The sequence below is a fragment of the Monodelphis domestica genome, chromosome 8, assembly GCF_027887165.1.
Source record: "Monodelphis domestica isolate mMonDom1 chromosome 8, mMonDom1.pri, whole genome shotgun sequence".
NCBI classification, from domain to species: domain Eukaryota; kingdom Metazoa; phylum Chordata; class Mammalia; order Didelphimorphia; family Didelphidae; genus Monodelphis; species Monodelphis domestica.
The window spans coordinates 212004385-212148563 of NC_077234.1; the positions used below are offsets into that span (position 1 = coordinate 212004385).

The 144179-nt window shown below is 36.8% G+C and overlaps 1 protein-coding gene and 1 long non-coding RNA gene across 7 annotated transcripts; one reads left to right on the top strand and one right to left on the bottom strand.

Moving 5' to 3' along the window:
- Window positions 1-40529: 40529 nt before the first annotated feature.
- On the bottom strand, window positions 40530-91174 carry LOC103096637 (uncharacterized). 5 transcript variants are annotated; one of them, XR_001624110.2, is made up of 5 exons: window positions 90972-91090; window positions 49998-50178; window positions 45108-45164; window positions 43841-44029; window positions 40530-41766 (listed from the first exon to the last, which is right to left on the bottom strand). It is a non-coding gene; the product is annotated as an uncharacterized LOC103096637 (long non-coding RNA). The 5 variants fall into 5 exon arrangements; XR_008914187.1 differs by lacking the exon at window positions 90972-91090 and adding an exon at window positions 69069-69298; XR_008914185.1 differs by lacking the exon at window positions 43841-44029 and having other exon boundaries at window positions 91058-91174.
- SHOX (short stature homeobox) lies at window positions 89452-109955 on the top strand. 2 transcript variants are annotated; one of them, XM_007501027.3, is made up of 7 exons: window positions 89452-89529; window positions 89853-89956; window positions 91342-91711; window positions 95960-96168; window positions 100786-100843; window positions 101025-101116; window positions 104015-109955. In XM_007501027.3, exons 3-7 carry the CDS (start codon window positions 91435-91437, stop codon window positions 104258-104260), a joined length of 882 nt encoding a protein of 293 aa, XP_007501089.2. In that variant the 5' UTR covers window positions 89452-89529; window positions 89853-89956; window positions 91342-91434; the 3' UTR covers window positions 104261-109955. The 2 variants fall into 2 exon arrangements, with proteins under 2 accessions (XP_007501089.2, XP_001362385.2); XM_001362348.4 differs by having other exon boundaries at window positions 89454-89529; window positions 101025-101113.
- The last annotated feature ends 34224 nt before the right edge of the window (window positions 109956-144179 follow it).

Consider the following 144179-nt stretch of genomic DNA (forward strand, 5'->3'; position numbering starts at 1 on the left):
TCATGATAGCTGACAAAGCCAAATTAAAATTAGACCAACTTAAAAGAGAAAAGGAAGGTAATTACATCCTAAAAGGCAATATTGACAATGAGTAAATATCAGTAATCAACATGTATGCACCAAATGGTATAGCATCCAAATTTCTAAAAGAAAAATTGTTGGCACTTAAGGAGGAAATATATAGTAAAACTATACTAGTTGGTGACCTGAACCTTCCTCTATCAGATCTAGATAAATCAAACAAAAAATTAATAAGAAAGAAGTAAGAGAATTGAAAGAAATCTTAGAAAAATCAGAGTTAATAGATATATGGAGAAAAATAAATAGGGACAAAAAGGAATACACCTTCTTTTCAGCAGCACATGGTACATTCACAAAGATTGATGATGTATTAGGGCATAAAAACATGGCAAACAAATGCAGAAAAGCAGAAATAATAAATGCAACTTTTTCAGATCATAATGCAATAAAAATAATAATTAGTAAGGGTACATGGAGAGAAAAATAAAAAATTAATTGGAAATTAAATAATGATTCTCCAAAAGTGGTTGGTTAAAGAAAAAATCATAGAAACAATTAATAATTTCATTGAAGAGAATGACAATGAGGAGAGAGCATATCAAAATCTGTGAGATGCAACCAAAGCAGTACTCAGGGGAAAATTTATATCCCTGAGTGCATATACTAACAAATCATATATGGAAGAGGTCAATCAATTGGGCAAGCAAATTAAAAAAACTAGAAAGAGAACAAATTAAAAATCCCCAGATAAAAACTAAATTAGATATCCTAAAAATTGAAGGAGAAAATAATAAAATTGAAAGTGAAAAAACTATTGAATTGATAAATAAGAATAGAAGCTGGTACATTAAAAAAAAACAAATAAAATAAAGTAGTGGTTAATCTAATGAAAAAAGGAAAGAAGAAAACCAAATAAACAGTATCAAAGATGAAAAAAAAAAGACCTCACCTCTAATGAAGAGGAAATTCAGGTAATAATTAAGAATTATGTTGTCCAATTATATGGCAATAAACACGGCAAGCTAGGTGATCTGGATGAATATCTACAAAAATATAAATTGCCTAGATTAATGGAAGAAGAAATAGAATTCTTAAATAATCCCATATAAGAAAAAAAATTGAACAAGCCATCAAAGAACTCCCTAAGAAAAAATCCCCAGGGCCAGATGGTTTCACATCAAACATTAAAGAACACTAATATCAATACCATAAAAACTATTTGACAAAATAAGCAAAGAAGGAGTTCTACCAAATTCCTTTTATGACATAAATATGGTACTGATTCGAAAGTCAGACAAATCAAAAATAGAGAAAGAAAACTACAGATGAATCTCTTTAATGAACATAGATGCAAAAATCTTAAATAGAACACTAATATAAGGACTCCAGCAAGTGATTACAAGGGTTATTCATTATGATCAGGTGGGATTTATGCCAGGAATGCAAGGATGGTTCAATATTAGGAAAACTATCCACATAATTGACCATATCAACAAGCAAACCAGAAACCACATGATCATCTCAATAGATGCAGAAAAAGCTTTTGACAAAATACAACATGTATTCCTATTGAAATCACTAAAAAGGATAGGAATAGAGGGGCCTTTCCTAAAAATAATAAACAGTATATATTTAAACCCATCAGCAAGCATCATCTGCAATGGAGATAAATTAGAAGCCTTCCCAATAAGATCAAGAGATGCCAATTATCACCTCTATTATTTAACATTGTACTAGAAACACTAGTAGTAGCAATTAGGGAAGAAAAAGTAATTGAAGTTATTAAAATAGGCAATGAGGAGACCAAGCTATTATTCCTTGTAGGTGATATGATGGTCTACTTAAAGAATCCTAGAGAATCAACCAAAAAGCTAGGGGAAATGATCCAAGAACTTTAGCAAAGTTGCAGGATACAAAATGAACCCACTCCCAGTTGCCCCTTCCCCCACAAACTGTCAGTCTTGTTTCCTTTCCACAGTAGAAAGAGAAATTCCATTTAAAATCACCCTAAACAATATAAAATACTTAGGAATCTATTTACCAAGATACTACCAAGAAAGTTTTTTACTGAATTAGAAAAAATTATAACTAAGTTCATTAAGAATGAAAGATCAAGAATATCAAAGGAAATTATGAAAAAAAATGTGAAGAATGGGGGCCTAGTAGTACTGGATTTTAAACTGTACTATAAAGCAGTGTTCATCAAAACAATATGATACTGGTTAGGAGACAGAAGAAAGATTAGTGGAAAAGATTTGGGGTAAATGACCTCAGCAAGATAGTATATGATAAACCCCAAAATCCAAGATTTTGGGACAAAACCCCACTATTTTAAAAAAATGCTGGGGAGACAGGAAAACAGTTTGGGAGAGATTAGGTTTGGATCAACACTTCACACCCTACACCAAGATAAATTCAGAATGGATGAATGACTTAAATATAAAGAAGGAAACCATAAGTAAATTAGGTGAATATAGAATAGTATACCTGTCAGATCAATGGGAAAGGAAGGATTTGAAGACCAAGCAAAATATAGAGAATATTACAAAATGTAAAATGAATAATTTTGAATACATTAAATTAAAAAGTTTCTGTACAAACAAATCCAATACAACCAAAATTAGAAGGGAAGCAACAAATTGGGAAAAATTCTTCACAACAAAAACCTCTGAGAAAGGTCTAATTTCTCAAATACAGAAGGAGCTAATCAAATGTATAAAAAAACAAGCAATTTCATAATTGATAAATGGGCAAGGGATTTGAATAGGTAGTTTTTCAGATAAGGAAATCAAAACTATTAATAAGCACATGAAAAGTTTTCTAAATCTCTTAATATTAGAGAAATGCAAGTCAAAACAACTTTGAAGTACTACTTCACACCTAGCAGATTGGCTAACAGGACAGCAAAGTAAAGTAATAAATGTTGGAGGGGATGTAGCAAAATTGGGATATTAATGCAGTGCTGGTGGAGTTGTGAATTGATCCAACCATTCTGGAAGGCAATTTGGAACTATACCCAAAGGGCACTAAAAGACTGCCTGCCCTTTGAGCCAGCCATATCTCTCCTGGGTTGATACCCCAAAGATATCATAAGGAAAAAGACTTATACAAAAATATTTATAGCTGCACTCTTCATGGTGGCAAAAAATTAGAAAATGAGGGGATACCTTTTGAATGGGGAATTGCTGAATAAATTTTGGTATCTCTTGATGATGGAATTCTATTGTGCTCAAAAGAATAATGAACTGGAGGAATTCCATGTGAACTGAAATGACCTCTAGGAATTGATGCAGAGTGAGAGGAGCAGAACCAGGAGAACATTATACACAGAGATGGATAGACTGTGGTACTATTGAATGTAATGGACTACTAGCAGTAATGCAATGATCCAGGACAATTCTGAGGGACTTTTGAGAAAGAACACTATTCACATCCAGAGAAAGAACTGTGTGAGTAGAAACACAGAAGAAAAACAATGGATTCATCACATGGTTAGATGGGGATATGATTGGGGATGTATACTCTAAACAATCATCCTAGTGCAAATATTAAAAATATATATATATGTCTTGATCAATGAAACATGTAAAACCCAATGGAATTGCTTGTTGGCTATGGGAGAGGGGTAGAAGGAGGGGAGGGAAAGAACATGAATCATTTAATCATGGAAACATATTCTAAATTAATTAATTAAATAAATGAATTTTAAAATAATTAAAATAATAAACTTTAACTTTTAAATAGAAAAAGAAAATGAAAGGAGAATTTACAAGTGAAGAAAAAATAAGGGAAAATTTTAGAAACATTTTGCCCAGTTATATACTCACAATCAAATTGCAATTATGATTATTTACCCAGTAATTGTCCAGATTAACAGAATAAGAAATAGAGGATATAAATAACCCAATCAGAAAAAGAAATCAAACAATCAGTAACTGAATTTTCATAGGAAAAAAAAGGACCAGAAGAACTTTAAAATGAATTCTATCAAACATCTAAAATCATTCTAATATTATATAAAATATTTTTAAATGCCCTGGAAAATAAGAATAAATGGACCTTTTCTTCAACAGAAAAGTAGTACCTATCTAAAACGAAGAGCTAATATTATATGTAATGGTGATATTCTAGAGACCCTTTCAATAAAACCAGGGGAAAAGAAAGGATGTGCATTACCACCATTACATATAGTACTAGAAATGATAGTTCCCATGATATGGCAAGAAAAAATTGTTAACAAAGAGGAAACAAAATTATTTTTTTGCAGATGATATGATGTGAGTCATATGAAAAAAATGTTCTAAATCTCTCCTGATTAGAGAAATGCAGATCAAAACAACTCACATCTAGTAGAGTGGCCAATATGGCAGAAAAGGGAAGTAATAAATGTTGGCAGGCATGTGGTAAAATTGGGATATTGCTGGTGGAATTATGAATTGATCCCACCATTCTGGAGGACAATTTAATATCAATTTAATATCTTTAAAATAATGCCTGCCCTTTGATTCAACCATAACATTGTTGGGTCTGTACCCCAAAGAGATTTTTTTAAAACTGCGCAAGGACCTGTTTGTACAAAAATATTTATAGCTATAATCTTTGTGGTAGCAAAAAATTAGAAGATGGTGAATGAATATGATTGTGCTACAAAGAATGATGAATTGATGGATTGCTATAAAAACTAGAAAGACCTACATAAACTGATGTGCAGTGAAATAAGTAGATAGAGAAGAATATTATACAAAAAAATTTTAACATTTTGACATGATCAAATGTAATTAACTTTGCTACTAATAGCAATGCAATTATCCAGGACAATCCCAAGGGTCTTATGAGAAAGAATGCTATTCACATCAAGAGAAAGAACTGTGGGAGTAGAAATCCAGAAGAAAACATGAGATTCATCACTTGTTTATATCAGTATGTGATTTGAGGCTTTGGTTTTAAAAGTTTGCTCTTTTACAAAAATGAATAATATAGAAATAGGTTCATGTGATAATATATTTATGTATAGCCCAGTGGAATTTGTTGTCAACTCTGGGAGGGGGGAATACTGTGGAGAGGGGGGAGAAAACAGGAATCATATAACCATGGGAAAATTTTTTAAAACAAATTAATTTAAAAATAAAATAAAGAATCCTAGAATAAACTAACAAAATTAACTGAAACAATAACTTCAGCAAAGTTGCAGGATATAAAGTAAGCCCACATGAATCATTAGAATTTAATAAAAATATTCCCAGCAAGACCCTAGGAAGAGATAGGAGGAAAAATTCCATTAAAGAAATCTATAGGAAATATTATATAAAATACTTGCAAGTCTACCTGACAAACTACACATAAGAACTACATTGATTCAACTATAAAATATTCTTTATACAAATAGAGACCCGGATAATTGGTGGCATATTACTAGCTAATGGGTAGGTTGAGCCAAATGAATAAAATTTGCAATGCTACTACCTAAATTAATATATTTATTCAATGCCTTACCAATCAAGCCACCAAAAGATTATAGAACAAAATAAATGAAATTCATCTAGAGGTATAAAAGGCCAAGAATCTCCAGGGAAACAATGAAAAAAGTGGAAAGGCAGGAAATATAGCAGAACCAAATCTGAAACTACACTACAGAGCAGTAATTATCAAAATAATTTAATACTGTTAAGAAAAAGATTTATCAGTAGAACAGATTAGGTACAGAATATACAGAAGCAAACAAGCATAGTTGCATTATGTTTTATATACCCAAAGATCCCAGATCTTAGGGTTAAAAAATCATAATTTGAAAAAAAAAGACTGTTGGAAAAACTGGAAAGAAATCATGTTGAAATTAAATATAACCAGTTTCTCATATCATTCAAGAAGATATGCTCCATATGTGTACATGGCTTAGACATAATAGATAACATTGTCAAACAAATCAAAGAAACAAAGAAGAAAATACTTTTTGGATCTATGGATAGAGGAAAAATTCATTATCAAACAAATGATAGAGAGAATCACAAATAATCGGCTTCATTTCTCATCTGACTACATTATAGTTGAACTTCTCTGAGTTCTCTACCATGCCCAAGGAAGCTCATTATTGGAAAACCTCATCCTCCTCCAAGAATCTATCAGCAAGATATTACATCTTACTACTACCCTCTTCCCTTCTGATCAAACCATGAATTCCAAAACCTCCATTTAAGGAAGTTACTCAGCTCAGAAGTTTTTATCTCTTACCTGGCTGTACTACTTTGACATCTGTACAACTTCTCCACTATCCCCCAACATTAAGGTCCTTTTGCCACACTGATTTTCCGCTTCCTTTTTTTGTGTTGTAAATTAGATTGTAAATTTCTTGAGGTCAGGGCCTGTATTTCTTTTCTTTTTTCCCCATTTTTTTTCATTTTCAGCATTTAGCACAATGCCTGGTATCCAATAAATATTTAATAAATGTTTATTGTCTATTGATAAAATGGACAATTTTGATTATATAAATAGTAAAATGCAACAAAAAATAAATAGTAAAATACAAACAAAATCAAAATAGCTAAATTAAAAGGTAATAATGAAAAAAAATCTTTACAGAAAGTTTCTCTGATAAAAATCTCATTTTCAATATGTATAAAGAATGGATTCAAATTTATAAGAATATGAGCTATTCCTCAATTGACAAATGTTCAAAGGATATAAATAGGCATTTTTCGGAGGAAGGATTCCAAGCTATTAAAAGTCAAATTAAAAACAGAAATCAGAGAAATGCTAATTAAAGCAACTCTATAGTTTTACTTTATATCTGTCAGAATGGCAAAGTTAAGCCCAGAAAAGAAAATTACAAATGCTAAAGAGGTTGTAGGAAAAAATATTGGGATATTAATACACTGTTGGTGAGACTGTGAACTGGTTTGTCCTTTCTGAAAAACAATTTGGATTTATGCCCTATGAACTATTAAATTATTCATACTCTTTTACCTAGAAAAGCAGCTATTAGATCTATGTTCCAAAGAGATCAAAAATAGAGAAAAGGACCTCTATTCACAAAAATAGTAATCAAATCTTTTTTTCTGTTTATAAAGAGCTAATAACTAAGGGCATGCCCATTAATTAGAGAATGGCTAAACAAATAGGGGTATGGGAATGTAGTGGGATACTAACATATTGAAATAAATAATGAGTTAGATGTTTTCAGAGAAATCAGAAAAAAACTTATATAAACTGGTGCAGGATAAAGTAAGCAGAACCAGGATAATTTACACAATAATAACAATGTAAAATCAAGCAATTTTGAAAGACTTCAGAATTCTGATCAACGCATTGACCAAGCAGACTCATTTACAAACATTTGAACCAAGGTCGTTTGACTCTAGAATCAATGATTGCTCTTCCAGATGTGAATGTTGCTCTGATAAACCATTCCATGATAAGCCTTTAATAATTAGTAATCATTAAAATGCTGATTTTCCTGGGGTTAATTAAGTTAACAGAATATAATGCTTTGAACCAAAGCAGTGTAGCTATTGTAGAATTACAGGCACATTTTCCCCTCACATAAACATGATATAATTTTGGCATTGTCACTATTCATAACTAAAACTTATTTGTGATTATCCATGGGTATCTTCCCCTTGTGTCTGAGGTGCTTTATCATCAGAGAGCCCTTGGAAATTTTCTCTTTGGTCCACAGAGCCCGGTAATGTTATATATGAGCTTGACGATAAAAATGTGCTTCAAATCAAAGTTTTCTCCTTTGAGGGTGTGGGAGAGGGAGTGGGAGTGGTTAAAAGTCGCTCCATTTATGGAACTTATTAGAGAATCGTTCACTGTTTTGAAGCAGGAAGGAGAGCCTTTGATATGGCTTGGATGGTTCTTGATTCTTGCCACAGTAATGGAATTGAGCATCAGTGAGACACTAAACAGGTGTCCCAGAAGGCAGAGAAGGGAGCCTCCATCCATCCCAGCAACAAGCTAAACAGCTGCATTTCTCAGTGTGAACTTTCCTAACCTTATGACCTAAAAAAAGATGCTTTAACTATGAGGTCGTCTGAGATGACACAGCACTTGGCCTGTGAGTCAAACCTTCAGCTGCGGTCTGTTAAATACTTTCTCCTTCATGCTCTGTTGGAACCTTGCTGCGAACATGAGGGTAATTCTGCCTCCTTGTCTTTATTACTGTGGCACAAATCTTTCCAGCAGTTTTATTCACTTATGTAAGGTATAAAATGACTGCATAATTAATTTTTGCAACATCTGGGAGGGGGGAAAGGGAAATGTGCCAAATTACTAAAGCAACATAACCATATTAATGAAATCATCTTACTAACCCCGCTGAAAGTTACAAATACTTGACTCGAGGAATCATTTTCTTTACTTGGAATTCATTTGCTGATTTTTCATACATCATTGTCACTTTCTTAGAAATTAGATTAGGATTTTGGTTTAAATCATTATCTGCTTTTCTAGTAATATTTTTGAAATTATTCCGTTATCAGAATTAGCATGGTGTAGCAAAAAAGGAATTGTAGTTGGACTCACTGGGCTTGGTTAGTTGCTACCTGCATGCTTTTCTTCAGCTCACAAATTCTGGGAGCCTAAATTTTGAGAGGGTGGGATAGATAATCTCTAAATTCTGTTCTAACTCTAGATCTTGTGGTGAAAGATATTGTTTGCTATTATAAGGATAAACAAGTTAGTCAATATATTAAAAGAAGAAGAATGGCAAGGGCTAGGCAATAGGGATTAAGTGACTTGCCCAGGATCACACAGCTGGGAAGTGTCTCAGTTCAGATTTGAACCCAGGACCTACTCTCTCTAGTCACCTAATTGTCCCCTCAATAAGAATTTTTTAAGCTTGTACCAGGTGCCAGGCACTGTTCTAAATGTTGAGGATACAAAAAAAAAAAAAAAGCAAAAGATAGTCCCTACCCTCAAAGAGTTCACAGATTGAGGGAGACAACATGCACACAACTATATAAGAGAATTAGCCATGTACAGGATAAACTTGAAGGAATCTAGGGAAGTCAGGAGTCAGAGAGGAGGAAGGAACATGTTCCAGGCATGGGGAAAAGGCAGAGAAAACTCCGAGAATTGAGAGATGAAGAATCTTGTTGGTGGAACCACAGTGAAGGCAGTATCACTGGATTGATATGCAGGGCTCCGAATGTCAAACAGGAATTTGTTCTTGTAGGGAATAGGGAGCCACATGAGTTTACTGAGTAAGGACATACTGAGCATAGTTGAACCAGTGCTTAAAGAAAATCGTGTTGATGGCTGAACTGGAGGGAACTGGAGTAGAGTAAGACTTGTGGGAGGCAAACAAACCAGTAGGTTTTTTACTACTATAGTTCAGGTATGAGGAGATGAAAGTCTGCACCAGAATGTTGGCAGGGGGTATATATTTCTGTTTCCTCAAATTCAAAATGCAAATGATAATAGTGGCTGCCACCTAGGAGTATAGGGATTAAATGAGCTTGTTGAGCTCTTTCCATGGTGCCTGGCACATAGCACATGCTCTGTAGGTGCTATTTGATGATGATGATGATGATGATGATGATATGTTAGTGACATGTTATCTAACACATGAGGGTATTGTGAGTAAATGAATTCTAATATCTTAAAAAGGCTATATTATTAGCAATATAGCTGCAAATACTTAAAACCATGAAAAACCATTAAGAACTATATATTTCTATATATATTGTCAGGAATGATTTGGTGGGGGGCTCTATGCCTGTGCTGAATGGTACCTTCTCTGCAACTTAAGAGTCTTGGAATATTTTCTGAGAGGGTGTGGATTGCCCAAGATCCTGCAGTCAGTATGTGCAGTATGGGGGATTTGATTCTAGGGTTACCTGACTTTGAGATCAGCTCTTTAACTGCTATATACACTCTCTTACCAGGGATGACATGAGATCCAAGTTAAATGAGCCAAGAAGAGATGAACAGGCTGGGTTCCTTTGTAAAATTGAACAATTATTCAAAAGACTCAAAGCTTCTTCCTGAAATGAAAGCCAACTTTTTAATAGCAATATTTTCTAACAATATGGTATAGCTGTTAGTCATGCAACACTTCAGTCTTTTTTTAAATGACATTCTATTATTCTCCTATATATGTAAAAACAATTTTTAAACATTCATTTAAAAAGTTTTGAGTTAAAAATTCTCTCACTTCTTATGACTCTCCCTGGCCTCCCCTATCCCTGAAACAGCAAGCAAACTGATATATATTTTACATGTAAATCATTTTTCAATATTAGCTGTTTTATGGAAGAGTTCTCTAATTGAAAAAAGAAGAACTGGAAAGAAAATGAAATATAGGCTGTTTCAGTCTGCATTCAGACTCCAGTTCTTTCTTGGAGGAGAGATGACATTTTTCATCATGAAGTCTCTGGGATTGTGTTGAATCATTGTATTGCTGAGAACAACTAGATCATTCACAGTTGTTCATCAAGAAATATTGCTGTCACTAGACACAATGTTCTTTTGGTTCTGCCTACTTCACTTTGATTCAGTTCATGAGAGTCTTTCCCAATTTTTCTGAAGTCATCTTGTTTATCATTTCTTATATAGCTCATTGGAACACTGAAATCTTGAAAATTGAAACTGAGGGCAAAAATTGAAAATTGAAGGGCATATAGAAAGATGATCATGAGTTGATCATGACAAATTATAAATGAGGAATTTCCCTGGAGAAGTGAAATTAAAAATGTCATCACACATCGAGGACTAGGAAAACGAATGATATTATCATGCACTGGGAGTAAGCAATAACCACTGGGGCCCTACCCACTTTGATCCATATGTATCCATGAAATATCAAGGATCTCGAGAAAGAGCTCCAATACATTTGGTAGAACTAATTTGGTAGGTGTTACCAGTGGAAGTGGACAACAATGGAGCAAAATGAGCAGGCATAGATAGATGGTAATATGCATTGATGTAGGAATTATCACATAGATGGAGCTCATAGATTCATTGAAAAGTAGACCAGGTGTGAGATATGGTGGATAAAAGCCCATTTGGCTGCTGAGGGAGAAGTAAAAAGAAAAATCAATCCTGGGAATTATTGGAAAAACTTGATAGAAAGAGCATCATATCTCAAATCTCAAACTAGGAACATTTAAAGCCTGAAAGCCTTCTTTGGTTGATAAAGAAAAGATAAACTCACCAGGAAATAAAAAGGGAAGGAAAACATGGAAGGGTTTTTGAATGAATTAAGGAAAGTTCAATAATAGAGAAAACTCAGCAAAAGGAGGTATATGGAACCTATTTGTTTCCACTAAAGACTTGGAAGTGTAAAGAACAGCTGGCGTTTAAAAAAAAAAAAGGAAACTTATGCCATGTCTCTCTAAAAGAAAGAGGACACATCCTAAGGCCAAGAATGAATCATCATCAGGAAAGATACAAAGCTATCAGTAAGTGTCCACATAGGAATCAAGTTGTGGGAACCTTGATTATAGAGAGTCACTGGGGAAGACTCCAAGAAACATTTTTGTAGTGATTCAGATGCCAAGGATAAAAGAGGATAAATATTGGCTTTTGAAGAAGCAATTTATGATTTTATCATTTTTTCTCTTATAAAGTCCCAAAAGGAAAATTCCATTCTGTTCAACTAGAATATATTAAGTATTTAATATGTTTTGCCCTACGTTAAGAACCCTAGGGAACAAAAAACAAAATGTTGTTTACAGGGGAAGGGGGAGGGGGAAAATAGAAGATATACATACAATATAGTTGGATAACTTGTCCTCACACAGTCACCATTATCCAATTCATTGCTTAAGGCAAAGCCGTGAGGATGATGGGATGCTGAGGCTCTGAAATAGACAGGGTCAGAAATGATAGTTTGGCAATCCTCATATTGTGAAGAAGCAGTAAGAAAATATTATTTCAATATAGGTCTTGGATGAAATTGGGAGCACCTCAAACCATTTTGATGAAGAGTCTATTCTAGACCAGAAGTATTTCCACTCAATGGTTCTGCAAATAAATATAAATTTTTATCTTTTATGGAAAAGTAAATGTGGGTAATGAAAGTACTTAGAAAAATGCCATACACTTTTATAATTTTTTTCTATTTTAAATATGTTTTTATTTATTTCATTAACTATTCCCAGTTACAAGTAAGGGCAGCTAAGTGGCACAGTGGATAGAATGTGGGCCAGAAGTAAAAAAGACTCATCTTCCCGAGTTCAAACCTAGTCTCAGATACTTTAAAATTGTGTCACTCTGGACAAGTACCTTTACCCAGTTTGCTTCAGTTTTCTCATTTGTAAAATTATCTAGAGAAAGAAGTGGAAAACTTCTCCAGAAGCTTTGCCCAGAAAACTCCAAATAGAGTCATGAAGAATTAAACATAGCTGGAAACTGAATGAAAAACAATTACAGGTGAAGACATCTTTAATATTTATTTTTTAAATATTTTGAGTAGCAAATTTTCTCCCTCCCTCTTGTTCTTTCTCCTTCCTTGAGAAGGTAAGCAATTTGATGTTGATCATTCATGTGACCTCATGCAAAAGAAATGCCCAGATTAGCCATATTTCAAAGGAAAACACAGACTAAAAGAAAGAAAACAGAGAAAGTTTTTTAAAAAGCATGCTTCAATCTGCATTCAGAATTCATTAATTCTTTCTCTGGAGGTGAATAACATTCTTCAACATGGATCCTTTGGAATTGTCTTGATTCATTGTCTTAACCAGAATAGCTACAGTTGATCATTCTCATAATAGTGGTTATTATGTACAACATTTTCCTGCTTCTGCTCATTTCACTTTATATCATATAAGTCTTCCTATGTTGTTTTGAAACCATCCTGCTCATCTCTTCTAGCACAATATTATCCCATCATTATCATATACCACAATTTGTTCACCACTCTCCAACTGATGGGTATTTCCTTGAATTCTAATTCTTTGCCACCACAAAAAGAGTTGCTATAAATATCTGTGTATGAATAAGTCATTTTCCCCCAGTGGTATTTCTAGGCCAAATTATATGCACAGTTTTATAGTCCTTTTGGCATAGTTCCAAATCATTCCCCAGAATGATAAAATGGGTTCAAAACCCCACCAATAGATTATTACTGTCCCAATTTTTCCACATTCTCACTAATATTTTTCATTTTCCTTTTATATAATGTTAGTCAAGCTGATAGGCATGAGATGGTACCTCAGAGTTGTTTCAAGTTTAATTTCTCTCAGCAGCATTTATTTAGATTTAGAGATTTTTTTCATATGATTATTATAGATTTGATTTCTTTTTCTGAAAACTCCCTGTTTATATCCTTTAACTACTTATCCACTGAGTAATGACTCATATTATAAATTTGACTCAGTTCTCTATATATTTGAGAAATTAGTCCTTTGGCAGAGAAACTTCCAGCCAAAATTTCTCTCCAAGTCTTGTTTTCCTTCTAGTTTTGCCTCTATTTTTTTGTTTGTGCAAAGCTTTTTTAATTTCATGTAATCAAAATTATCCATTTTACTTTCCAAGATCCTCTCTTACCTCTTTTTTTGTCATAAACTCTTTCCTTATCCATAGATCTGACAGTCATATTTTTCTAAGCTACCATAATTTACTTATGATTCTCTGCCAAACTGCTTTCCAGTTTTCCCAGCAATTCTTGTTAAATAGTGAGTTCTTACCACAAAAATCTGGATCTTTAGGTTTATCAAACACAAGATTACCGTAGCTACTTACTAATATGCTTTGTATAATATTCCACTGATCTACCACTCTATTTCTTAGCCAGTAACAGATTGTTTTCATGATGACTGCTTTTTAATGTAGTTTGAAATCTGTTATTACTAGACATCTTCCTTCAAAACAATATTTTTATTGATCCTCTTGATATTCTTGATCTTTTGTCCTGACAAAAGAGTTTTGTCATTGTTTTTGCTAGCTCTATAAAATAATTATTTGGGTGGTTTGATTGGTATATCATTGAATAAGTAAATTAAACTTGGGTAGACTTGTCATTTTTATTCTATTGGCTCATCCAATCCATTAAGAATGAATATTTACCCAATTGTTTAGATCTGTCTTTCTTTGTGTGAAAAGTTTTGTAATGGTGTTTATACAGTCCTTGGGTTTGTCTTGGTAGGTAGACTCCCAAGTATTTTATATTTTATGAAGTGATTTTTAATAAAATTTCTCTTTCTACCTCTTACTGTTGGGTTTTATTGATAGTATATAGATACACTGATGATTTATGTGGGTTGATTTTATATCTTGCAACTTTACCCAGGTTGATAATTGTTTCAACTAGTTTTTCAGTTGATTCTCTAGGGCTCTTTAAGTATATAATTCATCTTTAAGTATAGCATGCATCTGCAAAAAATAATAATAGTTTGTTTCCTCATGGCCTATTCAAATTTCTACAATTTATTTTTCTTGCTCATTCTATTACTAGAATTTCTAGAACAATACTGAAAAATAATGGTGATAATGGACATCCTTTTCCAGGTTAAAGAAAATGCCTGGTTGTGGTTTTAGATAATACTATTTATCAATTAAATAAAGGCTCCATGTATTCCTTTGCTTTATATCCCTCCCCTAAAGTCTGTCTTGCTTCTGACCACTGGCTTCTTTTATCTTCCCTCCCTTTTAACAACTCCACCCCCATTCTCTCTGTTTCTACATTCCTTTTGGGTAAGAATTTTTCTTTTATATCCAATTAAATATATGCATGTATGTATATAATTTTCCCTCTTTGAACCAGTTTTGATGTGAGGTTCAAGCATTACTCAACCCCCGTTCACCATTTTCCCTTCCACCATAAAATTTCTCTTTTAAATGAGGTAATTTTCTTCATTCTTCCTCTCATTTCTCTCTCCTCCCAGAGCATCATTCTTTCTCATCTATTAATTTTTTTTCAAAATCATACCAAAAGAGTGTATTCACTCTCCCATTCTTTTTCTATGTAAAATCCTTCTAATTGCCCTAATGATGATAAAGTTCTTATAAGTTAAGTATATCATCTTCCCATATAGAAAGGTTTATAGTTTAACCTCACTGAGTCCCTTATAATTTCTTTTCATTTTTACTTTTTTATACTTCTCTTGAGTCTTATATTTGAAAATCATTTATTTTCCATTCAGTTCTGATCTTTTCTTCAGGAATGCTTAAAAGTTCTCTATTTCATTAAATATCCACTTTTTTTCATTGAAAGATTACACACAGCAAAAGATAGATAGGTTATTCCTAGTTGCAATCCAGCTCTTTGCCTTCAGGTATATCATATTTCAAGCCTCCCACTCCTTTAATGTGGTAGCTGCTAAATCTTGTGTGATCTTGATTATGACTCCATGATATCTGAATAGTTTCTTTCTGGCTATTGAAAGTATTTTCTCTTTGACCTCAGAGCTCTAGAATTTGTCTATCATATTCCTGAGAGTTTTCATTTTGAGATGTCTATCAGGTGATTATAGGTAGATTCTTTCAATTTCTGATTTTCTTCTGGTACCAGAATATCAGGGCAATTTTCCTTTATAATTTCTTGAACTATGATGTCTACTCTTTCTTTGATCATGGTGATGGGGGTTGGCTTTGGACAGTGAGAGACAATCACTTGTACTGGATCTGTAATGTTCTATATTGGGCATCAGCTTTGTGCTGCTTTGTTTTATTAATTACTTATATTGTTCTTTATTTACCATAGTTCTGAACTATTAGGACCATATTGTATCTCCCTCCCATCCCAATGTTACCATACCAGAAGGGTAACAAAATCTTTTCTACACTGACAAATGATGATGGCTCACTGACCTTTTGTTGCTATTTTAAAATTGTTTGAAGGTCCTATTATGAGAGGCTGACTTACTGATTTCTCTGCTCTGCCATCTTGGTTCCACCTTACAATATTTTCAACAATAGAATCAATTCTAGATCACTAGACACTACTTTTAGACACTATATTTTGTGAGAATAGTTCTAAGTTTTGCCACATGCTATATGACCCAAATCATATGTTGGACATCTGGAATAATATTTTTCATAAAAGAAAATTTTTCTGGTCTGATAATTTCAGAAATTAATAGCTTATAAATGAATTCTTTAGTCACTTTCTATACTAGAAACCCCCTTTGCACTCACTTAAAAATACAAGTCAATTTGAGATCTCATTCTATTTAATCAATCCAAGGATCTTGTTCAGCAAGATCTTTGAGCATTGAAACTTCCCAGTGGAGATGATACCTAATCAGTGGTACTGGAAAATTGCTTAGAGCACCAGCATTTGGTCCTAAAGTTCCAGACCTATATATAAACATGTAGTCATGAACACTGGACAAAAAGACTAGAGTATCATATGTAATGATGTAAATAAAGATATGTGTATCTCCAAACAACAACAACAAAACAATCTCCAAGGAGGCTAATGATAACTGTGTATTAAGAGGACAAATCAAAGTAAATATCTATGAAAGAAACTTCTTGACTGCCATGACAACAAACATCAGAAGTTTCTTTGTCAACTTGCGTGTAGTTCTATTTTATGAGTGATATTATTCTTGAGCAATCAATTAAATATTTATTTATTAAATGCCTTTTCTGTGCTAGGAACTGTTCTCTACATCAAGAATACAAAGATAAAATCAGTCACTGGCCTTTAAGGAAATCTATCAAGAGAAACAACGTGTATACATCTAAGTTAACTACGTATAAATAGATATTTATTGCTTAGTCATTTTTCAGTTGTGTTCAACCCCATTTGGGGTTTTCTTGGCAAAGATATTGGAATGGTTTGCAATTTTCTTCTGTAGCTCATTTAAAGAGGAGGAAACTGAGGCAAATAGAGTAAGAATTCAGAAAGGTACAGATGAGAAGTGAGTATGTTCCAGATGTAGGAACAACTCATGGAAAGGCTCAGAGATAGGAGATTGAATGCCTCTTAAGCAGAAGAACCAATAGGCTAGTGTAGCTGTAACTTTCAACACAATGAAAGGGTATAATGTGTACTAAGCCTGGTAGGTTGGATAAAAGGTAAATAGTGAGAAATTAGTGCCGTGGTGTCATATTATGGACAAGCTCAGCTTTATCTCACCATGAGCTAAAATGCCAACAATGACAAGAAGTGGTTTTATTGATCATAATGTCCTCGCATAGACATAAAAGTCAGTAACTACTTAATGTTTCTAAAAGTATCTTCATTCTGATAAGTTCAATTCCACAAGGAAAAAAATTCCTAGAAGATAATAAAATGTCTTCAGATTGTCTTCTCACTTGGAAAGAGGGAAAAGTGACAAAACATTAAAAAACAAGAACAAAAAATAAGGAGTCCTGGACAGGAATGGAGTCCTTCCTTAGTTTTCATAATAAAAGCATTGTAGTTTGTATGTACTTTATCTTGAACAAAAATGAACACTTAGCTTCAGAAAGAGATACTGGAAATCATACTTTCCCATTTCTTTTTTAACTTGACTCTACTAAATCAACAAAGATTCCCTGAAGCACTCTCAGATTAGCTTGGTTAACTCCATGATTAAAACAACATCAACAACAATAATCTTTAAGGAAATCAGAAGACATAAGAAAACTTCAACCAAGGGAAATACAAATTCCAAACATATGATGTTTAACTTGAAGTTAAAACATTTCTGGTCAGGGATGATTATTTGTTTGTCTTCAGCAAAAACAATTATAATAATAGCTAGTATTTATATAACATTTTAAGATTTGTGAAGTGCTTTTACATGTGCCATCTGATTTGATTCTTACAAGAACCACAGAAAGCAAGTGCTATTATTATCCCCATTTGACAGATGAGGAAACTAGTTTAGGAGAGGTTAACTGATTTGCCCAGGGTCACATAGCTAGTTAACAATTAATAGCAGGATTTAAAGTCAGGTCTTCCTGATCCCAACTCCTTCCCCGAACCACTAGGTCACCTAGCTGAAACAAACAATGATCAACTACTGCACTGATAGCCTTATAAAAATCAAATTTTGGAAATATCAACTCTTAATTTTCTTTTCTTAAAAAATGGGAATTATTCTCATGGATAGACAGCTAGTATTGTAATCAACAATACCTGGGGTCAAGTTCTAACTCTAGTATATTGATAATGTGGATATGGACAAATAAGCTAACTTTTTGGTGCCCGAGACATCATTTGTCTAAAACTGTAAATCACAGACAATTGCTGACATACAGTGGGGCAAAGAGTTCCTAAATGGGGAGTTCTACACACTGATGAAATCACAGGTTCAGAACATAAAATATTAGGAACAATTTTCTCACTACTTTATAGAATTGTTGTCAGCAAGTGCCTTGAAAACCTTAAGAAAATCAAGTCCACAAGTAAATGGTTTGTTATAGTCAGTGGTTATATTAGGTGCCCCCAAATTTCTTAAATAACCACATCTCTATCTATATGAATTCTTTCTTCATTATTAGGTTTTAGTACTAGCCTAAATGACATATCCAAGTGGTTTAATTATTTTTGTATATAAGCTCTTCTTCTATAGTTTAAGAGCAAAAAGTATATGCCTATATTTCTAGTGAATTGGGCAATAATTAGATCCAGATGAAATGGCAATGGCTTCCTGGAGAACTTGTTGACCTGCTTCTGTAGCTAGGTTATTCTAATGGTATGATTGTCATGGACACTGATTCCAAGTGTCTTGAGCCGATTTCTTTACAACAGGTTTTTGCCATGCCCTCTTGAAATGTAGAGTGGAAGTGTTTCTATGATGATGGAACCGGGTGATAATTTTGTAACAGTGGCATGATACTATTCTTGTGAGCAAGGTAGACAATCCTTTTAACCCTTCCCTAGTGTAGGCTAGTTTACTCAGTTACTTTCTGACTTCTCCTTGGGTATGACTTTCTGGACACTCCTTTGTTTCTTCTCCACTAGAGGGATGGTTTTACATATAAAGATGGGCACAGAAAAATATAAGGATAACTATTTAGCTACACAAATACACATATAAATGCATACACACACCAATCAACTCTTTGACTGGTGACTCATTCATTGTTTAGAGAAGTCCTTCTCTTTCAGCTCTGGGAAGTTGTTATTTAGAAATGAGGGAAGAAAGGAAATGAAAGCAATAAAGAGGGAAGGAAGAAAGAAGGAAATAAAAAGAGAGATATAAACAAAGAAAGAGACAGAAAAGGAGAAAGAAAACAGGAAGAAACAAAGGAAGGAGGAAATGAAGAAGGAAAAGAAGAGAGAGAAATGAAGACTGATGGAAAAGAAAGGAAAAAAGAAAGGAAGAATGAGAGAAAGAGAAAAGAAAAAATAATAGAAAAGAAAAATGGATTCAATAATTATCTTTCAGTTCCAAGCACCCATTCAGAAAACTTATCTGGGAAAATGCCAGTTATAAATCTTTCTTTCCTCTGCTAGTTAAGAGTCTTACAATTCCTCTTCGTGGAATTTTTAAAAAATGTATAAAATTGCTTACTAGACTTATTGGGCCTAAGAAGCAAAGTGAATAGAGAAGTTAGAAAACTTTTAAGAAAAAGTGACCACGAGGAGACAGAGTCAAGCTGATGTCCTAAAAGGAGCAGAAGCTCAGACCTCTGAATAGTCTTCCTTACCGATCACAAACTGAATGCACCTAGGGGACTAAAAATCAAACCTAACAACAAGACAGAGCCAAGGAACTCTCCTGCTGGACTCAATTTAAAAGATACTCAACCCCAAAAGCCAGAATCCAAGAACACTCAGGTTTAAGGGGAAGGCAGAAGGAAGGTCCCAGGACCCCTCCCCCACCTAGAGCACTAAGCCTCCAGCAGCAGCAGGAACTTCTGGGTGGTCAAAGGAGCTGGTCTGGAGGGTGTACCTTGTGGGCAGGGCTGTGCAAAGCTCAGAGAGTTGATTATACAGATGGCTGGGAAGGAGCTGGAGAGGGAGCATAGAGCTGGCAGCCTGGTCAGAGCTGTGGAGGTCCTCCATATTGCTCCAGCCTTCCAGGAGGTTTTTGGCCTCAGAGAACACCCGGCCCAACACAGCTGAACTTAATCGCATCAAAAGCCTTTAGAGCTCAGGGAAGCCCAGGCTCCAACACCCCTCCATCACTGACTGCTGGGCTTTAATCCAATCAAAAGCCTTCAGAGGACAGGGAATCTCGAACCCCAACAACCCTCCCCCACAGACTGCACAGAGAGATCTTCTATCAAAGCACAGAAAGGGAAGACTGACAGAAGCCCCCAAAGCCAAAAAAATGAGAGGAGCAAGAGCACAGACAAATACAGGGAGCAAAGAAGGAGTAAATATGAGCAAACAACAGAACAAAGAAGAAAGAAATTACAATAGACAGCTTCTATACAGTGAACAGAAAAAAAGGGGGAGAGATCAGTAAACAATAAATCAGAAATCCCAGCGAATTGGATACAGGCTTTGAAAGAATTCAAAATTCAATTCAAAACACAATTAAGAGAGGCTGAAGACAATTGGGAAAAAACCTTAAAAACTGAGATAAGTCATCTGGAAACAGAGGCACTTGAACTAAAATGAGAAAATAGTGTCTTGAAAGCAAAAATCAACCAGCTGTAAAATGAGGAAAAGGAGATGAAAGATGAGGTAAAGAGGATGAAAGATGACTTCCAAAAAAAATCAGACCAGAAGGAGAAGGATAACCAAAAACTAGGGATGAAATCCAGTCTTTAAGAACCAGAATACAACTAGAATTAAGTGACCTCATAAGGTGGCAGGACACTATAAAGCAAAACCAAAAGAATGAAAAAATTGAGGAAAATATGAAGCATCTCATTCACAAAACAGAGTATTTAGAAAATCATTCAAGGAGAGGCAATTTAAGAATCATTGGTCTACCAAAAGACCATAAAAAGATAAAAAAAGCTGGATATAATACTACAGAAAATTATTCAAGAAAACTGCCCTGACTTTCTAGAACAAGAGGGAAAAGTGGAGATTGAAAGAATCCACAGATCACCTCCTGTACTTAATCCCAAACTGACAACACCCAGGAATTTTATGGCCAAATTCAAGAACTATCAGACCAAAGAAAAGATATTACAAGCTGCCAAGAAGAAATTATTCAGATACCATGGAACCACAGTGAGAATAATGCAGGATCTGGCTACATTCACACTGAAGGACCAAAAGGCATGGAATATGATATTCTGGAAAGCAAGGGAACTTGGTCTACAACCAAGAATCAACTACCCAGCAAAACTGACAATATTCTTAGAGGGGAAAGTATGGTCATTCAACAAAATAGAAGAATTCCGAGAATTTGTAAAGAAAAGACCAGACCTGAACAGAAAATTCGATGTCCAAGCACAGAACTCAAGAGAATCATCAAAAAGTAATTTAAAAACAGGGAAAAAAGAAAAACAAAACAAAACAAACACCCCCCATTTTTTAAAAGGCTCAATAAGTTAAAAAGTTATGTATCCCTACAAGAAAAGAGGTCATTGGTAACTTAAAAACTGTTGTTATCAGCTGGTCAGCTAGAAGAATTACACTTAGAGGAAAGAGTGACAAACTGTATAGGATGAAAGGACAAGACATAAATAGGTATATAGATATATGCATGCATAAATACATATACATGCATATATATATATACACAACTAGAGCTAAAAAAGAGGTTAATACTAAAAGAAATTTGAAAAGAAAAAAATGGGGGTAAATTTGTATGTCACAAAGAAGCTCATGGCAGGAGGGGGGAGAACATCAATACACTATAAGGGTTAAGAGGTTGGAGATAGGAAATACTCAACTCTTACCTGCTTTGAAACTGACCCAAAGAGGGAAGAACAATCCAATCCATTGGGGCAGAGAATAGAGTTCCACCCTATAGGGGAGTAGAAGGGTAACAAATGGACTGGTGGGGAGGGAAGCAGTACAATGGAGGGAGAGGGTGGGGGTAGTTTTAGAAAGATTACAGAGAAAATAAGAGGGGAAATAAGAAGGGGGGGTAGAAAGGGAAGTAAAATAGTGGGGGGGGGGAGTAGAGGGACTGATTAAAAACAAACATTGGTGTAGAAGGAAATAGTGAAAGAATAAAAGGCAGGACCAGGAGTAGAAATCAAAATGCTGGGAAATACACAACTAGTAATCATAACTCTGAATGTGAATGGAATTATCTCACCATAAAACTCAAGTGAATAGCAGAGTGGATTAGAATCCAAAATCCTACCATATGCTGTCTACAAGAAACACACATGAGGAAGGTATATACACATAGGGTGAAAGTAAGAGGATGGAGCCAAATCTATCGGGGATCAACTGATAAAAAGAAGGCAGGAGTTGCAATCATGATATCTGACAAAGCCAAAGTAAAAGTAAATCTAGTTAAAAGAGATAGGGAAGGTAATTACATCCTGATAAAAGGCAGTATAGACAATGAGGAAATATCTGTACTCAATATATAAGCACCCAAATGGCATAGCATCTAAATTTCTAAAGGAGAAACTAGTGGAGCTCAAGGATGAAATAGATAGAAAAACTATACTAGTGGGAGACCTGAACCTTCCTCTATCTGAACTAGCTAAATCAAACCAATAAATAAATAAGAAAGAGGTAAGAGAAGTGAATGAAATCTTATAAAAATTAGAGTCAGTAGATATGTGGAGAAAAATAGGAGTAAAAAGCAATATACCTTCTTTTCAGAAGCACATGGTACATTCACAAAAATTGACCATGTATTAAGTCATAAAATCATTGCAAACAAGTGAAAAAGAGCAGAAATAATAAATGCAACCTTCTCATATCACAATGCAATGAAAATAATAATTATTAAGGGTATATGGAGAGGTAAATAAAAAATTAATTGGAAATTAAACAATATAATTTTCCAAAACTGGTTAAAGAACAAGTCACAGTAACAATTAATAACTTCATTGAAGAAAATGACAATGATAAGACATCCTTTCAAAACCCATGGGAAGCAGCCAAAGTAGTACTCAGGGGAAAATTTATATCCTTGAGTTCATATATCAATAAATTAAGAAGAGCAGAGGTCAATGAATTGGGCATGCAAATTAAAAAACTAGAAAGTGAATAAATTAAAAATTCTCAGATGAAAACTAAATTAGAGATCCTAAAAATCAAAGGAGAAATTAATAATATTGAAAATCAAAGAACTATTGATTTACTAAATAAGACTAGAAGCTGGTATTTTGAAAAAACAAATAAAATAGACAAAGTAATGGTCAGTCTAATTTAAATAAAGGAAAGAAGAAAACCAAATTGACAGTATCCAAGAGGAAAAGGGAGACCTTTCCTCCAATGAAGAGGAAATTAAGGCAATCATTAAAAACTACTATGCCCAATTATATGGCAACAAATATGGCAATTGAAGTGATATGGATGAATACTTACAAAAATATAAATTGCCTAGACTAACAGAGGAAGAACTAATTTACCTAAACAATCCCATATCAGAAAAATAAATTGAACAAGACATAAAAGAACTCCCTAAGAAAGAATCCCCAAGTCCAGATGGATTCACAAATAAATTCTATCAGACATTCAAAGAACAACTAATCCCAATATTATACAAACAATTTGACAGAATAAGCAAAGAAGGAGTTCTACCAAATTCATTTTACAATACAAACATGGTACTGATTCCAAAGCCAGGCAGGTCAAAAGAAAAAAGAAAAGAAAACTATAGACCATTCTCCTTAATGAATATGGATGCAAAAATCTCAAATAAGATTCTAGCAAAAAGACTCCAGCATGTCATCACAAAGGTTATTCACTATGACCAGTGATTTATACCAGGAATGCAAGGATGTTTCAATATTAGGAAAACCATCCACATAATTTGACCATATTAACAAGCAAGCTGACAGAAATCACATGATTATCTCAAAAGATGCAGAAAAAGCCTTTGATAAAACACAACACCCATTCCTATTGAAAACACTAGAAAGCATAGGAATATAATGACCTTTCCTAAAAATAATAAACAGTATATATCTAAACCATCAGCAAACATCATCTGCAATGGGGATAAACTAGAAGCCTTCCCAATAAGATCAGGAGTGAAACAAGGATGTCCATTATCTATTATTTAACATTGTTCTAGAAACACTAGCAGTAGCAATTAGAGAAGAAAAAGAAATTGAAGGTATTAAAATTGGCAGTGAGGAGACCAAGCTATCACTCTTTGCAGATGACATAATGGTCTACTTAAAGAATCCTAGAGAATCAACCAAAAAGCTAGTAGAAACAATCAATAATTTTAGCAAAGTTGCAGGATACAAAATAAACACACATAAGTCATCAGCATTTCTGTATATCTCCAACCCATTTCAGCAGCAAGAATTAGAAAGAGAAATTCCATTTAAAATCACCCTAGACAATATAAAATACTTAGGAATCTATCTCCCGAGACAAACACAAGAACCATATGAACACAACTACAAAATATTCTCCACACAATTAAAAGTATATCTAAAGAATTGGAAAAACATTGATTGCTCATGTGTGGGCTGAGCTAACATAATAAAAATGACAATCTTTCCCAAATTAATTTATTTACTTAGTGCCATACCCATTGAACTACTAAAAAACTTTTTTACTGAATTAGAAAAAGTCATAACAAAGTTCATTTGTAAGAACAAAGGATCAAGGATATCCAGGGAAATCATGAAAAAAGAATGCAAAGGAAGGAGGACTTTCAGTCCCAGATCTCAAGCTAAATGATAAAGCAGTGGTTATCAGAACAATTTGGTACTAGCTAAGAGACAGAAAGGAGGATCAGTGGAATAGACTTGGGGTAAATGACCTCAGTAAGACAGTCCTATGATAAACCCAAAGATCCCAGTTTTGGGGACCAAAACCCACTATTAGATTAAAAACTGCTGGGAAAATTGGAAGACAGTGTGGGAGAGATTAGATTTGGATCAACATCTCACACCCTACACCAAGATAAACTCCAAATGGGTGAATGACCTGAATATGAAGAAGGAAAATATAAGCAAATTATGTGAACACAGAATAGTATACATGTCAGACCTTTGGGAAGGGAAAGATTTTAAAACCAAGCAAGACTTAGAGTCACAAAATGTAAAATCAATAATTTTAATTCCATCAAATTAAAAAATTTTTGTACAAACAAAACTAATGCATCCAAAATTAGAAGGGAAGCAACAAATTGGGAAATAATCTTCATTGCAAAAACCTCTACAAAGGTCTAATTACTCAAATTTATAAAGATCTAAACCAGTTGTATAAAATATCAAGCCATTCTCCGATTGATCAATGGGCAAGGGACATGAATAGGCAATTTTCAGTCAAAGAAATCAAAACTATTAATAAGCATATGAAAAAGTGTTTTAAATCTCTTATAATCAGAGAAATGCAAATCAAAACAACTCTGAGGCATCACCTCACATCTAGCAGATTGGCTAACATGACAGCAAAGGAAAGTCATGAATGTTGGAGGGGATGTGGCAAAGTTGGGACATTAATGCATTGCTGTTGGAGTTGTGAATTGATTCAACCATTCTGGAGGGCAATTTGGAACTGTGCCCAAAGGGTGCTAAAAGACTGTCTGCCCTTTGATCCAGCCATAGCACTGCTGGGTTTGTACCCCAAAGAGATCATAAGGAAAAAGACCTGTACAAGAATATTCATAGCTGTGCTCTTTGTGGTGGCAAATAATTGGAAAATGAGGGGATGCCCTTCAATTGGGGCATGGCTGAACAAATTATGGTATATATTGGTGATGGAATACTATTGTGCTCAAAGGAATAATAAAGTTGAGGAATTCCATGGGAACTGGAACAACCTCCAGGAATTGATGCAGAGTGAGAGGAGAAGAACCAGGAGAACATTATACACAGAGACAGATACGCTGTGGTACAATAGAATATAATGTACTTCTCCATTAGTGGCAATGCAATGACCCTGAACAACTTGGAGGAAACTACAAAAAAAACCACTGTCCACATCCTGAGGAAACACTATGGGAGTAAAAACAGTGAAGAAAAACAACTGCTTGAATACATGGATAGATGGGACTTGGTTGGGGATGTAGAAACTCAATGAGCATCCTAGTGTAAACAACAACATGGAAATAGGTTGTGATCAAGGGCAGGAGTAATGCTCAATGAAATTGCTCATTGCCTAGGGTAAGGGTGGGTGGGTGGGAGGGAAGGAAAAATGAGATTATTGTAACCTAGGAATAATGTTCTAAATTGACTAAATAAACTAATTCAAAGGGGAAAAGAAAAAAGAAAAAGTGACCACATGTTCACTTAGGAGTGAGAGAAAGGGAAGAAAAAAGGAAAAATATGGGGAAGTCATTGCTTTGTGGTCTATAAGGGAAGGAGGATTTCATTGACACAGCATCCATCTAGGTACATTTAATGATTTTCCCACACAATTCTAATCCTGGAGTTCTTCTTTTGATTGTTTACAACTTATCCTGTGCATAGTTTTACATATTTGTATGCATATTGTCTTCCTCATTAGATTATTAGCTTCTTGACATAGAAAAGGGGACTATATTATGTCTTCTTTTTTTGTATCCCTAAATGCTTAGAATAGGGCTTGATACAGAGTAGGCACTTAATAAATTTTTATTGATTGAACTGATAGTGTTGACTATCTTAATGATGGCACTGGTTCTCTGTATGGAACTCTATATGGATCTCTGTCTCCAGCTCCATCACTTGTCATAGCTGCTTCCTCCTGTCCCTGTGTCCCCTGTCCCTTTCCCACTTCTTCATGCTGCCTCTATGCTACAGCTTTCTTACTCTTGACTCTCTTATGCCTTCACCTGCCTGTAGAGCCTTCAACTTGGAGAAGTAATATGAGTCACTTCATCCACTTTCTGCTAGTCTGGAAAATTCCCCAGGGGATGAAGGGATAGCGAAACAGAGGGAGACCTTTGCTCCCAGACTAGCTTCCTAATCTCCTTGGCAACACCAAGAGAGTACAACACATTTAAAGCATAGTTTCCATCAGTATTAAATGGTTGATCATTTTAAATTTTAAAAAGTAATGGTTGCTTTAATAACTCATGAAAAATGTTGTTGAGGGTATGTATGCTCGATATATCACTAGATAGGTATTAGTCTCCATCTTTCATTCATGGTTATTTATTAGTTCTCTTGTGAATATCATGGCATCTTGAAGTACTAGTCAGTGGCAAACCGTATTATTCATCCTCTGAATGAGGATTAACATTAGGGTTTACAATTACATTAATAATTACTTCTAGTAAATACTTATAACTACCATTATATTAATAATAAACAAGTGATACTAGCCTCTTTTCAACTCTACTTTCCTATGATTCCACAATTCTTTTGATCAAGATGCTATGTGATCTGATTTCACAGTATCTATGCCTCCGATGGATTTTGGATGGCAGACTCTTTCAAGGTGAACTATCTTCTTATTTAATTGCACAATGTCAGTAAAGTCCTGTACAACTTGAATAAGGGTCATGTTGTTGGAAGTGATCTCCAGATATCATGAAACATGATTTTCTTGTCTTCTGCTAATGCTACTAGCAAAAACTCTCAGCTTGTGTGTAATGGATTACATTTATTTTAGAAGCTGTTCCTTTAATTTCTGTGGCATGTAGTGATTCAGTATCACTGGCTAGGGACTTGCCTAAGGCCATTATAAATGTCAAATTTATTTCAGTCAAGAGGTGCCATTGGAGGACTTCACCATATACTTCACATACAGAATGATCCTGCAATGGGTCATTTAAAAAATCCCCAAATTGCAATGTGCAGACAGATGATATAGCTCCACAGTCTAAGCAGCAATACCCTCACCAGGCTGTTGATTACATTTGTTAACTTTAAGTCTCTAAATAATGACTGATGATGCAAGTGAGAAGTATGCTTTCAATAACCTCTGGAGTTCATCAAATTTATTTGTCTTAGGAGGAACAAGGGTAGTGAATAATCTTATTATAGTAAATGTTTGAGTTCTGATGATTCTCAAGAGTGAAGTTGAAAGATGAGTACTTTTTTGTCAGGGGAATAACATTTATATAAACGGCTGTGCTTGAAACCTTGGTAAAATCTTTCATTCTTCCTTCTTCCTCACCTCAAATACCCAATCAGTTACCAAATGTTTCTCTTTCCATCTCTGCAATTACAGGTATTCCCCTTCCATACTGCAGGGATTCGGGGTACAGGGCACCCCTCAATCTGGATAATCCACACACAAAAATTTAGCTCTCCCTTCAGATCAGAGAAGTCTGAATATTTTCTGTGATGAGTGTTTACTGTACCCTCCTCTAAAGTTTCAGTTAAATGTTTGGTCATAGGCTCTATGTAGATCAATATCTCATAAGATATCTATATTTCTAGACTTTGTGTGTCATCTGCTAGCTTTCCCCCTTCTTTCTGCAAACTTTAAGTTTTTACTTATTTGAATTCAAGAAGAAATTGCATATATTTATGATATTAAAAGATAAACTATGTTGATATACAATGCTAAACATATATTTTATGCATTTCTGTTTTTGAACTTTCTTTGTGGTGTCTACTGGTCTTTGGATGTTGCATGTAACTTGTGCAAAAGATTCTCATTAATTTCTTATGCCAACTCATGGTATATTAAAACTCTGTTGGGGAAAGTTGTGCTGTGGAAGGCATATCTGTACTTGCTTTCTTTTTCCATAGCTACCACTAGAATTCTGTTCTATTCAGTCATTTCAGGCATATTCAACTCTTTGTGACCCTATTTTTAGTTTTCTTTACAAAAGTACTAGCGTGAGGTATAAGTGATAACATTTGTATAACCCAGTGGAAATGCTTATTGGATCTGGGAGGGGGAGAAGGAAGGGAAAGAAAATGAAATATGTAAACATGGAAAAATATTTTTAAAATAAAAAAAATACTGGAGCGATTTTCCATAGCTCATTTTACTGGTGAGGAAACTGAGGTCAGCAGGGGTAAGTGACTTGCCCAGGGTCACACACCTAGTGAGTATATGAAGCTGATTTTGAACACAAATCTTCTTGACTCCAGGCCACTTTTTAATTCAATAAAACTTGTATAGTAAGCTAAGAAAATAGTGTTTCCCCTTACTATTCCTAAACAAAGTATATATTTTTTCTAATATAGGATTCTAACCCATGAGCAAATGAACAGTTTATAGCACATAAAAATTATAATATTTGCTGTTGTTCAATCATTTTAGACCCAATGACATCATTTGGGGTTTTCTTGGCAAAGATACTAGAGTGGTTTTCCACTTCCTTCTCCAACTCATTTTGCAGATGAGGAAACTGGGTTAAACAGGGTTCAATCATTTGCCCAGGGTCACACAGCTAGATTTGAACTCAGGTTTATCTGACATCAGGCCCAACATTATATAGTAATCATCTTATTAGAATCCTGACCCCACCTTTAAAAAAATAACCTCCTAAAAGTTTTTCTTGCTTTAACTCTCATATATTTCCAAAGTATTCTCAACAATTCCTGCTGGATTCATCTTTTTGCACAGATCTATTCATGTCATTCATATGCTCAAAACCCTTTAATGGAGCCTACTGAGTAAAATTTAATTTCCCTGGTCTGGTATTCAATGCCTTTAACAAGCATACTCCCTCTCATGTCCCAGATTACCCTATACTTTCCAAGTACTTTTTTACCTCTGAATCTTAAGCTGGCAATGCCTCCACCTATGTTGCCCTCTGAATTCTTACTCTTCTTCCTCTTACCCACCTTCTCTAAGAATTTTCCCAGTTGGAAATTATTTTTCCTCCTTCAAAATTCACATTACATTTTGCTTATACCACTCTTTATTTTATTATATATTATTATATTGTTGTACATATATTTATTTTATATATAAATATGGTTATATCATATAATATGTAAATAGTATATAAATATATTTATATGTATTTTTCCAGATTATATATAGATATAATTTTAAAGAATCATTTTCTGACCTTTTGTGATCCATGTTCTCTCCTCCCTTCCTGTGATTGTAGGTAATATGATATTGGTTGTATATGTGTTATCATATAATACATATTTCCATGTTTGTCAAGTTGTAAAGGAAGACACATATCACTTAGCCTAGAGAAAAATTAATGAAGGAAATAAATAAAGACTGGTTCTCTTCAGTCCGAATTCAGACTCTTCTATTCCTTCTCTGCTAGTGATAGTCTATTTTGTCGTGAGTTCCTTGGAGCATTTCTGCTTTTGCCACTCCTAATAACTTAAGATGTGTTACTTTTATTATTTATTGTAAAAACACCATGAAAGCAAGCATCTAATGTGGGTGCTCTGAACAAGTTGGTGGGATTATGATGGAAGAAGGAGCCCCCTGATGATGGAGATACCTAAGCCTAAACAGATCTGTATCTTCTGCATCAGGGAATTGCCCAGGTTCAAACAGTGTGTTTCAGGGACACGACTTAAAACTCACGTCTCCCTGACTCTAAGCAAAATTTGCTATCATTTGGAACAAGTGGACTCTCACTCTGCAAATGCATACTAAAAGTTCATTGAATTGAATTGCTTTAGTCATCTGGAGCTCCCAGGGAGAGAGATTCAAGACCAAAGACTATTGATAATAATAGAAAAAATAAGGAACTATGGAAAGTCATTGAACATAAGAGTAACAGGAACACTCTGCAGTAAAGAAGATGAATTTGGTAGCTGTGCCAAGAATGCGTTCTATGCTACTTGAAGTTTTACAAGCACTTTCACCACAACGATCTTGTTTGTACAAAAATTTTTTAATTTGATGTATTCCAAATTATTTATTTTGCATTTTGTGACTCTTTCTAAGTCTTGCTTGGTTTTAAAAACTTTCCCTTCCCAAAGGTCTGACATGTATACTATTCTGTGTTCGCCTAATTTTCTTATAGTTTCCTTCTTTATGTTCAAGTCATTCACCCATTTTGAATTTATCTTGGTGTAGGGTGTGAGGTGTTGATCTAAGCCTAATCTTTCCCACACTGTCCTCCAATTTTTCCAGCAGTTTTTATGAAATAGTGGATTTTTGTCCCAAAAGCTGGGATCTTTGGGTTTGTCATAGACTATCTTGCTGAGGTCACTTACCCCAAGTCTATTCTACTGATCCCCCTTTCTGTCTCTTAGCCATTACCAAATTGTTTTGATGACCACTACTTTATAGTATAGTTTGAGATCTGGAATTGCAAGGCCACCTTCCTTTGTATTTTTTTCATCATTTCCCTGGATATCCTTGATCCTTTGTTCTTCCAAATGAACTTTGTTATGTTTTTTTTCTAACCAGGACTCGTTCTTAAACCCTCCAGAGTCAGCGCCCAGGTGCTCTCTCTGGGTCTCTGTTTGAGTCCGATCTCCAGGCAACAGGGTAAATCCATCGCCCCTCATAGGGGGAGGGCTGCTGATAGGTAACTAATATTAGTACAATGTGTGGGCATCAGGGTTCCCGTTCTTTCCGAGATCTTGCTGTAAAGTAGCACAATTTCTCAGCGGCTAAAGCCATCAGAAATATGTATTTTCCAATGGCTTTAGGCAACCCCTGTGTTTTCGTCGTTTGATCCCCGTTGGGGTCGCGACCCACAGGTTGAGAACCACTGCTCTAGCCCTTCAGAAGAGTACCCTAAAATGTATGAGGCTAGCATTAGCAAAAATTAGACCATCTTAAAGTATCAGCTAAATTGTAGTATCTTTAGTTGCATGATTTGCATCATTTTGTTGCTTTCTTTTTGGTGACCTATCTAGGAATAGTTGGTCAACACTTTTTAGTAGCACTTATATATACTATAACATGTCTATATGTCTATAAGATATCATATGCATTCTTTTATTACCCCTTTAGCTATTTATATAACATATATATATATACATATATATATATTTATATAACAAAATATATCAAGTACCTTCTTCCCATCTCCTGAGAACTATGAAGATATGACTTTCTATGTAGAGGAATGATATATATCAAAATGAATTTTCTTACTCTCTGAAAATGCTTTATGGTAATGTTCACATGATATCCAAATCAAACATAACCCAGATGCCTCACTAGGCTACTATTCCCAATGTGACTTAACTTCTCTGCCAAACCTTCCCATTTCCACATGGATAAGTCTGCCCATTACACTCACCTATTCCTCAGCCCAGAGCCCTAATGTACTCCAGTCCTAGCTATGTGACCTTCCCCATATTTCCATCCTCTCCACCCCCAGGCAGAATCATAAGTGTTTCTTCCATCTCCCCTCTCCCTCCTCCTTCATTGGTTTGAACATGCTGTTTGCTTCAAACTCTCACATTAAGGGTCACCTTTTTATTCTGTGAGGTTTCCATGATAAGAAGGCCTGTGCATTCCAAGGGCTGTGACTCATCCTCTAAAGTTACATCTGTGTAACTTTGCCTTGAATTTTTCTTGGAGCTGATGCTATAATTGGAGGGCATGCACCTGGACTCTGCATGCTGGGGTTCACCCTCTGCCTCCTCATTCTCCCCCCAAAAGTGATCCCTTGTCTCCTGCTATTAGTTATTCTGGTGCTCACTGATTGAACTTTTCTGAAGACTTTTAAACAGAGAAGGTCCTTACTTTCTAGAGATGGACAGTGTCTCTTTTCTTTTTGATTTACTCATGCCTTTGGATTTGACCCCACTTTGGAATGCTGATTTATGGATAGTGGGGACAATTTTACTCCAGATTCAATTTTCTTTGACTTTAAGAATATACTTTAATCAAAATAGTACAGTTTTAATACAGTTAATAAGATCCATGCCTGTGAAAGCAAATAAAATCCCTCATTAAAGAAAAAAAAAAGGATCTAGCTATTTTCCCTGTGGACTTTTTATGCAATGCTCCCACAGTTATATTTATTCAACTCAATTAAAGAGCTTAAAAGGTATTAATTTAGTTCCCACTCTGTGCCTAGCACTGTGTATTCCAGAACAGATTAATAAAATATGTTCTCCCATTCATTCATGAGCTATTTCCTGGGTACTTTTCTTTAATGTTTGTCTTGATTTTTTTATCACACTAAATTTCATTTTACCAAAATTCTACAAAAGGTAGAATACATTGAACACATCTTACCAAATGCCCTACATGACTTTGTGCCACTGACATTTTCCTCTACTTGTGATGATTCCTGAACCCAAATGATGTTTGGGTTTCTTCATTTGAAGAATTTTGATTGAGGCAGTAAAGGTCTTTTGCCCTAATATTGACCTTAGTCTCACAGACTTAATAAATAATTATTGATTCAGTTTGAATTTAGAGCCACAGTATATGAACTGCAGACAAACTTTGATTGCTTATTTGCAATCAAGGAGGAAATTTGTATGGATCACAGAAAAGTATATCCAATTTGAATATCCCATAGTCCTAGCTATGTAATGTAATTTAGCACAGGAAAATCAATGAAAATCAACTATCCATAAATGGAATGATTGGAATATGTGAGTTGGGGCTTTTAGTCAAGCAGGATCTCAGTTCTCATTTATTCATAGACATGGGGAAAGGAATTGAGGAATTTTTGGAGGGAATCCAGAGCTTTTAGGTTATAAGTAAGGTTATAGAAAAGGAATCTGCATTGAATATTGGACTTTTAAAAGCTAAAAATATCATCTACATTTATAGATCTATATCAATAGATATAACTATATTGATAGGTTTCACCTTCTGGATGTCTATTGTTTAAAAGGTGGTTTCAGTCTAGTGGGAGATGAGGGAATAAATACAAATTGCTTTGTTTTGATGGTGAATATGAGAGGAAAAATCCAGGAAAATGCTATTAGAGATATAAGGAGGGAGAAAATACTTTCTCTGAGGGAGAGGAGGCATCAAAGATTTCATGGAGGAGGTAGGATTTGAGTTTGGTCTTTAACAGACAAAGGTAATGAATTTCCATTGGGCAAGGGGCATGAGCAAAGGGAAGGAAATGAAACAGTCATTCTACCATTATTAAGGTAGTTCAATTTGTATGGAATATAGAATTCTTGAAGGAAGAGATAAAAAAAACTGGTCTGATACATTGGATCCAGATTCTAGAAGGCTTTGAATTTCTAAGTTAGGACTTAATGTTTGTTCCACAAGGTAATAGTTGACTAATGAAGTTTTTTGAGTACAATATTGATATGATAAAGATTTATTAGGAAGACTACTTGAACATATGCACCCAAGAAAATATATATGTTCACCACCTCACACCTATCAGATTGGCTAATATGAGAGAAAAGAAAAATAATAAATGTTAGAGGGGATGTGGGAAAATTGGGACACTAATGCATTGTTGGTAGAGTTGTGATCTGAAAATCAATTTAAAATTATGCCCAAATGGTTCTAAAACTGTTCATATCCTTCAGCAATACCACTAAGAGGTCTATATCCCAAAGAGATAAAAAAGGGGAAAGAACCTATTTATAAAAAAATATTTATAGCAGATCTTTTTATGTTAGTAAAGAATTGGGCATTGAGATATGTTCATAAATTGAGGAATGGCTAAACAAGTTGTGGTAGATGATTGTAATGGAATACTATTGTGCTATAAGAAATAATGAGAAGGCTCATTTCAGAAAAATATATAAAGACTTACATTAACTGATGTAAAGTGAAGTGAGCAGAACCAGATGAACATTGTACACATATTGTTTGGTGAATAAGTGTGAATGACCGAGGCAATGCAATGTTCCAAGACAATCCCAAAGACTCATGATGAAAAATACCATCCACCTCTAGAGAAAGAACTGCTGAAGACATAATACAAACTAAAACATACTATATTTTACTTACTTTCTTCTTTTTTGTTTGAGTTTTCTTCCACAAAATGACTAATATGGAAAAATGTTTTACATGATTGCACATGTAAAATCTATATCAGGTTGTGTGCACCATTTGGAAGAGAGGAAGGAAGTTGGGAAGAATGGAGAGAATTAGGAACTCAATTAAAAAAAGACTAAATAGAGATATTCATACTGTTTCCATCATTATCTAAAATTTATGTGGATCTTTATTGTTTACAAACCACTTTATATAGATCACATTTGTACTTGATGACAACATCCTAAGGTAGGCACTATTAATCCAGTTTTGAAGATGAGGAAATTGAGTTTAAGAGGTTAATAACTAGTTCATAGTCATAGTAAGTGTCAATAATGGAATTTGGACCTACAAAGTCTTATTGTTGAAAAAACAATACATGATGCCAATTGAAAGAATACTAAATTTATGGCAATAGGTCCTAGATTCAAATTACATTCTGCTACCTATCCTGATGAGTCTCCTCACTTGCAAAATGAAGAGGTTGGACAAGCCAATCTCTAAGGTACCTATGCCTTTGATTCTGAGGTTTATTTATGGGTGTAACTTTTGGAATCTGTCTTGTGTCTTGTGGATATGTCAAGTACTGACCTTTTAAAAATGTGGACATTGAATTTTCTAAAAAGAGCAGCAAAAATTTTTTTAAAGAAAACAGCTTGAGATAGTTCTAAGGACCTGAGAGAGAATAGTCCCTCAGATGAATATACAGAAAGGACTTGTCTGGAAGTAGCTTAGAGGCAAAATCATTGACTGATGATAGAGATGACTGCAGAGGATTGTTTCCTAGCAGTTACTTTGAATATGACTGCTTTCAGGATTTTGAATTTTATTGTTGTGTAACTGTTTGGGGACTATGAGACTTGTAAAATAACTATTTGTGCTATGTCTGATATAAATATGGATTTGGGGTTTTTCATCCTAAGGTAGAGGTGAGTCAATTCACACTAGGAGGCATGACTATGAAGCTGGAGGATAGTAGAAGCTGATGAGAACAGAAGCCTTGAGTAGAAGTCTGGGAAGAGAAGACAAAAGTTGTAGACAGAAGAAAGACAGAAGCCAGAAGAAGCAGAGACTGAGGCAGAGAAAGAAAATAGCAGCTGAACGGAGAGTTGAGAAAAGAACAAGAGTTTGCACTGCTTACCTACTGAAGTGGAAGGTGTAGGGAGAATATAGGCTTTGCAGCTGGTAGCTAATTGGAGAAAAGTTCTGCTGAGAGCTGATTGGCTACAAGGAGAATTCTTTGCTTTGAGTGAAGAGTTGGCTGGTGCTGTCTGCCTTTCTCTTTAGAACCATCCACAGTTTAAGAACCAACTGAAGAAAAGATAGGATCTGAAGTTTCTCTGGAAGTTGATTAGATTGGAAGAGAGCTATGATGTTGGGAGCTGATTGATAGGAAACAATCCCTCTGACCTTTGAAGTCAAGCTGGATGGATTTATATGCCTTGCTCTTTAACACCATCTAGAGGGGGAAACCCTGTAGAGACTTAACTGTGTGGCCCTCTACTGCTCTCTCTGGTTGGAGAGGGAGAAACCCCTATGAATCCAGAGAGATGACCTACTTAGCTCTAGAGGAAAGGAAGGGAGGAAGGAAAGAAGGGTGGAAGGGAGGAAGGAATGAAGGGAGGGAGGACACTGAGTATTTATTAAATATTTATTTTTGTGCTAGTTACTATGCAAAGCACTTTACTAATATTATCATATTTGATCCTCATAACAACCCTGTAAGAGAGGTTCTAATATTATCTTCATTTTATAGTTTAGAAGTATTGATTTGATATTAATATTATATTAATAATACATTAATATAATTAAATGGTTATTAAACAACTAAATATAATGTTAATTTAATAATATTGATTCTAATATGGAAAGTCATAATTTAAAAAAGACAATCAATGGTGTCTAGACATTGAAGGGATGCCCATCAATTGGGAAATGACTAAATAAGTTATGTCATATGATTGGATGGAATGCTACTGCTCTATAAGAACTAAGCATGTTAATTTTGGAAAAACATGGAAAAACCTACATGAAATTATGAAGAGTGAAATGAGTAGAACTAAAAGAATATCATATACAGCAACAGAAATATTATTTGAAGAGTAACTCATGTATGTCTATCTCCAAAGAACAACTTACAAATAGAAATAAGTAAGATATCTATATCTATATCTATATCTGTCAAATAATGCCTTCGCTAATGGGGAGGTGGGGAGGGAGGTAGTTAACTAGGTAATTTAATATAACAAACAAATGAATTTAAATTAAAAAAGTCAATGGTGTCTTTGTGTCTGATTTGCATAAATGAGAAGCCTATTGGTTGGGTCTCTGGAGCTCTAGTTTTGAGTAGTAGGATCATATCCCCTCAAATGAAGGTTACTCCTAGAACTCTGAGAATTGAATCATAGCAACATGGCAGCTGTGCTCCCTCCCCAAAACCATTTCAGTCTCCTAGAGTGAAGTTTGAATGAGTAACCTACCCCTAATCCAGAGATAGAGATGTGGGTTCCATACTTTGTCAGTGCTTCATATATATATATATATAAATATAATTCCTGTAGGAAGAGTTCTTGGGGTTGGGTAAGATGAAAGGAAAAGATATCTCTCCATAAAGGAGTAATTCTTTGTTGGGGACAAGAATGTGATATGCTCTATTTTAATTTAATTTATTTTTTTAAAACCCTTCCCCTCAGGGGGCAGCTGGGCAGCTGGGTAGCTCAGTGGCTTGAGAGCCAGGCTAGAGACAGGAGGTCCTGGGTTCAAATCTGACCTCAGACACTTCCCAGTTGTGTGACCCTGGGCAAGTCACTTAACCTCCATTGCCTAGCCCTTACCACTCTTCTGCCTTGGAACCAATACACAGTATTGATTCCAAGACAGAAGATAAGGGTTTGTTATTTAAAAAAAAAAACAAAAAACCCTTACCCTCTATCTTAGAATCAATACAATGTATTAGTTCTAAGGCAGAAGAGTAGTAATGGCTAGGCAATGGAGATTGTGACTTGCCCAGAGTCACACACAGTTAGGCCAGATTTTAACCCAGGATTCCCTGGCTCTAATCCTGGTTCTCAACCCATTGAGCCATCTTGATGCCTTGCTCCGTTTTCATTTGAAAATTCCTTCATATTCCTCCTATTTTAAAAAAGATCTCAATAAAATATTTTAGGAAGCAGAAATGCAAAAGCTAGAATGATAAAGGTCATTTAAATATAATGAGCTACATCAAAAATACATATTTCCATTGTAATCCCTAATTTCAACTGTTTTGTTGCTTTAACAGGATTTGTTTTAGAGAGTTTTGCAAATTCTGAAACATGTAGCAGTGTTGGCAAACCTTTTTTTGCCCAAACTGTAACTTCAAACGGCCTGTGAGCTCCTCTGCATTACCCCACAGTGGAGAAAGTGCTCCCATTGGGTGGCTAGACAGAGGGGAGGGGCATGTGAAAAACATCCTCTGGTGCAGCGGAGAGGGGGAAGGGAGCAAACTCCTCCAGCATGTGGGGCCACATGTGTCACACCTTCTGTAACATGGTTCTAGAATTGTTAAATAGAAATTGGCTCATTCACTTTCTGAATTCTAGTAAAATATCCCAATGTATTATTCCCTGAAATGATCTATTCTTGGGATGGTACTTACTTTAGGATCTTAACATTTTTGTATGTCATATAACCCTTGGGTTTACTATCTGGTAAAGCCTATGGTCACCTTTCCAAAATAATGTGTTAAATAATTGAAAGAAATGTTAAATTTCAATTAAAGGTTAGTGAAAACAATGATGTAATACATTTTCTATTCATTTTTAAGGGTCAGTTGAAATCTATCTATAGACTACTTGAAGACTTGTGAATCCCAGGTTAAAAAATTCTGCTTTAAAGGAATTCTTCTGAAGTTTAGGAGCAAAACAGGGACCTGCCCTCCTACCAATCTTAATTTGACTAGAAACAGTATATGAGTTCAAAGTACACGTTAATTTAAAAAATATCTGCTGTGCTTCACTGAGAATGTCCAATATAAAATAAAAAGTGATCTGTTTGATATTGGGAGGACTTACTAGTCTGAACCAAGCCTATCTGTATGTGCACTCTGGGAGGAAACCAGAAATCTCATGGCACCCTGGCATCTGGAAGACACTTGCCTCTTGTCCCACATGACTCCTGGAGTCCAAAGGGCCTGGACTGAGGTCAAGTCCAACCTATCAGAGAGACCCAGATAGGTAACGCCATTGAATGTGTGTGTTCGTTTTGGGAAGGAAAGTCTGGCTCTTTTGCCTGGAACTGAGGAGAGGGAAGAGAAGGGATAGCTAGGAGAGCACACTGACTCAGCCTTAAAGTAGCCATGCACCTGACTGGTTGCAGGGATGGGAGTGGCAACATTGAGTGACCACTGGCTAGAGACCTGGGGCACACACACACATCTTTGGGCTTGGGGCTGCCCAGGAGAATGCCCTGGTGTACCTGTGGGTCTGGCACAACCAGTGGAGGGAGGAGGCTTTTGAAGGGAATAGCCAGCTACATGCGACTGTTGCCTTTCCTTTCTCTGACCCTCTTTTATTATTTAATAAATAATTATAAATTAAGATAATTTTAATCTTAACAACATTCAAAACCCTTCAGAACCTATCCCCTGTCTCCCTACATTTCCTCCTCCCTCTTTAGCCTATCAAGTACAGAGGATGCTAGAGGTATCTCACATCCCTACTGAGAGGAGGAAACATTGACCAGTGTCAAACTCTTGCATTTGTAGGATGGATGTAAAGCTCTAGCTTCTAGCCAGTTTGTAGTTTGTTACAGGCTAGGGTCACTACCCAGGCATGAACAATGACCTGGATAGTTTTCAAGTCTCTATGACTTACAGTTTGGCACAGGAGCACACTATATGCTAACTGTATTATGAAATGGTTCATGTGATATGTTTCAGTGCAGTCCCTGAGAAGATGTTGAGAAGAATTTCTTGGAGACCAAATGTTATTTTTTCATCTCTCTCTAAAATTGTTTTAATAATTTTCATTCTTTCCCCTGAGATGTGGGTGGGAGAAAGAAGTTTCCTGACATGGTTAAATGGTCATTTTTAAGACATAGCTTCATTCAGTGATTGAAAGTGGCAGCAGTGGAAGGTTTTGCTGATTTTCTCAGAAAGAGAGTCTAGCTCAGTTCAGTTCATACAATCCATTTGGGATATGATGAGATACTGACTGAACCAAATAGCTAAAGTCTTGAGAGTTTCAGCCAGAGCAGAAGAATGCCCCTATACCTTTATGGCCTCAGACATAGGGTACACCCTACATTTTTTCTCTGCAATACACACCAGAATGTGCCTAGTCAGTACATATACTTTAAGAGGTAAAGGTAAAAGTTGGAATTAACCTTTCTAGTTCTGTGGTTGTGGTGTTAATATCTATGGCATAGTAAATTGAATATTTTCCATAGCTCACATAGGCTTCTTCTATTGGTCTGAAACAATGTGACTTTGTGTGTAAATGAACAATGTAAAATTATTATTATTTTTACACTGGACTAGTGATTTTATTGACATAGGGAATTCCTGATAAGTAAAGGAATGCAGATAACCATTTGTTATATAACTTAAGAGTCTTAGATACTTGCCTCTGAACTAAAACTTTAAGTGATTTGTCAAATATCATGTGTGTTAGAAGCTGCACCTCCACCTAGGTTTTCTTGATTTCAAGGTAATCTTCTACTTTATGGTGGTTTTATTTTTGTTTTTATTCATTTATGTTGGACATTGTTATCTACAAAAGAATCAGAGTCTATAGATGTTGATATATGAATATAAAATTGTAGAGAAATCAGTAGAATGGGTGTTAAAAAGGCATGGATTCTTATTGTACTTCTGCCATTTATTATTCAATTTCATATAATAGATATTAAATTCCTATCATGTTTCCAGGCTTTCTAATAATGTTGAAGACATTAAAAATGAAGCAGGCCCTGCCATCAGGAAGCTTATTGTCTGAGAGGAGCAGAACCAGAAGAACATTATACACAGAGACTGATACACTGCGGTACAATTGAATGTAATGGATTTCTCTACTAGCAGCAATCCAATAATCCAGGACAATTCTGAGGGACTTATGAGAAAGAATGCTATCCACATCCAGAGAAAGAACTGTGGGAGCAAAAACACTGAAGAAAAACAACTGCTTGATCACATGGATCGATGGGGATTTGATTGGGGATGTAAACTCTAAATGATCACCATAGTGCAAACATTAACAACATGGAAATAGGTTCTGATCAAAGACACATGTAAAACCCAGTGGAATTGCTGTCAGCTATAGAAAGGGGGAGTGGGAGGGGAGGGAAAATATAATTCTTGTAACCAAGGAAAAATGTTCTAAATTGACTAATTAAACAAATTTTTCAAAAAATAAACACTTTTAAAAAAGAATTTCTTTCTTTCTTGGGGGGGGGGGGGAGAAGAAGTTTATTATCTACTGGGGAATTAAAATATGTACACAAGGAAGCAAAAACAAATATAGTGATATTCTGAACTAACTCTCCCAGAGTGAAGCTGGCTAAGCTAAGGGTGTCAAGGGTACCATGAGAAGTTTGGGGTGTTTTTCTCTAAAGCTTTGTTTCTAAACTCTCACTCTAGTATATTCCTTTCACTGTTACCACCAAAGATTAGTACTACAGTTCTACCTAACCAATCAACATCAATTAATATTTACAAAGATATATTTACTGCATGGACACCACAAGAACAAAAATGCAAGAATTCCCCAAATTTGCCAAATTCCTGCAGGAACAGACTTTCCCCTTTACCCCTTCAATCCCGGGAAACAGTGGATTCAGCCATAAAGAAGTTTCTGTGAAGCATTTGCCCCACCAAGTTCACTTCAAAATGCTGCATAGCCCCTGGATAAGTCTTTGTCTCAGATCCACTTTGGTTGGTCCCTCAGGACCCTCAGGTCATTCCTCAGGAACTCAATGTTGGATCAGTTGGTCACAAAACATGGTATGGACTCTGGTTTCTGGATTTCTGATAATTCACCATTCTGACTTTTTGAAGTTTACAAAGTTTATAACTGTTTTTAATATTGCTGTACCTAAAACAGGAAAGAATAAAACACAAATAATTAAGGAACATAAACCCATAATCAGGGGCTATATATTATGTTATTAATAATTACATACATAAAAATATATATAATGAGGCTATATGTTAGTCTCAGATGAGGAGTACTAACAAAGAGAAAAAGAATCCCATCAAGACCTTCTCCTTGATTGGAATGCACCCGGGTTTCAGCTATGTAACCAACCAACAGCATCCCTTAATCATATTATTAGCCAACCAGAACCAGTTACAGAATGTCTTTGCCTGTTCCAAATCTGAGTAGAAGGTGCTTCTATTATCCATCATCATTGCATTCCTGGAAGTAGGTGCCATAGCCTCTTCTATGTGAGGACTATACCTGTCACTCAAAACATATACAAAATAATTTCAAGAGAGAACATTAATTAGTGGAGAGGTCAGGAAAGTTCTTATGTAGGTGGTGGCACTTGAGCTATGTCTTGAAGAAAGCTAGGGATTCTAGGAGGTAGGGACAAGGAAGAAAATCTTTACAGATAGAAAGGACCATCTTACAAAAGCAGTTTGTAGGCTTCGTGTTTGACACCTTCCCTCTAGCCAACTCTCTAACTTGTTTTCAGAGAGGATACCAAACTGCATGAGTAGAAGGTACTTTCTCATTCAGGAGTCTCATATATCAATGAAAGCATGAATCTATTCTCTATTCCTACCTTATGCATCAATCAACACATACGAAGTTACTAAAATCCTTGAAGATGAAGGCTTTTATACCATGCTCTTAAGGGTAATGTAGAATGACTTTTTCTTTGAACTATTTGGGTTGACAAGCTATAACACTCTAACATTTTAAGATAATCACTAAGTAATTTTCAACCCTGTGCTTAATTTTGTGATTGCTGAAATTCACCTTGTTTTCATCCTGATCAAGGAATATGTGCCTTTTCTTGCTGCTACCACCACCAGCACCACCACCACCATCGTTATCACAATCGTCATCATCTTCATCACCGTCACTGATTACATGTGTACAGGATATATATCTTGGAGTACTTTATAACTCTTTTAATTCTTCAATTCTTACTCAAATGGTCCTCAGAAAACCCCATGATGTACATAGTATGTGTGAATATATACATACACACTATATTTTATATATGCATTATGTTCACATGGATATATATGAATATACACATATACATGGCATCTATTAGTAGATTTGTGAACTTGAGCAAATTGTTTCATCTTTTGAACACTGGTTCAGATTAGAAACTGAACAATGTGGTTAAGATTATATTTTTAATTAAACTTCTGCCCCTCAAAATCACCCTTGTCTAAGGTTATTATTACTCCCTCTACAATTTTAGTACAAAGAATTCCCTCACAAGTGATTGAACACTATAATATAAAAATGTGTTTAAGTAAAACCTGTAAGGTAACCCCAGCATCAGAAGGACAACTTATTGTAATATTTCACATGGCTCCTGGGCACTTAGAAAAATAACGTAATGATAACTGTGAGTAGGATTTAGTGTGTGCGTGTTTGAAGGTTGACTAATAAACATTTTTATTGTTGGGGGTTTTTTCTGGTGTGTTTAGAATTCTCTATGGAAATATTACTCCTGTAATTCATTGTGGCATGGAGGTGACCCTGACTTTCTCAACAGGAGAACCTTTTTATCCAGAGGAAGTAAAAACTCTGCTAGGTCAAACCAAATCATAAAGACCTAGAGTATCAATTGTTTTGTCATTCAAGAATCACCCAAATTTGGAGAGATTATCCACATCCATGAAGTCACAGAAAACTGATTTTTGGAAGGACTTTTAGATGTCTGTCTTTGAGAAGTCTAAATAATGCTTTTGATGGGTAGAGAAGTATCATAAGACAAAGTCTTCTGTCTCCCTTCTGCCCACTGTCCTGTCTTCCTTTTACTTTCCCAACTCTGACTAGGCATTTTAAAGGACTAAGTCCCCCAAGTTACTAGTATTCCATTCCAGTGCATTCTTTGAGAAAGTCCTGACTGATTGCGCGCTGAAAGCCAAGTGACTCCATCATTCTTGCATTCAGTATTAGCAGAATCACACCAACTTACATCTAAGAACTGCCAGGAAGTTTGGGAGAGACTGAATTCTCTCTGGTGAATAGAATGTGGGAGCAGGAACTCGGGTTTGTCTCATTCCCAACACTGTAGAGAACTTACTCCGTGACCTTGGGTGAATCTGAGTGGGCTGACTCCTCCTTCCAGGGACTTGTCATGATTAGGAAGGATTTGCTGCCTGCTCTGTGGGTGAGAATAAGGCCTCTAGAGACTTTTTCCTTCAAGTCATTTTATGGTCCAAAAAGAGGATTCCAAATAATCACATATGTTTTCCACATTAATATGCTCCCCTCCCCCCAAAGACTCAGTCACATTCCCAATGTGCAGGTCATTTTGCACAGACTTTCCTTTGTGAAATTTTCTCCCAATTTCCCTCCTACCTACTGCACAATAACATCCCGCATTTTCCCCTCTGTGACCATGTAAGAACAAGGGCTTGTGCATTTGAGCCTGACTTGATTTGCAGGGCTGCTGCCCTATAATGACTGACAAACAGGCCACAGATTACTTCCATTTTTATGACTTGAGTTTAGGGAAATTGAGCATCCTAATTAGGCACAGATGTAAGGTTAAAGTGTAGAACAACCTGAGATGGTTTTCATTTAAGCCCATTTCTGATTCACTGACTTCCATTGCACAGCAGCAATTAGAAAAAAATATTTTTTAAATGTTGAAAGACGTGCTGCCTAGTACTGATTGGATTAAAGCTGAATCCATGTGAGTTTCTGTAAGCTCAATTAAGAGAGGCCCTTGAAAGCACTGTGTGGAAAATAGCCAGTGAATTTCCAAACTGTAGTTTGAATTTTCTGCCTCACAGCACCCTGTGTGATGACAGCATTGTGGAATAATGTTTGAATGGCAAGGGGGAAAGGCTGCCTTGTCTTATTGGATCCATAGGTCAAGACATGTCCTTACAAGTCTGACACACTGGGAGTCTCCCAGCCTGTGTCCAGTACCAGGGGAGATGACTAGTCACCTGGGGAAAGCAAACTAGTGCAGAATTGGGAGTTTCACAACAAACATTTCAGTAATTCTTTTATTGATGAGTTTGTTATAACACGGTGTATGGGAATCAAGCTGATGAGCTTGGAAATAAATTTCATGAGGGAATGGCTAAAGAATGTTTGTGAACAAAATTACGTTTTACTATTAAGAGATTTATCAAAAACAAATGATGTTGGCTTAGGCTTTGTTTCATTGAAGGATGAGGTTGTTTTAAGGGCATCATGGTGAAGTGAAGATCAACTTAGAAAGGACTCACCTAAAAGAAGAGAAGACAAAATGAAGTTTTCCTGGACCCAAACACCCTGATGATTACCTGAAAGGCAAGTACAAGAAAGGTATTTAATTTATAGAAATATATGGGTTTTTTCCATTCCCCCAAAGATCCCTATTTAATTTTCCCAAAAGAAATGGCATTGTCTTTATGAAATTCATTTTCAAGGGCTTGAGTATATTTCCACTGATAAAATATGCTTTCCTTTAAAATCTCTTTTCATCTCTCCCTCTCTTTACTTTTATAATGGCTATCAAAAAGCTATCCTACCTCTCTTCCTGATTTCCTCCCTTTAATGAGTCCACATAATCCCCTAGCTAAATTCAAATTATTCCAAAGCCCTCACCCCATCAAATTCCTTCTGTCCCTATTTTATCTCTTCTTTGTCCTTTCCTTTCTTCTTTTTCATTTCTTATTTCTCTTCTGCACTATTCTTTTGTTCTATCAGCTTCTCTTCTATCAATCTTTCTTCTCCTTACTTAAAAACCATTTCCCCAGGAATGCCCCTTTGAGGAAAAACAACAACTCTGGAAACATTATATAAGTAATAAATACATATTGTCTTTTAAACTGAAACTGATAATATTAAAAATGTTTCAAAATAAAAATAACTGGATACTTAATTCAGGCTTTAGAATATAGGACTCAAATATTCCTTTTCTCTCTTTACTCATATATAGTGAGAACCTACATAAGAGGTCAGAGAAGCAGATCCACAATAGAGGTGCTCAGAAGGTGTCTTTGTCATTTAAGGACAATTAACCACATATTTGCTCTCATTTAATGTGGATAATGAAAGCACAGTTGCTACTTCAATTGATTTTTTTTTTGGGTGCGTACAAATGGAACTTTTAAAAATCTGTATAGATAGTGAAAATCTAAATTTGACTTCATCTAATTTTATATAGATTTAAAAAAATAATTAAGGATTATTATAAATCATGCTGAGGACCATAAAGTCAAGCTTCTGCGTGTAATATGTGACATCTCAATTTTATCCTATCTGCCTTTTCTTTCCAGCTACTTACACCTCCTGGAATACTATGATTTAGTAAATTCAATATAGAACTCAGAAGACTGGTACATCTCCAATTCTCATCTGTTTCGCCTGTCTCATCTTCAAATTTCTTCTTGGACTTATTTCCTTTGCTTTTCTGGCCACAGCTCTTCCTATTTTCCAGCTCGTCCTCCAGGCTACTCAAATGCCAAATTCCTTGTTGTTCTTCAGTCTACCCCACTTCCAACTTAATATCTCCACAGCGAATAGTCATGTCTTACCCTTAACCACTTCCACAATCCTAACAATGTCCAACAACCACCCTGACTATTAAACCTCACCCTTAAGCCGTTCTCTTCACAGTATAAGATGTAAAATGCTTCTTCCTTGAATAAATCAAGTTTTACATTAAAATCCAAATGAGGCATTTTCAAACCACTTAGAGTTGTATGTATAGAGAGATACAGAACTCAAATAGGAAGAGAAATATATTTTTACATGGTTCCTAGAAATAAACTCTTTTTGACATGTCCAGATGAATGAAGAAAAGCACAATTCCCATTCAGGTCAAATCCTTTCCCCAAATTCTTCTCAATAACATTTTATGGACTAGTAGAAGGTCTTTGATGATGACCAAGAATGAAGTTGAAGTTGTTTCCTTCTGAGACACTTCTTCCTCATTTTTTTTCACCTATATTAATGCCAATCCTTCAGACAAGGGAAGAATAGGAATGTGTTCTTTCCTTACCATTGGCCCCAAGTATTATAGATGAATAAGTAGGCCTGGTCCTTTTGGAGGGTGACGACATTGTGGATGAATTCATTATGATCCCTTACACATTTCCCTGCCAAGTTATCATGAGCAATGAAGGCTACATTGAAGGAAGATGCAGCTGTCTCCTTAACAAATCAATGAAGCAACACAATTTTCGAAGAGTTTGCCTCTTGATGTCTATCTTGGAAAATTAAAGAACTCTAAAGAGTTATGTTCAATTCCTTCAAAGAAGCCAAACTAAAAGAGGGGGGAGGAAGAAGGAGAAACTGTCTCTTTAAATGAAATGAAATTTCTTGGAAAGAATTGTTTTTCTGAGTGATCTTACCGGATTGAATGACTGAGTGACTAAAGTATTTATTAAGCACTTGCTAGGTGCAAAGTACTATGTTAAGTGCTAATGATATAAATGGAAAAATAAGAGCATCTGCTCTCAATTCCTCCATTCTAATGGGAGAGACAATATATAGAGATTTTCAGCTGCAAATCAGAAAGAAATACCCCATGTTCCATAGGGATGGTAATATCTCTTTTTTAATATCATTTCTACAGAAAAATCAGATGAGTTTCTGATGTTGATCCATTTTACAGTGCCAAGAACTTTGGGAGTAAGACCTTCCTTTCCTGGGTCTTCAGTAGTTTTGACTATATCATCCACATGAGCAATTTCCAGGCTGGAATTTGTGACACTGAACAATGTGGCTAGTCACAATAACTAACTTCAATTCTCATGGCTCCTCATGAGACATTATTTTTGGATTGGGTTGGCAAATTGAGGTTGGTACAGGCTACCAAAGCAGTAATTGAAAGATAGGGGAGAAAACACAGAATGGAAGAATCACTGAATGGAAGAGTTGGAGGAGGTCCTAGAGATCTTCTAATCCAAAGTGCCAAAAAAAATGAGGTATTACTATCAACTTATTAATCAGTAAGTATTTATTAAGCACCTGTTATGTTCCAGGCACTGCGCTAGGTGCTGGGGATTCATCACCATCATTATAACTAGGGCAGCTAGGTACAGCAGTGTCTGAGACTGTTTTTGAATTCAGGAAGATAACTCTTCCCTCTAATTCCAATGTTATGTCTGCTGTGCCATCTAGTTGCTCTGAAAATCCCTAGCTTTCTTCCAAGTTCATTTCAGGTGCCACCTTCTACATGAAGCTTTTCCTGATGCCCCAATTTTTAGTATTTTCTGTCACTTGAAATTGTTTTTTCTTGTATTTTTCACTTAAAATATATACATTGTGTACATATAACCTTCTTTGAGGCAGGGAGGATTTATTTTATTTTATTTTTTGCCCCTGCCCCCCTTCCCCATGGCTAGGGGGTTACCAGGTACATAGTAGCCATTTATAAATGTTTATTGGATTAAAAGTGCAGCCAGAGGGGTAGTGAGGTAGCATGGTAGACAGAGCATCAAGTGTGGCATCAAGAGGACTTGAGTTCAAACATGACCTCAGACACTTCCTAGATGTGCAACCCTGGGCAAGTCACCTAACCCTATTTGTATAGCTCTTGCCTTTCTGAATTGCTACTAAGGAAGAAAGTAAGAAAGAAAGACAGATGTTTGTTGTTGTTGTTGTTTGCTTTCTTTTAAAGTGTAACCGGGAAGTCATGGATAAATTTGCTAAGATTACAGGGCATTACCATTTTTGCAAGGGAACCTCTTCTTTGGAGATAAATAGCTTCCTAGTTCCTTTCTGAGGATACAATGTTCCATGTCTTCAGTGACGGAGGCTGCAGGCAAGATGACTGGGTACTTGGAATCAAGAACATACTTTATTCAGAGAAGCAGCATGTCTCCTCATAAGAGTAAGCTGTGAAAAAATCCATCCTTTTACTCTTTCTTTTACTGTACTTTCTTCTTTTTCAAGAAGCATCATGGCTTTAGTTGATAGAGAAGACTGACTTTTAGAGGCAAAAAGATCAGAGTTAAATCTTAACTTTTTGATACATACTAGTTGTATGACACTTGACTTTTCAGTTCTCTAAGAATGTAAAGTGCAGAAAAGATGCTGATCTAAAATAATAAACTCCAGAAGTACTTGCTGAAAGCTTCTTAAACCAGTGAAATCCAAATCCAGTCCCAATTCCAGTCTTTCTCTTCCCTTAGTCTTCTGGACTTGAGTGCAGCCAATGCCAGTGGTAAGAGGTGGGAGGTGAATTTCTCCCTTTCTTATCTCAGGAGCAGAAAATGTCAACTTGCAAAATAAATGGTGGTGTTTGCTTGAGTCTCAGACCATCAGGGCTGGAAGGAGAGCTACTGGTCTTCCTGATTCCTTTTTTTAAACAAGAGTCAAAGACTTAAGTCCTGAGCATGGATGTTTTCAGCTTTGAAGATAGTCCTAGTGACTTGGGAACAATGGGACTAGGGCATATGTGGGTCTTTTTACCACCTTGGGAGGTAAAGATCTGACAAAGTTCCACTTCTCATAAATTCATCAAGTTGTTAGGAAGCCTTGTCATATTGATTATGAGTTCCCCAATCAATTCCAATGAGAGACAGAGACAGCGATACAGAGCCAGAATCAGAAAAAAAAAAGAGAGAGAGAGAGACACACAGAGAAAAGACAGAAGCAGAGGCAGAGAGAAACAAAAAGAGACTTGTCCAGTCATTAGAGATGTGAAAGTAACAGACACAAGTTACCTGATTTAAGAAAAAAATTAAAGTATGCTCTCTTTTGGCATTTGGAATCAGAACTTTAAATTATTTCGTTGGTGGGACAGCTACTTCTAGTGAATGAGGAAAGTCAGTTTGTAACCAAAACTCTTGCAGCCTATACATGCCATATCTGGGAACAGAAGTGCAATCTAGCTGGGGGAGCCCTCTAAGGTTCCTTTCAACTTCACGATCTGTATAATTCTAGGATTTAAGGGTGCTGCTGTAAGTTGGTACTGACATAGGAAACAAAAACCTATTTCTGACCTGTGTGTCAATACCCTCTACTTCTCCTTTTAAAAGCTCCCAGCTTTGTATAGAGGGCTATGCAACCTTTCCAGTGATCATTTTCGAAGTCTATACAGCCTGGTACAAATACAATGGTATATCAAGAGCCCTACTGCAGAGGGTTTGGGGAAAAAAAAAAGAATCAAGGTTTGAAATTACCTGTCACCAACATCACTGTCACAGGTGAACTGCGTTAACTAATGAATTCCACACTCATGTCAGGCAGGAGGATTTCTTGAAGCAAGGAAACTCTTCAGCAATGAGGGAGGCAATGATCTCAGCGGCTGTCTGTGGCCCCTTCTCTCAGACTAGACTTCTCTTTGTCCCAATGTGACTGGTACTGTGGGGTTGGAGAAGGAGTGGCCCTGAGGTACAGGTGGAAAGAAGATACCACCGTCCCAGGGAAGCAGGGGACCCAAGCCAGTTTTGTCATCTTTGCTCTCTACCCACCCTTTGTATCCCAGCACCAAACTTCTGGAAATTCCCATTAATGAAAGGATAACCACCCACCCCCAAGCCCTGACTAAGGCCTTGAAACTTGTAGTCACTAGGGTGGCAGCTCTGTAGCCCACTAGAACTTAGACTATGAAAAACCTACAATGAGGAGCCAGGTTTGAAAACAAAAGGTAAAACTTCATTGAAATAATCATAAAACTATTTTTCCTATACTAACTACAGCTGTGGGGCATGTTACTATGGAAACCAGTTTCCTTACATGCTTCTCTATAGCTAAAGGTCTCAAATGGACCTTCTGTCTACTTATTGCCTGTGTACACTGCAGATAGTGTACATAATCCCTAACAGATCAGCTGAGTCTCCTGATATGTGTCAGAAAACATTATCAGGAGGGAAACGCCAGTTGTTGCAGATTCCCATAAATTTATAGATAATCAGGTCCTTAGTGGCAACCAAAGTGTAAGGACTGGATAGAGGCGTTCTGATTAGAGGTCACTAGACCAAGCTGTGAGAGACAAAGATATGATGAATTCCTGTAGCACCATAAAGATTTCAGGTTTATTTTTTGCTTTGGCTAATTTATGCCATATGCTGAATAAAATAATTTAGGAGTTGCCACTTTTTTTTCTTTAACCAAAATCAAACTGATATGCATTGCCATCTGCGATTTAAACAATATTCCACACCGGCCATTGCTTCATCTAACTAAAACTAGTGTCATCTTTTATACAACATAGCCCATTAAAAACAGTTTCCACTTAATGCAAAGTGACTTTAAATAGGACCTGTTTTAAATGATCTCCCATGTATAAATGATGTGATAAAATGATGGGCATAAATGCAGTGCATATCTAAACTACAGGGCCAGACTCTACTGCTCTTCCTTGCCTAACTCCCATAGGAATTCCTGAGAGGATATGAGGCTTATAACCTTTTCCCAAAGACTGGAGGAAATAAACCATTATACACACAGTACACAATCATCTATAGATGGGGTTCATTTTTAATGTATTAAACAAAAAGATTAATTCAACAAATATTTAATTGCCTACTATGTACAAGTATTATAAAAAGACAAATATAGATGCACAATTATTTAGAAGATGTTAATTCCACTGAAGTTCTTTGAGATCCTTAAAAGAAAGTTGATTATCTAGGAAGAAGCATCATTTCTCTACCTGACAACAACTCATGAAATTTGAAAATGTTCTCGACCTCATTTAAATGATCCCATTTAGATCTATACTGTTCACCAAATACTTATTAAGGCTGTTTTACAAGCAATGAACTGGGAGTACTCAAAGATGAATAAAGTTTCTGACTTCATAGAGGTTATTACTTTGTAATAGGAAAGAATAGAGGGAGGAGAAAGAAATGACATTTAAAAAACTTATATAAGGCTAACTTTGGACAAATTGCTTAATAGGTCAGTACCTCAATTTCCCCATCTGCTAAAATGAAGGTGTTAGGTGTTTGACTAAATTGCTAAAGTCCTTTTTATCTCGTTGGTCTTATGAACATCATAAGGATCATGAGAGAGTATAAAAAGGTGTCAGGAAAGGGAAAATATTTTTTTTTCATGAGATTCAGGAAAGACTTCATGAATATGGTATCATTTGAAATGAATCTTAAATTGTTTGTTAGCATGCGTATCCATAGAGGGTGGACCAGGTGTGTTGGCATACATTTGGGGGTACATTCCCTATGATCCTTCTCCTTTCTCTTAGAGCATCAGGGATGCTCCCTGATGGTGTATATAAGCTATACACACTTGGAAATGGTTACAATTTTAACATATGGTCATGGCAGAGAGGAGAAAACATTGGAATATGCTTGGTAGGAATCGTGGGGTGAACTCATGGAATTATTTGAAGTGTTAGGATTTCTGTAGAGGAAGTATAATGTGGTGGAAAGAAAATCAAATTTGGAATCATAGAACAAGGTCTTGAATCATAGGCAATGTGTTAATCCTCATGAGATGTATCTTCATTAGTAAAATTAAAGGGTTGAACTAGAATTAGAGATTCTTAAACTTTTTGTGTCATGGTTCCCAATGCAATCTAGTGAAACCTATGGCTACACTGCCAGAATAATATTCTTAGCTAGTATTGTTTTAATTTAAATTAATATTAAAAATATTATATGTGTCATAAGATCAAATATATTACATTAATATAACATCATATCTCAATGAGTATTTATTAACAATTATGTTAATGATTAAAATTTAATGATAGTTTTATTAATCAAATAATTCTTAAGTAATGTTCTTAAAATATAAGGATTACAGTTGAAAATACATTGAGAAAGAGTTATTAAAATACTAGGAAAAGAAGTTCATGGACTCTGAGTTAATAACATCCAGAGTAGATAATCTGTTATATCCCTTACTGATTTAAATTGTATGATCCTAATATGATGTTAGATAGATAGGTTAGAGCCAGATTATAAAGGGCATTTAAGGCTGAGCTGAAGACTGGATTTAGTTTAGGAGGCAACAATAATCAGTTGAAGGTTCTCCAGCAGAAGAGTAATGTGATCAGAACTATACTTTAGGAATGTAATATCATAGCAGTGTCTAGAAAGATTGAATGGGATAGTTGGAGGCAGGAAAAAGAAAGACTAGGGATTTCAATCATTCAGGTAAAAAGTAAAGAGGTCCTCATTTATAATGGTAGTAATAGGAATGGAAAAAGATACTAATTCAAAAGTTATTTTGAAAGTAGACACGGCCACTATTGGTTGGGAGGGTGGTAGGTTGGAATTAATAAGTTTTCCAAATTTACTTCAAAGTGTCAAGCCAGAATAATTTTTAACAATTGAGATCATATGGATAATGAAATATGGAAATGAGGTGGAAAAGTTGTTTTGGAGGAGGGAGAAGATTTAGATTCTTGCTTAGATGATGATAAAATTAACTTATTTTGAGAATAGCACATGGTTTTCCAAAATCATTTACTCAGCAAGATATTGGGGTGATTAGTGATTTTCACAAATAATCCTCTCTTTTTTAATGCTCATGCAATGTGGGAGTCAGGTACTGAAAGCCTGACTGGTTTTGTGGTTAGTTCACATAATGTAAATTCTTTCAGCTTACCACATGTAGATTTATAGGAAGGCTAACTGAAAGGTCTGGATTCCAAATTCCCAATATTTGCCCAGAGTTAGACTCTTTTACTCAACGGCTGGATGCACATTCAACAAAGAGAAATGAAGAGTTCAAAATTATCTGAGTAATTCTGGCTCTTTAGGAAACTAAGTGCTATAATTCAGGGTAGGAAAATCCTTGATCCAATAAATTGAACGTCCCATTGCTTTCTAAATGGGAGTGCTAACTTCTAAAAATTATGTTTTAATGTGAAAGCTTTCCCTAGAACATCTGTAGTTGGTCTTTTTGGACAGTGTAGATTTAAATATACTAGGTCCTGGGGAAGATAGAATGTTTAAATAAGAGCTTATATTGCTTTTAGAGAAATATGACACATACGTTTGAGTTTTTCAGGAATACATAGTCCCTTATATTATCATTGACATTTAGATACCTTCTATGTAAAATATAATATATAGTCCTCATAAGTTCAACAATAAGAAAAAAATCTTCCTTCCCTTTTTTGGTGAAGTTTATTACATTCTAGATTTATTTGTGATTCTTTACACTGTAGGAAAAAGTAAGGGTGGAGGAAAGAGAACAAGGATTTATTTAGCATCTACTATGTGCCAGACACTGAGCTAAGAGTTTTACAAATATTTTCTTATTGCATTGAGTTAAGAATATAGAGACTTGAGTTCAATTCCTTGTGGTTACCCAATAACTTTGGGAACCTTGGGTAAGTCACTTAGCTGCTGAGCCTCATTTTCTCATCTGTCTAATGTGTGGGTTGCACTAAACGATTTCTATAATCCCTCCTAGGTCTCAAACATTTTCATCACACAAAGATGCCATACAACTGTGAATGTAGTAGAATATTGTTGTGCCCTATGTAATGGCAAATATGAGTTAGTCCAAGAAATATTGGAAGAAGTATGAAGTTGATGAACAGTGAAGAAAGCAAAAACAAGAGAACAAAATAGTGACTACAAACATAAATTTGAAGACAGTTTTAAACAAGAAGACAAATTTAGAGGAACCACGATGGATGGCATTGATACTAAGTTATTAAAGTTAAGACACACACACTCTGTTTCTAACAATATTCTGTTACCAAAGTGTAAGATTACATTTGTATACTACTCCTTTATGCTGTTTCATTTCTCTTGTCTGTCATTGTGGCTCTGTGCAGGGTTTAACTGTGAGTTTGTTAGGGTTTGAAATAAAATCTCCATTCTCCCTTTTCAAAAAAGATGTCATACTAGGTCAGACCAATAGCTTGTATTACCTTTGAGGGAAATTATATCCATGCATGTATTACCTATTTTCAAAGTTCTGTATCCTTTTATTTGTCTTTAAACCAACCCTTTCTAACTTCTAGGAGTACTTCTTGTTTCTGGGATTTGGGAAGATTGGTGTTTAATCTGATTGAGGATCATATAGACTGAAAATAATGTGTATTTGTAGCCTTTTTCTTTCTAGTTGGGACTCTATTTTTTTTTACTTTGTTTCAATAAGGAGATCCCTCTATCCTTTGGAATATTTTAGATGCTCTTAAAACAGAGACGAATGCATCATGATGTATCTAGAAAGTACCAATCAATTTGTTGCAGTGGAAATCATGCTGGATGTGGAGTCAAAGAACATGAGTTCTTATTTTGGCTTTGACATTTACTGCCTTATAATTTTGAGCAAGAAAGTCATGAACCTCCTTAAGATTTAGTTTGCTCATCTGTAAAATGATCCTTTATTTAGGTCTAGATGGCTTCCAGGTCCTTTTCAATTCTAAATGAATGATTCCATCACCTTGAATGCCACACAATGTGATGCAAAGTAGAAAGAAAATGTATCTTTGTGAAAAGCTCATTTCTAAGAATTCCTTAGTTTAGGTCCTAAACTTTAGAATATCTCAGGCCAAGAAAGTTCTAGTTCACAATTACCATCAATAAATTTTAAAACTTTCTGAAATATAAGGAGAGGAATGATGTACTGCCTTCTGAGAGATATTTGATGTCTTACTATAGCTATCCTCCCACCAATTCTGATTGCGGTCATGAATGCTGGTTGTATTTTTCTATTAGATGTACAAGCCTATGACCCTTCTCCCAGACTTAACACTTAATGCTGTAATGATCAACCTTTTCGTATTCATATGCTCTACTCTTGCCTCTTCCTCTTTATGGTCTCAGAGGCAATCTGCCTAATCTTCGGTACCCATGACCTTCATTGGCATTATGGAAGATATGAAATGTGCCAGACCAATAGCTCTGTTCTGGGGAGACAGAACAACCGAGTTAAATCCAAGACAGTTGACACTGAATCATGTGTTTTATTTTATTTTAATGAGATCTTTTGTTTTTAATATCAACTTGATTTCCAAATATATTCCTCTCCCATCTCCTATCCAAAGAAGCATCCTTTGTGATATTTTTTTGAAAAGGAGAGTAAAGAAACAACTCAGCAAAACTAAGTAATACCTAGACTGGATGTGATATTATATCTAGTTTCTACAAAAAAGGGAGGGAGATATTTTTTGTTTTCATTTTTAATCTCTGTTGGGACCAAGCTTGAGGACCACACTTTTTAAAAAGAATATTAAATATATATATATATATATGCATATATATGCTATATTTATAAATATAGAAATAGCAAAACTAAAATTTTTGTTTAAATCCCTGGGGTGAATTCTAAAAAATGTGCCCTTCCAATATGTATTTGCATGTTCCCTACTCAAACTCATGTTTCCTCATGACTATCATTGACTGGACTATCCTGACTTTTTTTTTTCCTTTCTGACTCCTATCTGCCATCTACCTTTGTTCTAACAGGCTACAGTTCTTTTGGCAGAGGAAGAAGGTTGCTGAGCTTAAGACTTGGGCTAGAATCCCTAGGGGTAGAGAGCAGTGAGATCTCTTCCTGATTTCTACTTTCTCACCTGGTCAGTTTTGATGAAAGCTGGCCAGATGGATCCTTAGAAGGAATGACATCAGGGGAGAGGTAGAACCTCTTACTTAAGTTCCATACCATAAAGGCAGTTGGTCTCTAGTCACCTTTTCTTTTGTGTAAGCATTAAGGGCTGTCCTTTCATAGTTTGATTTGATACAGTCACCAGCATGCATAGTGTGACTTTGGGCTTGCCTGAAAGGCTATCTTGACCCCAAATCTCTCTTTAATAGATGCCTGGAGTTCCACTGTTAGAGATTCATTCAATAGGACTGAGCATTGGCCTCACCAAACACCCTCTTTTATTTTTATTGTATTTTATGATTTTTTAATTAAGGTTTTTTTTAATTTTTAAATTTTTTCCATGGTTCCATGATTCATGTTTTCTCCCTTCCCTCATCCCTCCCCCCTTCCGGGGTTGACAACCAATTCCACTGGGATATATGTGTGTGTGTGTGTGTGTGTGTGTATTTATAATCACTTGAACCTATTTCCATATTATTCATTTTTGGTAAAAAGCAAAACCCTTTAAAACCAAAACCCTAAATTACATACTCATATAAACAAGTGATAAATATAAATCACGTTTTCTTCTGGAATTCTACTCCTAGAGTTCTTTCTGTAGATGCAAACATACTCTTTTAAATGGCATACTTTGCCTATTTTACATCTTTCCATGAGACTGGTTTTAAGTACTGCTCTTACCAGTCTGAGACATGTCCCTCACTCAGAGGAAATGATCTCCCTCAGGGCACAGACCTCTGATCTATTCTACATTGTGTCTTTCAACTCTCTTAACATTCCTGCATCAGGGAGCTCTTAGTAAACTATTCTTCCAAGTGATTAGAAAGCTCTGACAAGAGGAGAAAAAAAGGAGAAGAAACAGGTTTTGGTACCCCTGAATGGAAAATGGCATCATGTATGTCAGATGAAAGGGAAAACATTAAAATAATCATTTATAGAGTGCTTTAAGGTTTGAAAAGTTCTTTCCTTACAACCCTGGGAGATTCCAGGTTGTGGTAGGTCTATGACTTTCAGTTTTTATAGATCAGATAACTGAGTATCAGAAAAATCAAGCCCATAATCACATGGATCCTGGCATTACTATATTGCCTCTGACTTTAAACTCCCTCTGTGACTTTAGAGAATCACTTTTCTGGGCCTCAGTTTCCTTATCTGTATGATGAGGAGGGTAAACTGAGTGATGATCAATGAGATCCCTTTGGCTTAAATCTCTGAATCTCTATGAATAAGTGTCAAAGACACAATAAGAGCCCATACTCCAAATACATTCCTCTGCCTACTGTACCATGTTCCCTCTTAATTAAGTTTCAGAGAAGTAAGGTCCCTATCATGGAAAGAAGGAAAACAGTTGCTGAGTATGCTGGGAAACTCATATTGATAATCATCAAAACAGAAAAAAACTTGTGACTTGAAAAATAATTCACCATGACTAAGCTGATGATCAGTGAAAAGGCCCAAGTGTTAGACTATCTATTTATTTTGCTAAAATGGAGCATTGAGTCTATTATTTTCTACTGTATCTTATCTGAGTAGACATAGAAGTTTAAGTTTAGCCCTCTCTTACCTCAAAAAAAAAATTCCTTTTGGATATGTCTCTCAATGAACACATTTTCCTTATTTAAAAAAAAAGATTACTATATGAAGTAGTGAAAAGAACAAAAGGATATAAAGTTTCAAAAGGCAATCTAATACTATGTAATCCAAATTTCCAACCTTGGCCCCAGAAAGAGTAGAAACAAGATACATACTTCCCTTTTGTGCATGGGGCACAGTGTATGAGTTGCATATTATTGCATATACTGTCAGATGTAGTAAATTTATGTTTGTTTTTTGCTAAAGTACCTTTTCTCTCTTTTTAATCTTTGTCTCACAGGAATAAGCTATTTGATATTGAATAAATTCTTTGACATAATTAGAGATTATTAGATCTAGGGGATATCCTAAAGCTCTAACCTGTAACTCTTATGTCTCCAGATAAAAAAATGAAGTCCCACAGAACTGAATTATCCACCTAAGCTCACATTAGAATCCACACTAAAATCCGTTCTGTTGATTCTGCTCAGTGATCTTTCCACTGTGCTTTGCTGCCTCCTATATTTCCCTCTATGTCTTCAGATTTCCTCATATTTAAAAATGAAGGTATGAGATTAGATAGTCTCTAAATGTCTTTCTTTTGCCACTTAGATTCGTGCATCTGATTCTACCAGTAAAAGAAGACTTTACTAAAAACTGATTTGTCCCTGACAGAGAAGCAGGATGAAAAACTATTAAAAATACACTAATAATTATGCCCTCTTCCCCTATTATCAACCTTCTTGATTATGCCAAAGGTGCAGTATAGGGAAATGTAAGACTTTTTTGGGAAGAAAACAATGACCAAGAAATGAAGATGATAAGAATGCACAAATGTTACATGTGTGAAGTCTCTGTTTTCACAATAAAATCACTTCTGGCCTTTCTGGTGCCCCAAATATTTACTGAAATGTAAAATTGGTCTGGAGATTACATATTGGCCTTAAGAGTTTTGTTTTGTTTTTTGTTTTTATTTCCCCCCCAGTGCATTTTTATCTCTCTAGGTTTTTCTGTGTGATTTCTTGTAAGGAAAGATTTTGACTTTCTTTTCTTCTTTTGGCATGTGGGGTAGATTCCTTCCTTCCTTGAATTGCTATTAATTACCTCTAGTAGCTACCTACTTTTCACAAGTGACAAGCCATGGGGCAGGTAATCTTTCTTCTCCTCTTCTATTTATACACCCATCTGATATTTGATCATCACACATGCATGGCCATTATTATTTCCATGCTAAAACTTTCCAAAGTCATCCTTCCTCCCCACCCCACAGAACCAAAGCAAACCAAATGAACTACCTCACTGCTTCTGTTCTCTGTTTTTTCATTCCATCTTTCAGGTCTATTATCAGATGGGTGAAACTATTTCCTGTCACTTTCAGTGAAGTAGGGGTCCTCAAACTTTTTGAAGTCAGGATATATTCTTAAATATTCTTAAAAACTATTGAAGCCCCTAGAGAGAGCTTTTACTTATATGTGTTGTATCTACCAATATTTACTATATTCAAAATTAAAATATCTTAGTATTATTATGAATATATGAATTTGAATTTTGAAATATATGAATATATGAATTTGACTTTGTAAACCCCTGGAAGGGGCTTAGGAATACCAACCTAGACCACTCTTTGAGAACTGATATAGTAGCACATTTTTGAAAAGGTAATAATGGAGTTGGCTTGTAGATAGAGTGTCAGGCCTGGAATCAGGAGGACCTGGGTTCAAATTATCTCAGACGCATCCTTGCTGTGTGACTCTGAGCAAGTCATTTAACCCTGACTACCCATCCTTTGCCCTTTCTGTCTTAGAGTTGTTACTAAGACAGGAAATGAGGGTTTAAAAAAAGAAAAGAAAGCAAAAAGCAAAGTAAAGCAAAGAAGAGAAAAGGGAAGGAAAGAAAAGAAGAGAAAAGAAAAGAAAAGAAGAAAAAATAGTACCATACTCACAGTGATCACAGGGACATTTAAAAATCATTCTTGTCTCCTCTCTCTATCCTGATTCCACTGAATCCAATATTCAAATGAGATATTCGTGAAGAACTTAGCACAATACTAGGCACTTAATAAATGCTGAATCCATTCTTTCTCTTCTTATCATGTCTTCTTCCTCTGGGCTCCAAAATTTGAAGGATTGCCACATGGAAACTGTTAGTTGATTTGGACCAAGAAGACAGAAGTAGGGGAAGATGTCTAGAAATTTTCAGGGAGCATTTCAATTCAGAATAGGGAGAGATATCTTAAGTATTAGAACTATCTGAAAATGAGATGGAGTACCTAGGTAGTGAGCTCTCTGCATGTTCAAAGGTATTCAAGAGGATGGAAAGTCTGCATTTGTAAACTGTGTAGAAGAGAAGATTTTATACTTCATTTGGGAGGTTGACAAGATGACTTTTAAGGTTCCTTCAAATTCTATGAATCTGTGGTTGAACAAGCCTTATCAATAGGTGGGAAAATATAGGTCACTGTGCTATTTCTATGACTGGATAGCAATCCTATCTCCTCCTTAAGGCAAGGCTTTGAGTGAAAGCATAGAAATTGTTGGGTTTTTTTTCTTCAAGCCATGTTTTTAGCTTCATGTAGCAGGTAAAATTCCAACGGCATAGGTGTTGGAGTGAAATCTTGCTAATAGTCCTCATTGGACTTGATATTTCATGGGAATTATAAGTTCATTGAGATTTCATGGGAATTGTAAACTCATCTAGCCAGTTGAATTTGCAACTCTCTTGAGAATATAGGTCAAGAAAAATACACGTATTACAAGAAAAATCTGTTGTCATTTCTCAGTTATACAAGCACCAAAATGATTGGTTTTCCAAAGAATCCCTGACATTAAACAGGCCTTTGTGATGGTGGAGGGTACGCTATTCTGAAAAGCATTTCATGCCATAGAAAATATTCTAAGAGAAGAGAATAATGGAATTTTTAAAAAGAACCCATGATGTATATAATGTCATTAAAAAACCTAAATGCTGGAGGCACTGGATCTTATGGAGGGCCCTTGACTTTGGAACTCCCTCCCTGGTCTGACAGAGTCCCAGTTTAATTACCTTCAGGGCAAGGTGTAAGCTCTATCTCTTCAATTCAGCTTTTCTTAATTGATAGGAAGAGCTTTGTTGAATATGATAGAATAAGGCCAAATTTTATTCACAATTGTTTCTGTCTGAATAACCAGGATTTTTCTGTGTTCTCTTGCACTAAATAAGGGTAAAAAAAAATCACTAAGACAAATTAAGTAGGGAGGATGTGAAGGAAACTTTGACCCATTGTATCATTTTAAGGGGATGCTCCTTGGCAATGCCCAGAGTCAATATTTGAATAGGATTTACTCGACCCCAAGGGCAAGATGGTCTTTGTTCATTTGGTCTCAAATGGATTAATCATAGAATTACCAGTTTGGAAGGAACCTCAAAAGTTATCTAGTTTAACCCCTTCCCAAATAATTAATTCCATCTTTAGCACCCCCTAATAAATGGCCAGCCTTCTCTTAAAGTCTTCTAGTAAGACAGAACCCTAAAAGGGCACATTCCATTTTGGGGGTGACATCATTTGGACACTCATTTTCCCTTGTGTTGAATTGAAAATGCCTCCCTAAGATTCCAAACATTGCTGGTATTTCTGCCCTCAGAGGCCAAGTAAAACATGTCTAATCACTCTTCATTAAGAAACTATAATCCTGCCTCATCTTCTTCAAGCTAAGCATTTCCCCAGTTCCTTCACCTGATCCTCTGATAACATGGTTTTGAGACCTCTCATTATCTTAGTCACCATCCTTTATATGATCTCCGGGCTGACAATATCCCTTCTTATTTTTATTTTTTTAAATGTCAATATAATATTTAATAATCATTTTCTGACATTTGACAATCTAAATTCTTTCTGTCCCTCCCCCCCACCCTTCTCCCCAAGATGGTAGACAATATGATATAGGTTATATGTGTGTTGTAATACAATACATATTTTTTTTATTTGTAAATTAATAAAATTCATTTCTAGTCACCTCTGCCCCTTCCTATATATATAATGTCTTTCATGTTTCTACTTCCTCAGTTCATTATCTGGAGGTGAACATTCACAAGTTATTCTTCAAATATTAAATCTGTAGTTGTTAATGTTCTCTTAGTTCCAACTATTTCACTCTTCATTTCTGATGTAGTTCTTTCCAATTTTTTTTAATTAATCTTTAATTTCCTCAGCATTTCTTATGGTACAGTGATATTCCATCCAATTCTACTTTCTTATATAAATCTGAATTGAATGACTGGATTGAATGACCTACAAAAAGACCAGGTGGAAAACTGCACTCATATGCCAGTTGTTTTTTTTTTTTTAATGGTTTAAATGCACTCAACCAAACATTTTATTGTTTAATTATCTCCCTGCCATCCCCAACCCTTATTTCTCAGACAAGTCATTTTCCCTCCCTTGGTCTCAGTTTCCTCATCTGTGATAAAGCTCAAAGCTATGCTTTATAGGGATGAATTAATGACAATCACAGATACCAATCATTTTCTACAATTGCTAAAACTTTTCAAAGGGCTTTATGATGTTAAATCAATTTGGGACTTGATTAGCAGAGAAGAAACAGAGGAGGGAGTGAAACTCCTGAATCATTTTTATTTAAAGTATTTTATTTATGTTGGAAAATAAAAAGGAGCTATTTTCTTCCTCTTTTATTCCAAAAGATTATCAATGGATAGTTCTAGAATTCTATGTATCTGATTCATACATGCATCAAAGACATTCTTGACAAGTGTGTAGAATTTTGAACATGGGAAATGAACAGATCTAATCTCATACACATTTTAAGGTTTAAAAGTCCTTTCTCTGAACAACTTTACAACATAAGTAATGCAGATTACCTGCCTAATCCCATATATATATATATATATATACATATATATATATATATATATATGTATATATATATATATAAATGAGGAAACAAAGTCATAGAGCTGGTAAATATAGGCTGAGAATCCAGGTCTTTGCCTCACCCCATCTGGATTCAGCTCACTTTCCGGATTCTATTCTGCTATAATGTCATTCTCTTATCCAGTTTGTAGGATTATTTGAGCTTGAAGGGATCTTGAAAATGATTTTTTAAATTCTCTTTCCTTTATGTCACAGATGAGGAAACTGAGACAACAGGAGGGGAAGTGACTTTCCTGAGCCCAGATAAGTCATAAATGTTATAAAACCAGTACTGCAATCTAGGTTCTCTGACTCTGGTTTCTCTGATCTTTCCACATCTTATTGCCTCCTGTTTTTCATGTGTCTCATTATTGGATTCAGTGTGGTATGTTTTGGTACCTCAGTTGGCTTTAACTATCAACTCAGATCAGTGAACTCTTCAAAAATCATCTGAGCTCAATTTGTATTTTACTCTCAAACTCTCACTATTGTGTTTGCATTCTTAGTGCAACACATGCAGATGCTTTATAAATGTTCCTTCCTCCCTTTCTTCCCTTTTCTTTTCTTCTTTTCCTTCCTCCTTCCTTCCCTTCCTTCCTTCTTTGTTCCCTTCCTCCCTCTTTCTTTCTCTCCTTTCTTCCCTCTTGCATTCTCTCCTCTTTCTTCCCTCCTTCCCCATTTTCCTTCTCTCCCTTCTTTTTCTCCTCCTTCCTTTCCCTCTTCTCTTCTTCCCTCCCTTTTTCCTTTCCACTTTCTTTCTTCCTTTCTTCTCCCTCCTTCCTTTCCTTCTTCCTTCCCTTTATCCATTTTTACTCTCGTCCCTTCTCTTCATTTCTCCTTCCCTTTCTCTTTCCTCTTCTTTCCTTCCTTTTTATCTTCCTCCTTCCTTCTCTTCATCCTTTTTTCTCTCTTCCCTTCCCTTCATTTCTCCTTCCTTCCTTCCCCCCTTTCCTTCTTCCCCCCTTCCTTCCTTGCTTCCTTGTTTCGTTCCCTCATTCCTCCCCCCCCCCTTCCTTCCTTCCCATCTGCCTTCCTACTTTCCTTCTGGACTGCCTGCATATAAAAAGTAAATTCTTTAATTAATAAAAAGAACTAGAAAAGAAACAGAAATCATGTCACTCATATTCCTAAAATGTTATAATGTAATCTAACCCATTCTAATCTCCCAATAAATTATGGGGTGTAGGGGGTGGGAAGGAAGGAAATACGTTACTTTAACAATGTATGCAATGAGACAGGAATGTCATAATAAAGTCTCTGGTGCCACTAGATGAAGATTAGCTGATTGCCAATGAAGTGATTAGAGCTCTATTTTGAGTTTACCACATCTTGTCACCTCTGGAGCTCTTTTTGTTCTGTGGCATCTCAATAAATGTTCTGGAATTCTGTGATTTCCAGATGATGCTATTGTCATCTCTCTTCACACAGCTATCTTCAGAGGGGTCTCTGTACAATCATTCCTACATTAATGGTACTTAGTATCTTGGGAAATGAAGTCCTGGAAAAATTTTCCCAAGTGAATCTCTGGTGTCAGCCATCATAGAAAATGTCAGACCAAAAATGTAAAAATCAATTTACAATGTGTCCCAATAGAGTTGAAATTTAACTTTGACCCTTAATGAACTTTAATGTATAAACAATTAGAGTTCTTGAATATAGCAAAACATGTTTGAATTTTCTTGTTTAAAGAAAAGCAAAACTAATTTTATAATTTGGCTCTTCCAACGGTGACAACATTTAAGGGAAGTTTACAGTTGGGGGGGTGGTGAGAAGAAGAATAACTAATGGAATTAAGTTTCTTGTTTTCTATTTTTATGTGCTCCAGAAGATGCTCCCTTTGGTCAAGTAGACTTCTTCAATTCTAACTTAGTTTTCAATTTTAACATTTTTTGTAGAAGACATTGTCAGGCTTCTCTGTATGTTTTTGCTTCCTGTAATTAATTCTTGTTTAGAATTTATTCTTTATCATTCATCTTCTTGCCCTGCTACTTTCTTTTAATTCACCTTAGATTTCAAGGTTCAAAGACAAGTAAGAAAAGATAGTGCTACTGGGTTGATGATTCCTAATACAAAAACTCTTTAAAATTATCAACATTTTCCTGGTGATGTTACATAGCTGCAAACCATGGAGCATTAAACTGTGAAGAATTAAAATTATCCCATCCCAAAGGACAATCAAAGAAATAAAGATGATGTAAAAAAGACTGTAATATAATACAAATGATATCCTGTATGGAAGAAATGGCCTAGAAGTCAAGAAAGTCTAAGAGTGGAAAGGAGTTGGTATGATCATAACATATTAATAGTCTGGGCACCTAATTGGTACTCAGGAAATGTTAAAAGACCTAGGGAAAAGATATGAGAAGACACTTTCTCTTACTCCTTTGCAAGGATAGGAAGTATGTGGTGTGGAATAGAGTATGTATTTTCAGATTTTTTTTGATGTATTGAATGGTTTGCTAATTATGTTTTCTTCTTTTCTCTTCTTTTTTCTTTTCTTCTCTTCTTTTCCCTTGTCTTTCTCTTCTCCTCCCCTCTCTTCTTCTCCCTTCTTCTCTCCTGTTTTCTCTTCTCATTACCCCTCCTCCTCCTCTTCCTCCTCTCTCTCTGACATTCAGGCAATAAGCACTCATTAAGTACTTACTATGTGCTAAGCATTGTGATAAGTGCTAGAGATACAAAGAGAGGCAGAATGCAGTCCTTGCACTCATGTAACTTACAATTTAATATTCTTTGATATTTGGATTGGACAGCTCTCAAGGAGGAAAAGGGGAAAAGATACAGGGGAAAATGAAAGCAATATAAAAATATATTGGAGGCAGCCATCTATCTGTCTCAGTGGATTGAGAGCCAGGATTAGAGATGAGAGGTCCTGGGCTCAAATTTGGCCTTGGACATTTTTTTAGCTGTGTGACTCTGGGCAAGTCACTTAACCCCCAGGCCTAATCCTTACCTCTTTTCTGCCTTGGAATCAATGATTCTAAGATGGAAGGTGGGGGTGGGGGGAAATCAATAAAATTTTATTTTTCAAAAGTCCCATAACCATGATTCTTAAAGGATTTTTTGCTATAGTACATGTCTGTTCCATCAATTTCAACTGGTTCATAGTGAATTGTGGGATGTTATATTACCTGTTCATTAATCATCAAGCAGTTTTTAACCACATACTATGTGCCAAGCACTGTGGTAGGCTCTGAGGATATAATACTATTGCAGATAAGAGAAAAGTTATAAATAATTTTATTCAATATAAATTTTACTCACCTGACATAGTATAGCAAAAATACTAGCAATGATAATTATTAATCTCATAACAATATCATTTCTACAGCTCAAGTTTTGAAAATACTCTGTATATTTTAATTCATCTGATCCTCACAACAAACGAGGTAGATTTTATTGTTATCCCCATTTTACAGGTGCAAAAACTGAAGCACAAAGAAATTTGGTGACTGGTCAAGCTGTAGCTATTAAGTGACTGGGGCAGTTTTCAAACTCCAGTCTTCTTAACCCTGGACCTACTGCTTCATCCACTGCAACATCAGGCCGCCTACTCTGCCACCTAGATGCCTCGTGTTTACAAAATCAACCATACCTATTTATTACATCAATGTAATATGTGAGCATTTGCTTCTCAAAGAACTCAGCTAAAATGGTTGTCATTATTGAAGGGCAACTGTGCAAAGGTGAGTATATTGAAGTGTATTGACACTTACAGAGTGCTGGAGCTTCAACGTTTAGTGTGCTGTGATTCCTTATCACAAAGAATACTGTGGCATAAGCAAAACAATTTTGGAGAACCTCTGATCTAGAGGAATATCTCCAATAATTAGATGGATCGTCTGTCTATGTAGGATTTGAGGGGAGATGTAGATATAAACCTCTGAGAGTAAACCAGTCATTAGCTCAACTAACAATTGTTAAGTGCTTACTGTGTGCTAGGCACTGTACTAAACACAGGCAAAAATCAGTTCCTACTCTTGAGTTAATAGTCTAATGGAGGAGACAACATGTAAATAGTGATGTGCATACAAATACAGGAGAAATTGGGATAGGCTCAAAGGGAAGGCCTTGAGATTAAGGTGGACTGAGAAAGGTTTCTTGCAGAAAGAGACTTCAGCTGGGACTGCATTAAGCCAAGGAAGCTGGGAGTCAGACATGAAGAGCGAGAGCATTGCAAGCTTGGGAGGCTGCCAGAGAAAACACTAGGAGTCAGAAGATGAAGTGTCATGTGCAAGGAACAGCAAGGAAACCATTATTACTGAATCACAGAGTATATGGAGAAGAGTCTGATTTAAGAAAACTAGAAAAATAGGAAGGGATAATTGAGACCCAAACAGAGGATTTAATAGTTGATCCTGGACATAATAAGGAGTATCTAGAGTTTATTGAATGGAGTGTTAGTAATAACATTATCATACCTTGATTCTAAGATCAATTTAACACCTGAGTAGAAGTTAGATTGGAGTGGTGCGATATTTGAAGCAAGGAGACCAACCAAAAGGTTATTTCAGTAATTGAAGCATGAGAATTGATGAGGGCCTGATCTAGGCTGCTGGCAGTGTCAGAGAAAAAGGGGGATATGTATGTATGTATGTATATATATACATATATATATATATATATATGAGAGAGATATTATAAACAGAATAAATAGAAATGACTGGATTTGACCATTGATTGAATATGGGAGATTAGAGAGAGTGAGGGAGCAAGGATTACACTTCAATTGTGAGTGTTAGTGCTTGAGAGGATGGTGAGATCCTTAAAAGTAAAAGGGAAGTTAGGAAAGAAGGGAGGGAGTGGGAAGAAAGATTTTGAGTTCAGTTGTGAACACATTGAATTGATGATATCTATAGAAAATTCAGCTTGTAATGTTGAAAAGGCAGTTGGAGATTCAAGAGGGAAATTTGGGAGACAGATTAGGGCTGGACCTATAGATCTGGGAGTCATTTTATAGAAATGATAATTGAAACAATGGAAGTTGATGAAATCTCCAAGTGAAATAGTAGAAAGGAAGAAGAAAAGAGAATCCAGGACAGAGCTTTGAGGGACATCCACAGTTGTTCATAGTTGCTAGGTATGATGTTGATGAAGAACCAGAAAAGGAGTCTGAGAAGTGGTCAGACAGGTGAAAGGAAAACCAGGACAGAGCATTGTCATGAAAAACTAAAGAAAAGGGAATATAAAAGAAAAGGTTTGACCAAGTCAAAGGCAGCAGAGTGATCAAGAAGGATGGTGACTGAGGAAAGATCATTAGTTGGCAATTAGAAATCATTAATAATTTTGGAAAGAGTAGTTTAGATGAAATGATGAGTTCAGAAGTCAGTGTACAGAATTAAGGAGAGAATAAAAGAAAGAACGTGGTCACCTTTGTATGTAGCATAAGAATGAATTTTCCCTATTAAGGAAGCCTCAATTTATAGACATACTAAAACAGTAATCCCCCTAAATATTCATTTCTGGATTAACTAAATACTAAAAACTAATATGGATACTATGACTAATGAGAGTGTGAACTAGGTAGATTCTAAATATTAGGAAGAAAATAAGAGACTTAATTCTTGCCTTCTAGGAGCTGAAATAGAAAAAGTAAACTGAGGGAACTATCACTTATTGAAATAGAGAAAGGTAAACTGGGGGAAACTGCTTCTTGTTGCAATGACTGCTGTCCTCTGGCTTTGACTAGAGAGAGCTGCTAAGGAAACCTGAGACTGCTTATTTGTAATGGAGGTAGGAATGAGAAATGCTGAGGGATGCTGCCACACAGGGATGCTGGTACACAGGGGAACTGCTACCCAAGGGAACTGCTCTGAGGTTTACTCTGGGGCTTGCCTACTAATCCCTACTGATGGTTGATGGATCAGTATATCTTTTTAACCTCCTCCCCCCTTTACTCCCTCCCTTTTCCAACCCTCTCCTCCCCGTTCTTCTTGAAGCCTTTGGCTTCTTCCCTCCCCCATGAGTGAATTATAAAGATATTCTTTTCTTTTCCCTTTCAAATCAAGGGGTTTATTGGGATAACAAGATAGGAAACTGAGGTAAGAGGAATGAGGATGTCCCTAAACTACAAGGATGATTTTATGGGGGTTTGAGGTAGTAGTCCAGTCACAAACTGTGACTCTAAGACATTTAGGGAGATGGAGGAAAACAGCTGTTCAAAGTCTTTTCTCTTCTTCACAAAATCAGCAAGGTCCCTTAGCTTAACCCCAGAGAGAAACAAAGTTCAAAATCTCACCTTCAGCCTGGCTTGTCTCCTTTCTCAGCTTAACCCCAGAGAGAAAACAAAGTTCAAAGTCTCTCAGTTTCTCCTGGCCAGCTCAACTCTCAAAGAGACAACCAACTTAAAAGCCAAGTTTCTCCTTCTTGTCAATTTCAACTGTCCAAAGCCAGAGAACCCCCAAACCAAGTCAGCCCCACCAGGGTCTTTCAGCCAGGTTCAACCTTCAGGGAGAGTGACCCTCAGTCCAGTCCCCTCCCCCTTGTCAGCTCAACTGCCAACTCCTGGGGGCATTTCACTTGGAACCCTGGTTCTTGATTGACAGGCACTCTACCACAGAGCTTACTGTAGTAAGTGAGGTTTAGGCCCATCTGAAGACTGGAAAATGGATTAGATGAATTTTGATTCCAAAATATACCTTTGGCCTTGTGTCATTAAGACAGAATATCTGGAAATGGGGTGAATAATCTGTCACCAGCCATGGAATGGCATACCTGGCAGAGCCAATTGAATAATTTTGTTATGATAATTTGCTCTAACCAATAATTATTTCCAAACATGTCACTATCATCTTACTTAAAATAAGTCATCTTCTGTGCAAGACAACAACATTTATTATGTACCAGAAAATGTGGTAAGTATTCAGGATACAAAGGAAGGCAAAAATAGTTCCTGTCCTCAAGGAACTCATGATCTAATGGTACTGGGTTGAAGAATGAGCTATTAAAAATAAGAGGATATAGCAGATAGAGGTATAGCAGACAGAGCATTGGATCTTGAGTCAAGAAGATGGCTTAAAATTATTTTTCAGGGAGTATGCTTACTAGTTATGTAAGCAAATCTCTTTGCCTCAATTTCCTTATTTGTAAAATGGGAATAATAAGAGTACCCACCTTTTAGAGTTGATGTGATGATCAAATGAGACTAAATGGTATGTGCTTTGCAAATTGGAAGTACTATAAATGTTTTTTTATGATTATTTCATTATTATTAGAATTATTAGAATTAGAATACTAAATAAAGTATTCTACTGGTTCTACATGAATAACAACTTGTATTTGTATTGCAAGTAAAGGTTTCTTCAATAAATTTGTGAAATGGATTTATAAAAAACTATAAAAACTACTATTACTTCAATTTTACAAATGATACTAATCCCTTAAGAAGCCAAGTAACTTGATAAAAGTTAGTGTCTGAGACAGTATTTGGATTCAAGCCTCCTAACTATAAGTATCATGCTCTCTCCACCATGTTGTGCTGCTTTCTAAGACACTTCACTGCCTTGCTGTGGTATATATCCTTATCATTCCTTCTCTCCATACACCAAATTCTTCATGAATAAAAAAGTGATTTATTCAGGACTTTATGTTGAAATAACCATAAAACTCTTTAAGCTTCTTGAGTGAGGCAGTATTATAGAAAGAAAAAGGCACAATTAATCCCTTTTTTTGTCCAGTGAATTTATCTATTATATTGGAATTGGATTTGACATTGTGAATGAGGGTTAGAGCCATTATGTTTCATATTTTTCTTTCTTTATTCCATGCAACTCATTTCTTCTGAGTGCTTGGTGGTGGTTCTCCTTCCAGGAGGAGACAATTTTAATGTGATTTTCCTCACATTGACTCATAAGAGGCACCATAATGTTTTATAAGATGTTGCATAGCCATTTTACTTTTTGAAGCACTTTCACATCATTTTATTTTCATTGGAATACTTTTTTCAGATGAGAAAAAAAATGGGTCCCCAGTAGGTTTAATTACTTGCCCAAGGTCACACAATTAGTAGTAGAGATTGAACAAGAATGCAGCATAACATATAAAGATGAAATTTGTCCTTGAAAAAGTGAAAAAATGTACCTCTCCTTTCTTTGAAGAACTATGCATATGGAAGAACGAGCTCTCTATACATACCTTCATGTGCATTTATGTGTGTATGCATATATACACACATATCTGTGTATACTGCCATATTCAGTTGATATGTTGGTTAGTTGTCCTAAATTTTCCCCCACATTTTTCGTTTTTCTTCCATTTTATAAAGGAAAACTCTCTGGGCAAAGGAGGAGGGAATAATATGTTTAAAAGCAAGGATGATTGAAAAAATAAAAACAAAGAGTTGCTGTTTACAACTCAGTTGTTGCTCTAATGAAATGGAGTCATGTTGTCTTTTCATATATTCCTGACTTAGGAGTAGTCAATACTATATTATATTTTGCCATGAAGGTGAAAGAAATATGCTAGTGGAAAAATCTCTGGCCAGGAGACTTGAATTCTAGACCTAGCCTTGCCACTAATTAGTTGGTTGACTCTGTCACTAAGCTTGTCTGTTATCTCCTTCCAGGTCTTAGAGATATATGTAGGATTCCCTGAGGTTTCACTGCCTCCAATGATTGCTTTATCCACTATCTCAGTCATATTTTATTTTAAAACAGAGACAAAGGAAAGATTTTTCTCCATGTTTAAATATCAGCATAGAAAAAATTCTTCAGAAATATTCCTAAACATCCCTCCCTTCATGGTAGAGGTGGTACATAATGAGTTTGGAATTACTAGTAGACATGGTCTTTGGCAAGTTGTGTTTTGACCTTTTCTTCTTTTAAAATGTTTGATACAAAGAAAATGTGCAGCATGGGAAAAGAACATAATGTTATTAATTTATATTTATATAGGAACCCTTTGGATTTTAAGTTTTGCAAAACACTATTCTCTAATTGAATTTTCTCATTAACAACATGTTTCTCACTAAAATCCTGTGAAGTGGCTGCTATTTATTATTAGCATCACGATTTTTTTAGATGAGGAAACTGAGGCTGAGAGACATTAAATGATATGCCCAAGGTTACAAGGCTAGATCGGTGTCTGTGGCAGGATTCAAATTCAAGTCTTTGTGATTCTAAAGTCAGTGCTCTCTCGGCTACACCACCCAGCTATTTTCATATATTCAGAAATGAATATATTCACAAAAGACATCAATACAAATATTTGTTGATTTTTTCAAATATTGTTGGAATATATCACAGACTATTGTACTTCTCTACTTAGGTTCTTGACATGTCCAGGTCATATTTCTCAATGATCATTAAGCCAAGAAAAGCCAAAAGTTGGCTGATGGGCTGAGGACCTCACTCACAGAAACTGAGAAAGTGAGACAGACACAGAGAGAGAGAGAGAGAGAGAGAGAGAGAGAGAGAGAGAGAGAGAGAGAGAGAGAGAGAGAATGATTTTCTCATTAATCCCTTTCCCACAAACTATCCAAAGTCTTCATCTTTTCCCAGTGGGGCAGATAATCAGCCTTAGTGGGCAATCTGAATTTCCTCTGTTGGTAGAGAATTTTCAGATATTGCTTATGATTATGAGAAAGGATAAATTCTTCCCTCCCCTTTATTTTTCAACAGTTCTATGATTTTTTAAAAATCAAGTTAAAATGAAGGTATTAATAACAGCTAATATTAATATAGTACTTTGAAGCTTACAAAGCACATTATATATGTTAACTCATGATTTTATTCACAACAACTCTGAGATATTGGTGCTATTATTATCCTCATTTTACAGATGGTTAAAAGGTTAAGTGATTTGTTAAGTGTATGAGGCTGAATTTGAACTCAGATTTTCCTGACTCCAAGTGTAGAACTCTAACCACTACACATATAAACTTTTGACAGTTCCTTTGAATTCCTAATCAAAACCTAGAGAATAACCAGGTAAATTGAGCAAGTCATCTGGACTGACCTACAAAGTTTACTGTTTTCCCATCAAACTGCATTTTACTTTTCTCTTTATATTGGTCCAGAATTAACAGGGAGACCTGTAAATGAATTTTTAATCTCCAGCACCATTCTGTCCCTTGGAGCCTTGTGGATTTTCCTCTGGTTTCCCAATTTACTTAAATCATGTAAGCAGAGTTTGGCTGTAGGAAAGCCTACATTTCCTGGGTATTGAAATGAATTCCATCTTATCTCACCCTGATCATTAAGTGGATGCTTTCCACTGTCAGGTAAAATTGCTCCCCAACTTGAGACAAGAGAGGAAAAGCAAAAACCCTATTTGATGCTGTCTCTTTTCCTCTCATTCGTCACCTTCTTAGATGTTCTGAGGGCATAAAATGAAGATAGGTGATGAACTTGGCTTAATGCAAATGTGTCTTAGTCCGTGCAAATGTTTCAGGCACAAAATATGATCGGAAGGAACCGGGACATGTAACGGAGAAAAATGACAAATTAAGGAACCGCTCTATTTTTGTCTCATTTACAATATTTCCCCCAAGAGATTTTAGCCAGTTAAATTTAACTAGTTTAAAAGGCAACCGTGTCTAGAGGCAATGTGCTTAGCGGCTCCCTGTTAGCACCCAGTTCCTTGCCTTTTGGAACTTGCCAACAGGGTTTATTCAGTTTTTTCTCCTAAAGCTTGACACTAGTTCTTTGCACGTTTGCATAAGACCTCTGGCCTCCTCACTGGGCTCCTCTCCATGAACAGCTGGCCAGCCTTTACCAACCTAGAAGTGCAGCTGCAACGCCGAGCTTTCTGGGTTACAGGAGTCTGGAAACATACTCAGGATCACAGACCCCTTTTATATAATTCCAACTGTTAGTTAATGTAGAAAGCAGCGTTGTCCCATCATAGTAACGAACTGCACTGAATCTTGCCTCTCTGTGTTTAGTAACTGGAACTTCCCATCAAAAGTACACAACCACAGAAAGCTGATAATCTTCTAATTAATAATATGGAGTTAGTGAATAACTCATGATTTACAAATAAGTCAGCACATGGAGGTCTCAAGACCCAGCGAATCCAAAGGAAGCCCTAGAGAAACTAATTGACATCTGGGGGGGACACAAGGTCTGCTGGCTAGCCTCACAGCTTTCTACAGCTGCTCACACATACCCAAAGGAATGAAAAGGAGGCCGCAAAGAGCCAATTTAAAAAACAAAACCAAGAATCCCCTAGGTATTTGGTTGGGTGAGTATTAATGTGTCTGTATGGACAGATAATGCACATTCATCAAAGGAGATGTTTCTCTCTTTAATATGGAAAAATATTTTTATCTCTAAGCAAAAAAGGGTGGATAGTATACTTTTATTTGCATCCATCTTAAGTGGGAATGCTTAAGGTATTTCTTTTTTATACAACTCATTTGGCTTAAAAAGATTCTTTAGAGTTCACTTATACATGATTTTTTTCCTTTTTCTTAGTTCTTATTTAATTTTATTGGGTTGGTCTGAGTGCACTGGACAGTAATTAGTTAGAATGAGGGTAAAACAAAACTTGATGGGGCTTCAAAAAGATGATAAAAACATCCCCCAGCCAAATGGCGATGCAAAAAGCATGCCTTTCCTTAGGGGAAAAAAATGAATACATAACCAAGGTCACGATCTTTTTGCTTCTGTTCATGGCAAGACAACTGCCATGAAAGAAAGGAAAATAAACATTCTTCATTCAGGTATTTCTACAACTAAGCACATAAGGATTTTTAAGGATATGTTTACATATATACAAGTATGTGTATGCATATACAATCTATTTATTCATTTTTATATCCCCTGGGAAAGGATTTAGAATCTTAAACTGCATCTTTAAATCTGTACATTATCAAAAGTGCTTTTAGCATTTTACCAAAATTTGCAGTAGCATATAAATGATTCCATGACCATAGTTCTGCAATATCTATGTGCAATAACTTTAATTTGTCTTCACTAGACAGAAAGTCATCTTATACTCTTTTAGAGACAAGTAGATCACTGTTATCTAGAATTGTCTTTATCTCTTTTTTCAAACAGGCATAGAATTGATCTACATATAATTTATATTTTTGTGCATATATGGATCTAGTTTCAGAGACTTAAGCAAATATATAAAGGGTGTTTCAAAACTCAGTGCAATTTGGGGCTTTAATTAGGCTTTTTTAATGAGATTTTTTTTAACCCTTACCGTCTGACAGAACCAGAAGAGTGGTAAGGGCTAGGCAATGGGGGTCAAGTGACTTGCCCAGGGTCACACATCTAGGAAATGCCTGAGATCAGATTTGAACCCAGGACTTCCCATCTTTGGGTCTGACTCTCAGTGTACTGAGTCACCTAGCTGCCCCCATAAAATGAGATTTTTTTTTTAAGAAAAAAAAAAGTTACTCATTCTTTAGCTACTTCTTTTCTTTGTAACATTTTTGTAGACTGGGTGTGTACATATATGTGTATGTATATATACATACACATATGTATATATATAAAAACTCTCCTGGTCACCTGATAAAACCTGATTTATGGCAAAGGACAGCTATCAGTATGCTGAATAATCCACACTAGCTTGCCTACAAGCTCTGGTTCCAAGGTTGATCAGCAGATGAAGGAAGAACACTTATGTCATGAAGAAGCCACCAGTTTCTTAATCCAAATCTGTCACTTTGAATGTGAAGTAGGTGCATCTGGGATCTCGTCGAAACAATAGCATGTCTGCCAAATTCTCACAAATTGGAAAAAAAAATTAGAGCAATTATCCATTTTAACGAGGCCACATTCCTTGTGTTGTCATTCATGAAGTACATAATATGGAACCCAAATTTTCTGCCTGTGGCATTTTTTTAAACAGAATTTCATATGCAAACAAAAATAGATCATTCTTAAAATGATTGTTTTGGAAGTTTCAAACTTGTATGGCAGGAGAAAGAAATGTTTCAAGTGGCTGAAGAACACATGGCAGAGTTTCGGTTTCCTCTGCATTTCTAAGTCTAGTCAAGTCTAGTCTTCAAGCATTCTTAGATATTATTCATCTACAGAAAACCTTTCCTCTTGCAGATAATTAGCTTGGAACAGCTCTTTGTAGTCATAGCAATCTGGTCTCCCTTAAACAACAAAAGTCAGGGGACTTAGAAATGAAACCAAACTGAATCAAGGGGCATGCTAGAAAACTAATAAGATGCTTTCTAGAAGAGGAACTAGTGAAAGTTTTATATTTAGAAGAAGCAACCCCCACTTTCCTTAGGCTTCTGTCCTTTCAAATCTAGGTTTACAAAAATCTACAGTTCCTTTCTTTGCAGGTATATATCTTTTCTTGAATTCATCTCAGTTCAGACCAGAACAACAAGCTCACACCAACTGGTTGTTCAACAGAGTAAGTCAGTCTTAACAGATAGAGTCGTGGACTTGGAATAGGTCATACTAGGGTTTGAATCCCACCTTGAGCCCTTATGGGCTAATTGTGGGACTCTGGACAAGTCACTTGAACATTCTGGGCCTCTTTTCTTCTCTATAAAAAGTGACTAATAATAACACCCAGTTCATGTGACTTGTGGAGAGCACTTGAAATAATATATGCAAAGTAATTTACATGCTTTAAAGTACCCTATAAATGTGAACTACTATTATTTTATTAAGATCTAGAATTAGATTTCTGGAGGAATGATTCTAGGGAATGACCAGAAACTTTGAAGTGATCTGACTCAAGTACATATGACATATGGGCACCTGCTGAAATGAGAGAAGAGTGACATGTTAAACATCTTCAATATGAATTCAAGTCATTTCTGGACTAATGTTCCATTTCTGATCTTTGTTGATGTCATTAAGCAGTGTGTGTGTATGCATGAAAGAGACACAGACAGAGAGAAACAGAGAGATGGACCAGAGACATATAGATGTAGAGAGAAAAACAGAGAAACAAACATACAGAGACAGAGACAGAAACAGCACATTCTACAGTGTTAGGGACTTTGGAAGAAGATGACTTGAGTTCAAATCTTGTCTCTAAAATTTACTACTGTGTGATTGAAGGCAAGTCATTTAGCTCTAAATCTATGATTCTTTGACAGAAAGTTCTAGAAAGTAAAAATAACATCATATAATAGAAACCAGACTTAATGTTACATAATCTCAATTTCTGTTCCAGGTTATGATGTATCTTGTATGGGTGCATGTATGTGTGATACACATTGCTTTGAGAGGGTTGCATGAATATATTAAGAAGAAAAGTTTGGGAACCACTGAATTGTGGCAATACCACATGTATAACATGATATTAACATGCACTTAAAGAGTGTGCTCCCCAATTCCACCAGATCAATTCAGGGAGGAAAAATCCCTCTTGAATACAGGCTTTCAAAGTGCCTCTCTAGTAGCCTTCAACCACGACAAGTCTGTGGTTGAAGGTCAATTGGGCTAACCTGTATTTTCAAAGAATGTAAGGTCTGATGCCAATTTTCCTCCAATTACTTGCAGTGTGACCCCATATTGCTTCGTTTACATCATTGGTCAAAGGGCAAAATCAATAGCTAGCCACCCAACAAGATGGCTAAGAGGAGTAACTGGTAAAAGTGATGGTAAAAATTACTTTCTAAACATAATGTGAAAAAAATAAATGTAACTTGTAACATAAATGCTTTTTTTATAGAAGCCACTTAAAACCTCTATGAAATGTTTATAGCTACCTCCCTCTTTCCCTTTCCTAGTCCTGATACTGCTCCATTGCCACACAATATGACTTTCTTTGTAAAAAGAAGTTGGGACTGGTCCACGATAGTAACCACTATCCCCACAACTGACAACTTGCCTCACTGTATTATGTAACTGAAAATATCCTCCTGGTCTTGGCTCTTGCTCAAGAGATCACCCTACATAAGCATGATTTGGCTCCAGGGCTCTTTCCTTTCCTTTCTCCTCCAAAGGGGAAAAATCATTCTGTGCTATTTTAACTAGAGTTCATGCAATAAAAGCACTTTACTGCTTGCAGTAATTGGTATTTAATTTGCTCTGCCCTTTACAACAGGAGAGAGACAGAATCTTGAGCCAAGACTGTTATATTCTTGTTTCTCCTGTGGATGGGCTCAAAGTACATGTACCAGAGTAGAGCAGGGGACAGTTTTAAATTAATCATAATATAGTTATGAAAGACCTAGTCTTAAGGAAAGATAACCAGAGGAGCCTTCCAAACTGGGGTGGGTATATTCAATCTGGAGTAGGAGCACCTTGGTTTAAATCTTGCATTTGATACTTAACAATCTATGTGGCTTTGGACAATTCATTTGACCTGCAATTTCTTCATAGGAAACAGAGGATCTGATTAGATGGCTTCTAAACTATCTATCAGCATCAGGGTTATTATCCAGTGTTCTAACATAAAGTTTCTATATGGTACAGAAAAGGTCCTTAGATCAATATCCACTTGCCACATCAGTCAAATTAATTCTGTAAGTTTATAATGACTGAGCGATGTTCTGCCTAATGTCAAGAAGCCATAGGTCTAATTTAGCTGTCCTCTCAGAACTGCCTCCTTCTTTATGCAGGGAAGACTTGCAACTTCTCTGCTATTTTCTTTAAGACCCTCCTCAGGCAAATCTTATCCAGTCAACTGGGAGAGTGCTTAGCCCTATTGGTGAAGTTGTACTCCTTGCTGAAAAAAAATCCACATTTCTATAGTCTTCCCTTTCTTCTTAAAAACCTTTGAGGGAAAGCATCTTCTTCTTCACTTTGCAGATGAAGAAGTTAAACCTCAAAGAAGTCAAAACTTTTTCTAATGGACACACATCAGTACAGTCTCAACTTCAAGTTCAATATTCTTTCTATCACAATGACCCAGAAACAAAGATCTTAACAGAAAATAGGAGCATTGCTAGGATCTTATAGGACAACTCTATTTTTGCCTCCCTTGAAGGCAGTTAGCAAGGAATGAGAAACAGATGGTTTAGTATAAGAGTAAGAGGAATACTTTTGAACTTTATAGTTTAAACCCAAGGTCGATATATATATTTTTTTATCAAAGAAGAGTAGACAGCCTATTGGAATGGAAGGACTCCTAGAAGTAGAGTCAGGAAAGATTTGAGTTTGCTAAGTATTTACTATTTGACCAGAATTGAGTAAGTTTCAACCTCTCTAAACTCAGTCTCCTCATTTGTAAAATGAGAATAATTATATCCATAGTACCTAATAAGATTGTTATATAGATCAAATGAGAGTAACTACACCACAGAGCTCCGCAGAACTATCTGTTGTTAGCTCTTGCTGTTCCTGGGTGCAGTGTGAATTCTATTCTTGAACTGAAGGAGTCAGGAAAAGACCCTGTGGAAAGAGAGATATCTATTTCATATATATACATATATATGTACAAATATAGAAAATGTATATACATGAAATATAGCTGTATATATAAAGCATATATGGAATATAGATATATACAACACACATGGAACATATGTCTTCGTGAAATGTGTACATGCATCAAACAAAAGTATGTATCTCTTCATATTCTATGAAGGACTTCCTTCAGTTAGAAGGGAGGATTGATGAAGTGAAATTATGCAGATTCTATTGTGTCTTCATGTGGGGATAGGAGAGTGTACCAATGACATTCTTCTAGAAAAGTGATGGCGAACCTATGGTATGGATGCCAAAAATAGCACATAGAGTACTCTCTGTGGGCACACAGCCATCCTTCCTCCTCTTCACTCTCTCAGAGTTCATTACTAAAAAGGCAAAGGGACTCTGGTGAAGCTGCTCTCCTCTTCCTCTTCACTGTGCCTGATGACTTTTTCACATCACCCAGCCCTCTGCTTAGCAGTCCAATGAAAGCACACAGGGGGTAAGGTGGGCAGCTCACAGGCAGTAGAACTGGAGGGGAGGAGAGTGCTCATACTCCCCTCCCCCTCTCCCTAGTCTCTGAGGATATTCCTTACTTCACTCACCCCTATGCTCAGCAGCCCAATGGGAGAGCTTTCTCCATTCCCTGTGTGGGGTAAGGGGGGGCTGGGGTGTGCTTGGCACTCAGTGGGGAAGAAGGGCAGAGCACTCAGTCTCTGGGGAGGGGAATGGGCATGGCACTTGATCTGAGGGGTAGGGTGGGGACAGGGCCTGGCACTCTATCTCTAAAAGGTTCACCATCACTATTCTAGAGAAAAACTGAAGGAATATCTTAAGGCAATGGAAATTACCTTCTCTGAAGGCCTTCTTCCTTGTAGGTACTCTCATAACTTCCTCTTCTGGTGGTGGAGTCATAGGATCAAAGATTTAGAAACAAAAGGAGCTTTACAAGTCACCAATTCCTTCCATGCCATATGAGGAAATTGTGGTCCAAAGAATTAAGTGACTTTTTTCAAGGTATATAGGTAGTAAGTCCTATTTTGAAACCTGGATCTCTGCCTGCAAATTCAAGACTTACTACTCATCAAATAATTGTAGATTTAGACAAAGACAGTCTTTAGACATTATCTAGTTCCACATCCCCATTTTACAAATGAGGAAATGAGGTCCAGAGAGTCTTATCCAAGGTAACAGATGCAGTAAGTGAAGCTTAATTTAAACCCAGATCCTCTTATTCCAAACCCAGCATTTCTTCCTCTGTAACACTTGCCCAAAAGAATGTAGGTTTTAAGTGGTAGAGACAGGATAGGAATTCTAATCTCCTCAGTCAAATCAGGATTCATTACAATGTTTTTATTTGGGTAGTGGACGTTGAGTCATATCTTTTGTTATTCAGTCATGTCCAAATCTTCATGAGCCCACTTGGGGTTTTCTTGGCAAGAGATACTGCAAACTTTGCCATTCCGTCTCCAGCTCATTTTATAGATGAAAAACTGAGGCAAACAGGGTTAAGTGACTTTCCCAGGGTCACACAGTTAGGAAGTATCTGAGGGCAGATCTGAACTCAGGAAGATGAGTCCTCCTGCAGCCAGGTCTGTCACTACATTGCTGTGCCACCCAGATGCTTGTAACTCAAGTCTTCTGTACATCTCCCTATGAGAAGAGTTCTGTATTAGATTGTCTGGGATACCCTGAAATGGCAATGGCTGATTCTGTACCAACCTGTCAGAAGACTTTCTCTGGTGCCCCTTAGGATTTGGCTAAGAAGGGACAATTGGTTCTTTGAGCCCCAAAGTTTAGCCAACGGCTTATCCAAGGCCCTCTAAGAAGTGTTTCTGATCTTTCTTGAGCTGGAAATTCCTGGGTCTTTGGAATAGCAGCTTCTGCACCTGACAGGTTGGGTTCTGAGAGAGGGAAATAAGAATGCCTGGAGACCTAGGAATAGATTTCTCTTCCCCTTTTCTGTGTATATAGAGTGCCAGACTGGAGCAAATACAAGTTCATCATTGCCATCCTAAGTGTTCCACAGAGTTCCCACATACTCACCTGCCCACAAAAGCAGGCAAAACACAAAACAAAACAAAACACTAAAAACCAAATGACAAAACCAAAAACAGCAGCACATAAAATCTTTCTCTCCTTTTCCTTCCTCTCTTGACCATCCTCCCTCTCTCCCATTGGTTTCTGTCCTATCCTCCTCTATTTCTCTTCTCTTGTCTCCCCTTTTTCATTCTTTCTCTCCCTCCTCTTTCCCTCCCTCTCTGCCTTTCCCTCTCTCCTTTCTTTCCCCCCTCTCTCCTTCACTCCCTTCTTTCTTTCTTTCTTTCTTTTTTTTTCTCTTTTTCTTTTTTTCTTTCTTTCTTTCTTTCTTTCTTCCTTTCTTTCTTTCTTTCTTTCTTTTTTCTTTCTTTCTTTCTTTCTTTCTTTCTTTCTTTCTTTCTTTCTTTCTTTCTTTCTTTCTTTCTTTCTTTCTTTCTTTCTTTCTTTCTTTCTTTCTTTCTTTTCTCTTCCTTCCTTCCTTCCTTCCTTCCTTCCTTCCTTCCTTCCTTCCTTCCTTCCTTCCTTCCTTCCTTCTTTCTTTCTTTCTTTCTTTCTTTCTTTCTTTCTTTCTTTCTTTCTTTCTTTCTTTCTTTCTTTCTTTCTTTCTTTCTTTCTTTCTTTCTTTCTTTCTTTCTTTCTTTCTTTCTTTCTTTCTTTCTTTCTTTCTTTCTTTCTTTCTTTTCCTCCCTCCCTTTTTCCATCCCCACCATCTCCCTCCCAACCCCACCCCCAGCCTCAGCTCTTAAAGCACAGTCTTAAGCTCTAAGGTGGGCTCTTGGCTTCTGTCCAGCCAGGTCGAGTTGTGCTTTCTCGCCCTAAGCCATGCCTCAGGCCAGTAGGCTGTGCTGCTGGTGGAAAGGGGCAGGAAGCAGAAATGGGCCCTCCTCTTTCTTCAACCCCCAGCCCTCCTCCCTTTGCATGGCCTAGACAGGCCAGAATGGGGCCCCACTCTTGAAACTGCCCCTACACCACCTTTTGGACTTCATAAATTAGCATATAGCAAAGGGAGGGGATCCTTAACACTTCCATAATTTTATTTTCTTTTTGTTTTCAGTGGTTTTACCCCCAATTCTGACCTTGACTATATCTTATCCCACCCCTATCCTCCCCTTCTCCCTCCCCATCTCCATCCCCTTATACAATGACTCCTAGATAGCATTGTGCTACCTTTGACGTTTTAAAAAAATTATTAGTCTAGTCTGGTGATTTTATTGGTATGGGGTGGGGGAACTCTTTCAATTTTCTGCCCAAGGTATGAAAAAATGAGTTGCTCAAATTGATAAAATGGTAGGTGCCAGAAGTTGGATTTGAATCCAGATTTTGACTTCAAAGTCAGCACGCCTCTGCTCCACTACCTCATTCTCTGCTACTCTGCTGCCACAGTTTATTGTCTGCATTCATACAGAGAAACTAGGCAGCTTGCTTTCCACAGTCAACCTTTGCACCTCACTAACTTTCCTTCATTGATGGGAGAAGAAGATGGGGATAAAGGGACAGAGAGAAAAGCAAATCTGAAGCTTATCAAAGGTCTTGAAGAGCATCAAAATGCTAAAACAGCAATTATAGGGCAAGAATGACAAGACCTTTGATGGCCAGGGCTCTAGGGGATTCCTCCACTTAGCTGTGAAACTTGATCAAGGCTGTTGCCTCTCTGGGTCTCAGTTTCCACAAGTGTAAAAGGAGAGGATTGGACTAGTCACTGAGTGATTTTTAAAGTCCTCTTAATCTTCAACATTCTATGATTCTAAGAAATCAGCTCAGGGTATAATCGTCATCATTTATATATAAGAATAAAATATTCATATGGTATAGTTCTCTATGTCTCCAAAAACTTTTTTGGTTGTTTTTAGAGTTGAAACTGCAAAATAAAATATAACTTATGGCAATTTCAAAAACTGCCATTCAGAGCATATATATATGAATGTTGGGCCAATGAAACCGATTGGGAGCTGGGGAAACAAGTAAAATTGGGATAAAGGGGAAAGAGATCTGGGAAAGTTTACATAAGTAAGACAATAGGTTAGAAGATAATTCAGGGACTCTCTCCCCTCCCCTCTACCCAGTTTTCTCCTGGAAATGAATTATTCCTTTGTCTCTGTATTAACCATTCTCTAAATTCTTTCCTATTATTCTATATTATAACATTTTCACAGTTTACTGAAGTCAAGAGAAGGGACGGTTACTTGAGAGTGATTATGTAATTCATTAACACCTCCTATAGGAAAAACTTAATGTACTAGAGTTTTGTAACATATGGAAATTGACAGCAAATGATATATAATACCCCAAGAGATGATAATTTTCTACTGCATTATATTTCTACTAGAAATCTTAATAATTTAGTAAATCTTCCTTGTGAACTCTAACAGTTCACTGAGAAATAACTGGAAAAGTAAGTCTTGGACTTTTCTATTTTCCTAACTCCATACATATGTGTAAATATTCCTACTTCAATTCAAAGACATACCCCCACAAGTGTCCCTTGAGCTGTAGAGAGTAGGAAAAAAATGTGCCCTTTTGACTTATTAATCATTATTGCAGACCACTAAATTGTAGCATGCCCAGTATATTACTGAGGGAATAATAACTACTTGTCTGTTCCTGCAAAAGTGCTAGTTGTATGGCTAATAGCAATATAGATTTTGGCAGCACAAAATTTTATCAGTGCATAACTTTTTGTTGAGGTGATTCACCACAGTTACAGAATATTTTCTTGCAAAACGTTCTATGCATAGTTCTTGGATATTGACTTTTTATACCATCTTCACTTGTATTTTGAGAGATGAGGATTAAAAGAGATTAAAAAACAAGTTGGGTATTTATAGAGCTTTTTCACAAAATGCAATCTTCCATTAACAAAATGAACTTTAATGGGGCAGCTGGAGGTGGAAAAGAGGGAGGTGGAGAGGGAAGAAAAAGAAACAGCTTGAATTAGATGTCTTCGCTCTGTGGCTTTTGCCAGAAATTGGAATGCAATCCAAAATATGTTGGGAAGATTTATTTCACACTACATTAATTATAGTAGAAACTGCTCACTGTAAATGCTTTAATTTATTCATCAGGTATAATGTTCTATGCATAATGTCCAGGCCCTTTCTGAATGAAAATCAATTTATTGTTTTTAGTGGTAATCTCTAGATATATATTTTTTTTAATTTTAGGTGTCCTTTGGTGGAAAACTATTTTGCTTATCCTATAAATATGTTCCTTAAATAAAACATAAAATAAGGGTTCGTGATTAGATATGAAAAGAAAAAGTTTTAATTCTCACCATGTGCTTAAAAAAAAGCATACAGCTGGTAAACAATAACAACCAAAAAAATCCATTGAAGAGACCTACAAAGCAAATACAGTTCCCTCCTTGTTCTATATGTATTGCTCAAGATGCATTTCCCTTTTATGAATTGTTTTATTGACCCCCAAATAAATTCTTAAACTTGTAACAGAAAGGGTGAAGACAATATGAAAACAAAAACACCACTACCCTTCCCTGATGAAAGAAAAGCAAATCCTGCCATTACAAGCCCCTTTATTAATATTATATCTGTAGAGCCTGTAGACTAGATCAATCATATCCATTCACAATCTGGATTAAGAGAGCCTGTCTTAATGAAAATCTATTAGCTCCTCATTTGAAACACGGATGTTTGCTTAAATCAATAAACAGAATAAAAGGGAATACAGAGGCAGGTTTCTAAATTAAAAAAAAAAATCTCTTCTATGAAATGTGTTAAGACGTCTGTAAAATCCTGAAACCTTGGATCAATACTTATAAATATTTAATGTTGGGAGGGGAGAGATGATTGTCGCTAAAAACACACTCAAAAATTGAAAGTCATTAACACTGCCCTCATCATTAATACAAATTGTCTTTGGAATTAGGAGCTGTTAAAATGGATCCAGATTAAGGGAGGGTATTGTTTGAACCGTGTGTACTCATTTTCAAGTAATCCAATAAAAAATTTCAGGAGTATGCTGGTGGAGTGGAAACATTTGGTGTACAATGATCCATGATTATTGTCTCAGAAATGGGAGGGAGAGAGGAAGGAGGAAGGGTGGGAGTAGATGAAGGAGAGAGGGGAAGAATAAGGGAGATAGGGAAAGGGAGAGTTGTAGAGGGGGTGAGGGACAAACAGACAGACAGACACATGCCCAGGCACACATACACACACAGAATACAACATACTTCTCTTCAATTAAAAGCAAATTAAATAGATTTTGATTAGAAAGTCATTCAATTTAGGTTTGGGAAAGGGTAGGCATCATTTGACTAGAAGTTTTAAAATCCTGCTTGCAAGCATACATTTAGGCATGGGGTAGAAGTGGGTAAAAGAAACATTCATTCCTCTTCTGAATATGAAATTCTATTACTGTTCATTCTTTGTCCTGCAAATAAGGGAAATTGTCAACTACAACACCCATTCATAAATATTTCTCTGATTCACCAAAGGAAAACCCTTAATGCTCTTTCAGTTAGTTCTCTTGAAGATAAAGGGGGATAACATCTATTTATTGATATTATCCTAAGTAATTGTTCCCCGAGGTCCACCCCTTGAAAATGTTAGAGAACACTGGAGAGCTTTATGCACAAATAAACTAGTTTATTTATACCTGTTGTGACAATGACCTACAATATGTGCCCCGTGTGAGTTATGTGGCACACAGTTCTCATCTAAGTAGATTTATTGAGTGAATAGCCAAAACCAAGTGGCGAATTAGAGCTTCCTGTAGCTTTAAGTTTAAGTATTTTCAATACATCATTGACCTGGGGTCAAGGAGCCAATAGTCATAATAAGGAAGTTTTATGGACATAGAAGTGGGGTGCGTTTCACATCTGTTTGTAGGCGCAGGTGTGTATGGAGGGGGGCAAAAATTTTTCCATTCCTTTGTATCGTATTCTTAAACGGAAAAATGCTCCTCTCTAGGCAATCTATGCCCGTGGACCATACAATTTTTCTCTGCAAAACCCTATCCTATGTGAAGTTAGCACACTTTGGCATACCTAGACGAGGCAAGAAAACTTGGCGCTTTCTGTTAGGATTGCATTCTAAAGAGAGTGAGCAGAGCCTGGGATCTCTAGATGGAATTTAATTTTTTTTTCACTTTATGCTCTGGTCCCAAAGTGGACTTGATCTTAGGCCCGAATGTGTGAAAAGCCTAGAGTTGTGCGGTAGGTGTTTTGGGGGAGGTTAAACCTTTGATTGAACAACTACGTGGTCTTTCAACTTCCAGCGGACTCAGAAGTATGCATGTTAGTTTGTGAGTGTATGCGCAGGCGTGCAGAACAGATCCGGGAGGACACTAGAAAATTCGCAGCCTTATCACCCAGATCTAGAAAGCAGGGTCTTAATTCTTTTGAATTCTCCCATTTCCAGAGACTCGCTTCTTTAAATGCCCAGCACCTTTATAAGAAAGATTTGGTTCTTTAAAAAAAAAAAATGATCCGCCACTTCCTAATGTCCCCTTCCATTATTTCTTTCATAACACAGAGTTTAATGATTTTCTTTTTCTCTTTAAAAAAAAAAAGGAAAAAAGATACCTTGTCTTGTTTCTCATTTTGCAAATAAGCGAGACTCGGTCAGAGGTATCCAGGTTAGACTTTTCATTACTTTTTCAAAATAACAAAAACAAACAAAATCAATGGTCAGTTTTTAACAGCCTTAGTAGAGAAAGAGAGAGAAGGGGAAGGTAGGGAGGGGGAGACAGAGAAACGAACCGATAGGCAGAGAAAAATTAAGACTGGGAAAGACTGAGGCCCAGAGAGATAGAAAACGGGGGGCGGGGGGACAAAGACAGGGACAGAGACAGATTTCAACACAGAGAGGGGTAGAGGAGAAGGAAGTTAGAGAGGGACAGAGATAGAGATTGAGACACGAACACAGAGAGAAGAGCAAGGATATATTCAACGCTATATATTTTAAACTAATCATTGAAGACTTCCTTTCTGAATGTCACTGTGTTCTAGCTGACTGGACAAACTAGGTCTTGGAGAAATTGGCAACTTAAATTCTCTATTGGCATTTTTTCCTCCAAGAGAGTCTTACTGTTTTGAGACTATTATCATTAATCTAAAAAAACAAAAACAAAAACAAAAACAAAACAAAACAAAAACACACACCAAAAACTTAAGTGTGTGATTTTATTTCCATCTACAAACTTTTTTTTTGTCACATATACTGCCTTTTCAATAGTTGGAGAATATTAATTTAAGATATTAAAACAACAATCTTATTACTCTGAGTCTTGCGATCTTTCCTTTTAATGTCATTCACACCCCCGCCCCATTTCCTCTCTCCTCTTTCTCTCTCCTTTCCTTTTCAACAAGGAAACTATAAAATTAGAACAATCGTCCATTCTGCAGCAAACCTCTCGACCAGTCTGAGGGTATATAATCCCAAACCCAGAAAGCCTACGTATGGCAAAATGTAAATACAGAATTCCATAATGTACATATTTCTGTAATGCTTAAATGCCTTAAACTCAGAAAATGTGTGTGGGAGGGAGGTTTCCATTCGTTGCTAAAATAGAAAACATTTCCTGTGTTCTTATTTTAAATAATATGAGTGGATATGCTAGCACAGACAGAAAGAGGGAAGAGACCACTGTAGTTGATGCCTATATCTGGCAAATTCAGGAAGGAAGGAAGGAAGGAAGGAAGGAAGGAAGGAAGGAAGGAAGGAAGGAAGGAAGGAAGGAAGGAAGGAAGGAAGGGAGGGAGGGAGGGAGGGAGGGAGGGAGGGAGAAAGGGGAGGAAGGAAGGGTGGAAGGAGGGAGAAAGTAAAGTAAAGGAGAAAAGATGGGAAGAAGGGAAGGTGCGAACGAAGGAGAAACTTCCACTTTTCAGACAACTGATAAAATTCAGTTTTTTAGTTATTTAACTCTCAAGGAAGGAGAGGGGGTGAAGTCCCTAAACCATTCTAAAAGAGTAAATGAATGGTTAATGTTTTAAGAAAAGGAGTTAGAACTGTATATCGATATGCCAGAAATGATAACTAGAGAATTAGTTTTCTTTTCCCTTGAGAGTTCTGGTAGTTTCCCGCCATAACTCGGTCGTTCTGAAAGAAAGAAAGAAAGAAAGAAAGAAAGAAAGAAAGAAAGAAAGAAAGAAAGAAAGAAAGAAAGAAAGAAAGAAAGAAAGAAAGAAAGGAAGAAAGAAAGAAAGAAAGAAAGAAAGAGATTTTTTGAAGGAACTTAAATTCCTGAAAGAATTTTTCTTCCTTTCATTATTGGGATTAAAATTCTGAATGGGGCAGTATTCCCTTCGGAGTTGAGGTCTTGGGTGTCAGTATGATCGAGACGCTTCTCTCTCAGGCCTTGCAACCAGATGTGGGGCTAAAGGGTAGGGAAAGACCACCTTGGGTCTCTGTTGGTTGCGAGTCATGAATTGTGACTTCACATGCACCCCTGTAACCTTTCTTCCACTTTATAGTGTGGGCAAAAAAATAAAAAATAAAAATAAAAATCGTTACCCAAGGGCAAGTTAGGTTGGTAGAAGATCGAGGAAGGCAAAGAACTGAGATGAAGACTTAATTTGGAGAAGTCGGACTGAGGTTTGAGAACGAGAAAGTTTTGGGGAATTGCCCCTAGAGTCCTCTGAAGAATTATTTTCCTCCTAACCTTAACTTAAAGAAAAGGAGGAATCTAGAAACACTTTTGTCAAGGAGATTCAGGAGTGGAAAGTGAATCGATAATGAATGATGAGGAGCATTGTTTTTCAAAACTTTTTTTCCCTAGAGGGATCCTGCTAGAGAAAGTTGGTATGGAGCCTGAACCGCCTGAATTTGGGGTTCTGTGTGTGTGTGTGTGTGTGTGTGTGTGTGTGTGTGTGTGTGTGTGTGTGTGTGTCTATGCCTCGGTCTCTCTCCTCCCCTCCCTCTTCCCCTTCCCTCCTCTCTCTGTCTTTCCTCCTCCGCCTCCTCTTCCTTATCTTTTTTTCTTCTTTCCCTCCTTTTCATTTTTTCCTCTGCTGTTCTTTTTCTGTTCCCTATCCCTCTTTCCTACTCTCTCTACCGGAGCCCTGTCTCTGTTCTAAAAAGGACAGAATTCAATTTCAGATTCTGGAGAGTGGGTCCGTGTATGGGTGGGTCCGCTGGTATATGTGAACTGAAGCCAGGTTGAGGGTAGGAGACGGGGGTGGGGGGGGGGGCGGGAGGGGTAGGGGAGAGAGAGGGAGGATAGGCCAGGGAAGGGGGTGGGGAGCGAATACAAAATCTCCATCGCGGGTCTCCAAGTAAACCCAAGCAGTTTTAGATCCCAGACGTACGCGCTCCACACCCTCTAGTCGCCCCCGCCCCACCTCCCTCGCTTGCGCGTGTGCCCTCCACCCTATTGGGGATCCGTTTTTATTTATACCCGCGGACCTACAATAAGGCGCTGGTATGCATTATGGATGAGGGTGATATTTGTAATTCTCTGTGATATCTAAGCGCCTTGGCTTTGATTAGAGAGCTAAGATGACAAAGACCTGTTTGTTAACTTGTGAGGGCTTCCTCGCCTATAGCTTTTGAAGTAGTGGGGGACGAAGCAGAAGCGGAACATCTCTTAGCTTTAGCGGCGCCGCAGAGATCCGCAGCCCCAGGTCCCGACAATAGCTCCGTCACCTCGAGAGAACTTTAAGAATTCCACGCTCCTTAGGGGGTGGGGCGGGGGCCAGGGAAACCTTATTAATTGTTTCCTCGAATTCCCCTTTTCCTGTGCAGGTGTATAAACTCAGGCGGGGAGAGCACCTCTGAGTGAATCAGACACCGCTCGTCTGATGGTTGTAGAGCTCCGCGAATTCCCGGAGTGATCGCGCACTTTCCTGGTAAGGAAACAATAGTCCCTGACTCGTGCAGGGAGACCTCATTTGGGTAAAATTCACAGAGCCGAGTGTGGGTATGATTATGTGGTCTGATTAACTAATGCTGTAGACGAGAAATTGACATAAGAAAATGCAAAATGAGCTTCCATCGATAACCACAAAACCCACCCCCCATGTGGAAAGCCTTTGTCTCTATTCCAAAGGGGGAGGGGAAGAGAAAGAGAAAAGGAGAGAGAATTCAACTTTATTTGCAGATGGAATTTTGCAGTACGGAATGACATACTTGGTTTCCAGGATTTGAAAATTTTCACGTTCCAGGTTAGACAAACGGTTATCCCAAAGCACAATGTGGAACAATCACAAGCAGAAAGGGAACCGTGGCAAAGCCAAAATACTGCTACCCCACAATAAACTACACAGACGAATTAGTGACAACCTCGTCCTAGGGATGACAGCATCTGTTCGACTTACTTAAAATCTATACATATAAATCCATTCCGATCTGTGCCGATAGGGCGCATGTTTACAAAACCGTTCTCAGTAGGACCCAGCCGACTTGGTTTGAGATACAATGTTATTAAAACACATTTTAAAATCTTAAATTTCCCAGGCAACATCTCTGGGTGAGAACACAGTAGCCACAAACCAGATTCTGTAATGTTTGCAATGCTTCCTAGATGACTCTGCTTAGAGGTACAGCAATTCGGACCTCAGAGACCCAGAAACTTTCATAACCGATAATCAAGGCTCATTTAGAAATTGGTGCTCCCTTTTTACCACATTTTAGTCATTGGCCAATTTGACAATTAAGCACAACCCCTCCCCCACAACATACACACCCCACAAACCACGCCAGGATCACCACGATCTCAATAAAATCCCCATCTCCAACTTTTTTTTAATATTAATTATCTCTTTTATTGCGCATCCCTTTCCTTGCTCCCTCGGCATCTATAAATTACATCGCAAGAAGACATTCTGAAATACGTATTCTATTAACTAGATACATTTTACTCACAGTGCTGGCTAGCAAGGACCTCCTTACAATCAATAAAGTCTTCCAATGACTTTCATTTCTGCAACCCATTTATAGAATGCAGATACCTGTTTGGTTCGCTCTCGCTCTCTCTCCCCTTTACAATTTTGATCTTTACCCCCCTTCACCAAGGTGCAAAGATGCCAAACAGTGATGAAATGAAAAGAAAGCCAATTGCTGGACTGGAGGTGGGGGAGAGATAGCTGCTAGGAGTCCGCCTGCGACTGTGGAGTAGTCAGTAATTGCTGGAGACAGGGAGAGCTGGGGGTTGGGCTGAGGTAGCCATGTATAAATAGTGTGATCTCAAATTGAAAGGCATAAATAACAGCAGGAGTGATCTAACCCTATACAGCCCATCTTCTACGTGCAAAAAAAGCGTGCAGAGGACAGCTAGATCTCCTACTGAAAACAAGTGGATCTCTGTGGATAAGATCACCGGGCAGCCATGGAAGAACTTACAGCTTTTGTATCGAAATCTTTTGACCAGAAAAGCAAAGAGGGCAGTAGCAGCGGCGGCAGCAGTGGCAACAAGAAGGAGACTATCACATACAGGGAAGTTTTGGAGAGTGGGTTGGCTCGATCTCGAGAGCTAGGAAACTCCGATTCTAACCTTCAGGACATTACTGAGAGCAGCAGCCATTGCCCAGTGCATCTTTTCAAAGACCATGTAGAGAGTGACAAGGACAAACTGAAGGAGTTCAGCACGGGCAGGGCTGCGGAAGGTAAGCGAGCGAGCCAGAGCCCGCGCCACCGGACCCCCTGCCGCCCGCGCCTCTTCGGGAAGCCAGCTTCTTGTGCTCTCCTTTCCCTCTATCCACGGGCGGGGAGGCCCCGGAGCTCCACAGATTGCTTTAAATTAGATGTTAAACTCTATTAATTTAAATCCGCGGCTCCCGCCGAAAGAACAAACCAATCAGTTGCACGTCTTTTTTGAAAGGAAGAAGCGAAAGAGGGAGACGGGGACTATGAGACAGGAGCGATGGAGACAGGGAAAGGGGGAAAAGAAACAGGATAGGGGGAAGGGGGCATGAGAGGAATGAGAGTAGAATATATGTATTTGATTTTTTAAAACGGGCTTTTCATTTGATATTTAAGATCAAAACTTTGTAGTTGAGGAATGAAGAGCAAGAGTTTATATGTCATAAAAAGTAGATTTACCGTGGGGTGGTCAGTTCGTGGATGCGTCTGGGGTCTGTGTCTGCTTGAATGCGTGTTATATGTCCTGGGCGTATATCCATATGCGTTTATCTTAACATATACATCGACATGCACAAGGTACGCACGCATTTTCTACGCGGGCTAGACCCACAGGCACAGTAATCATGTTTTAGTAACTCTCCGTGTACATACTAGATGGCTGAGGGATGTAGGATAAATTGTTTCGCTTAGGAGGATTAAGAGATCTGTTCTTCCGCTTTGCTGGACTTCATGATGCTCTTTCTTCTAGTAAAAAACTTTCTACCTTGGACCCGGAGGCTTTCACTTTGAAAATTTAGATCTTTAATATTCGGAAAAGACTAGACTGCATGAAGTGCAGGTGGCTATTTTAAGGAGATTACAGGCAATTGAGATATATTCTCTGCGTGAATATGCTGAACTCAGTAGGCCTAGAAAGCTAAAATCATGGAATCGGATAATCTTGTCAAACCTTAAATTTATCAGATCCAGGGACCCCAGTCTTATCTGTCTTTTTCACCTTCAAAGACCTTAGACCTTACTCAAATTAGTTTCATCTTTACTTTCCCAATCCTATCTGTTCAGAAAATGTTACTCTGAAAGGGGGTGGGGGGAAGGATTGAAGCAGGAAAAAAAAATACAAGTTTGAGAAAGTGTCTTTTGAGCTAAACAGGTGTGTTCTCAAAGAATGTATTATTTTTCTGATGCTGTGATCTTTTTTTAAATCATAAAGATAAACCAGCTTTTTTGAGCAGGAATAAGTTTTAAATTTATTTATAAATTGGTTTTCAATTTTAAAAAGGAAAGAAGCAGATGATAACAAGCCATTAATTGTATTTCCTTGCTTTAAAAGAATGAGTAGGTCCATAGTCATCACTTCTATGAGATGTATTATCATCAGGACAATCTTGTTTCTATTAAAATCTTAAATTAAATCCATAAGGTTTCAAAACGTTTAAAAGATTTGCATACCTTTTTAAAGCTTTTGTAGCTTCCTATGTCTTGGAATTATAGAAAATAGGCATGCCGACTATTGACAAGAAGAATGTGCATGGCTCTCTATTTCCCTATATAGACACAGATCAATTTTAATTAATATACAGAGGAGTTTTCTTTAATGGAGACATGATTGGTTATTTAAATTCATCAAGGAGTTAATTCTAATTTCGAATCTTTATATTGGGCTTCCTTCAATCATTCCCCAGTGATTCTGCAGAAAGAATTGGCCAATTGATTCTCCCCTTCTTCCAGCCTATCTCCCTCCTATCTGCTAAAAACAGAGCAACACCAAAACAGAATTTGGAATTAATTGGGTGGTCCCAAACACATGGTTAAAGGAAAGAAAGGAGGAAATGAATAAGTGAAGGAAGGAGGGAGAGAGGAAGAAAAAGGAAGGAAGGAAGGAAGGAAGGAAGGAAGGAAGGAAGGAAGGAAGGAAGGAAGGAAGGAAGGGAGGAAGGAAGGAAGGAAGGAAGGAAGGAAGATCATTTTCATAATCATTCTCAATAGTCATCTGAGAAAAACATCCTTTTATTTGTATAACTCAATTGAGTAAAAGGGTCTTGGGATCCAGGGCTCAGCTGATTTGAGACAGTTTCTGGGATGTTCTATTGGAGACTGGATTGGTTTTCTGAAAATCTCATATTATGGTCAGTTGATGATCTTTGGAACTGAGTTTTCTGGCAGGGCCTCACATTTTGGGGTTCTGAAAGTATCAAAATCAAAACTGTTATAAGAAAAACTTTCTAAGAGCTCTTCCATTCTACCCTCACATTCCCAAGAACACTGTTGCCATTCTTTTTGATAATAATTTTATTACGTTAAAAACACGTAATCCTTTAAAGAGGTCCCTTTGGGATTTTTCATTGATCATTGAAGATCAGTTCTCATGAAAAAGAACCTAGAGAAATTCCAGGGGAAAGTCGTCAACCAACCAAAGCAATCTCAGTCTCTCTCTCCCTCTCCTTCCTCTCTCTCCCTCTTCCTCTTTTTCTCTCCTTCCCCTCCTCCCTTACTCCCTCCCTCTACCCTTTCCTCCTTTCCCCCCTCCCCTCATGTTTCCATATTTTCTTTTCCCAGGAAAGACTGAATACTGGAGTCCCTTGAGGATTCCTTGTAGTCCAATTTGTCCCCAATTTTTTATGCCTTCCAGAAAACAGTGGAACTTGGGGCAGCAGGTGAGAGACTTGGTCTTATGAAGCTGTGGGGATTATCCTCCTCCCAAATCAAAGACAATCTATTTTTCAGGGGGAAAAAAAAGATGAATTTTCTCTTTCTCTGGCTTCTAGTTTATTGTTTTAGTGGTCATTTTCTTAATGAAATGTGACCCCCCCCCCCCCCCCCGCCATCAGACTTAAGATTTAGCAGAGAAAACCCATTACATACTTATTACACACTTTTGTAGATAGTTGGCATTCTTCTCACTTGGTGATTTTTCTTTTCTTTTAAAAGTGAGTCTGATGAATTTTTGAGACTTGTGCAATAGATTTTACAGGGGATGGGAAATAAATTCCAAACAAACTGCATAAATATAGGCAGGTTACTCAGTGCTTGGTTTTCTACTATCAGATAAACATACACAGCTTTTGGGTATGGGGAAGTGTATTTTTGGTACACAAATATATGGAGTGAATATATGAGAGAGGAGGGAAAACCAAATCTAACCAAGGCAAAATGTACATGATCAAGTCAAAGTTCAATGGAGGGAGACTTTTGGGAAGTTAAGAGATATCTCTGCAAGAATTCTTTTAAATGCTTTAGAATCCTTTAAAAAGGTGACTGGTGAAAATGGTGAATAAATAGCTCTCAGTATCTCCCAGAGGAGTGGCTCCAGTTTAGTGTCTGTGAGTCTATGCATGAGTCTATGTTTTTTTAAGGCTGCAATTGGTTGCAGATGCTCTTCTTAAATTGTTTTTCTTCTTTGGAGAAAGCGTGTAGGGCTCAGGCTCTTGACTTCTGCCTCCTTTCCTCTGAGTTAGGAATAGTCTAAAACTGCACTGGGAAATTATGTCTATCACTCTATCTACCTTTAAATTATGTATGTTTATTTTTTATGAATTGCGATTTTTTTTTTTGAGTGGAGGGAGCTGACTTTGAGGGAATTCCTGTACCAGTGCAGAGAAGAACTTTCTCTTCAACTTGGAATCTTAGAAAGTTTGCTAGGAGCACTGAGAAGTTAAGTGACTTGCCCAGCAAATGTTTGAGGTGGGACTTGAATCTAAGACTTTCGGACTTAGAGTCCAACTCTTTCCTTTATGGCATATTGGCTATTGAAAATTCTATGCAGAATACACAATTGCATATAAACATATCTTGGGTGATATTCATAATTGCAAAATGGATAATCTATAACTAGTTAAGCCAAAGGCAGCTTTTGTCAGTAACCTATAGATCATTGCAAAAGTGTTGTGTTTCTCCTTGTTTGACATATTAGTTTTTAAAGTCATTTCATCTTACTGTTTTTCTGTTTCCTCATCTGTAAAATGAGAGGACTGGACTAGATGACCCACACAATTCTTTTCAACTCTCAATAACTTTTAGCTAATCGCCTTAGTAACCCTCTTTTATAGACATAGCTTATCTTCATTCCTCCTGAAAAAAAATTAAGAATTTTGGACCATAGAGTAGGAGTGATAATAAACAGGAGAATGATGCAGTGGGGATGGGGTTGGTAGTGATGGGGGATGTTCCCCATGTCCCAGAGAGAAAGCCATTGGAGAAAAAAAAATTCAGAAACATTGAGGGGAAAAAAAAAAAAGCTTTATATTCCCCCTCCTCCACCTCCCTTCTGGCAGGGATCTACGAATGCAAAGAAAAGAGGGAAGATGTGAAATCTGAAGACGAGGATGGACAGACCAAGCTGAAGCAGAGAAGAAGCCGAACCAATTTCACCTTAGAGCAGCTGAATGAGTTGGAAAGACTTTTTGATGAGACTCACTATCCAGATGCCTTCATGAGGGAGGAACTGAGCCAGAGGCTGGGACTCTCTGAAGCTAGGGTACAGGTAAGTCATATGAATTTCAGGAACCTTTTTCTACCTGGGCTACTTCCCAAATATTTGTAGAGCCCTTCCTCCATGTTACCCCCAGGCCCTTCACCCTTTCTGTCTTCGGAAACTCTGATATGGAGTGTCTGTATACATATGTAAGTAGGCCTTTCTATCTACTCTAATCCAATCTATCTATCTCTTATTTTATCCATTTCCTCTTCCCCTCCTTGTTTACTTTGTGGCATGCTAATGTTTGACCTGAATTTTGGAGGTAGGTGGGCATTTACCCATGATGAGACAGGACTGACTCTTCCTTCTTTCACTCTTTTGACTGCTAAGGATTTAGTTATGATTTCTTTTACCCCACAATATTCCATATTCTAATGTCTCTGTCTCTGTCTCTCTGTCTCTATCTCTGTCTGTCTCTGTGTCTCTGTGTCTGTCTGTCTGTCTATCTGTCTGTCTGTCTCTCCCTCCTTACCCACTCCACTGTGGTATGATGGGGTAGCAGAACGTACTTGGCATATTGAAAAGCTAGTCTGTCTGGTCTCCTTGGGACTGGATCATCCAGAATAGGGGGTTGGGACTAGAAGGGCCCCATATGACTCTCAGAGCAGGCGCATGAATTCATAACACCCCATTTGGTGTGTGGAAATATATGTATGTTTGTGTACACAGATTCATCTCAGCATCGGATGTTACTTTTTCTTCAGCATTAGAAAAGGAAAATTGCATATTTCTTGCATTGTTTAATTTAGAAAAAGCCCTTTCTGATAATGAAGTGTTGCTTCCTGAAGGTTAAAATCTGTCTTTTGCTTTGTCTCTAATTTTCCTGAGGGAAAACTGAAGAGTAGGGAAGAAGATAGCTGAGGAAAGCACACAAAACCTGGGGACAAGTCTCAAATAAAAAGAAATTAAATGACCCAAGAGGGGTAAAAAAAAACTTTTGCAGAGCATCTATGCTTTCTTTTTAGCCTATAGACTATTTCTTCCACACATTAAATAAAACCTTCCACCTCACTTTCTGAAAGAAAGCAAGATGTTCTAATAAGTAGCAAAAAAAAATTAAATAATAAATATCTCCCCAAAGAAGTATTATGTCCCTTCCCAATCTCATTCTAGCCCATCCTCCTTCCCATCTTTTCAAGAGTTATCTGCATAAGTGGCAAAACCAGCTTAAATAAATCGTTCCTCCAGGCACTTTTTTGAGCTAGTGCTGCTAGGTTTTCTCTGTGGTGGTTAAAATAATCCTTCTGTATAAAACAAGTAGGGAAAAGATCTCTTGTAGACTCTGTCCTACCAAGAGACCTTTTCAGGGGAATAGTGCAGGGAGTGGGAGAGAGGGAAGAGACTGAGGGATGGAGCATACATGCTGGCCTATATTCTCAGGAAAGATTGATCTAACAGCACCATATAAATTAATGAAAAGATTAAACTTTTGCTGAAGGGGACATCAACTTTTATGTCATCTCCCAGTATCTTCTGCTTGGGATCTGTAATATCTTCCAGCCCTTGATGTACTGTTTCTATAAAAATAAATTACTTGTAATTTAATTCTGCACTCTTTCTTTCAGTAGTTTATTACTGAGTAGCACCTTAACAGGATGTTCATAGTTACAGAAAATTGGTTCCTCAAGTGCTTACAGGTCTTGGAAAACCCTAAAATAAAAAGAAGGAGGGAAATGTGTAGCTATTGATTTAGGCGTGAATTAAAAATTAACTACTGTAAATAAAAAATACCTGGAAATATAAAAGAATAATTGTTGTATGTTGACCATAGAAGGATCACATAATAAAAGGAAAAGGCAGAGAGTGCTCATAAAATCCTTTAATTGAAATATATATTGAATGCTGAAATAGTTGAAGGGGGGGACATTAGAGGAGGGCAGAAACCAATGTTGGGAAGGAAAAAAAAGAGCTATATTTTAATACTATCTGAATTGTTTTATAATCCTTCTCTGTACAGCCTGTCCCTTGTTGTTAAAGGATATAGTTTCAATTTAGTGTGGAAATTTGCTGTAAATAAATTGAGGCTCCTATGGTAGCTGGTCCTTATTAACCTTTTATTTTTAGTGTTGTACTGGAAACTCATATCACCCAGCTGTCAGGGTTATAATTGAAAGTTATGAGACCATAGTGAGGAGCAGGCGGTAATTCAATTACAACAAATATCTTTGGGTTTATGGTGCAGGGCTAAATTAAATGTCATTATTCACTGTCTCTAATGGAAATCAAAAGGAAATCAGATTAGAGCATTTGTGAAAGAAATCACTGAGTGGTCCTTAATGAAGAAATAACTGTCTAAACCAGTGTACTGTGCTTTACTTAGCATATTCATGACTAATTGGAATTGATCGTGAATCACACCAAGCCTGATTTATTATCGCTTAACGCAGTGGCTAATTCATCACTTTTATTTCCCATAATCTTATTTTTTTTCCCTTTGGCTGATGGAAAAGTGAGATTTGCCTTCTAGATTTAAATATGGGCTCTGTTTTTGAAAACTGCAGAAGTTGGTCAAATGTTGCTCTCCCCCCCACCCCCCCAATTCCAAAACCTATTTAAAAAGCTGAGGACGAATTTCATATAATGGTCATCTAGAAGAGGGAGATTAAAAAACATTTTTTATAAAGATAAGTAATGTGGAATGGGATAAAAATATATTTGGGTATAGTTCTCAGGGCATTATGATAAAACTTTCCTTATAGTTCATAGAAGCCTAGGGGGATAAAGTCTTTACTGTTTGTTCAGACTAACTGGTAGGTCTTTCCAAGGTACAAGGCTCATTGTAGATTGAGGCAACCGTATAAAAGTCCAACGAATGAAAAGTTCAGATGAATATTTTCAGTCAGATTTTAGTGTCTTCTCAAATAGTTCAGGATTTGCTGAGGTTTAACTGAGATGAAGACGGCTCTGTATTATTCGGGAGATCAGTTAGAGTTCGGGCCGTTCAGAAAGGGAGGGCAGAAAGAGTACTTTCAGCCCTGCAAAAGCACTGAAGTACCCTGGGTAATTAATGCCTTCGGAAGCTTTTCTTTGCACTAATTACTCCGTTGTAAATGACCATCATTAAGGCAATTGAAGAAACCTTGGAGGGGAAAGCTGCTGTAGGAAGTGCAGTTAGTATTAATTAACCGTGTGATCGCTTGGCAAGTGTAAGAACATCAAAGGTTGGAGGTGTTTATTTAACTTCAGATTTTATCAGGGATGGAAGTTAATGTTTGTCCACAATCCTACGCTTTGTAAGAGAAGGGGTTGGGCAATGGGAGATTGGAGATCGGGGAATAAAGAGAAGGCGCCTCGGGAAAGCATTCCAAAATCTTTAGCCAAGATTTGCGAAATTAACCATCCTCCCCAAACCCTATGCTTTTCTCGAACAGAACTACAATCCTAGAGGGAAATATTATATTTTTTAAAGAGCAACAATTTGGTATGGCCTAAACTGGTGTGAAACATTAAATAAAAAGGCAATCGAAAGTGTGTGTGTGTGTGTGTGTGTGTGTGTGTGTGTGTGTGTTAAAGCAGTTTTGGTTTTTGGAATGAGACCAGACTTTATTGGATCACTGACGTTTTCTCCTTGTTTGCATAATGACTCCTGAAATCCTAACTTGGACGGAGTTCGTTATTATTTTTTAAAGGAGTGTAATCAAAAAGTCTTCGGAAGAGTCTTAGACCATTGTTAAGGTCTGAAGAGGAATTCTCCATCCCGTCCCCCCACCCCCAGTTTATTTGGGTCTAGGATTTCTCCCTTGCTATTTATACTCCAAATTTCTTAAGTGGGATCCTTAAAACTTGAGCTGGACACTAAGAGGTGACAGCCAAGATGTAGCAAAAGTTAGGAAGTGAAGTTTGTTGGATGAGATTTGGCTCTGAGTAATCTCTGTGTTTTCACTTGTGGTATAGCAGAGACTGCTTTCTTCTCTCCTCATTCCTTGATCATCCAAAGAAATCATCAGAACCAAAGGAATCTTTCTGAAGGTCACTCTTCCCATCCCCCCATCTATCTTCCTTCCTTCCTTCCTTCCTTCCTTCCTTCCTTCCTTCCTTCCTTCCTTCCTTCCTTCCTTCCTTCCTTCCTTCCTTCCTTCCTTCCTTCCTTCCTTCCTTCCTTCCTTCCTTCCTTCCTTCCTTCCTTCCTTCCTTCCTTCCTTCCTTCCTTCCTTCCTTCCTTCCTTCCTTCCTTCCTTCCTTCCTTCCTTCCTTCCTTCCTTCTTTCTTTCTTTCTTTCTTTCTTTCTTTCTTTCTTTCTTTCTTTCTTTCTTTCTTTCTTTCTTTCTTTCTTTCTTTCTTTCTTTTCTTTCTTTCTTCTCTTTCTCTCTTCTCTCTCTTTCTCTCTTTCTCTCTCTTTCTCTCTTTCTCTCTTTCTCTCTTTCTTTCTTTCTTCCAATGTCTTTTTGAATTAAGGACAAAAGAATGTTGCCAATGACATATAAACTAGGAGGAGATTCCATGGACAGAGAGAATAGATCTGAGGTTGACTGGAGTCAGAAATTAAAACACTTTGAACCCAAAGAGTAGTAAACCTTCAGAGTTGAGCCACTCATTCTTTCCCGTTATGTGTGTATTTATCCTCTCTTCACATTCTTTTGCTCTGACCCTCACCCTCAGGACCTGTCTATTTCTTTTCTGCAGGTCTGGTTTCAGAACCGAAGAGCTAAATGCCGGAAGCAAGAGAACCAGATGCACAAAGGTGGGTGATTAAAGATGGTTCAGGAGTTCTAGAAACTCTCAGTTTTGGGAGTGAAGACTTTGAACTTGTGGCAGGGAGGGGAAGGAGAGGTGCTGGGATTGATGTGTCCAGAGAAGAGGGAGTAGTGAATCTGGGTAAACAGAAGTTGCTTACCTGGAATCTTTTTTCTATTCTTTTCCAGGTGTTATTTTGGGAACTGCAAGCCACTTAGACGCCTGCAGAGTAGCCCCTTATGTTAATATGGGAGCCCTGAGAATGCCTTTCCAACAGGTAGTTCGTTTTTCTTCCTTTTAATCCTTTGTCTCATTACTTCTCTCCCTTTCCTTTCCCCATTTCCTTCTCCTTCCTCCCGCCACCCCCCACCTTTTACTTTTCAGTTTGCTGTCTAAAGAAAGGAAGTGAGACACTTTTTACAAGTGGCATTTATACACAAGTTGGCACGTATTAAAATCACGCTGTAAAACTTCAAAAGTTACCTCTGGAGGGGAAAGAAAAAACCCCAAACCAAACTAAAAACAACAAAAATAAAAAAAAATTAAAAATCCCCACTTATCCATGAGCCACTTCGCCCCATGTTGCCTTTGTATGCACAAGCCCAGGAGAAATCAGGGAAGTCTGTTTGGATGATGATGTGCAGAGGCCAATAAGAGGCCTTAAAGAAATAAGGTCTTTGCTACTACTCCTCCAAGGGGTGAACTGCACAGGTCTTGTTGGAGATTCTTTAGCTTCAACTTATATAGTTTAGCATTGTCTTAGCTCCAGTCAGACTTCTCTATGAAACTATGAGAGACTTCCTTGAAGAGGTGAGGGAAATAGACCTCTGGCCTAGTGAAATCATGCAGGTGTGAGGGGTCTTACACAGTTTCGGCCTTTATTCCAGCTACATCCAGTTGAAGTACGATTTAAGTAGCAAAGAGGAAGAGCAATCCAGCAGGCAAAGGAATTGGGAAACAAGTCACAGCTGCAAAACAGCATGATTTAATAAAGTCTATATATTTATTTAGCACAAATACAAACCCAAGAATTGCCCATTTCCTTAACCCTATTTTCTTCTTTTTAACAAATTGGGCAAAGAAGGGAAAGGGGGACATATCTTTGCTCCCTAGAATTTTGGGGCAGGGAGCTAGTCTGGGGTCTGAAGCCTTGTATTTCATTGAAGCAGATTGAAAAAAACAAAAGAAGGTTTCCCACCTAAATGCCACAGCCAGTATTTTAAGACTTGGACGGGAAAAAAAGTCAAACACCTTAACACTGAATAATTGGGCGTCCTCTTTTTACAGGCAAGTAGTTAGTCTGGGACCTCCTCTCAGGAGCTAAATAATGAGGGGACTGTGTGTATAGGCCATGTAGTTCTTCCTCCCTCCCTTACTCTTCACATTTGGGGATGTGGAGAATAAGTCTGTAGGAGGTGTGAGTGCAACGTAAGGAAAATTAATTTTGGGGGGAAAGATTTTAGTTTTTGCTTTTAGTTTCCCAGCATGGAGGAGGAGGTAAGCCCCCTCCCCTCCCTTTTTTTCTCCTGTCTTAGGTTGGAGTTTAAAAAGAATTGGTCAAAGGGAAATGCAGTATTTAAGAAATTATGTCCAGCTTTTTTTTTTTTTAGAGGGCAAGGATTGGGATTTATATTTGGACCCTAAAGAAGGAGACTGAAATCAGTTTGTCCAATACCATGTGTTTGTGGAGGTGAAGGAAGCTCCAAAGTAAACAGTTACTATTGGTCCCTTATAAAAGGTTAAAGAGTTTTTAGAAAGGTATAAATAAACAGCCCTGAAAAAAATGCTATTTAGCACTTGCTGGCTCCAAAGACAGTGGGCAGCTCATTTTTGAAATATTAGTTGACTGTTATGTCCTCATTCCCACCCCCACCCCCCAACTGTCTCTGTCTCTCTTCATTTCTCTTTCTTTCCCTGTCTCTATGTCATCTCAGGGTTGTTTGCACATTCACCTTCCAGTTTATAGATTCTATCCTTGGTCCTGGCTCTGGAGCCCGAATTTCCAGCCTTCATAAGAACATAGTGTAGCAGTATCCAGCTAGATAGCACCTAGCACCGTGGCTCAAAAACTAATCCATGTGGTGGAGGACAGTGCACAAGGATTCTATTTCCACAACTGCCCTAAAATGTGGTGTTGCAGCCCTTTGGTAAAACTTTAATTCGAAGATCAGACTCCTGCTGACTCAGGTCTATCCCCTCACAATCTATCTGTTGAAGACACTAACCCAGTAGTATGGTGCAGTGAATTCTGCCTTGGGGCCAATCTCTAGCTACTGATGAGGTTGAAATGTCAAAGGGTCAAATAAAGTGAAATTTGGGTTTTTACCAGACAGCATCTTTCCGGGGCTCAGCAATTGGCTCCTCACCCTTCTCCGGATACCTCCCAGTCCAGAAGACTGGAAAAGGATTATAAGAGTAGCCCTTGGACCTCAAGCTATAAAGCAGGGATTCCGTGTACTTTACCTTTTACCATTTAGTGCCCCGGCAGAATCAGTCATTGCCTGCCTCATCATTTCTTTTTACGGGTGTTTGCCTGAGAGCGGGAGGCTGGCCAGAGCCTGACACAGATTTATAAGAGTGCAGCAACCCCTTCTTTTCCTTCCTGGGGACTTGACAAATCCGAGTCTCCAGGGGAAAGGGAAGGTTGTTTCTTTTTCCTCCCTTGATAGAGGGCAGGGACTCCAACTGGGCAGTGAAAAGACATTTCCCTGAGAAGTTTCATCTCCATTGCCAGTTAAACAGAATTGAAGAGATTTTTTTTTTAAGAAAAAAAAATAACACTCCTTCACTAATGCAAACCCCTTTCCCATCTTCCAAAGCATCTTTGGCCATGCTCACACAACTGGGTTCTGTAAAACGAGATGGTGAAGAATACTGACTGGAGATTTGGAAATGGGGTTGCGTCGTAGTTCTGCCTTCAAATATATGAATGCTCATGTCTCTGAGCCTCAGTTTCCTCACCTATAAAATGATGTGGAAGCTGTTCCCTTCCAGGTGCTAAATTGTATTACCTTCCTCCTTGCTCTCCCTCTTCTTGGTATCCTACTCAGAGAAAGGGATTGAAGACAGGATAGAGGTAGAAAGTGAGGGTGCTTAGTTCCTTTCCCGGTAACCGTATCTATTAGTCCACTATTTCTCCTATCCAATTCCCTGTTCTACTACTCCTTTCTTCTCTCAGGTCCAGGCACAGCTGCAGTTAGAAGGCGTGGCCCACGCACACCCTCATCTGCATCCCCACCTGGCTGCCCACGCCCCCTACCTGATGTTTCCACCGCCTCCCTTCGGGCTCCCCATCGCCTCCTTGGCTGAGTCTGCCTCCGCTGCCGCCGTGGTGGCCGCCGCTGCCAAGAGCAACAGCAAAAACTCGAGCATCGCTGACCTGCGGCTCAAGGCCCGGAAACACGCCGAGGCCCTGGGGCTCTGACCCTCCGCGCCACGTGTGACATGGAACGGACTGGAACTCCCTCCTCCCCTTCTCTTCTCTCTCTCGTTTTTTCCTCCTTCCTCTCCGCCAAACGCCAGCAACATCGGGACTCGACCCTTCGCATTCTCTCGCCCCTCTCCCCAGTTGGTTCTCTCCTCATCCCTAATGTCCTGGCCTGGGCTCCCCCGCAACCATCGGCTTTTTGTTCCTGAAACAATTCCACCGAGTGCTTTGACAGACTCAAGGTCCCAGGAGTGCACGCTCTGAGTCAAAAGCTCCTCGCTCACTTTGGACCCTAGTTGGTTCTGAAGAGTTTAGGCTCCAGCATTTCTCCTTCTCTCCGGCACTTGGTGCTCTTAGTACAATTAAAACAGGAGGCAGTGATGGGCCTGAAATCAGCCTGAGTCCAAATTAAGAGTCACCTTATTAAAAAAAAACAAAACAAACAAACAAAAACAAAACAAAAAACCAAACCCAAACACTAGAACAAACAACAAAACCCTTTACAAAGATTTTCGGGAACATAAGTAGGTGGTGGGCGGGAGGGACCCAACAAAAATCCGAAATGATACTAATCTATGAACATTGGGACTTTGGGATTTTGACCCTGGCAAAATTGATCACATCAGCATTACTCTTCTTCTGTTGTCAGTTTTGCTACCCTGTGCATGTGTCTAACTAAACACATTTTGAAGATCATAAAATATATTAAACAAAAGATCCTTGGGGCTGGTCTCCATTAAAGATGACATTTCTTTGTTGCCAACAGTATTATTTCACTGCCATGAATATCTTCCATCACTGAAGAGCTGCAGCGGAACTGGTTTGAATTTAAATGTGGAATTTCAGATCTGAGGCAAGAGGCAGTACTTTCCTTTCCAAAAAAAAAAGAAAAAAAGAAAGAAAGAAAGAAAAAGAAAGAAAGAAAGAAGGAAGGAAAAAGAAAAGAAGAAAGAAAAAAGAGACAAGGAAAGGAAAGGGGGGGAGCAGCAATAACAAAATGTGTCTCTCAAAAGGCTACATCCTTTGAAGGGAGATTGGGGGGGGGGGGGGGAGAAAGACCCGAATTGCTAAAGCTGTAACCATTAATGGTGACTTGAACTATGGGAACAATGTCAATGCACAGTTTGACCCCATATTACCGGAACTAGTTGAGATGCGTTGTGCCATAGGAACAGGTTGACGGTATAATTTTGCAAATATTTGAATCTTCAATTGACATTTTTCTGTTTTACAGAATTCAGAAACAAATGACTTACATAAAAAAGATGGACATATGGTTTTACGGCATAATACTGATGCAGCATTAATTTTTAGTGAAATGCAATTATGTGCAGTAAAGTGCAATACTGTAAATATTATAGATTTTAAAAATAGCCGTATGTTCTTACTCTGTCAATATCCAATTTTGCAAGAAAGATCACCTAGTTCTTGATGCCCAGACATAAAGGACTGGGACATATGCAGTTCTTTGCCAAAATGACAGTTAGATTCTCTAGAAGTGGTTAAAATGATATGTATTACATATGGAAAAAGATGGATACCATGATCCCTAGTCCAATTAATGTGCCATATTTCTGGGAAGAAAGATAAAAAGCTATTATGACATTTTTTTCAATAATTTTTAAGTAAGAGAGTAATGTTTTTTAGTGGTAGGCAATTCCAGTATTTTTATTTTTATTTTTATTCTTTTGGCCAATACTGTAGACACCAAATAGTAACTTGTCTTAGCAGATAGTATGAAATGGAGGGAAAAAAAAATCTCTTGAAATGATGTAACCAAAGTGTCTGGGTTTCCAAATCATGCACTTGATTTTTGTGTAACTTTATTTCAATCAATTTCCTATGTTCTGTTTATTGAGAGAGCAGTACTGGACTTGTCTACCTCTAACAAGATGTCTTATTTTTTGCCTTAGTCATCAAGGCCTGCATTGATGGAAGCTTATCCTCTAAATAGTGCTGCCTTTAGGCCTCTTTAAATATATAGATATATAGATATATATTTATGCCATTTAGTAACCTGGTAATACGATTGGCATTTACTGAAGTTTGATTTCGACTATTTTCATAAGGTAGGACTTGATGCATTTAATCTTTCCAATTTAGCCAGTTATAAGGTTTTTCCTGTCCTTGCTGAATTTTAGTATTTCCCACCATTGGATTTTCTGAAACCTAAAGGTTGATTTTATGCCTACTCATTATGGTGAAAAATGGATGCTTTTTGAAAATCTTAAAATTTTAAGTCTCATCTGTTATTCTTGTCCTCTTGCTAAACCTTATGCTCCTTTGGATAATTTTTTAACATGTTATTTGAATAGAACTCAACTAAAAATGGCAGAAAGAACGATCAGAAAAACAAGCATGATATTTTAAATCTGAGTAGCTTGAAAAGAAGTATTATTTGTATTAATATAGAGGTCACATTGTACACCTATTTTTTCCTCTTTTTTTAAAGCACCCACCTCCACTCCAGCACTTTTTATTTAAGTATGAGACAAAAGAAAGAAATTTACTTAAGCTAAAATTTTTCTTTAAATTTATAAACACACCTTGAAATTCTTTCATGCAATAACTAGCTGCAGTCATAATACTATTTAATACTTTGTAAATGTTGGAAAGAAAATTAAAAAAAAACATTTTTTCCCAAACTGAAAAAAAAATTATAAGATTTATCTAAACATATTCCTTTATTCCTTCCCCAAAGAGAAAACCCATATCACTGAGACAGGCGCACTTCCAACACACACACACATATGCACACACACATATTTGTATTCCAATCAAAATAGAGTCAGATATTATAGAATGTAATTGTCCAATAGTTCTAGGGTTATGAGTCATGAAGCTCAAGGTCAGCTGGTCAGTTATGTCCAATTGGGTTTATATCTCCAAAAAACTAAGTTGTTTTTCTTTTACTGATAAGTTTTGAATTAATGTTTAAATAAGAATATTAATAAGTCAATCAGATTTATTTTTTCAATACTGACATGTAATATTGCCAAAGTTAATTGAATTGAAGGATTTACTGGGTAAAAATGAGTCCATATCCTATGAAAACAAAGTTGACTGTAGCCTCCAACTTCTCATTTCTTTAGCCTCTTATAGTTTGTCTTGGGTGGCAAGTTTATTTGATGGAGGTAAGAGCAGCTTTATATTTTTACATGTTTTGAAGCAGACACCATTGAATGACTTAGGAGGATAGAATGCCAGCAAATGCTCATAATAATGATGCACTTCACTTAGATTTTCTTTCTTCTGTTTGATATTCATGCTTGAAAGAGTGAAATGTCACATTGCTGCAGAATTTGGCACTTGATTCTACGTTTGGTGCTGCATAGTTATGTTGGTACTTGGACCAGAAAGTTTACTAAGAGTGGCATTGCATACAGTGTGCACGCAGCAGTTCTTTCTCTTTGGAATCTTTGAGTAGAAGCCACGGAGAAATTCACTGAACTATGGTCAGGACATATCACACAAGCTTTCATCTTTATTTCCTTTCTTTTCCGTGTGTTAACAAGTATAGTGAATGCCAAGAGGTTTTGTTAATGTATGTGGTATACTAATTTCCAAGAGAGTGCCTCATTGAATGATGGTGTTCACATTATTAATCCTTGCATGAATTTTTGCTGTGAGAATGACAAAAAGCCCCAAGCCTTTCAGAACTGAGGACTTTGGGCAAATGTCTACTGGGCTGAGTTGGTGTTTCTGGTTAAAGGATCAACTACTTTACATAGTACTATTAAAAAAGAGCAAAACTAAACATGCAAACAGAAACACAGAACATTTCAGTGAACCGTTTTGAGAGATATAGAAAAAAAAATCCCGATTGCCAAATTTTCCTGCTATAAAATCACATGGTTCTTCAGAAATAGTTAAATTTGTTGAATTGTTGAGTAGCTAAACATTTTCTAAAATCTGTAAACTTGAGAGAAGAGGGAAGTAGGAAGTGAAAATCAACTAGTTTATGCAGGCTCTATTAATATTAAATTATATGTTGTTGATGTCGAATCGCTCATACACTAGTTTCTTTTCTTCCTTCATCCATGATCCTCACCATATATGAACTCCAAATCAATCAACCTTTTTAAACACAAATTTGTATTTGTCTAATTTGGGGTATCTGACTGATGACTGCTGGTTATTAGATGCATGCTTCTGCAAAACTGTGACACATGTAAATGTCAATATTTGGGAAAAGTACAGTTTTCAAAGGGAGAGGGAATGTGCCCTTCTAGTCCCTTAAATTATGTTAGTTCTTTTCCCACCCTCCAATTATCTCCTTATTTTTATTGGTCCTGGACACAAGGAGGTGACAGATTCTATTTTTATACAGTTCCAAGAAATGACAACAACAATACAAGTCTTCCTTCCCCATGCCCTCAAAAAAGAGAACAAGTAAAACAACTTCAATGAAAAACAGACTTTGTCAATATTGTTCATCCATTTAGGTCTGCTCTCATTAAATAGACATGAGTAGATAGGCAGAGACTTTAAGCATGGTCACTGCTTAATGCAGACCCTGGAACAATCCTCTGCCTCTCCCACTTAGGAGCCTAATATCTTATAATAGGTGTATTTTCTTACTCATTTTTTTTGTCATTATTCCAAATAGATGGATGAGTGTCATGAACTTGTCAGAACTTCCAACTTGGTTACCTGTATCTTTTGTGACTGTAGGGGAATCTAAGAAGACGTGGGGTATTTGAAAGTGTCAAGCTAGTGTTGTTGTTCATGGTTCAATGATTGGCTGTTAGTAAGGGGGAATTATAAGACCCATTATAGGAAGGTACCATTTTTTTCTCTGTATCCATCATGTCCATTCCTGCCTTTTAATCATTATGCTAGCCTCTGAGTCCTTACCAAAACTTTATCATTCTTCTCAGCATCTTCACCGAGGCCCAAGAAGGACTCCAAGTTTTTAATTTGTGAGGCACAGTTTTAAAGTTTCACTTTTCTCCAAGCTGGGGATATCTCAGTTGATGTTTGATATTTTTATCTGGTGCCTAACTTATTAGAAATCAGTCTAAGAATAGGCTGATATTTTTCAATATACATTGAAACTTGATGCAATTTATAAACATTGAATTGAAATTTGATATTTAATGAAGAATCAGTTGAGGAATGTAGAAAATATCAAATTTCAAAGCTATTAACACACTATTTATTGAAAGGTGATACTTTCATGAATCCAGGCCCATAGTATGTAGAAATTACATCAGAGATAGGCAGATCTCTCTGTTTCTTGGTATTGATGTATGTGGATGTTTTATTTATTTTTTGTTTGAAAGTTTCTAAATGTGTGATATTTTAATTATGTTGAGTGTAAATTTGACATTGCTTTGCATTTATTTTTATATTTTTAAACCTGTTGCTTTTGCAAATCTATGAGCAGCCAGTATGATTTACAGCATTATTACAATGTTTGGGTTATGTATACATAGTCCAAGTTTACAGACATTTCAGGGATTGCAAAAAATGAAAAGAAAAAAAACTATCTAAAACCAACTGGTCTTAAAGTTTGTATCCCTTTGTTATTGTGGAAAATTATTTTGAATTTTTTGGTCATGCTAGCATGCTCCTACACGAATTCACCAAACATGTTCAGTTCTAGTTAAAGAGTGTATTTTGTTGAATCATATGGTATGAATGTACATCTTGTAAAAGTGACATATGAATAAACTTATAAATATTTGTATCCAAGTGTTAAAAAAACCCCAACCCAAAACATACCTTCAACTCTGCTCCAAGGAAACTGATTGGAAAGCATTCAATTATGTGATAGTCAAGTAGTATATTTTGCTACCAAATCTATTCAGAGCTTGACACACATTTATTTAAAAAAATTTTTTTTTCCAGGACACTCTGTAATGGGTCTATTGCTCTGCATATTTTTTTTTTTGATCTTTTGCTGCTGCTGCTTCTTTGTTTTATAAAGTTTTTTTCCTTTTTTGGTGGTTATATTCCTAAAAGTCAAGAAAAGAAAGGGAGAAGAGAGGACCCAAATCATTATTATATTTTATTAGCAATACTTTTAAAAGGATTAATAAGGAACAAAAAACATTAATTGAACTCCTACTGTGGGCTGGGTAATGGTTGTAATTTTTTAACATAAAAGCTTTAGATATTAATTGAACTTAATTTTTCCATGTTATTCTGTTTCTCAATTACTCCCTAAAATTTTCAGTTTGGTACTTGTTTTATTTACACTTTTTCAAATTAAAAAAACAAACAAACGACTAATTGGCTTTTTAAGATGGTGACTTTTTGGGGGAGATGCTGGTGGTTTTCTTTTGTAAAGGAAACTTAATAGTGTAATAGATAACATTTTATCCATTCAAGTAAAAACAATATAAAATGATAATTATAAAGCATTATAGTGGCATGGTAGAGAAGTTCCCATTATAATCTTCATTAAGATTGAGCCCATTTTAATCATTGCTAATGGTTACCTAGATAAAGGCAGTTGACTTCATGATGCTGTCCCTTGTTCACTAGCTGAGAGTTCATGTATTTCAAAAGGAAAGGATCCAAATTTGTCTCTTAAAAAGCTAAGCATTCAGATGGCAGCAACACTATTTTATATACTTCTGTCATTTAATTCAATTTGAAAATGATTTATTTTTAATCTCACCTGGTGTCCCATGTTGATAATTTGAGCAGAAAAAAACTCTTGGAAGAATGTGACTGCTTCATCTTTCAGAAGCAATCCTTTGTTTACATAACACAAATGCAATTCAGCGACATTAGATGATTATGGGACGAGTGTGATCAAAATGAAAAGTCAAATGGAACAATTCTGAGCAAAATAAATCCACTTCAGAGGCCTGAATTATTTGTTTGGCTGTCCCCATTTGATTAAGATACTTATGACAGTCAAATATCTACTTCTCTTTGTCCAGTATAGATAGCCAAAGTAACATACAAAATGTACACATCTCCTCAATTAAAGTTAACTAAGAAACTTCTCTCTCACAGTGGCATGATTCCACCACCCCTGGGAGAAAATATGATCTTTAGCTGTGTTTAAAGTTTTTGGGTAGGGGGATTTATTGAAGGTCCAAAAAAACATTTTTCAGGTTTTTTTGGTGTCTGGTGCATACTTAATGTTTTATTTATGTAAAATGAATCTGATGTGGTCTGGTAAGTTATTTAACAGTTTTCCAGTCTTTTTGGAATACTCTTTTCCTTTAAAAACAAATGGCTGGTTTTTGTGAAATGTAAGTCATCATCCTCCAAAAATGTAACTTCTGCTCAGAACTCAGTATCTTCGTAATAATCATCAGTTAACCAACCTTATCTTTATAATCTTAGACTAGATTTCCCCAAAGGTAATGTGAAGACTTTTCTTGGCTTAACCCAAATTCTTCTATTTTATTGTTGTATGTTGCACACACACACACACACACACACACACAAACACACACACACACATACTTTAAGGGGTGATAGTTCCCATTGCCATTCCAAATTTAAATATTTAGAAATTATTTATAAATAAATATTTACTATTCCTCATGAAATACAAATATTGTTTCCATCTCTAGGCTAGTGAACTTGACAGCCATTAGGATGCTGACATTCATGATTAGCTGCTCCTGCAAAGGCAATGATGATTTAAAATGTAAATCTTTAATACAAAAGTGTGGAAAGAAATACTCAATTAGCCAATAAATATGTTATGCACAAAGATGAGCTCTTTTTTAGATTGTCATTTATGAAGCAGTTAAAGAAAAGTGTTTCAAATTAATTATTGTATATAATTATAGTAAAAAAAATATAAAAATAAGCTAAAGAAAATAATGGGTGATATTGGTCATTTATACTACTATCATTGCCTTTTGCTTCAATATATTTTCCTAAATAATTTTGGTGTTTTTTTCTATTTGGAGATTTTAGAAATGGAAAGAAAGGTGTAATGTGTGTTGCCAAATGCTACTAATTTGCACAGTAGATTTTATAGTTTAAAAGAGTTATGAGGATTTTCCCCTCCTCTATCTTAATATTTGGGTTTTTCCTAGGTCTCAATGAAAATATATTTTAAATTCAAAAATGTTTAATAACACATTTCCATTAGCATTTTTATAGGAAATCCTAATACTTTTGGATAAAATATAGAAATTGGAGAGGATAAAACACAAACATAATAAAATACATTTTGGTAAAATTCCTTTTTTGAACAGCCCACCTCTTAACAGTCTTCTTTTTGAGATATTAAGATCATCCTATGAGAAAAGAGAAGAATTGGGTTGGGTAATTCATCAGAATGTTAAGGAAATTCCCAAAGCATTAGGCTAATAAAGAGGGATGCCATAATTTAAGCAGACACTGCATATTAGAAATGACAGTGAAATGTGAAACAAAGAGAAATATTGAGTATGGAGTCTACATTTTCATCCTTTGAATCATAAATCAGACACTAGGAAATGATTTGTATGGAAAGAAATACAAACCCAAACACTAATTTGAGAGATAGAGAGGCAAAGAGACACACAGAGACACAGAGACAAAGAGGCAGCGAAAGAGAGAGACACAGAGAGAGAGAGTTACAAACGGAACACTTACCTAATGAATTTTCCATCCAGTGAAACAAATGCATGTCTTAATATTATTAGTTGGATTAAGGAGTATAATTTCACTAGTGGGCTGAGTTTGTTTGGTGTAATATTTAGATGGAAGACTACAAGAGTAGTTAAAGATTTAGTATTATTACTCCCTCCCTCCTTTTTTTTTTTTTAAATGAACATAAGGTCTCTATTCTCCAGATTGATTTAAAGGAAGATGTTTACTGTGAGAGTACAGACCTTTGTAATTATTCAACTTTCTGAAGTAGTGGCATCTACCTCAGTAACAAGCAAGGCAGTGACTAATGGAACAAAAGAGACTTTTTTTTTTCAGGTGAAAGCATGTTACTAATAGGTAACTTGAAAAGACATTTTATGCTTCATTAAATCAATCAACATACTTCCTGGGTTAGTAACTACTCTGTTTAGTGCCATTTCCTCTGTATGGGATAGTATGGCAGATACAAAGAATTCAATGAATTTTTAATCTAGTTGGGAAAAACATACTTAATGATGGTGATATTAGATTTAAAAAGTTAAAGATAAAATGTGCCAATTTCCAGTGTTCAAATAGGATTTGACCAAAAAACTGGTTGATTCATTTGATCAGTGAAACCGGTGGATGGAAATTGTTCTATTTTAGTTTATTTTGTTTGATCAGCTGTATAGTTACAGCTGGATTTTCATGGTACCCAGTTAGAATACTCATTAGTAAGGTTAGTTTAGCTGGCAGCAATATCTCTTCTATAATATTTTAAAGTTATGAGCAGACAACCCTGTTGCATGGGCAATAAACTATGGAAACTGAACATATGTGTATAGAATTTACTATTATAATCAAATAAAACTTACAACAAAGTTAATCTGATATATTTGATGATAAACATATTTTGTTATTCTGCTACATGATAACTAGGCTAAATGAAAAGGAATTTATACAAATTGCTGTAATTAGTATATTTTCCATCAGTGAGAACTGCTATTGTACCCACTGGATCTGGGATTGGAGTATTATGCCACTCCCCTTAACACTAAAATGTTCTTCTAATCTGGACCCAGGGATGTGGGTTGGACTGAATTCAGTGTTGAGGGATCTAGGTCTCTCATAAAAAGGAAAAGGCTTCCTGTTCTCATGTTTTTGGTTCACTTAGACCCCAATCCCGGTATGTTAGGAAATAGTTTACTTATATATTTCAGTATGGCACATTCTAGGGTTTCCCTAAAAAAGAAGAGAGTAGATACTTAATATACAAAATTAATCAATAATGGACAGCTATTTTCCCCCTTCAGATTAAAAGAAAGCTAAATATAGGATATTCACAAGCATATATTTTACAAAAAAAAAAACAAAACTCAAAACAGGATTTAGTTTCTTAGTTCATAGATTATTACAGTCTTCTGAGGGTGATACTTAACTTTAGCAGAGCAAAAAGTAGTCTGTCAGATTGATTATTAGAAAATTTTCATTTTACCATGGCTTTGCACTATCTGATTAGTTCTGTGTATATATTGGCTGAGTATAATAGACTTGGACTGATCCTCTTGTCAGTAGCCATCCTTTCCAATGCAGAGGCTTCCTCTATCACCCACCTACTCCATTCTTTGCACAGAATACCTCTCGACCTTTCTACCTCACAAAGTCATCTCTAAGCATGAATATGTCCATCTTGGAATAGATATTCATTCATCTAAAATCAGAAATACCAAATACAACAGTAGAAAAGCCAGCCAGGGAGACTTCCGGTCAAGATGGCAGCTTAGAAGCAGCAAAAGTTCAGATCTCTGAAAACCCTTCCTTACTGATCACAAACTGAATGCTCCTAGGGGATTGAAATTCAAACTTAACAACAGGACAGAGCCGGGGAAACCTCCTTCTGGACCCAAATCAAAAGGTATGCCCCACCAAAAGCCAGAATCCTAGAACACTCGGGTCTAAGGGGAAGGCAGAAAGAAAGTCCCAGGACACCTCCCCCCCCCCCAACCAGAGCGCTGAGCCCCCAGCAGCAGCGGGAACCTTATGGCTGGCAAAGGTGCTGTTCTGAAGGGTGCACCTTGAAAGCAACCTGGGCCAGGCTCGGGACATCCAACACTGAAGGCAGGGAAGCAGCTGGAGAGAGACTGGGGTCGGGGGAGAGCCTGTAGCTCCATGGCTGGGTCCTTCCATCTGAATCTCATTAGAGGTTTTTGCCTCGGGGCACATCCAGACCAACCCAGTTGAACCTAATCCCATCAGGAGCCCTCAGAGCTCAGGGAGGCCAGGACCCCTCCCCCCCTGGAGTGCAGGGTCTCCCAAAAGGACAGGATCCTCAGGGCGGGCAAAGGCACTGGGGTACCTTGTGGACAGTGCTGTGCCAGTCTCAGAGCATGGAAGTAAGGCAGCGGAGAAGCAGCTGGAGAGAACTGAGAGCAGTAACACCCGAAATGCTGGCAGGAAGGGGAAGGCAGACCCTGGGCTTCCCTGAGAAGACAGCACAGCTGCGGAGAACAGACAATTTGCCTGGGGCTAAAGCCTTGGATCATCAGAATCATACACTGAGACCCAGCCCTCCTCACTCAGATTTCTGACTGGAAAGGGGAGGAAAAACCATAGAGATGGCAAACAGTGCAGAGGTGCAACAGTCTCCAAACACCAAGAAAAGCAAGAAGAAGGGGGTGACTTTGGACACATTTTATGGAGCAAAAATGCAAAATACAGAGGAGATAGAAGAGGAAACACAAACACTCCAAAACCTTCCATAAGAAATGGAAATTCTGCACAAGCTCTTGAAGAATTTAAATTGGAAATTATGAAAAAGATGGAAGCCTTCTGGCAGGAAAAATGGGAAACAATGCAAAAGGAACTCATCAATCTGAGGGACCAAAATATGCAAATGCAGAAACAGCTCAAAGTCTCAAATAAAAAGGTCAGACCAAATTGTAAAGGAAAAAATAATAATCTTTCTCACACAAAGATACACATGGGAAGGAGAGGGGAAGCATTCTCCTATAAGGAGAGGAAGACAGTTTTTACTTAAACCTTACTCTCAGTGAAATCAACTCTGAGAGGAAAGAGCATCTAGATCCATTGGGATCTTGAATTTTATCTTATCCAACAGGGTAAGGGAGAAGGGAAAACCAAGGAGGATAAAGGGGGAGGGAACACAAAAAGGGAGGGAAGGAGAGGGGGGAGGGGAAGGGAACAAAAAGGGAGGAGCTAGAAAGGGAAACATATCAAGGAAGGGGACTAGGGGGACTGATTCAAAGTAAATCACTGGCTTTAAAGGTTATAACTAAAGAAGAAAGGTCAGAATTAGGGGAGAATATCAAAATGCCAGGGAATCCACAAGTGACAATCATAACTTTGAACGTGAATGGGATGAACTCACCCATAAAACGTAGACAAAGAGCAGAATGGATTATAATCCAAAACCCTACCATATATTGTCTTCAAGAAGCACACATGAGGCGGGTTGATACTAACAAGGTCAGAATTAAAGGATGGAGTCTATCTCCCAAGACAAACACAGGAACTATATGAACACAACTACAAAACACTCTCCACACAATTAGAACTAGACTTGAGCAATTGGAAAAACATTAACTGCTCATGGGTAGGATGAGCCAATACAATAAAAATGAACATCCTACCCAAACTCATCTATCTATTTAGTACCATACCCATTGAATTTCTAAAAAATTTTTTTACTGAATTAGAAAAAAAAACATAACAAAGTTCATTTGGAAGGACAAAGGATCAAGGATATCCAGGGAAATAATGAAAAAAAAATACAAAGGAAGGGGGCCTTGCAGTCCCAGATCTCAAACTATACTATAAAGCAGTGATCATCAAAACAATTTGGTACTGGCTAAGAGACAGAAAGGAGGATCAGTGGAATAGACTTGGGGTAAATGACCTCAGCAAGACAGTCTGTGACAAACCCAAAGACTCCAGCTTTTGGGACAAAAATCCACTATTTGACAAAAACTGCTGGGAAAATTGGAAGGCAGCGTGGGAGAGATTAGATTTGGATCAACACCTCACACTCTACACCAAGATAAACTCAGAATGGGTGAATGACCTGAATATAAAGAAGGAAACTATAAGTAAATCAGGTGAACACAGAATAATATACATGTCAGACCTTTGGGAAGGGAAAGATTTTAAAACCAAGCAAGACATAGAAAGAGTCACAAAATGTAAAATAAAAGTTTTTGATTACATCAAATTAAAAAGGTTTTGTACAAAAAAACCCAATGTAACCAAAATGAGAAGTGAAGCAACAAATTGGGAAACAATCTTCATGACAAAAACCTCTGACAAAGGTCTAATTAATCAAATTTATAAAGAGCTAAAGCAATTGTACAAAAAATCAAGCCATTCTTCAATTGATAAATGGGCAAGGGACATGAACAGGTAGTTTTCAGTTAAAGAAATCAAAACTATTAATAAGCACATGAAAAAGTGTTCTAAATCTCTTATAATCAGAGAGATGCAAATCAAAACAACTCTGAGGTATCACCTCACACCTAGCAGATTGGCTAACATGACAGCAAAGGAAAGTAATGAATGTTGGAGGGGATGTGGCAAAGTGGGGACATTAATTCATTGCTGGTGGAGTTGTGAATTGAGCTGGAGGGCAATTTGGAACTATGCACAAAGGGCAATAAAAGACTGTCTGCCCTTTGATCCAGCCATAGCACTGCTGGGTTTGTACCCCAAAGAGATAATAAGAAAAAGGATTTGTACAAGAATATTCATAGCTGGGCTCTTTGTGGTGGCCAAAAATTGGAAAATGAGGGCATGCCCTTCAATTGGTGAATGGCTGAACAAATTGTGGTATGTGTTGGTGATGGAATACTATTGTGCTCAAAGGAATAATGAAGTAGAGGAATTCCATGGAGACTGGAACAACCTCCAGGAATTGATGCAGAGTGAAAGGAGCAGAACCAGGAAAACATTGTACACAGAGACTGATACACTGTGGTTCCATTGAACGTAAAGGACTTCTCCATTAGTGGCAATGCAATGTCCCTGAACAATCTGCTGGGATCTAGGAGAAAAAACACTATCCACAAGCAGAGGACAAACTGTGGGAGTAAAAACGAGGAAAAGCAATTGCATGACTACAGGGGTTGATGGGATATGATTGAGGAGAGACTCTAAATGAACACCCTAATGCAAATACCAACAACATGGAAATGGGTTCGAATCAAGGACACATCTGATACCCAGTGGAATCACGCCTCAGCTATGGGGGGGGTGGTGGTAGGGGGGAGGAAAAGAAAATGATCTTTTTTTCCCCAATGAATAACGTTTGAAAATGACCAAATAAAATAATGTTTAAAAGGAAAAAGAAAAAAAAAGAAGAAAAGCCAGCCAGGCACAAATTTGCCTCATTGAAACCTTTTGTGCTAGCTGCCATGAGTGAGGCTTCTATGAATTTGCACTGGAGAAAGAACACCTCTTTCTCAAATCTCACTGGAAATCTTGAAGTTGCATGGTGCCACAGGGTGGGGTGGTATAAGAGAAAGATACACAACACCTGCCCTCCTGCCTCTGTTATGGGGTTGGGGAAGGAAGACCAAAGGGCCAGTCTGAGCATACCAAAATCATGTCCAAATGCCAAATCCTTTCAGTACTCACATGACTGTAAGCATGAATGAAGTCCCTCATTCCTGAACCATTGAAATAATCATTCATATATGTAACTAGAAGTTTCCAAGGGAGCTCCAATTACATGTTTTATGAGATGGCCTATGCAAGCCATTTCAAACTCTACTGTATTCAGACATAATAAAAGTCAAATATTTAGATTTTCTTTTCACATTCAAATATTTATTTCACATTATTTTATATTTATATTATATTTTCCATCATTGTATCAGTATCTGTTCTTTCCTCTGATAACATTATTTAACAACTAGTGCATATTTAAAAAATAATCCTCATCAATATACATTTATAAAGAGAAAAGTACTAAATCTTATTTCCCAAAAAAGAGGGTCTCCATGCCCCTTATTTGCTGCTCATTCAATCTTGTACTATTTATTATTCCTACCTCAAAAAGTTAAGTCTGTTGAAACTCTATGCTTATTTTTGAACTTACACTGGATGGCCTAAATGCTCTAGATTTTATGTAGCAGAATTTTGTTGACATAGGATATGGACTGCATCCCTGGAAAAAGCAGTGGGGTTGGTGACAGCATGATGGAGGCAGAGAGGAGAGACTTGGATGAAGAAACATAACAACAATATTAGAAGGATGTTCAACTGTGAAAGACTTAGCTATTCTTTCTTTTTTTTTAATCCTTACCATCCACCTTATAATCAATACTGGGTATTGGTTCTAAGACAGAAGAGTGTTAAGAGCTAAGCAAAACTAAGTTAAGTGACTTACCCAGGGTCACACAACTGGGAAGTATCTGAGGTCAAATTTGAACCTAGGACCTCCGGTCTCTAGGCCTGGCTCTCCATCTACAGAACTACTGAGCTGCCTCCAGACAACTATTCTTATCAAGACAATGATCCAAGACAATTCTATGATGAAAAATACTATTGACTTTCAGAGAGGGAACTGATGAACTCTGGGTAAAGATTGAAGCATACTTTTAAAACTTTCCCTTTTTCTTTTTTGGTGTGTGTATTTTTATAACATGGCTAATGTGGAAATATATTTTATATAATTTCAAATGTATAATCAATATCATGTTGCAAGCTTGCCTTCTCAAGGGGGGACAGGGAAAGGAGGGATAGAATTCAGAACTAAAACATTTAAAATATAAATATTATTTTTACATATAACCAGGGAATATGTAGTACTAAATATATAACAGGTAATAATAATTTGTATGAATAATTAACATCTTATATATGTTAATAATGATTTATATATGTCTAGTGAATATTTACAGTAAATATATAATCTAATAATGTATTATTTATATTATGTTGATATCATATATGATATATGCTTTATATTATTATAAATTATATATGATTATATATATCATAACTTGTACATAATTTAATAATTAAAAGTGTCACAAGAGAGGAGATAGAACATAGGAGCATGGGATCAAACATGCCACAAATTTTGGAGTTTATGGCTAAGAGACAGGGACAAAGAAAGAGGAGGTCTACTTATATTTGCCTAGTTTTCATGAGACTTATCCTGCTTTACTTCAAGCTTCAGACATACAAATAAGTGTTAATTTTGGTGAACATGGCAATATGGCAAATTGGCTAAATAGATGGCCATGGATTCAGGAAGACTTGGGTTCAAATATGACCTCTGACACTTGATAGGATTGTGATCCAAGGAAAGTCACTTAACATTTCAATGCCCCCAAACAATTTTCTAAAACAATAAATTGCAGAACCATCTATCTATGGTAGAGTTTCTTGCACTAGTGAAATCATATATCCAGAATAAAAGAATAAAGCTGTCATTTTTGAAAGGCAATGCCAGGGGAACTAGGTGGCATAATGGATAGAGCACCAGACATGGAGTCAGGAGGACTTGTGCTTAAATCTGGCCTCAGACACTTCCTATCTATGAGACCCTGGGCAAGTAACTACACCCTGTTTGCATAGAACTTGCTCTTCTCTCTTAGAGTTGTTAATAAGACAAAAATGATTAAAAAACAAGAAGGCAATGTAGATTGTTGTAGCACCCTCTGGTGAGTAATTTGAAATCTGAGTTTTAGTCCTATTTTTTTTTTTTTGTAGATAAGTAATCTTGAGCTAGTAACAAAGCCTCTCTTTACTTTATCTGTTCTGTATATGTAATGGGAATGGTAAAAATCATTGCCTTGAAGGAAGGGAAATTCAAGTTTTTAAAAAAGGTAGATGTGTATATTTATTAACAATTATCAAATAAATAATTATCAAAATGAACAAATATCCTATTATAATCTAAAAGTAATTTTAGTTATAATTATTGCTAGATCTTAAAATAATGGTAAGGAAATATGACAGTTCTGAGATTTGGTATCTTATTCAGATGAATTGAGAAATAAACTCCTAGACAATTTGAAATAGAAAGACTTACTACATTTGTTTATTCGTTTATCTTTTATTATATCATTAGAGCCATACTTTTTGCCTAATAACTTATTTAGAAAGATGTTTCTTTAATCATGGAAAATGTTTTTGCTATTTCTTTAGAAAACAATCCCTCCCCCCTCCAAAGTGGAAAGTCTTTTAATAAGCCTTACAATTTTAATTTCTTGAATGTCTGTCTTTCTTTGCTTTTGGTATCCGTGACTAAGTACTAGATTTTACAAGTAAATGACCATCAAAAGGATATGAATAAGCAGTTTTCAGATGAATAAATCAAAACTATCAATAATCATATAAAATGTTCTAGATGTCTCTTAATCAGAGAAATGGAAATTAAAACAACTTTGAGGTACCCTCTCACACTTATCAGAAGGTCAATGTGACAGTAATGGAAAATGATAAATGTTGGAGAGGATATGTCAAATGGTGCATATCTGAATATTTATTCTGAAAATACTGAGTCAATTAAAGCTTGCAGTGGCCATACCACTACTGTAAGCATCTTAGTAGAGTTGATTATTTTTGGCTACCTGTTCTTAAATCATTTTGATGCTTTCTTTCTCATGTTGTTTCTGATTGGGTCATCATGACTGTCCCCAGACTTTACTTTCTCCATTCTCCTATTTTATCTGGCTCTCTGTAAAGCTGAATTGAGAAACTCAGGGACTTATTTTATGACTTTTGTTCAAAAAGTTTTGGAAATTTTAGAATACTGGTGAATGATCTTAATAGTAATCAAAAGAAGTCATGTGTCTGAAGATATGAATCCCTTGGCAAGGGTGGTAGAAACTGGGTAATAAGGAAGATAATTGTGTTGGTGGTGAGAATGAAGGGGGAAGAGATAGTGAAACCAACCAATCAATATCCTTTTTATTTTTATTTATTTTCAGACTTGTCTCTTTATCTTATCCACATACTCATTATGGAAGTACACTGTCCACATGTGGGCCTGTTCCTGATGCAAATTGGCATGGAAGTTTTGACATGCTCCATTTCCAAATTGGGCAGGTTTATGCAACCAAGATTAGAAGGGAAACAACAAAATGGAGAAAAAGTATTTATAAGAAATTTCTCTGATAAAGGTCTGATTTCTGAAATATATGCAAAATTTGGTCATATTTATAAGAATTCAAGTCATTCCCCAATTGACAAATGGTGAAAGGATATGAATAAGCAATTTTCAGATGAATAATCAAATCAAAAAATTAATAAGAAAGAGGTAAAAGAAGTGAATGAAATCTTAGAAAAATTAGAATTAATAGACATATGGAGAAAAATAAGTAGGGATAAAAAGGAATACACCTTCTTCTCAGCACCACATGGCACATTCACAAAGATTGACCATACATTAGGTCACAGAAACATGGCACACAAATGCAGAAAAGCAGAAATAATAAATGCAGCCTTCTCAGATCACAAGGCAATAAAAATAATGATCAGTAATGGTACATGGAAAACAAAATCAAAAACTAACTGGAAATTAAACAATATGATACTCCAAAATCGTTTAGTTAGAGAAGAAATCATAGAAACAATTAATAATTTCATCAAGGAAAATGACAATGGCGAGATATCCTTTCAAACCTTTTGGGATGCAGCCAAATCAGTAATCAGAGGTAAATTCATATCCCTGAGTGCATATATTAACAAACAAGGGAGAGCAGAGATCAATCAATTGGAAATGCAAATAAAAAAACTCAAAAGAGATCAAATTAAACCCCCCCAGCAGAAAACCAAACTAGAAATCCTAAAAATTAAGGGAGAAATTAATAAAATCAAAAGTGATAGCACTATTGATTTAATAAATAAGACAAGAAGCTGGTACTTTGAGAAAACAAACAAAATAGACAAAGTACTGGTCAATCTAATTAAAAAAAGGAAAGAAGAAAAGCAAATTGACAGCATCAAAGATGAAAAGGGGGACATCACCTCTGATGAAGAGGAAATTAAGGCAATCATTAAAAATTACTTTGCCCAATTATATGGCAATAAACACACCAATTTAGGTGATATGGATGAATATATACAAAAATACAAACTGCCTAGACTAACAGAAGAAGAAATAGAATTCTTAAATAATCCCATATCAGAAAATGAAATCCAACAAGCCATCAAAGAACTTCCTAAGAAAAAATCCCCAGGGCCTTATGGATTCACCAGTGAATTCTATCAAACATTCAGAGAACAGTTAATCCCAATACTATACAAACTATTTGACATAATAAGCAAAGAGGGAGTTCTACCAAACTCCTTTTATGACACAAACATGGTACTGATTCCAAAACCAGGCAGGTCAAAAACAGAGAAAGAAAACTATAGACCAATCTCCCTAATGAATATAGATGCAAAAATCTTAAATAGGATACTAGCAAAAAGACTCCAGCAAGTGATCAGAAGGATCATCTACCATGATCAAGTAGGATTTATACCAGGGATGCAGGGCTGGTTCAATATTTGGAAAACCATCCACATAATTGACCACATCAACAAGCAAACCAACAAGAATAACATGATTATCTCAATAGACACAGAAAAAGCCTTTGATAAAATACAACACCCATTCCTATTAAAAACACTAGAAAGCATAGGAATAGAAGGGTCATTCCTAAAAATAATAAACAGTATATATCTAAATCCATCAGCTAATATCATCTGCAATGGGGATAAACTAGATGCATTCCCAATAAGATCAGGAGTGAAACAAGGATGCCCATTATCACCTCTATTATTTAACATTGTTCTAGAAACACTAGCAGTAGCAATCAGAGAAGAAAAAGAAATTGAAGGCATCAAAATAGGCAAGGAGGAGACCAAGTTATCACTCTTTGCAGATGACATGATGGTCTACTTAAAGAATCCTAGAGATTCAATCAAAAAGTTAATTGAAATAATCAACAACTTTAGCAAAGTTGCAGGATACAAAATAAACCCACATAAGTCATCATCATTTCTATATATCTCCAACACAGCTCAGCAGCAAAAACTAGAAAGAGAAATCCCATTCAAAATCACCTTAGACAAAATAAAATACCTAGGAATCTATCTCCCGAGACAAACACAAGAACTATATGAACCCACCTATATAACACTCTACACACAACTAAAACTAGACTTGAGCAATTGGAAAAACATTAAGTGCTCATGGATAGGATGCACCAATATAATAAAAATGACCATCCTACCCAAACTTATTTATCTATTTAGTGCCATACCCATTGAACTCCCAAAAAATTTCTTTACTGATTTAGAAAAAACCATAACAAAGTTCATTTGGAATAACAAAAGATCAAGGATATCCAGGGAAATAATAAAAAAAAACACAAATGAGGGGGGCCTTGCAGTCCCAGACCTCAAACTATATTTCAAAGCATCAGTCATCAAAACAATTTGGTACTGGCTAAGAGACAGAAAGGAGGAGCAGTGGAATAGACTGGGGGCAAGCGACCTCAGCAAGACAGTATAAGATAAACCCAAAGATCCCAGCTTTTGGGACAAAAATCCAGTATTTGATAAAAACTGCTGGGAAAATTGGAAGACAGTGTGGGAGAGATTAGGAATTGATCAACACCTCACACCCTACACCAAGATAAATTCAAAATGGGTGAATGACTTAAATATAAAGAAGGAAACCATAAGTAAATTGGGTAAACACAGAATAGTATATATGTCAGACCTTTGGGAGGGGAAAGACTTTAAAACCAAGCAAGACATAGAAAGAATCACAAAATATAAAATAAATAATTTTGACTACATCAAATTAAAAAGCTTTAGTACAAACAAAACCAATGTAACTAAAATCAGAAGGGAAACAACAAATTGGGAAAAAATCTTCATAGAAACCTCTGACAAAGGTTTAATTACTCAAATTTAGAAGGAGCTAAATCAATTGTACAAAAAACCAAGCCATTCTCCAATTCATAAATGGGAAAGGGACATGGATAGGCAGTTCTCAGATAAAGAAATCAAAACTATTAATAAGCACATGAAAAAGTGTTCTAAATCTCTTATAATCAGAAAGATGCAAATCAAAACAACTCTGAGGTATCACCTCACACCTAGCAGATTGGCTAACATGATAGCAAAGGGAAGTAATGATTGCTGGAGGGTATGTGGCAAAGTAGGGACATTAATTGATTGCTGGTGGAATTGTGAACTGATCCAACCATTCTGGAGGGCAATTTGGAACTATGCCCAAAGGGCGATAAAAGAATGTCTACCCTTTGACCCAGCCATAGCACTGCTGGGTCTGTACCCCAAAGAGATAATGGACAAAAAGACTTGTACAAGAATATTCATAGCTGGGCTCTTTGTGGTGGCCAAAAATTGGAAAATGAGGGGATGCCCATCAATTGGGGAATGGCTGAACAAATTGTGGTATATGTTGGTGATGGAATACTATTGTGCTAAAAGGAATTATAAAGTGGAGGAATTCCATGGAGACTGGAACGACCTCCAGGAAGTGATGCAGAGCGAGAGGAGCAGAACCAGGAAAACATTGTACACAGAGACTAATACACTGTGGTATAATCGAACGTAATGGACTTCTCCATTAGTGGCGGTGTAATGTCCCTGAACAATCTGCAGGGATCTAGGAGAAAAAACAATATTCATTCAGACAAAATATGGGAGTAGAAACACTGAGGAAAAGCAACTGCCTGACTACAGCAGTTGAGGGGACCTGACAGAGGAGACTCTAAACGAACACTCTAATTCAAATACTAACAACATGGCAATGGGTTCGATTCAAGAACACATGTGACACCCAGTGGAATCACGCGTCGGCTATGGGGGGTGGTGGAGGGAGGAAAAGAAAATGATCTTTGTCTTTAATGAATAATGCTTGGAAATGATCAAATAAAATATTATAAAATTAAAAAAAATAGAGAAAAAGAATCTACTTGTACAAAAATATTTATAGCTGTTCTTTTTGTGGTGGCAAAGAACTGGAAATTAAAGGGATGTCCATCAACTGGGGAATAGCTGAACAAATTGTGGTATATAGTAGTATTCTCTTGGTTACCGAGGATAATGACTGTCTTTGTGCATTTTCATCTATGGTGTATAGATGAGTGTGCACAAAGACAGTTGTGCGTGAAGGAGATTTAAGTGGAAAAGTTGATGCACAGAGACAGTCCCATTCTCTTGGCACTGGAAGCCTGGGTCCAATGGCACAAAAAATCGTTACACCTGGAGACTTCCTCAGCTGCATTGGATGGCTGTGTTGTCCTTTGTGCTCCAAAACGCCCTAAGCACTCCACAGTGCTTTGCTGCATCACCATCTCAGCCGTTGAAACTTCTTATTGGTTTCTTCCGTCTGTTTAGCCGAAGCAGTCTTCACATGCTGTGTGAGCAAAGCCTTGGTTCACCAGGGGTCTATGACCCGATGGAATACCATTAATGGAATACCATTGTTATAAGGAATGATGAACAGATGGATTTCTAAGAACTAAAAAAGACCTACATGAACTAAGATAGAATGAAATAAGCAGAACCAGGAGAACATTTTACAGAGTAACTAATACATTGTGGGACACTCAATGGTGATGGAATTCTATTGTGCTAAAAGAAATGTTGAATAAAATTATTTCAGAAAGAGCTGGAAAGAACTTTATGAACTGATGCAGAGTGAAATAAGCAGAACCAAGAGAACATTGTATATAGTAACAGCAATATTGTGGAATGATCAACTGTGACAGACTTAGTTACTATCAGCAATACAATGATCCATGACAATTCTGAGGGACTTAAGACAAAGAATGTTATCCACCTCCAGAAAAAGAATTGCTGGAGTTGGAATGTAAATGATAGAAAACATAAAAATTTTCACTTGTTTATTTGGGCATATGACTTGGGGTTTTGGTTTTATAAGATTATTCACTTACAAAAATGAACAATGTGGAAATATGTTTTGCATGATAGTACATGTATGGCCCAGATTGAATTGCCTGCAAGCTGGTACTGGGAGGGGGAAGGAAGGGAGGGAAGAAAATAAGTTCAATCATATAACTTAGAAAAACTTATGTAGAAATTTATTACATGTAATTGGTAAAAGAAAAAATTGGGCACGTTTGTTCCTCTTCCCCACCACACCCTTTAGAAACTTTCCAAGTGAATGCAGAACTTAGCCAATCTGGCTTTGTCCACAGTAGGTTGGAATCTCCAACCTTAGTGTATCCACTAGCTTCAGACTCTCTAGTAGCATAAATTACTGGTGTGTGCTATCCATCACATCCAGTCAACAAGAATTTATGCCTCCTATGTGACAAGCAGTAAGCCAAGGCTGGGGATACAAAGATAAAACGAAGAAAAAACCAGTAGAAATAGGATAATTTTCTAACTATTTACAGTGTCAAAGGAATAAATGTCAAGATTATTCACTGCAGAATTGAAAATCGCATAACTTTCCTCCCCCCAAAAGAAATTATGTAAAATTTCCCCTGTGTAAGTAGCACCAAATATGCCTTTCAAATAACATTGTTTGTTCCAGACAGATTCTACTTGGGGATGGGGAAGAGAGGACAGAGAATCAGATAATAGCAATAGTTGTTCTGCTCTAAGAAGTGCTATCTGAAAGGAGTTTGGGAAGTTGAGAGAGGGAAAAAAATTCCTTCTAGATATGATGGATACTACGTCCATGTACTTGGATTGGGTTGATGGAAAATTGTTTATAAGAAAGAATAATTAGGCTAATTTAGATAGGTTTTAAGATGTGTTAGAGGAAATAATGGAAAACTAGTCTTGAAAGACAATCTGGAGTCTGATTTTAAAGTTCTTTAAATACTAAATAGAAGAAGTTGGGTTCTTACCTAAATGAAAAAAAATGTCATTAAAGCTCCTTCAGGAAGGGAATGACATAGTTAAAGTTGTGCTTAAGCAATATGAACAAAGCAGCTAAATGGATGGGAGATTGGAAATGTAAGGAAGAAGGAATTACCAATGCAAGGCTATCTTGACAGTGATGAGAAGTGATGCAAGTCTGGAACAGTTAGGGTGATATGTAAATACACAGGAGGAGATAAATGCAATACATTTTGAGACAGTGGTATTGGTAACTGGCTATGGAAGGAAAGAGTATTCAAGAATGATGCCTAGACTAACAAATCTGGTTAATTAGAAGAAAGAAGGTACTCTCTATGGAAAGAGATAAGTAAGGAGGAAGGGTGAACTTAGAGGTAAAGAACATGAGTTTTGTTTGTACCCATTGAATTTGAGATGCCTATGGTACCTTTATGGTGGAGATGTCAAATAAGTAGCTTAGAATTTAGTTTGGAGGTATGCATTTAGTATAGGGATGAGGCCTAGATATGTAGATTTGTGAATAATTTGCATAGAGATGATAATTTAATCTATGGGAGCTGGTGAGATCACCAAGAAAGTTCAGATCTTGTCTCTAATGCATTGTAACTTTGGGAAGAAAATAACTTAATCTCTGGGAGGCAGATGTTATTATCATCTCCATTTTACAGATAAGGAAACTGAGGCAAATAGTGTTTTTTTTTTTTGTCCAGAGTCACACAGCTAGTACATGTCTGAGAACAGATTTGAACACAGGTCTTCTAGACTTAAAAGCCAGCATTTTATTCATTGTGCCACTAGTGTTAGCTGACTCTCAGTAAATATGAGTTATAGACAAAGTGTTTAAATAGAGTTTCCCATAATGAAGGTTCCCTATAATATGGAAATCATAACTTGAGAACAAATTCATTTTTGTAATGGGCATCTGATACATACATAGACACTATCAGCTTGTTTGGATGCTATTCACATACAGAACTTACACCAAAGCAACCCTGGTCCAACTGTGGTATGTCAGGAATGTTTGATAGACAGGTAAAGTTACTCAGGAGGGGGAGAGGATGAGCTTCCTTGACACACATAGAGACTATCAGCTTGTTTGGATGATTTGTTCTTTCCATGTGAAGGATACTAGGGAAATTTCTTCTCTTCTGGAACAATCATCTTGATGTCTAAGGGGAGTGAATATCTTGGATAGGCTGCGGAGCATATGTAGACATTCTGTTACTGACTCTGGTGGATTCACCATGTATTGGAGAGGAGGCTCTTTGACCATGGAAGAATTAAAAAAGCCAATTTCAGCTACTGCCTAATGTGCTCTTTGCCCCTCTTAGTTTCATTCAGCAATTTCTATAGTTGTAATATCTGAGGAATGGCTATGTAGCCATGTGCTAAGGGGGAAGATCTTGAGACCTTCTTCCTCTCTAAGACCCTATTGCCTCAGGTGGAAGGAATGAAACTCCTAAAACTTTGTGTGATCAAGGCATATAGAGGGAGCATGTGCACCTTAGCATCACATTTTGGGTTTTGCTGGCAATTAAGTATCAATACCCTGAGGAGTAAGCAGGGACTTTCTGGACCCAGACCAGGAGGATTTGATAAAAGGACTCATGCTAGAGATGGCACTTTGGGATGTATGCCTAAGTTCTATGTTTATGACCCCAGAGACCAAGATGATACAGGCAAAGCTCTGTCTTCCCCTTCTAAGGTGTTTTGGATATAGTGGGGGAACATTTCTTCTTGCTATATCTTTGAAGTAAATATCTCTTTGTAAAATTAAATCAATGTTAAATGGTTAGCTGGGGGGCTAGTGAGTGGTTATCTTAGCAATAAGAGGAACACAGTTAGTAAGGAGACTAGTCTTGGCATTAGAGAAAAAATTCCCTAACTTCATGGTTTACCCAATGGTACTCTGAAGGGCAAATGTAGTAGTGTTACGCTGAGAGAAGAAAATAGCACATAAGAATTTCACATATATACATATAATGTATGTATTATAAATTATAAGTTTAATATTTTTGACAGATAGTATTAGCAGTCTTTTATTCATGGAGAAAATTAGGCAATGCATTGAGGGTAAGCTTGCAACTCAAAGTAATAAAGAAAGTAAGTTCAAATTAGATTTTAGGGTCTCTTCTTCCTGTTAGAGTAGTATTTTATATAGGGGACTCTGCAGTTACTTTGATCTTAGGACTTAATACAGGATGGATATGATCTGCAATGAATTTAATATATTAATTACAAAGTGTTCTCTGAGAAGAAAAGAGCCTCCATGGTCACTTTGTGATTTTCCATCATTTACTTTAAAAGGAGATTGAATCACTTAGGGACACATTTTGGTTAGTCATTTGTTTCAAAGTTTCTCATTTAAGACTGGAAAAGTAGTCTCTAATTTTGGTGTTCTAGGTCTAATGACAGTATTGTCCTTAAGAAACTATTCTAACTCCAGAAGAGTTTCAACTGTGGTTAAATGATCTATGACCATTAAGGTATTTTCACAGGGAAAACTGATGCTTTGAAGATAACCATTGTACTTAGAAAAATATTAGGACATTGGAAGTTTGGATTGTCTCCTAAAGGACACGTCCTACCTATCTTCCCATAGTCAAAATGTCAGTAAATAGAATCAGTCACATTTTATTTTATTGGGATAAAAAGCTCTGTACTTTGAATAATTCTACTGAATATACAGAAAGATCACAAATAATCATTAAATTGTTTTAATAAAGAGATCACCATTAGTGGTCTGGTCCTGTTTTCATTTATAGTTTTTACCAAGAATGCAATAATTTCTGAGCTTTCCTGATTTTTTTTCCCATTGAAAGGGACGAGAATTCACCCAAGAAGACTACCTCCATCAGGGCACTGGCATCAAGCATTGTTTTCTTGCTAAAATGCTTTTATGCTATTTTTTGGACAGTTTTTGGTTGATCAGTGAATGTAAAATTAGATTATGCTAGATGATCCCCTCAACAAGATATGGATTTTTCAGTAGTGGGAGTTTAAAACTCTATGGCCAGCTTATTTACACCATATTATCTCAGGCAGGCATTCCTGGAGCAAACTTATCGAGTATTATTTATTCCAAACACTGGCTGTAGTTGTCAGCATTCCAGCATTTGCTCAGTTGGGTAGCCAAGAGGGAGCTGTCTGGCTCCATGTGGTCCTGTATATCTTTCAGCAGACCCAGTGATCCAAATACAGTATCTAGCCCAGTAGAAGATGACATGGTTTTGGAACTGTCCCTAGTAGAGTGGCAACCATTAAATAATTTCTACTATATAATTTTTTTGGGTAAAAATATTTTAGGCTACTTAAAAAAATCATCCTCCCACAATGTCAGTTTTATACAGTGTACTATTCTGAGAGTTCCAGAAGGAAAAAAAAAAGTTTGAGGTCTATATTTACCAAGTTCTAAGAAGTACTGGGAAGTAATATTTTTTCAGTGATATTGAATTAGGACACCATATTTGAAAGAACAGGGAATAAAGAGAAATTATGAGAAAAAGTAATTAATGATGTGTTACAGAGCTCACTAAATAAATGGAATGTTTCAGAATTGATGTTCCACTGTGACATGGCACTTCCCCATTACCACCATTACTTGGTTAATAAATAATGGCCTCCAAAATTATATTAATTTTAATAAAATAATACTTTCTATTAATTGTTTTTTCAAGGACGTTGCCTAAATTAGGGAAGTTAGGAAGAGGAATAGACTTCATGGGGGAAAAACAATGAATTCTGTTTTGGATTGGCTAAGTTCAAGATATCCAAAAGATATCCAAATGGAGATGTGCAGGAGATGGTGAAATGGAATTAGAGTTCAAGAAAGAGGAAGGCAGATTCAAGAATTATCTGTATGATAAGGTTATATAATTTTGAGTTGGAAGAGATTTTAGTGGCTATTTAGTCCAATCCCTATAAGAAAAAACCTCCCAGTGTAATACATACAATAAGTGGTCATCTAGCCTCTATTTGAAGACCTCCAATGATGGAGAATCCACCCCCTTTGAAGGTAACCTATTCCACTTTTGGACATCTATAATTGGAAGAGGGGTTTCCTAAAATTTTCTCTATGCAATCTTTATCCAATTCTTCTAGTTCCATCCTTCAGGACAAAGCAGAACAAGTTTGATTTCTCTTCCACATGATACTTCTTCATATACCAGAAGAGCACAAAGATGAGTGTGCACAAAGATACTTGTGCGTGAAGGAGATTTAAGTGGAAAAGCCGATGCACAGAGACAGTCCCACTCTCTCGGCGTTGGAAGCCTGGGTCCAGTGGCATGAAAAGTCGTTACACCTGGAGACTTCCTCAGCTGCATTGGATGGCCGTGCTGTCTTTTGTGCTCCAACACGCCCTAAGCACTCCACAGTGCTTTGCTGCATCACCATCTCAGCCATTGAACCTTCTTATTGGTTTCTTCTGCCTGTTCCGCTGAAGCAATCTTCACATGCTGGGTGAGCAAAGCCCTGGTTCACCAGGGGTCAATGAAAACCCGATGGCTACCCTCACAAGGTTTAGCTGGCCTGTCAAAGCCGTTGCCCGGGGTGTGGCCACTGCCGCATGCTAGCAGCTACTAGGAGCCACAAGTGAGAGCTGGGTGTCAGGTGAGGGTCAGAGGCTGGAGAGCTGCCCTAGGAGGGCACGACAAGCCCTCCATACCAGAGATACTACCCCTCCCTGAACACCCCATACACCCCATACATACAGAAGAGCCAGAACCTGAGTCTCTACATGGTCTTCATAGACCTGACAAAGACATTCGACACAGTGAACAGGGACACATTGTGGGTGATCCTTAGCAAGCTCGGTTGCCCAGCAAAATTCATCAAACTGATCCAGCTCTTTCATGTCGACATGACAGGGGAAGTCCTATCAGGTGGAGAGACTTCCAATTGCTTCAACATCTCCAATGGCGTGAAATAAGGCTGTGTCCTCGCTCTGGTACTATTCAACCTGTTTTTCACCTAAGTATTATGACATGCTGTGATGGATCTAGACCTGGGAGTCTACATCAAATACCGACTGGATGGCTCAATATTTGACCTGACTGCAAAAACAAAGACAACAGAGAGACTCATCCTGGATGCTCTCTTCGCAGATGACTGTGCTCTCATGGCCCACCAAGAAAATCATCTCCAAACCATTGTGGACAGGTTCTCCACCACAACAAAACTGTTTGGCCTTACTATCAGGCTCAGCAAAACAGAGGTGCTGTTCCAACCTGCAACAGGGAGGCCAACTAACCAGCCATGCATTACAATCGACGGCACTCAGCTTTCCAACATCAACACTTTCAAGTACCTGGGCAGCACCATCGCCAACGACGGGTCCCTAGACCACAAGATTAATGCCAGGATCCAAAAGGCCAGCCAGGCACTTGGGCGGCTGCGCTGCAAAGTCCTCCAACACAGAGGTGTAAGCACTGCGACGAAGCTCAAAGTGTATAACGCAGTGGTCCTCAGCTCGCTCCTGTATGGTTGTGAGACATGGACACTGTACCAAGAGCACATGAAGCAGTTGGAGCAATTCCACCAACGCTCCCTCCGGTCAATCATGAGGATCTGATGGCAGGACCGAATCACCAATCAGGAAGTCCTCGACAGAGCCAACTCCACCAGCATCGAAGTCCTGGTCCTCAAAACCCAGCTACGATGGTCTGGACACGTCATCCGCATGGACCCACAGTGAATACCAAGACAGGTATTCTATGGTGAACTGTCAGCTGGACTCAGGAAACAAGGCTGACCAAAGAGAAGATTCAAGGATCAGCTAAAGTCCAACTTGAAGTGGGCTGGCATTACACCAAAGCAACTAGAACTCGCTGCCTCTGACAGAAGCAGCTGGCGAACCCACATTCACCATGCCGCCACCACCTTTGAAGATGAGCGACGTCGACGTCTTGCCACTGCGTGTGAACGCTGACGCCAGGCCACAACCGCACCTCCCGTCACAACTGGCGTCCCATGCCCCATGTGCCACAAACTCTGTGCCTCAGCCTTTGGACTTCAAAGCCACATGAGGGTACATCAATAGGTGATAATGCACAAAGACAATTGTCATTCTTGGTCACCGAGAGACTACCACTACTACTACTAGAAGAGCTATGTCATGCCCCTTCCCCCCCACCCCCGCCTTGAATCTTCTCTTCTTTTGGCTTGACATCTCCAAGTTCTTCAACCTATCCACCTTTCAGAGGGACTCAAAGCCTTCAGCTTGCATGCCCTTTCCTAAATGTTCTCCAGTTTACCAATATCTTCCTTTAACTGGGGTACCCAGAACTGAACACTGTGCTTTACATGTGGTCTGACCATGGTTGCATCCAGAGGGACTATCATTCCTGGAAGTCATTCCTTTCCTAATGAAATCCAAATTATACTGACTTTTTTCACTGTCATGCCACATTGCTCTACTAGTAAACCAAATAAATTAAAGCTTATAATTTTTTTTCAGATAAAGCTATCTATGCATTCCCAGGAAAGTTAGGTGGTGAAGTAGACAGAGCACCTAACTTAGAAACAGGAAGATTGATCTTCATGAGTTTAAATCCAGACTCTAATACTTATCACTTACCTTGGAAAAGTTACTTCAACTTGCTTGCCTTAGTTTATCACTGTAAAATGATCCAGAGAAGGAAATGGCAAACCACTCTAGTATCTTTACCAAGAAAACTCTAGAATGGGGTCCTGAAGAGACAGGCATAACAGAAAAAATGGATGAATACACATCCAGACACCCACACACATAAAAACACTCTTCCCTCAATTTATACTGTCTATATTTATGAAAGTTTTAAAAATATAAATAGAAAACTTTACATTTATTTTTATTGAGATTCATTTGATTAGATTTAGGATAATAGTCTAGTCCAGTGATAGCAAACCTATAACATGGGTGCCGAAGACGACACACAGAGCACTTTCTATGGACATGCAGCCATACTCCCCAACCCCCCAGAGTTCATTACTAGAAAGGCAGAGTCTTGGGCAGAGCTGCCACAATGCCTGATGACATTTTTTCACATCACCCACCCCTCTGCCCAACAGCCCAAGGAGAGAGAAAAAGGGGTAAAGTGGGCAGCTCACAGGCAGCAGAGCTGGAGGGGAGCAGAATGCTTGGGACACTCCCCTCCCCCTTTCCATAACTGCAGGAGACATTCCTCACTTCACCCACCCCTCTGCCCAACAGCCCAATGGGAGTGCTTTCTCTCTCTCCTATGTGAGGGAAGGGAAGGCCAGCACAGTACTTGGTCTGGGGGTGGGGGTGGGGCCCAGTACTCCATCTCTAAAAGGTTCACCATCACTGTGTCTGTCAAGATTCTTAGGGAAACTGACTTGTTTATCCAGTGTGTAGGCTATGCCTCTTGTCTCTGTGTCATCTGGAAATTTGATGAACATGTCATTATGCCTTTATATAAGCTAATGATAAAAATGGTAAACATCACAAGATATAATCACTGAATTTAGGAGAGCTAATGAGATCACTGATAGCTATAAAATGTAAGAGAGAGATAAGAGAGACCACAATATAATATGGTACCCCTGTTTTTAGAATAGGGGCTCTGAGTTATAATCCATCAAAAGAGACTGAGTTGGAACTGTTACACAAGTAGGAGGAAGACCAGGAGAAAGCAATTTCACAAAAATTATCCAGTGTGAGTAAAATGGTTAAAGTGTTATGTACCACAGAGAAGCCTAGAAGGATGAGGACTGAGGAAAAAGCCATTGGGTTTAGCAATTAAAGAGATTTTGAAGTAATTTACAGAAAACAACTTGATTTCAATGATGGGGGAAGAATCCCAGTGGACTGAGGGATTGAGAAGTATGTGGGATATGATGAAGTTTTGGGAACCTATTGTATTAGTGGGGGACTTGAAGGAGGAACCAAAGTTGCTAGACACTTGGAATTGAATAAAAGGTGACACATCCTTCCTTCCTCCTCTTCCCCCAAGTTGAGCTACTGACCAATGGAATCAGTCTGACTAGACTAAAAGGGTAAGTAAGATTTTTTCCCCTCAGCCCCCTTCTTGAAATGATGGTTTTTGAAGTTTCCCTCCTAACACATTGAATCTTATTCAAGTTTCTGTTAAAAATCAGGATGTCTATTTTATTTAGGTAAAAAGGGTTGAAGGGTAATGAGGACAGGGGAAAAAAGAAATCCTTAGCTATTTTCCCTATACAGATCTTGAGGGTTTGAACCAGGGAGTCTTCTTTTAGAAATAAGCTCTGGGTTCTCCTAAGGGAAAAAAGAGAGTCTTTATCCTAAAGATTGTCACCAGTTGAGATATAAAATCTTATGCTGCTCAGGTAAAAGAATTGAGAGATGTTTGTATCTTCACAGCCAAGGGTAGTTCCCTCCTTCTCAGCTCAAGGAGCCCTGGACAAGAAGTTCTGGTTTTCCCCCAATTATGTTTTGAGCCTGACTGGAAAATTCCATACCATTCCCCAATGTCATCTGGGGTTCCATCTGCTCTTCTTCTGAGACATTTCTTCAAACTTCAATTTTTTCATTCCTTCTGGTCATTCCCTCTTATACAAATCTCCTATTTTTGTGTTCATACAAAGTCAACCAGACTTCTGTACTAGAATTAAGTACTTACCTTAATGATTAACTAATGTATTTTAACTATCTGTCTTAGAAAAGATACTATCCTAAATATTCCACCCCTCAAAATAACAAATCCTAATCTGTTCTCAATATCCTAATCTCTCTAAATTCTGTGCTAAGATTTAGGGTTAAAGGAAAGTGGAAAGGTAGGAAAATAAATTCAAATACAGAAGTATTTTAAACACAGAAATATATTCAACAATGTAACATTTTTCTGCAACAAACTAAATCTTCCTATCACAATTAACCACAACAATTTTCTATCTATCAACTCTTATAAACTGTATTAACTCCTAAATTAACTCTATTCCTTTTAAACTTATATAATAAGATATACTATCATTCTGCCCTAATCTATCTCTAGCTTCAAACTTCCCTAAGCTAATCTTTCCCTGTGTGTTAATAATTAGTGTATTAATATTCTTAAACTATGTTAATGAGTTAATTCATTAATACCATACAAATGTACATTGCTCTTTCTGTACAACTTTACACATATACAACTATAATACATTTTTACATGACCAGAAGTCATTCAGACAAGAATCTTTGTAAATTCTTGCCTGCATGAGTCATGCAGAAGCTCAAATAGGTTGATCTTCTGTACAATGCAACCATAAAACATCAATGTGAAATAAGTATATGTGTGCTAATTCATGTTGCTGAATACTTACTCTGTCAATGAATCCTCTTCATGTTATGATTTTAATGTAAATGTGAATGCATTTCCCTATATGTGAAATTAACATGTATTATGAACAATCTTATGTGACCCATTATCATCATAAGTCTTTGATTTTAAAGTTCTTTTGGTGTCCTTGGTGTTGATTGAATGCAAAAAATACAGGTCCTGTGGCTTCTTCTGTGGAGCATTCGTATTTGCTTGTTGTCTCACCTTGATTGAAGTCCTGTGATCTCTGATAATTGTAAACTACAAGATCATGCATGTGTGTAATATTATCATGTGCATGCTTGTAAGATTGATTTTCTTCAAGTTTGCATATGCATGCAAGTAAGCAAGAAATCTTGATGTGTTCATGTAAGTCTTCTATTATGCAATCTTCATGTATGAGTATATGCAATGAATTTTCTAATCTGTTATAGGTGTATCATATGGTTTTTATATATGATTTGGATTTTAAGATTTTGAATTTGGATATCTGGATATCTAGAGATCTGAATATCTAGAGAGCTAGAGATCTGGAAATGGAAACTTTCTTCTATTCTTTATTTAACCTTGATTGTTGATCTAAACAGAGATTCTTGGGGATTTTCCAGAGGCGGAGTCAAGATGTCAGCATAGAGGCAGCGAAAGTTAAGACCTCTTAAAACGCTTCCTTACTAATTACAAACTAAATGCTCCAAGGGGACTGAAAATCAAACCTAACAACAAGACAGAAACAAGGAACCCTCCTGCTGGACTCAATTTAAAAGGTACATCCCCCAAAAGCCAGAATTTGAGAACACTCGGGTTTAAGGGGAAGGGAGAAGAAAGATCCCAGGAAACCCTCTCCCTAGTCCCCACCTAGAGCACTAAGCCTCCAGCTTCAGCAGGAACCTCTGGGAGGGCAAAGGTGCTGGTCTAGAGAGAGTACCTTGCAGGCAGGGCTGTGCCAGTCTCAGAGTGTCGAATACAAGCGGTGGGGAAGGAGCTGGAGAGGGAGTACAGAGCGGGCATCCTGGTTGCAGCAGCAGAGACTCTCCATATTGCTCCCCCCTTCCAGGAGGTTTTGACATCAGGGTGCATCCAGCCAAACCCATCAGGACTTAATCCCATCAACAGTCTTCAGAGGTAAGGGAAGTTCAAGCTTCAAAACCCCTCCCTCACAGACTGTTAGACTTTAATCCAATCAAATCCTCCAGAGCAAAGGGAAGCAAAAACTCCAATACCCCTCCCCCACAGACTGAACTGAGAGACTTGCTGACAAAACTCCTAGAGGGAAGACTGACAGAAAAGCCCAAACCCACAGATCCAAGACATAATGAGAGGAACAAGAGTGAAGGCAACGACAGGGAGGAAAGAAGGGGAAAATCTGAGCAAACAACAGAAAAAAAAATTACAATCAACAGATTCTATACAGGCAATGCACAAACAGCAAATGGAACAGAGCAGGAGGAAACACCAAACAATAAAACAGAAATCCCAGCGAATTGTACAAAGGCTTTGGAAGAACTCAAAACACAATTAAGAGATGCTGAAGATGATTAGGAAAAGAACATAAAAACTAAGCTAAGTCATCTGGAAACAGAGACACTTGAACTAAAATGACAAAAGAATGTCCTGAAAGCCAAAATCAACCAGCTTGAAAATGAGGCAAAGGAGATGAAAGATGAGTCAAAGGAGATGAAAGATGAGGTAAAGAGGATGAAAGATGATCTCCAAAGAAAACCAGACCAGAAGGAGAAGGATGACCAAAAAGCCAGGGATGAAGTTCAGTCCTTAAGAACCAGAATACAACAACTAGAATCAAGTGACTTCAAAAGGCAGCAGGACACTACAAAACAAAATTAAATGAATGAAAAAATTGAGGAAAATGTGAAGCTTCTCATTCACAAAACAGAAGATTTAGAAAATTGTTCCAGGAGAAACAACTTAAGAATCATTGGCCTACAATAAGACCATGTGAAAAGGAAAAGCCTGGACATCATACTATAGAAAATTATCCAAGAAAACTGCCCCGATATTCCAGAACAAGAGGGAAAAGTGGAGATTGAAAGAATCCACAGATCACCTCCTATACTTAATCCCCAACTGACAACACCCAGGAATGTTATAGCCAAATTAAAGAACTTTCAGACCCAGGAAAAAAATATTACAAGCTACTAAGAAGAAGTCATTCAGATACCATGGAACCACAGTGAAGATAACACAGGATCTGGCTGCATCTACACTGAAGGACCGAAAGGCATGGAATATGATATTCTGGGAATCAAGGGCCCTAGGTCTACAACCAAGAATTAATTACCCAGCAAAACTGACTATATTCTTACAGGGGAGAGTATGGTCATTCAACAAAATAGAAGAATTCCAAAAATTTGTAAAGAAAAGACCAGACCTGAACAGAAAACTTGATGCCTAAACACAGAACTCAAGAGAATCATCAAAGAGACCCAATAAGTTAAAATGATATGTATCCCTATAAGAAAAGAGGTCACTATTAACTCTTAAAATTGTTATTACCACCAAGGCAGCTAGAAGAAGTACACTTAGAGGGAATAGTATCAACCTGTATAGGATGAAATGACAAGACATAAATATGTATATAGATATATGTATGTATAAATACATATATACGTGTGTATTTATATGTATGTATACACACATATATATACAACTAAAGATAAAAAAGAGGTTAATACTAAAAAATGGGAAAAGAAACTGAAGGTGGTAAATTTATATGTCACAAAGAAGCACATTGTGGGAGGGGGGAGAACATCAATACACTGGAAGGGTAAAGAGGTTGGAGATAGGAAATATTCAACTTGTTCATGCATTGAAATTGATCCAAAGAGGGAAGAAAAATTCAATCCATTAGGGCAGAGAATTGATTTGTGCCCCATAGGGAAGTAGAAGTGTAACGAATGGACTGGTGGGGAGGGAAGCAGTACAAGGGAGGGAGAGGGTGGAGGGTAGTTTAAAAGGACTGTAAAAAATAAGGGGGGGAAATAATAAGGGAGGGGGGTAGAAAGGGAAGTAAAATAAGGCTAGGAATTAGGGAAACTGATTAAAAAAACAAAACATTGGTGTGGAAGGAAATAGTAAAAGAAGAAAAGGCAGGACTAGGAGTAGAAATCAAAATGCTCAGAAATACACAGCTGGTAATCATAAATATGAATGTGAATGGTATGAACTCACCCATTAAACACAAGTGAATAGCAGAGTGGATAAGAATCCAAAACCCTACCATATGCTGTCTACAAGAAACACACACGAGAAAGGTAGATACACATAGGGTCAAAGTAAGAGGATGGAGTCATATCTATTGGACATCAACTGATAAAAAGAAGGCAGGAATCACAATCATGATATCTAACAAAGTCAAAGAAAAAATAGATCTGATTAAAAGGGATAGGGATGGTAATTATATCCTGATAAAAGGCATTATAGGCAATGAGGAAATATCAGTACTCAACATGTATGCACCAAATGGCATAGCATCCAAATTTCTAAAGGAGAAACTAGTGGAGCTCAAGGATGAAATAGATAGAAAAACTGTACTAGTGGGAAACCTGAACCTACCACTATCAAATGTAGATAAATAAAATAAATAAATAAATAAGAAAAGTAAGAGAAGTGAATGAAATCTTAGAAAAATTAGTGTTAGTAGATATGTGGAGAAAAATAGATAGGGACAAAAAGGAATACATCTTCTTTTCAGTAGCACATGGTACATTCAAAAAATTTTACCATGTATTAGGACAGAAAACATTGCAAATACGTGCAATAGAGCAGAAATAATAAGTTCAATCCTCTCAGATCACAATGAAATGAAAATAATAATTGTTAAGGGTACATGGAGAGGTAAATAAAAAATTAATTGGAAATTAAACAATATGATTCTCTAAAACCGGTTAGTTAAAGAACAAATCATAGAAACAACTTCGTTGAAGAAAATGACAATGATGAGACATCCTTTCAAAACCTATGGGACCCAGCTAAAGCAGTACTCAGGGGGAAATTTATATCCTTGAGTTCATATATTAACAATTTAAGGAGAGCAGAGGTCAATGAAAAATGGGCATGCAAATTAAAAAAAAACTAGAAAGTAAACACATTAAAAATCCTCAGATGAAGACTAAATTAGAGATCCTAAAAATCAAAGGAGAAATTAATAAAATTGAAAGTCAAAGAACTATTGATTTAATAAATAAGACTTGAAGCTGGTACTTCGAAAAAACAAATAAAATAGACAAAGTACTGGTCAATCTAATTAAAAAAGGGAAAGAAGAAAACTAAATTGACTGTATCCAAGAGGAAAAGGGAGATCTCACCTCCAATGAAGAGGAAATTAAGGCAATCATTAAAAATTATTATGCCCAATTATATGGCAACAAATATGGTAATCAAGGTGATATGGATGTATATTTACAAAAATATAAATTGACTAGACTAACAGAGGAAGAAATAAATTACCTAAACAACCCCATATCAGAAAAAAAATTGAACAAGCCATCAAAGAACTCCCTAAGAAAAAATCACCAGGTCCAGATGGATTCACAAATGAATTCTATCAAACATTCAAAGAACAACTAATCCCAATATTATACAAACTATTTGACAGAATAAGCAAAAATGAGTTCTACCAAATTCCTTTTACGACACAAACATGGTACTGATTCCAAAGTCAGGCAGGTCAAAAACAGAGAAAGAAAACTATAGACCAATATCATTAATGAATATAGATTCAAAAATCTTAAATAGGATACTAGCAAAAAGACTCCAGCAAGTGATTACAAGGGTTATTCACTAGGACCAGGTGGGATTCATACCAGGAATGCAAGGATGGATCAATATTAGGAAAACCATTCACATAATTGACCATCTTAACAAGCAAACCAACAAAAATCACATGATTATCTCAAAAGATGCAGAAAAAGCCTTTGACAAAATTCAACACTCATTCCTATTGAAAACACTAGAAAGTATAGGAATAGAAGTGTCTTTCCTAAAAATAATAAACAGTATTTCTCTAAAACCATCAGCCAACATCATCTGCAATGGGGATAAACTAGAAACCTTCCCAATAAGATCAGGAGTGAAGCAAGAATGCCCATTATGACCTCTATTATTTAACCTTGTACTAGAAACACTATCTGTAGCAATTAGAGAAGAAAAAGAAATTGAAAGTATTAAAATAGGTAATTGTGCGTTGACTCTGGGAAGTGTGGGGGGGAGGGGATGGAGGGAAATACTGTGATTATTGTAACCAAGAAATAATGTTCTAAATTGACTAAATAAATTAATTTTTTAAAAACTTCAGAAAAACTACATGAGACATGATATATACTGCTACAAAATTAATAATTGAGTAATAACTCGTGAATGTTCATTTCCAGAGAATGAACTGAGAAATGGAAACACAAAAGACATAATCTATATATACATATTTGTTTGCTGAATGATAAATGATGCCTTCTCTGATGTAAGCAGGTGACAGAGGGTCTGAGATAACTAAAAAAAAATTCTACTAATAAAAAATAAACAAACAGTGATTCTCTATGATGTTATGTGTTAGCAGAGATTTCTTGTTCTATATAAGTAGAGATTTGTTCTATGTTAGCATAGATTTATTTTTTTGTTAGTGGTTGTTAACTGGAGATATTTCTTGATTCCTAGAATTATCCTATATTTTTGTGCAATGCATTTATCCTGTTATTTCTTCCTCACTCTCATTTTCATCATTCTCAATTTCAATTTCAGTTGTTGGTAGGTCATTTGGCATTACTTCAGATTCCGATATTTCCTTTGTATTTTCTTCAGGATTTTTCTCTAGATCTTCTATATTGCTATCAATTTTGTAGGCATAATATTGTTTTACATGGGAGGCATGATACCACTGATCTTTTCCTAAAACTTTGATGGTTATAGGAATAGTTAAAATCACCCCCAAAAGGTCATTCCCTCTTGGTTCAGTAGATGTTTCTTTAACAAAATTCTTTACATACACTTTATCTCTTGACTTAATATTGTATAGTGAGAAATCCAGTGGTACTGTTTGGACACAGAATCCAAGCTTCCTTAATTCTTACAACCTATTTTGTATTTCTACTAGATAGGTGTGAAGTTAGTATCCTCCTTTTAACATGAATATGCAAGATGGTTTCACTGTTCTTCTATGCCATAATGGCTGTTCATATAGAATTTCAAACAGGAAGATGTGCAAGTCTCCTCTAGGCCTTGTTCTAAGATGAAATAAAGCTAAAGGAAGAACCTCTGTCCACTTTAGATGAGTTTGTGCACAGAGTTTTCCTATAGTTGTTTTCAATTCCTTATTCATACATTCAACTTGCCCTGAACTCTGAGGTCTATATACATCATGTAGACTACTTTTTATTCCCAGGTTCTTATACATTTCTTGCAAGATCTGTGAAGTGAAATGAGATCTCCTGTCTGAGTCTATATCATCAGGAATGCCATATCTAGGAATTATCTCCTTCAGTAGTGTTTTTACTACTGTGGCTGTGTTGTTGCTCTTAGTCAGATATTCCTCTACCCATCTAGTTAGAGGATCCACTATTACCAACACATATTTAAATTCTTTGTCACTTGGCATGTTAATGTAGTCAATCTGCAAACATTGGAATGATGTGTAAATTAAAGGTCTACCTCCCAATGCCTTGTTCTTAAAATGACCTTGATTGAACTTCCTACATATGTCACATGCCTGACAAACTCTAATAGCAGTTGTAGATATCCCTGGAACTGTCCAAAACCTCCATACCATATCAAGAATGGATTACACTCCATAATGACCTTTGGAGTGAATGACATTGCACAGATGTTGATACAGTTTTTTAGGAAGTAAGGGCTTCCCTACTTCAGCCAGCCACATGCCTTTCACTAATTTGGCTCCTAGATGTCTTTTCCATGACTGAATCTTCTCTCTGTGGTACACTGTGGTAAGATCATGCTTTTCTACCAAAGAAAGATTCAGAACACAATAGGGACCAAATCTTGCTTCATATTTAGCTGTTATATCTGCTCTTTGGTTCTCCAGGGATATATTGTCCTGGCTAGAGGCATGTGCTTTGCAATGAATGATAGCCACTTCCCTCAGCAATCCACAGCTGCTATGAGACAGGATATAAGATTTTTATATGTGATTTGTTTTCCAGCTTTTGTAACAAAGCCTCTGTTCTGCCATGTGAATGCATTTGCATGTACCACTGTAAAACTGTAAGCAGAAT

Excerpts from the sequence above, each read along its gene's own strand:
- SHOX (XM_007501027.3), top strand. The coding sequence starts at position 91,435 with ATGGAAGAACTTACAGCTTTTGTATCGAAATCTTTTGACCAGAAAAGC. Across the intron at positions 100,844-101,024 it reads AGAGAACCAGATGCACAAAG|GTGTTATTTTGGGAACTGCA; the intron begins GTGGGTGATTAA and ends ATTCTTTTCCAG. Across the intron at positions 101,117-104,014 it reads GAATGCCTTTCCAACAGGTA|GTCCAGGCACAGCTGCAGTT; the intron begins GTTCGTTTTTCT and ends TTCTTCTCTCAG.